At 41.3% G+C, this 138,052-nt stretch overlaps 2 protein-coding genes and 1 long non-coding RNA gene across 4 annotated transcripts in view; 1 reads left to right on the top strand and 2 right to left on the bottom strand.

Annotated features, from left to right (window-relative positions):
* LOC138372420 (kynurenine 3-monooxygenase-like) overlaps window positions 1-57,165 on the bottom strand; it is a 270,834-nt gene extending 213,669 nt beyond the window's left edge. The window contains exons 1-11 of one of the 2 annotated variants that reach the window (XR_011230863.1): window positions 56,975-57,165; window positions 41,122-41,191; window positions 36,425-36,615; window positions 35,948-36,084; window positions 35,013-35,184; window positions 33,923-34,081; window positions 28,654-28,746; window positions 16,629-16,718; window positions 9,883-10,023; window positions 4,957-5,118; window positions 1,933-2,949 (exon numbers count right to left, since the gene is read on the bottom strand). Coding sequence is in view for 1 of the 2 variants with exons in the window: in XM_069337910.1 (XP_069194011.1) it covers window positions 2,797-2,949; window positions 4,957-5,118; window positions 9,883-10,023; window positions 16,629-16,718; window positions 28,654-28,746; window positions 33,923-34,081; window positions 35,013-35,184; window positions 35,948-36,084; window positions 36,425-36,615; window positions 41,122-41,191; window positions 56,975-57,031 (1,425 nt within the window). In the remaining variant the exon portion in view is untranslated. Of the gene's footprint in view, window positions 1-1,879; window positions 2,950-4,956; window positions 5,119-9,882; window positions 10,024-16,628; window positions 16,719-28,653; window positions 28,747-33,922; window positions 34,082-35,012; window positions 35,185-35,947; window positions 36,085-36,424; window positions 36,616-41,121; window positions 41,192-56,974 lie in introns of those variants that run through there. The other variant, XM_069337910.1, reaches the window with a different exon arrangement.
* Window positions 57,166-61,019: 3,854 nt separating this feature from the next.
* On the top strand, window positions 61,020-72,184 carry LOC138372457 (uncharacterized). The gene is made up of 3 exons (XR_011230876.1): window positions 61,020-62,069; window positions 66,820-68,651; window positions 72,055-72,184. It is a non-coding gene; the product is annotated as an uncharacterized lncRNA (long non-coding RNA).
* A 578-nt stretch (window positions 72,185-72,762) lies between these two features.
* LOC123764542 (Kynurenine 3-monooxygenase cn) lies at window positions 72,763-112,052 on the bottom strand. The gene is made up of 11 exons (XM_069337919.1): window positions 111,858-112,052; window positions 101,896-101,965; window positions 99,150-99,340; window positions 98,663-98,799; window positions 96,763-96,934; window positions 91,898-92,056; window positions 88,833-88,925; window positions 88,405-88,494; window positions 84,110-84,250; window positions 78,117-78,278; window positions 72,763-76,106 (listed from the first exon to the last, which is right to left on the bottom strand). The coding sequence occupies exons 1-11, from the start codon at window positions 111,912-111,914 to the stop codon at window positions 75,954-75,956; spliced, it is 1,425 nt and encodes a 474-aa protein (XP_069194020.1). The 5' UTR covers window positions 111,915-112,052; the 3' UTR covers window positions 72,763-75,953.
* Between the last annotated feature and the right edge of the window lie 26,000 nt (window positions 112,053-138,052).

Below are 138,052 nucleotides of genomic sequence, written 5' to 3' on the forward strand. Positions count from 1 at the left end.
AATGATCGATATAGCACCCGTTATTACCATAGAAAGAGCGGAGATTGCCCGGTTAGTTCAGTGGTAGTAGCGGGGTGCACGGTCGAGATATTACAATGTGAGTTATTACAGCCCGCAGCGTGACGACATGGCTACCTATATTAATCATATTTAAGAGCTCTATAAATACTAATAAAAGGTAAAATGCCTGCCGAACTGGTGTCCGTGATTCTGGTAAGCTGCGTCCTCAATCTGGCATCTAAGGATGTTCGGATGTCGTTTGGATGAGAAGAGTTGTTGGACCGCTTACGGAACACCTTCACGCTTCTTGTTGGTAATGGCGGGAGTCCTTTCTCCTCCCTCCCCAAGTCGCGCATGCGCAATAGCTCACCGTGAGGATTCGAGCATAAATTATATTTATTTATTAACGCTAAATAGGGAAGGGGGCGTGTATGAACACTCTTGATGGTTTAGATAAATTCTTTATGCGGTGATGTTTAATTCTCACAATGCACGTCAGTTAATGTAGACGGCACAAATAAAACAATACGGGCTTGGTGGTGAAAATGATGTTAGATTATGATATTATTTACTGGAACAGCGATTAAGCTGGGTAAGGAAATTCCAGTAAACTGTTGTATACTAAAATTAAACCTATTACTAAATTATTATTCCTAATAAAGGAAAGTAAATGGTTGCATTTGTATGGGATCTACAGGTATGTGGAAATTTTATCCTCCGTGCGTGGCTGACGCAACACTACACAATTCTAGGAGAAATTACATGATGTTCCACAACCTAATACAGTAAATTCTACAATACTAAACTACATATTAGTAGTGTTAGTTAATTATTACGCTTAATACAGGAAATACATCCTGTTGTATTAAGGATTATTAAATGAATATTAGATGTGAATGAAGCCTAATACAGGAAATACATCCTGTTGTATTAGGGATGAGAATAACTGTTGGAAATTTCCAACATGGGTGACTTTAATTTCAGTGGAATAAATTGGTCTAGCCGAACAAGGAATAATGAAGTAGAAGATTTTCAAGAATTAATTGACGATTGCTTTCTTAGCCAACACATTAAGGAACCAACGCGGGAAAATGATACTTTAGATTTAGTGTTAACTAACAGGGAAATGCAAATTAATGACATCGAAATAGGGAGTGAACTTGGGAACAGTGATCACAAAGAAATCAGTTTTAGCATAGAATGGAATAGACCTGTAAGAGAAAATTATGTTAAAGTGCCAGATTTTCGAAAACACAAAAAAACTTAACACAAATTTTGATGAAGAAAGAGATCTAGGGGTGATTCTAGATAGAAAACTATCACCTGTGGATTACATAAAGAACACTGTCCAAGGAGCCTATGCTCTGCTTTTCAATTTCAGAATTGCTTTTAGATACAGAGATGGTGAAATACTAAAGAAATTGTTTATGACCTTAGTGAGACAAAATATTCCTTAGTGGAATATGCAGTGGTTGTGTGGTGCCCATATCTTAAGAAGCACATCAACAAACAGGAAAGAGTGCAAAGACATACCACAAAGTGGCTCCCAGAACTGGAGGGCAAGAGCTACGAGAAGAGGTTAGAGGCATTAAATATGCCAAACTAGAAGACAGAAGAAAAAGAAGCAATATGATCGCTACATACAAAATAGTAACAGGAATTGACAAAATTAATAGGGAAGAATTCCTGAGACCTGGAATGTCAAGAACAAGAGGTCATAGATTTAAACTAACTAAACAAAACTGCTGAAGGACTATAAGAAAATTCACTTTCGCAAACAGAGTTGGAACAAGTTAAGTGAGAGGTGGTGGAGGTCAAACCCGTCAGTAGTGTAACGGTTCTATTGTTACGTAAAGTATGGTGACAATAAACACAGACACTCAGATACTATATATATATTTGGTCGAATATACAAAAGTACATAGGTGATACTTTGGTGTGAGTTGAGCGCACTGAGCGTCGGTACAGTATCTCGCAAGTGTCTGCTCTAGACCACACTTGAAAGTAGACTCTGGTTAATGTTTGCTATTCTGCTGCTTATATGCTCGGGCAACACCTCACCGTGTTGCCCGGGCAACGCCTCACCTCATTCATCTCCAAAGGTTGACAGGAATATTAACAATGCATTTGGAGCGAGTATATTATTGGGATAATCTACTCGCTACAGTAGTTTCAAAGTGTTATACGACATAGTACTGGGAAGACGGAACACCACGAGCGTAACTCTCATCCTGTAACTACACTTAGGCAACTCATCAGTACAAATATGTATAATTCCATATCTGGTTTCAAACATAAACCCCAATATAAAATATAATGTGAGTATTTCAACACCACATGGAAGGGAAAAGTGCTTCTGATAGCACACATTTTCATAGCATGAGGGCCTTGGTTCAAACTCTTAACAAAATGGAAGGATTCTGTTAGATGAATGGAGATCTAAAGTGAAGAGAAATGTCACAAAGCGTCTTTGTCTCACCACAGAAAGAAAACTGGGACCTCTCAATTGTGAACAACTATGCTGATTGCTGACAGTGAGAGTTTGTTGGTTGCAAGTCTTGTAATGTGTTGACGTGGTAAAGAGAATCAACAAAAAGTGTTGACCAAACCACACACTAGAATATGAAGAGACTACGACATTTCGGTCCATGCAGGACCATTATCAAGTCAATTATCTCAGTCGACTTGAGTATGTGTATGGTCCAGAACGGACTACACCGTTATCATCTCTTCATCTTCTAGTGTGTGGTTTGTTCAACATTTCTTCAGCCACGTTATTGTGACTCATCATCTGCATCAACAAGAAGTGATGGCCCCAATCTTGGCTGTGAGTCTTGTTATGTGGGCCAGAAGAGCATGGGATAATGTGTGAACAGCTTCAGTCCTGGCCAACACCACGCCAGCGCCAATACCGATCACTCCGCCAACCTTTATCAATTTGCTCAAAATCTGAAAGACAAAAATAATAATTATCCTCAAAACAGTGTTAAAAGATATATATTTGATGGTCAATAATGGTAATAACATTTCATTCACTTGCATCATCGGGGGATTCAAACTCAAGCCTCAAAAATACACTTTAGGAAAGGTTTAAAGTCCCAGTTGGGTACCAGTTAGGTACCCAATTGAGATTCTTCCTTATTGTGAACATCCATGGTCTGGTTGGTATGGGTAATCGACTCATGCTCTTGAAGCCTCAATTACATATTTAATGGATCTTTTTTGACAAACAGTGGAACCATCAACATACTGGATGTGGGATCACTGGATTGTTTCAAGTGTAGGTTACCTTGAGGTGATTCCGGGGCTTAGCGTCCCCGCGGCCCGGTGGTCGATCAGGCCTCCTCGTTGCTGGACTGGTCAACCAGGCTGTTGGACGCGGCTGCTCGCAGCCTGACATATGAGTCACAGCCTGGTTGATCAGGTATTCTTTGGAGGTGTTTGTCAAGTTCTCTCTTGAACATTGTCAGGGGTCATCCAGTTATGCCCCTTATGTGAAGTGGAAGCGTGTTAAACAGTCTCGGGCCTCTGATGTTGATAGTTCTCTCTCAGAGTATCTGTTGCACCTTTGCTTTTCAAAGGGGGTATTCTGCACATCCTGCCATGCCTTATGGTCTCATGTGATGTTATTTCTGTTTGCAGGTTTGGGACCAGCCTCTCTACTATTTCCCCACGTGTAAATTATTATGCATCTCTCCCGCCTGCGCTCAAGAGAATACAGATTTAGGCTCTTTAGTCGGCCCCAATAGTTTAGATGCTTTACTGAGTGGATTCTAGCAGTAAAGGATCTCTGCACGCTCTCCAGGTCAGCAATTTCTCCAGCTTTGAAAGGTGCTGTCATTGTGCAGCAGTATTCCACTCTAGAGAGCACTAGTATCTTGAAAAGTATCATCATCGGTATAGCATCTCTGGTGTGAAAGGTTCTTGTTATCCAACCTGTCATTTTTCTTGCAGATGTGACGGCTACTTTATTGTGTTCTTTAAAGGTAAGGTCTTCCGACATGAGTACACCCAGATCCTTTACATTGCCTTTTCATTCTATGGTATGATGTGACTGCGTTTTACGTGGTTTCCGTTTTTATATTTTCCTTTTTTCCGTAGCGCATGAGCTGGAACTTATCTTCGTTAAACACCATATTATTTTCTGTAGCCCATAGAAAGGCCTGATTTACATCTGAATGGAGGTTTGCCGTGTCCTCTATGTTGTCTACTCTCATAAAAATCCTAGAGTCATCTGCAAAGGATGATATAGTACTATAGGTTGTGTCCTCTGTGTCCGATATTAGGATGAGAAAAAGTACTGGAGCAAGCACAGTACCCTGGGGGACTGAGCTCTTCACGGTTGACGCACCAGATTTGATTTTGTTGACAATTACACATTGGGTTCTATTAGTTAGGAAATTGTAGATCCATCTGCCTATTTTTCCGGTAATTACTTTTGAACGCATTTTATGTGCAATAACACCATGGTCACATTTGTTGAAAGAAGGCGTTTGCGAAATCTGTGTAAATTACATCAGCGTTTTGTTTGTCTTCCATGGCCTCTAGTGCCATGTCATAGTGGTCCAGCAATTGTGTCATGTTTACCAGTACCAGTTTACTTCAACTTTGAAAATAAACAGAATAGGGATAATTTACATGCAACAGTCAATTTTTCCTACATACTACAGTCAGACTTACTCCTCAGGGGAATATATATATACACTGAGAGGTATACTGTACCCCATTAATGAAGTGTATATATATGCTGAGAGGTTACCTAAGTACTGGACTACATTCAGGACTAAAGTATACTTGCTTAGTTGATCACTAAGCTCTTGTGGTGGCATTAATAACCCCTAAATAGGTTGATGGCCCTTTAGCCCAACAACTCCATGCACCTTGAGGTTATCTGCATAAGTAAACCAACTACGAAAAAGATCAATCTTCCTTCAGAGGAAGGCAGCAGAGACGTACACTATCCTGCCACTTCCTCTTCATGATACAGAGATGGTATCTCTCCCTGGAGAAGGTCACCATAGTGTAGAGAGGCACCCACGTCTGTGGCAGGAGGCGATAGAGAAGGTTGTCCCACTTCTTGCGTATTAGGAAAGACGTCGAGTTGACCAGTTGTCTCATCTGCAGGAGGAAGTCAGTAATTATCAGAACGAGGAAGTCAGTAATTATCTGCAGGAGGAAGTCAGTAATTATCAGGAGGAGGAAGTCAGTAATTATCTGCAGGAGGAAGCCAGTAATTATCTGCAGGAGGAAGTCAGTAATTATCAGAAAAACACACCGAGGTTACTAGTGTTGTTGGTGGCTATATGCTCAACTCATAGTCGGGGATCCTGGGTCAATCTCCAAAAAGGACAGAAATGGTTAGGCAAGTTTCCTTTCATCTAATGAAGGTGTTCATCTAGCAGTAAATAGGTACCCAGGACTCAGGCAACTGTTGTGGGGTTGCATCCTGGGGAAGGTCAGTAATTCAACCTTGATTGGAGAGGATGGGGAAATCTCAATGTAAGCCTAAAGTATATATTTATATATACACATGCTTCCTATACCAGACAACTGGAATTAATTATTATATAAGGTAATACTGTATACCAATGGAATCACCTACTCACTGAAGCTGTACATGCCTGATAATAATTCAGTTCAAAATACAATTGAAAAGATTTCTGAGAACAATATTTATACTGTACAATAACTGTACTATAACTACTATAATGTACTGTACAGTACATTGTCGGCGACAGAAAGACTATTCTTAAGCTTGTATTAAGGTCTCTGTATTATTATTAGTATTATTATAACAATGCTCCGTTTTGTACAAAGAAATATCCAACTCTGGCCCCAGACATCACTCGGTACCCCTACTCAAATCTCTGAATATGTTAGATATTAAGTCATTGCACATTCTCTCATGTGTATTATACATATATAAAACGCTGAACTGTAATGCCAATCCTGACCTAAAAAGATTAATTGAAGGTTGTAACAGAACCCATGAGCACCACACCAGAAATAAATACAGTTTTGATATTCCTAGAGTACGACTTAATCATACTAGAAATGCTCTTCAAATCAAGGGACCCAGAATGTGGAATGACCTTCCCAACCATGTTAAAGACAGTACCTTTCTCAACCAGTTTAAGATAAAAACGAAGCACTACCTAATAAATTCCCTGTAACCTACCTTACCCCTCTGTTGTCAACCCATGTATGTTTCTTGGGTTTTTTTTCAAAACAACGCTGTTTGAATGTAATTTTCTGTATTAATTTGTAATTGTATTTGTGCTGCTTTTTCAACCATGTTCCCCCCTTTTTTACCTCTATTTTTATTTGTTCTGAACACATTTTATTCTTTTTACCCATTAGTTTTAAGCTTTAGTCATTAATGTTTTTCCTGCCCGAAACGCTTTGCGTAATAGTGGCTTTAGGCATTGTATGTACTAGCTCTATCTATTAACCCAACAAACTTTGTAAAATCTCTTTATGTATGTACCTTACCTAAATAAAAATTATTATTATTATTATTATTATTATTATTAAATGTGTATAGGTCTGTAAAAGATAATAACCAAACCTAAACTATGATAGGCTTAGTTTAGCACATAATTGCAGTACTAGGCTTGTGATAGCATATTTTAAGACTAGGATTGCTTATGTAGGCCTTAGACAGATTAGATTCTTAAGTTACTACTCCAATTTTGTGGTACACCATTGTGATCCAATGCATAACCCTGAAATGTTATCTTAATGTACCGAGTATTCCTTGTTCATTATAGTGTACAATGGGGCCTCGACTTACGATGCTAATCTGTTCCCAGAGACGGATCGTAAGTCGAAGTGATTTTTCCCATAAGAAATAAAGGGAATTGAATTAATCTGTTCCCCCACCCTCCTATATATTCACACACAAATACATTTTATACTGAATACAATGGTTTTTTTCTAAGTACAATACAGTACCTATGTTTCTCTTACCTTTATGGAGGGCTCTTGATGGCGTATGGAAGATGGTGATGAGGGGGGAGGACGAGAGTTGTTACTGTTTGGAAGGGGAGTCCCCTTCCATTATCACATCAGGCAGTGATGTTTTCTCTGGGGTACACTCTCTCTCCTAAATTTGCCTGAATACCACCAGGACCTGGTTGTGGTTCAGTGCTTGTTTGTCTCACTACAAATTTGTCAAGAGACATTTGTTTTTTCCTTCATTTTAACGTTTGTCTGTAATGATGCATCACAGTGTCATTGGTTAAGGCAACGACCTACTGCAGCTTTATTTGGGTGAGTCGTTTCAGCGAAGGTTTGTAATTCTTCCCATGCTGCACACATTTTCTTTATTGTTGAGGAAGAGACATTCTGTACTGGCACACCCTCCCCTGAAGAAATTTCCTCAGCTGCCTCTTCTTCCCCACTCGCATTACCACTCAACACAAGAGTAAACCGATCTTTCATAGGCTTGTGTCCAGGCAATGACTTCTCCTCCTTGGCAATCTTTTCCAGAATAGCCCTGCCTCATCACAATTAAACACTTGTAGTGGTAGGTATGCCTCACTCTGCACAAAATCTTTGAATTCGCTAATGAATCTTTCAGCCGCTGGTTTGTCTGAGCTGGCAGCCTCCCCATGCCTCACAACACTATGAATTCCACTTCTTTTTCTAAATTTCTCAAACCATCCTCTGCTCGCCATAAACTCTTTCACTTCTCCATCACTCGTTCCAGGGGTTTTCTTTAAAAGGTCTTCATGCAATTTTCTTGACTTTTCACAAATGATGGCCTCCGAAACGCTATCACCTGCTAACACCTTGTTGTGTATCCAAATTAATAATAACTGTTCAACATCTTCAAGTGTTTGTGTTCTATGTTTCATGATTATTGATACGCCTTCTGCCACTTTAGTACCCATAATGTCCTTTTTCTTAGCCGGTATGGTGGATATCTTTGACTGAGATTTATTGTACTGCCTAGCCAGTTCAACAACCCGCACACCATCTTCATATTTACGAATGATCTCTTGTTTTTACTCTATGGTAATTCTTACATGGAATCTCATATGTTGAGCCTTACCACTGACTTTCCTGGGACTCGTGGTGTGATATATAATAATTACTTTAATGTTCAAAATGCAAAAAATCACCACAAATGCGTAATTTCTTATAGGCGCGATCGTCACTAAGCGGGCCGCTGTAGTAAACTGAGGCAAGTCCGACCGCGTGACCTGGAACCACGCGCTCGGTCGACCCGAATGTGTACCAACAAATATTTTTTTTTTTTTTTTGAGATATATACAAGAGTTGTTACATTCATGTACAGCCACTAGTACGCGTAGCGTTTCGGGCAGGTCCCTGGAATACGATCCCCTGCCGCGAAGAATCGTTTTTTCATCCAAGTACACATTTTACTGTTGCGTTAAACAGAGGCTACAGTTAAGGAATTGCGCCCAGTAAATCCTCCCCGGCCAGGATACGAACCCATGACATAGCGCTCGCGGAACGCCAGGCGAGTGTCTTACCACTACACCACGGTGACTGTAGTATTAGAAGTCGACGACACCATCGGATGTCGAGTTGTATTTTTCGATGAAATTTACATTGTAACTTGAAATTATCGTAAGTCGAGGTGCCACTGTATTGTTATTATTGTGTATATTTCTAATCTTTGTTTTTGTGTCAAAATTTCTTTTAATGTACCTGTAAACATTTTTTGACAATTTTACTGTAATTTATCTACTTAAAATTATCTGTACCTGTAAAGTAAAGCTGTAAAGTACCTGTAAACATTTTTTGCCAATTTTACTGTTAATTATCTACTTAAAATTATCTGTTAGTTTAAGGACTTGCCCAAAACGCTATGCGTACTAGTGGCTTTACTAGAATGTAAAATCAACTTCATTTTTCTCTTAACCCCCAATGTACCTTCTTGTATATAAATAAATAAAATAAATAAATACATATCTTAGCTTTGGTATATTTATTTAAACACCTCAAGTCTCTTTTCATATCTCTTGCTTTTTAGTTTTGTAAGCCATATAGTTGTATGTCTTTGCACCTTTTCCAATTTATTAATGTGCTTCTTATGATATGGGCACCATACAACCGCTGCATATTCCACTTTTGGTCTCACAAAGGTCGTGAAAAATTTCTTTAATATTTCATCATCCATATGCAGAATTTAATAATTCTATGCAGTTTAAAAGCAATTCTGAAGTTGGATTTTTTCATACAATTTTATGTTGTGTGTATCTCTAATTATCTTATATTATCTTATCTACTATTCCACATTCCATGACATGGCATTTATGCAGATTGAATTCCATTAGCCATGACCAGTGTTGAACTGATGGTCACAACACGCACATGAACCCCACACATGTAAACCAGAGCTGGATTTAGACTTGGTGAGTTCCTAAGCTATATCAAGTTAGGAACCTTGTTAAGAAGTTACACCAGGAGGTTTCGCGAAGGTGCGTACCAAAACAAGACCTTTTCCCTCCACAAAAAAATTTAAAACATTTTCAGTACTGTATATGCCTTTTAATTATTTTCAAACTAATACATTTACTAAATGCATATTTATTATTTGGATGAAATTTTTTGAGGCTCTAGCTGTAGCTTGATTGGCTTACGCTTAATTCCGGCACTGAAACCAGTGATACAGTATTTAAACCTGAGACACGCAAACCTGAGACACGCAAACCTGAGACACGCAAACCTGAGACACGCAAACCTGAGACACGCAAACCTGAGACACGCAAACCTGAGACACGCAAACCTGAGACACGCAAACCTGAGACACGCAAACCTGAGACAAATAAACCAGAGACACATTAAACCATAGACACATAAACCAAAGAGACCTAAACTAAGTTCGAAGGGACCATAAGCCAGACTAACCTCAATGTAGTTGTACATAGCTAGGTCGACGATGGCCTCAGCATCCGGGATCCTGTACTTGGAGTACTCGGGAAGGACTTTCACCAGGTCATCCTCAAACCGATTCATCAGCTCATCCAACACCATGCAGTCCTCCAATCCCTGGAACACATTAGTCAGAAAGTAATGAGGCCATATGATGGTATCGAACCCACATACCTGTCCCTGTAGCCGTCAAGCATTAAACAAATCCACTTGCAGAACCTGTGCATCTTTCAATAATCCTAGCAGCTTCTTTACATTTATTAAACAGTTTATGAGCTCTGTAGCATTACGAGGTTGTTTATGATACAGTAATAATAACCTTGGGCTGTAAAGATTCTAAGCTTGTAAACTGTAATAAATATAAACAAAGCCTTAGTGATTGTTGAAATATGTACAGATTTTGTTACAAGATATGTAAATGCTTGATGAATCCTTCTCTTAAGAGTCCCAAAGCACACACACACACATACACTACTGTGTGTGTGTGTAATAGGGTAGGGAATTGATAGGGTAGATAAAGACAGAAGGGTAGATAAAGAAGGGAATTGATAGGGTAGATAAAGACAGGCTATTTAACACAAGGGGCACACGCACTAGGAGACACAGGTGGAAACTGAGTGCCCAAATGAGCCATAGAGATATTAGAAAGAACTTTTTTAGTGTCAAAGTGGTTGACAAATGGAATGCATTAGGAAGTGATGTGGTGGAGGCTGACTCCATACACAGTTTCAAGTGTAGATATGATAGAGCCCAATAGGCTCAGGAATCTGTACACCTGTTGATTAACGGTTGAGAGGCGGGACCAAAGAGCCAGAGCTCAACCCCCGCAAACACAACTAGGTGAGTACTATCAACTGAACCATAATGAGCTCAAATATATCCCAACCAGAAGTACTATACCAGCTTTATACTATTCTGACTATACCAGATTTGGATTTTGGAGAGTGCCATCTTGCACCGCAATCCAAGTTTTATAATGTATTTTATTGTATCTACATCATGGTCTTGTGATCCCATTATACATCTTATTAGTTCTGGTAAAGTGTATTACAATTGTTGGAACCAAAGGTAAACTAAAAATATCACTATAAGGTATGCATATGATATCCTTCCCAGTGGGCACCATTGGTTGAAAGTGACTAATTTTCCATAATGAACAGTATGGCAAGTCAGTCACTTTCAACCAATGGTGCCCACTGGTTAGAATGGTTAGGTGCAAGGAACACTTACATGATGGTCAGTAACAAGGGACCACCTCTACATTAACTTCAATTCTGTCTAATGACAGACACCGATGTCTGTCATTAGACAGAATGATATATGTCATTGATTAGCCATCAATGACATAACCTGTCCCATTCTACCAATAACCGTAAAAGTGCCACAGGGCAGCACCCTCAGCTTTTTTAAGGATATCGGGAAAGGTGTGACACTCTATAGATTTGTTGAACAGTAGAGCTATGGGTGGGGCAAGGGCATGGGAGGCGCTCTTGTATACAATGGACGGAATTTCACTGGTGTTCCCTGCCTTGGTTTTTAGAGAGTGTATGATGGACACAACATCAGCACAACATATACACTAAATAATGTTGTGAATAATGAATTAAAAAAAGTCCACTTATGGATGTCAACTAACAAACTAACATTAAACATAGAAAAGACTTACTACATCTTATTTGGAAACAAATCATCAAATGCAATTCAGTTACAGATAGACAACATTAACATCAGTAATAAAAATGATGGCAAGTTTCTTGGCCTATTCCTAGACAAGAGACTCAACTTCAGCACCCACATTCAACACATAACTAAGAAAGTCTCTAAAACAGTTGGTATACTCTCTAAAATACGATATTATGTTCCTAACTCTGCTCTCCTCTCACTATATTATGCACTAATCTAGCCCCATCTTAATTATGGTATCTGTGCATGGGGGTCTACCACTGCAAACCACCTTAAGCCCATCATCACCCAGCAAAAATCTGCTATCAGAACAGACAACACTCAGCCCCCTTGTTTAACTCCCTAAACTTGCTAAATATTAACTCCCTCCACACATTCTCTTGTGTCAACTACATTTACAAAACCCTGTTCTTAAATGCAAACCATGCTCTGAAACTCTCCCTGGACAGATGTAATAGGACCCATTATCACCACAGCAGAAATAAATATCTCTTTGATATCCCCAGAGTCAAACTTAATCTGTGTAAACACTCTATGCAAATTAAGGGACCTGGTCTATGGAACTCACTCCCTAGTGAATTGAAAAGCTGTCAAATTTTTGCCTTATTTAAAAGCACAACCAAAAAGTACCTAATTTCATCTTCTTAGTTTTCTACACTGAGCTTTAAATTTGCTCTGTATCTAGTGTTACCCAATCTCCCAATTTTTATGAGCTGGATTTAGACAACAACCTTATCAAACAACCTTATCATTGTGTGCATTGCTGTCTTCTTTTATGTGCTAGCCATATGCTGTATTGTGCCTACCAATTTTTGTCAACCACCATTCAAGCTGTCATTGCAATCAATCTTAGCTACCTATGTACTTAATATACCTACAGTTTTCTCTCGTCTTTTATTTTGTTTTCTCTTGCTTTGTAACTGTTATCATTTTTTTTATAAATTTTGCAACTATTTACCTACTTAAAATTTTCTTAGATTAAGGATCTGCCCGAAACGCTGCTAGTGGCTTTACAAGATTGTAATTGCTATACCATGTATCCCCACAATCCCAATGTACCTTCTTGTATATATATAAATAAATAAATAATAAATGACTGATGCCAAAGTCTGACATTATCATATCAGCCTGGTAAAGCTCCGGGGAGCCGACGGGGCTCCCCCCAGAAAAGATAATAATAAATATGACAATTTTTTTGTTTGTTTTTTTAACAAAGTTAAAACCTTTTGAAAGGAAAGGCAGAGCTGAAGTACACAATTGTAGTTAAATGAGATTATAATTTAAATTCAGGCTATACAGCAGCTATCCCACAGTCACTGAGGAAAGAATTAAGGTGAGCTTCAGTGGTTATTGAATAGGTTTTTCCAGTGTCAGTCCTCCTAGCTATAATTTTACCATCTCGCACAAAACAGTGTTTAATTATAGGGGAATTTTTGCAGAAGCCACGCAGTTTAAAAAAGAGATTTTACCTGAACCTGGTCAGACATTCATTCACATAAACAGTGGATTTACTAGCGACTGCAGATGAGATAAGATCAGACTTGCGGGAGCAGCTATCTAGTTTAACTCGAATTCTTCTGTTATTTGTACCAGATAATTTGGTACCCACTCTATAAGCTGATTTCATGTCACTTTTTTGGATTGAATACCTTATCTTATCCTGCAATACATTGATCACGATGGCAGCACAGTCTTCTCCATCAGTTTCATGGGAAAAATCACGTGAAGAGATAATTACAGACTCAAGTAGTTTATGTTGGTCTGTCTCGTCTTGGGTAACAGTGTGTTGCTGTTGTAGGTTGTTCAGATGGTTCTCAAACTGTTGCAATATTTCTTCCTGTTTTCTAGTGGTTTCATCTGGATTGAAGTTAGTAACTGTGTTCTTGAGAAGGTTTAATTCTTGTTTGAGGAGGTCGACTTTAGTAGATAAATCTTGATTATTCTTGAATAAGGCTCCAGCTTCATCCTGCAAAGATAATAATGAACCTTGCAGGTTCATTATTAAGGCCGACTGCTCTTTGATTACTGACATTTGGTCTTCATGTACTTGGGTTAATAACTTGAGCCAAGTGTTATCAGCAAGGCGCTTGAAGTCAGAACAAGGGGCGGCTGCTCGTTTAAGTTGATCCATATGGCTACATAATAGTTGCATGGCCCGAGTCGGAGACGGCGCTGCGCCCAGCTGAGATTGTTTGTTATTGTTGACGAGGAGAGTGTCGGTACCCCCACGGCTGCCATCGAGGGGGAGAGAGGTGAACTAATCATGTTGCTAGCCTGGCTAGTTGGGTTATTCCTGACAGGTGTGCTACCTTTCTTAAGGGCCTTACTGATCTTGTTATGCATGGTAGCAGGATAATTGTAGGCAGGAACAATAGGGAAGACTCGTTGATGAGGCAGCAGTGAACGTCGGGTACAGCTTCCTAGCTCCAGGGATCAACAATAGCGAGGTCGAAATGAGAGAATACGGGTTGGTCTTGTTGGTTTTTTCAATCAAATTTGGGTCACTGTGTACTTAGCTGCCTTCGGGTGATGCTACACCCTTTGTTGGTTGCCGAGAGCTCAAGGATCAGCTGATAAAAGAGGAAGGAGGGCAGGGCCGACAAGTGTTGTTGACGTTCGCTCGTTAGTTTCACTAAAAACAGTAGACCTACTACATCTTATTTGGAAACAAATCAACAAATGCAATTCAGTTTTAGTTAGAAAATGTTAACATCAGCAATAAAAATTATGAAAAGTTTCTTGGCCTGTTCCTAGACAAGAGACTCAACTTCAGCACCCACATACAACACATAACTAAGAAAGTATCTAAAACGGTTGGGATACTCTCCAAAATAAGATATTATGTTCCTAACTCTGCTCTCCTCTCACTATATTATGCACTAATCTATCCCTATCTTAACTATGGTATCTGTGCATGGGGTTCAACCACGGCTAACTAGCTCAAGTCCATCATCACCCAACAAAAATCTGCTATCAGAACAATACCAAATTCTGCTTTCAGATAACCCTCAACCCCCCCCCCCCCCCCCCCTGTTTAAATTTCTTAACATGACATGAGAACTCCACACATTCTCTTGAGTCAACTACATTTACAAAATCCTGTTCTTAAATGCAAACCCTGTCCTGAAACTCTCTCTGGACTGATGTAATAGGCCCCATAATCACCACACCAGAAATAAATATCTCTTTGATATCCTCTGAGTTTAGTTTAGTTTAGTTCATTTATTATGCACCCCATACCCATCTTGTGGGCGGTAGTGGAAAGGGTTACAGAGGCACATAATGGGCTCAGGGACTGAACCCCACAATTCATTTAGCTAAGCAAGTTACAATCTTGATGAGCTAGTTACAAAATTCAATATAAGTCGTCACATCAACAATGGGTTCGAGATCGACCTCAAGTACAGGTTCTAAGTTAAGCAACTGACATATGTGGAGAGCTAGTGTCAAAATTGATATGTTTGTCCTGCACACCGCCCCCCATCCAGTGGGCAGCGGTGGATAGGTTACACCCCCCCCCCATCCAGTGGGCAGCGGTGGATAGGTTACAATCACTTAGTTACTACCTACAGTTAGCAAACTGGGGATATTTGGCTAAAATTTCTGGTAGCAGATCATTTTGAATGAAATATTTACACATCGCTGGAACATTGGTTATAGAAGTGTCTCTAAATTCACGTATCTTTTCGCACCCCATCACATAGTGACGGAGGGTGTGCGAATAATTTTGTTGACACAGTTTGCATTTGGTCAGGTCTACATCAGCAGATAATGAGAATTCCCAGAGATACTTGTAACCGAGTCTAAGCCGAGCAGTAGTAACATCTAGAAGTCTACTGATTTTATTGGATGATCCATAGATGTGTGGCTCCTCTAGCATGATAGTATGATGATAGATGGAATTACTGGTGTCAATTTCACTTTGCCTCAGATCTACAAGATCTTGTTGAAGTTCTCGGTGTACTGCTGCTCTCAGATTGCTCATTGACAATCCAAGGTTACACTCAACGGCTCCTTTAAAGGCAGATTCTTTGGCTAACTTATCAGCTCTATCATGCATTCGGAGGCCAACATGAGATGGAGACCACATGAAATGGACTCTGTTATCATCCTTAATAATTTTGTTGTATTTGTGTCTTGCTTCGGACACGAGCATGTTACAGTTATGTCTTAAAGAGTTGAGAGCATTTAAGGATGATAAGGAGTCACTTACAATTAATGTATCAAGTGATATCCTCTGAGTCAAACTTAATCTGCGTAATCACTCTATGCAAATAAAGGGACCTTGTCTATGGAACTCACTCCCTAACGAATTCAAAAGCTGTCCAAAAATAAAACCAAAAGGGCCTAATTTCATCTTCATAGTTTCCTACCTAGTGATTTATCTCGCACTGTCTCTAGTGCTGCCCAATCCCCCAACATTTGAACCTAAGCCATACAACCTCACCATTGTAATCACTGCTATCATCTTATATCATGGTTGTTATATTGAATGCATATTTTACTACATTATACCTAGTAAAATTCCTTAAATTATGCGACAATGCACCTGTTGATCACCCTTAAATTTTACTATAATGTACCTATTAATCTTTGTCAAATTTTCTTACAATGCACCTGTTAACATTTTTTAAATTTTGCTAGAATATTCCTACTTAAAATTATCTGTTAGATTAAGATCCTGACCGAAACGCTATGCGTGTTAGTGGCTTTACAAGAATGTAAAAACATCAATGCCATGTTCTCTCATAAACCCAATGTACCTTCTTGTATAAACTGTACATATAAATAAATAAATAAATAAATAAATAGTATTGTTTCTGGTCATATTCTGTCATCACTTCTTGGATACAAACAACAAGAGGCTATAGATTTAAGCTATGGAAACAAAACTGTCCAAAAAATAACAACTATAAAATATACTATATATATGTCAAATATACCATGTGTAAAACGAACAGGTTTTGTAAATGGACATGTAAATGCTTGAGGAATGAGCAGTACATAAATGTTATGTACACAGGACCCCAACAACTTACACAGTTCATGCCCTGACCATAGAAGGGGACCATGGCGTGCGCTGCATCCCCCAGAAGCAGCGAGGTGGAGCCCACGTGGTATGGCGAACACTGCAACATCACACATGTTGGTAAAACACGAGTATAATATCAAATATAATTAATTCATAATTCATTGTGTTCGGGGACAGGAAGCCAGAGTGTATTCATACACGTTTAATTATTCATACATTGAGCTTCCCCCCCCCCCTATCTGTAACTCCTGAGTACCTACATACTGCTAGATGAACAGAGGCATTCATAGGCATTTGTTTGTATTATATATATATATATATATATATATATATATATATATATATATATATATATATATATATATATATATATATATGTATATTATTAAATATGACCGAAAAAGTAAGATTAATAATTCTAACACGAATTTTCTCAATCTTTCGTACATTACGCTTCACTGTTGGAGGTAAAACAAAAATCACTTCTCCAAAATTCATTTTTATTTCTAGTCTGACGCGACACGGGCGCGTTTCGTAAAACTTATTACATTTTCAAAGACTTCACAAATACACAACTGATTAGAACTTGCGTTTCCCTGATTTTATATCTACATTTGAGTGAGGTGGGAAGGGTGATGTGGCATTACATTTGAGTGAGGTGGGAAGGGTGATGTGGCATTAACACAAGACAGAACACTAGGGGATATTAATAGGGTATTAAAAGTATCAACACAAGACAGAACAGAAACAATGGGTATTGAATAGAAGTGTTTGTAGAAAGCCGATTGGTCCATATTTCTTGATGCTTCTATATTGGAGCGGAGTCTTGAGGTGGGTAGAATATAGTTGTGCAATAATTGGCTGTTGATTGCTGGTGTTGACTTCTTGATGTGTAGTGCCTCGCAAACGTCAAGCCGCCTGCTATCGCTGTATCTATCGATGATTTCTGTGTTGTTTACTAGGATTTCTCTGGCGATGGTTTGGTTATGGGAAGAGACTTCCCATAACAATACATGGGTATTGTTTATTCTGAGATTTATTTGATTAGAGGATTTATTGCCAAACAGAATATAGAAAGTTTTGTCAATGTTAAGGGTGAGTTTGTTGGCAGTTAGCCAAAGATGGACTTTATTTAGCTTAGTATTTACTGTGGCATTTAGAGCAAGGGGGTCAGGACTGGAGTAAATGAAGGTTGTGTCGTCAGCAAACAGAATTGGTTTGAGGTATTGAGAGGCATTTGGAAGGTCATTAATGTAGATGAGAAAGAGGAGAGGGCCAAGTATGCTGCCCTGAGGAACACCAATGTTGATGAGTAGGGTGGGAAAAATTGAATTATTCACAGAAACATACTTGAGCCTGTCAGTAAGGTAGGATTTGAGGTATTGCAGGGAGTGTCCTCTGACTCCATAATGATGTAATTTAAGAAGAAGGTTTTAGTGATTGACAGTGTCAAAAGCCTTATGCAGGTCCACAAATAACAAAACAGGGAACTCATTTTTATCAAGAGCTACATGAATCAAGTTAATCATACTAATAAGTGCATCGTTAGTGCTTTTTTGTGGTCTGAAGCCATATTGACAAGAGCTAAGTATATTGTGTTTGGCTAGATAAGAGTAAAACTGCTTGTAGATTAGTTTTTCAAAAAATTTTGACAAGTTAGGCAGGATTGATATAGGTCTGTAGTTGTTAACATCTGTGAGATCACCACATTTGTGGACAGGGGTTACTCTCGCTTTTTTTAGAATATCTGGAAAGGTTTGGAGTTCAAGTGACTTGTTGAAGAGCAATGCAATAGCAGGGGCTAAAGATCTGGAGGCTTTTTTGTAAATTAAAGTTGGTATCTCCTCAAGGGCACTAGGCTTGGTTTTAAGGGAAAGGATTATCTCATTAACGTCAGTGGAATTTGAAGGCTTTAGGTACAGAGACTGTGGATAGTTACCTGTAAGATAGTCCTTAACATCAGTACTGGAAGATGGAATATCACTTGCAAGGGATGACTCAACGGAAAAGAAGAACCTATCGAACTCAATAGCTGTATCAGAGGCTGAAAGCTGACCATCGTTATTGGACAGGAGTGTTGGTTTGTTATTTAAAATCTTCTTTCATCCCAATATTTGTGAAATTGTGCTCCAAGTTTTTTTAATGTTGCCCTTTGTGTGGGTAAATTTATCTTAGTAGTATTTAGTTTTGGCTCGTCTAATTATTTTAGATAGCAATGACGAGTAATTCTTTGAGAATTCTTTGGAGACGGTTCCTAACCTATACTTCTTCTCAAGGTCATGTTTTTTATTAATGGATTAAAGTATTCCCTTTGTAAGCCAAGGATTGTTAAGCCTTTTGGTTGTGAATTGTTTCGTAAGCATAGGACAGTGGGTATTATAAAGGCTGAGAGTTTTTTGAAGAAAAGATTGCACTGCTAGGTTGATGTCCCCTATGTTACCTAACTCGGACTCCCAGTTGACATTATCAGCAGCAGTTATAAAATTGTCTATAGCAGTTTCATTGTGCAGCCTAAAGCTTAACTCCCTTGTCTCTAGAGGTGGTTTGTTAATGTTAGTTAAGAGAAATGTGGGGTAATGGTCTGTAGTGCTATCGGTGATTATACCTGAAGTAAGCGGAGAGGTTATGTTGGTCCAGATGTGATCTAGAGTCGTGGCAGTACTATCAGTGATTTAGTAGGTCTAGTGATTAAGGGTATGAGGAAGCAGGAATTCATACAGTTGAGGAAGCTAACAGCAGTAGGGTGTTCAGGCTCGCAGAGGTCAATATTAAAGTCCCCTGCGATAATTAGATGGTTTTTGTTCAGTCTGTTATTAAGTATTAGATTTCTAAGGTTTGAGGTGAATTCGGACACATCAGTGTTAGGAATTCTATAGACTGCTCCCACAGACAGGACAGACTCGGCACCCTTGACTCTGAAGCTGGCGAAGATATACTCCCCACAGCAGTCTCTGGTTCTAATTACTTTTAAGCATGTTAGTTCTTGGTGGTAGTAAAGAGCAGTACCACCACCTCTCTGAAGTTGACGACAGTTGTGAATTGCCGAGTAGTTAGGCATGTTAAAGAGTTGAGTAGTATCCTCTTTCAATCACGTTTCAGTAAGTATAATAAAAGAGAATTTGCTGTCAATAGTTTCAATCAAGGCACTAACATCATCGAAGTGTTTACCTAGAGATCTAACGTTCAAGTTGATTACAGAGATATTGTGATTATGTGATAATACATTGTTTACATCATGTGCTGTAAAATATCTGCAATTTTGATCATTGAAGTGATGATTGTCATAGATAGTGGATAAGAGGTTAAGTTCTGGGTCTATACTTGTCTGCATAAGAAGGCTGGTTGCAGGAAAACAAGGCAAGAATGGCAATTACAAAATAGAATTTTGATATAACAGAGGGAAAAATGTATAAACAAGACTATACAAAACAAACACAAAATGAACAAAAAAAAAGAAAAATGAGGTAGCTTTCAAGGGGCTTACAAGTACTCTCAGGTACACTGTAAGTAATAATTTGCATTTTGAGACACAGGCAAAGCCAGGGGTACAATATATATATATATATATATATATATATATATATATATATATATATATATATATATATATATATATATATATATATATATATATATATATATGTTGTAGTCAATAACGGCTTCTCCAATGGTTTCATCGAAGACATTATAAGAAGGAAAGTGAAAAGCAATGCAACCTCTGAAGAGACAACTAACACAACACCTATACCCCCTATTAGACTATTTTACAGGAACTTCTTTTCCACAGCTCATAAAACGGAGGAAAGGGTCCTGAAAGATATTGTTAATAGAAACGTTATCCCTACAGACAAAAATCAGAGGATACAACTGACGATTTACTATAAAACCAGAAAAACGGCCAGCCTACTCATGAGAAACTCTCCAGACACAAAACAGAACGCTTTAAAAGAGACTAACGTCGTCTATGCCTTCAAATGCCCACTTGGGGACTGTAAGCTCCAAAAAACCCAGTATATAGGCAAGACAACAACATCTCTTTCTAGGCGTTTAACGATGCATAAGCAACAGGGCTCCATTAAGGAACATATAATCTCTTCCCATAACCAAACCATCGCCAGAGAAATCCTAGTAAACAACACAGAAATCATCGATAGATACAGCGATAGCAGGCGGCTTGACGTTTGCGAGGCACTACACATCAAGAAGTCAACACCAGCAATCAACAGCCAATTATTGCACAACTATATTCTACCCACCTCAAGACTCCGCTCCAATATAGAAGCATCAAGAAATATGGACCAATAGGCTTTCTACAAACACTTCTATTCAATACCCATTGTTTTCTGTTCTGTCTTGTGTTGATACTTTTAATACCCTATTAATATCCCCTGTTCTGTCTTGTGTTAATGCCACATCATCCTTCCCACCTCACTCAAATGTAGATATAATATCAGAGAGACGTAAGTTCTAATCAGTTGTGTATTTGTGAAGTCTTTGAAAATGTAATAAGTTTTACGAAACGCGCCCGTGTCGCGTCAGACTAGAAATAAAAATGAATTTTGGAGAAGTGATTTTTGATTTACCTCCAACAGTGAAGCGTAATGTACGAAAGATTGAGAAAATTCGTGTTAGAATTATTAATCTTACTTTTTCGGTCATATTTAATAATATATATATATATATATATATATATATATATATATATATATATATATATATATATATATATATATATATATATATATATATATATATATATATATATATATATATGTCGTACCTAATAGCCAGAACGCACTTCTCAGCCTACTATTCAAGGCCCGATTTGCCTAATAAGCCAAGTTTTCATGAATTAATGTTTTTTTGTCTACCTAACCTACCTAACCTAACCTAACCTAGCTTTTTTTGGCTACCTAACCTAACCTTACCTATAAATATAGGTTAGGTTAGGTTAGGTAGGGTTGGTTAGGTTCGGTCATATATCTACGTTAATTTTAACTCCAATAAAAAAAAAATGACCTCATACAAAGAGAAAAGGGTAGCTTTATCATTTCATAAGAAAAAAATTATAGTAAATATTTTAATTCAGGAAAACTTGGCTTATTAGGCAAATCGGGCCTTGAATAGTAGGCTGAGAAGTGAGTTCTGGCTACTAGGTACGACATATATATATATATATATATATATATATATATATATATATATATATATATATATATATGTATATATATATATATATATATATATATATATATATATATATATATATATATATATATATATTTGCCTGTATCTCCTAGTGCAATTTTTTACTTTCAGTGTACCTTAAAGTACCTTAAAGCAACCTACCTCTTTTTTGTATATTTTTTTATATCTGGAACTTTTTTAAATTGTCTTTTTTCCATCAACCAGCCTTCTTATGCAGACTAGTATAGACTCCTGAACTAAACCTCTTATCTAGTATCTATGACAATCACTTTAATGATCAAAATTGCAGGTATTATACAGCACATGATGTAAACAATGTTTTAACACATAATCACAATGTTTCTGTAATTAACTTAAATGTAAGATCTCTAAGCAAACACTTTGATGATGTTAATGTCCTGATCCAAACAGTTGACAACAAATTCTCTTTTGTTGTGCTTACTGAAACGTGGTTAAAAGAGGACACTTCTCAACTCTACAACATACCAAACTATTCAGCAATTCACAACTGTCGATCAATTCAGAGAGGTGGTGGTACTTCCCTTTACTTCCACCAAGAGCTGACTGCTTAAAAGTAATTAAAACTAGAGACCCCTGAGGAGAGTATATCCTTGCCTGTTTCAGAGTCAAGGGTGGCAAGGCTGGCCTGACTGTGAGAGCAGTCTATAGAATTCCTAATACTGGTGTGACTGAATTCAACTCTAACCTTAGAAATCTAATACTAGAGAACAGACTAAACAAAAACCACTTAATTATTTCTGGAGACTTTAACATTGACCTCTACAAGCCTGATAACCCTCCTACTACTACTTTCCTCAATTATATGAATTCCTGCTTCCTCATACCCTTAATCACTAGACGTACTAGAATCACTGATAGTACTGTCACGACTCTTGATCACATCTGGACCAACATAACCTCTCCACTTACTTCAGGGATAATCATCGATAGAACCACTGACCATTACCCCAAGTTTCTCCTAACCAACATTAACAAACCACCTCTAGATACAAGGAAGATAAGCTTTAGGCTGCACAATGAAACTTCTATAGGCAATTTTATTGCTGCTGCTGCTGCTGCTAATATCAACTGGGAGACTGAATTAGGTGATAGGAAACAGTCTCCATGGTGTAGTGGTAAGACACTCGCCTGGCGTTCCGCGAGCGCTATGTCATGGGTTCGTATCCTGGCCGGGGAGGATTTACTGGGCGCAAATCCTTAAATGTAGCCTCTGTTTAACGCAACAGTAAAATGTGTACTTGGTTGTAACAACGATTCTTCGCGGCGGGGATCGTATTCCAGGGACCATAGGATTAAGGACTTGCCCGAAACGCTACGCGTACTAGTGGCTGTACAAGAATGTAACAACTCTTGTATATATCTCAAAAACAAATATAGGAAACATCAACCTAGCAGTACAAACATTTCTTCAAAAACTCTCAGCCTTTATAACACCCACTGTCTTATGCTAACTAAACAAGTCACAACTTGTGGGACTTTTTTCTCTTGTAATGTATCTTTATCATTTATCAATTCTGATAGAATTTACCTACTTAAAATTATCTGCTAGATTAAGGACCTGCCCGAAACGCTGCGCGTACTAGTGGCTTTACAAGAATGTAAATACTGTACTATCCAATGTATTCTCACAAACCCAATGTACCTTCTTGTATATATATAAATAAATAAATAAATAAATAAATAAATAAAACTAAAAGGGTAAACAATCCATGGCTTACAAAGGGGATACTTAAATCTATTAATAAAAAAACATGACCTTGAGAAGAAGTATAGGTTAGGAGTTGTGTCCAAAGAATCTTCAAAGATTTACACATCAATGCTGTCAAAAATAATTAGGAGAGCCAAAACAAAATACTATGAAAATAAATTCACCCAAATTAAGGGCAACATTAAGAAAACATGGAGCACTATTTCCGAAATATTATGATCAAAAAAGATTTTATTTTTATTTTTATTTATATATATACAAGAAGGTACATTGAGTTTGTGAGAATACATTGAATATCATAGTATTTACAATCTTGTAAAGCCACTAGTACGCGCAGCGTTCCGGGCAGGTCCTTAATCTAACAGATAATTTTAAGTAGGTAAATTCTAGCAGAATTGATAAATGATAAAGATACATTGCAAGAGAAAAATGAGATGAGAGAGCTTAGTAAGTATATTAAAGCACATTGTTATATTAAAGCTCTGATTGATTACATTGACAGCTTGATTGGTAATATAAACAAGATTAATAGACACCATACAGCAGATTGATAGCACATATAAGACAGCAATGATCACAATGGTAAAGATGTTCAGATTGGGTACATAAAGGTTGGGAGATTGGGTAGCAATAGATACAGTGCAATTTTAAGGCAAAAAGTGAAAAACTATGAAGATGAAATTAGGTACTTTTTAGTATTGATTTTGAGTGATGTAAAAGTTGGACAGCTTTTCAATTCAATAGGGAATGAGTTCCATAGACTGGGTCCCATTATTTGCATAGAGTGTTTACACAGATTAAGTTTGACTCTGGGGATATCAAAAAGATATTTATTTCTGGTGTGGTGATAATGGGTCCTATTACATCTGTCCAGGGAGAGTTTCAGAGCAGGATTGCATTTAAGAACAGGGTTTTGTAAATGTAGTTGACACAAGAGAATTTGTGGAGTGAGTTTATGTTTAGCATGTTTAGGGAGTTAAACAAGGGGGCTGAGTGTTGTCTGAAAGCAGAATTTGTTATTATTCTGATAGCAGATTTTTGCTGGGTGATGATGGACTTGAGGTGGTTTGCAGTGGTTGAACCCCATGCACAGATACCATAGTTAAGATAGGGATAGATTAGTGCATAATATATTGAGAGGAGAGCAGAGTTAGGTACATAATATCTGATTTTGGAGAGTATACCAACTGTTTTAGAGACTTTCTTAGTTATGTGTTGTATGTGGGTGCTGAAGTTGAGTCTCTTGTCTAGGAATAGGCCAAGAAACTTTCCATCATTTTTATTGCTAATGTTTACATTGTCTATCTGAAGCTGAATTGCATTTGTAGATTTGCATCCAAATAAGATGTAGTAGGTCTTTTCTATGTTAAGTGTTAGTTCCTGGCGTTCCGCGAGCGCCATGTCATGGGTTCGTATCCTGGCCGGGGAGGATTTACTGGGCGCAATTCCTTAATTGTAGCCTCTGTTTAACGCAACAGTAAAATGTGTACTTGGATGTAACAACGATTCTTCACAGCGGGGATCGTATTCCAGGGACCTGCCCGAAACGCTACGCGTACTAGTGGCTGTACAAGAATGTATCAACTCTTGTATATATCTCAAAAAAAAAAAAAAAAAAAAAAGTTTGTTGGTTGACATCCATAAGTGGACTTTTTTTTAGTTCATTCTGTTTCTTTAGTTTCATTTTTAGTTGCAGATTTTGAATAAAAAAACAATATGTACTCCTATCCAATGACGATGGTGTGCTTTCAGCCTCTGACACTGCTATTGAATTCATTAGGTTCTTCTCCTCCATTGGAACATCCCTTGCTCATGATATTCCATCCTCACTCACTAATATTAAAGACTACCTTACAGGTAACTATCCAGAGTCTCTGTACCTAGCTCCCGCTACTTCTTCTGATGTTAATGAGGTAATCATTACCCTTAAAACTAAGTCTAGTGCCCTTGATGAGATACCATCTTTAATTTACAAAACAACCTCCAGCTTTCTAGCTCCTGCCATTGCATTGTTCTTCAACAAATCACTTGAACTCCAAACCTTTCCGGATATTCTAAAAAGAACGAGAGTAACCCCTGTCCATAAATGTGGTGATCTCACTGATATCAACAATTACAGACCAATATCAATTCTACCAACCTTATCAAAAATATTTGAAAAGCTAATCTACAAGCCGCTTTACTCTTATCTATCTTACTCTTATCGTATCTTATCACCAGAAATAAATATCTCTTCGATATCCCCAGAGTCAAACTTAATCTGTGTAAACACTCTATGCAAATAAAGGGACCTGGTCTATGGAACTCACTCCCTAATGAGTTGAAAAGCTGTCCAACTTTTGCCTCATTCAAAAACAAAACTAAAAAGTACCTAATCTCATCTGCATAGTTTCCTACCTTGTTGCTTTAAAATTGCACTGTATCTAGTGCTACCCAATCACCCAATCTTTATGTACCTAATCTAAACAGCTTTACCATTGTGATCATTGCTGTCTTCTCATATGCGCTATCAATTTGCTGTATGGTGCCTAATAATCTTATCTAAATTACCAATCAATCTGTCAATGCAATCAATCAGAGCTTTAATATACCAATGTGCTTTAATATACTTACTAATCTCTCCCATCTCAATTTTTTTCTTGTAATGTATTTGTTATCATTTTATCAATTCTGCTAGAATTTACCTACTTAAAATTATCTGTTAGATTAAGGACCTGCCCGAAACGCTGCACGTACTAGTGGCTTTACAAGAGTGTAAATACCATGCTATATATCTTCACAAACCCAATGTACCTCCTTGTATATAAATAGATAAATAAATAAATAAATAAATAAATAAATAAATAAATAAATAAATAAATCTAGCCAAACACAATATACTTAGCTCTTGCCAATATGGCTTCAGCCCCAATAAAAGCACTAATGATGCACTTATTAGTATGCTTAACTTGATACATGCAGCTCTTGATAAAAATGAGTACCCTGTTTTGTTATTTGTGGACCTGCGTAAGGCTTTTGACACTGTCAACCACCAAAACCTTCTTCTTAAATTACATCATTATGGAGTCAAAGGACACTCCCTGCAATACCTCAAATCTTACCTTACTGACAGGCTCCAGTATGTTTGTGAATAATTCAATTTCTCCCACCCTACCCATCAACATTGGTGTTCCTCAGGGCAGCATACTTGGCCCTCTCCTCTTTCTCATCTACATTAATGACCTTCCAAATGCCTCCCAACACCTCAAACCAATTCTATTTGCTGACGACACAACCTTCATTTACTCCAGTCCTGACCCCCTTGCTCTAAATGGCACTGTGAATATTGAACTAAATAAAGTCCATCTTTGGCTAACTGCCAACAAACTCACCCTTAACATTGACAAAACTTTCTATATTCTGTTTGGTAATAAATCCTCAAATTAAATTAATCTAAGAATAAACAATATCCAAATTAGTAACAAAGTTGATGGTAAATTCCTTGGTGTTCTCATCGATAACAAGTTGAATTTCCAGGGTCACATTCTAAATATAGAAAAAAATTCTAAAACTGTTGGCATTCTTTCTAAGATCAGATATTATGTACCTCGCCCTGCCCTGGTGACTCTCTATTACTCCCTCATCTATCCTTATCTCAACTATGGTATTTGTGCTTGGGGCTCTACTACCCAAAATCATTTACATCCTCTAATTACTCAACACAAAGCTGCTATTAGGACAATATCCAACTCAGCCCCAGACATCACTCGGTACCCCTACTTAAATCTCTGAATATGTTAGACATTAAGTCACTGCACATTCTCTCACGTGTACTCTATATATTTAAAACGCTGAACTGTAATGCCAATCCTGACCTCAAAAGCTTCATAGAAGGTTGTAACAGAACCCATGAGCACAACACCAGAAACAAATACCTATTTGATATTCCTAGAGTACGACTTAATCAAACTAGAAATGCTCTACAAATCAAGGGACCCAGAATGTGGAATGACCTTCCCAATTATGTCAAAGACTGTACCTCTCTCAACCACTTTATGATAAAAACTAAAAACTACCTAATAAACTCCATGTAACCTTCCTTACCCCTAAATGTCAACCCATGTCTTACTATTGTAATCAACGCTGTTTGTTTACCAACTTGTATAATTGATATCCTCTGCCTTGTTCCCCCCCCTTTTTTTATTTTTTATTTTTTCAACACAATTTATACTTTAGGCTCAATTACTATTAAGTTTTAGTCTTAGTGTCCCCCCCCCGTAGCCCGAAATGCTATGTGTACTAGTGACTTTAGGTATTGTATGTACTACCTCGTTCTTTAAATCCATCATTATGTATGGATTACTCAATGGATGTACCTTTACCTGAATACAACATCTAAATCTAAATCTAGGTGAAAGAAAATGAGCCCAATCACTTCTGTCTGCCACGGGATTCAAACCCTGAAATCTCTATTATGCTTCGAGAATGACCCCGACTGTACTACCTGGACCCTGATGTATGTATATTTCAGTTGTTCTATGTTGCTTGATAAGCTTTCCACTTTTAATTTTAGGTGAACAAAGGCATCAGGTGAAAGAGCTGTCTATGCCATTTACGGACCTTACCCCAGGATGTAACCCGCATCAATTCCCTAACTTCCGGGTACCTATTTGCTGGTGGGTGGACAGAGGCATCAGATGAAAAGAAATGTGTCCAGCCCGGTCGGCCGAGCGGACAGCACGCTGGACTTGTGGTCCTGGGTTCGATCCCAGGCGCCGGCGAGAAACAATGGGCAGAGTTTCTTTCACCCTATGCCCCTGTTACCTAGCAGTAAAATAGGTACCTGGGTGTTAGTCAGCTGTCACGGGCTGCTTCCTGGGGGTGGAGGCCTGGTCGAGGACCGGGCCGCTGGGACACTAAAAGCCCCGAAATCATCTCAAGATAACCTCAAGATCTCAAGATAGCCCTTTTTGTCCCTCCCAAGAGTCAAACCAGAGTCCCTCGAACTGTAAGTCAACTGTGTAGCCTAAAATTATCAACAGGAAAACTTCTATTTGTTGATCCAATAAAGTGTTTTTCCCTTCAAACACGGAGAGCACATAGTGGTGAAACTCACCTTAATATTAATCAAGGTAAGAGCCTTGTTGGCGAAGAAATCACGAATGAGTCGTTCCTTACCAATTAGCTTGATGGCATCTGGGTAGTTTTCCTGAAATTGTGTTAATTTGAAATTGTGATTCTCAAGACTGTAAGAAACTATTAATATCCCACCAAATTAGCATCGATATTTATGAGCAAAATACAATATGGAGTAAAAAAATTTCATAAATGAAAGTAGTCAACATTGAGGGCGAAGTAACACTTATATAAGAAATAATAAGCAAGACATCATTTTTACAGAAGGAAGTGAACATTAACTTATAAAGTGTAAAATTATTATAAATGCATAGAGCACACATGAACTATATAATGCTGTAGGAACAGATGCAGAGTAAAGTGAGGCTACATGTTGCGGGGGTCTGGGGTGAGCCACCCCCCCTACCATCAGGGGTTCTGGGGTGAGCCCCCCCACCATCAGGGGTACTGGGGTGAGCCCCCCCCCCCCACCATCAGGGGTTCTGGGGTGAGCCCCCCCCCCTACCATCAGGGGTTCTGTGGTGAGCCCCCCCCCCCTACCATTAGGGGTTCTGGGGTGAGCCCCCCCCCCCTACCATCACCATGGCTGGCGGGAAGCCCTCCACCATCACCATGGCTGGTGGGAAGCCCCCTACCATCACCATGGCTGGCGGGAAGCCCTCCACCATCACCATGGCTGGTGGGAAGCCCCCCTACCATCACCATGGCTGGTGGGAAGCCCCCTACCATCACAATGGCTGGTGGGAAGCCCTTTACCATCACCATGGCTGGCGGGAAGCCCTCCTACCATCACCATGGCTGGTGGGAAGCCCCCTACCATCACCATGGCTGGTGGGAAGCCCCCTACCATCACCATGGCTGGTGGGAAGCCCCCTACCATCACCATGGCTGGTGGGAAGCCCTCCTACCATCACCATGGCTGGTGGGAAGCCCTCCTACCATCACCATGGCTGGCGGGAAGCCCTCTACCATCACCATGGCTGGTGGGAAGCCCCTCCACCATCACCATGGCTGGTGGGAAGCCCCCACCATCACCATGGCTGGCGGGAAGCCCTCTACCATCACCATGGCTGGTGGGAAGCCCTCTACCATCACCATGGCTGGTGGGAAGCCCCTCCACCATCACCATGGCTGGTGGGAAGCCCCCACCATCACCATGGCTGGCGGGAAGCCCTCCTACCATCACCATGGCTGGTGGGAAGCCCCCTACCATCACCATGGCTGGCGGGAAGCCCTCCTACCATCACCATGGCTGGCGGGAAGCCCTCCTACCATCACCATGGCTGGCAGGAAGCCCCCTACCATCACCATGGCTGGTGGGAAGCCCCCTACCATCACCATGGCTGGCGGGAAGCCCTCCTACCATCACCATGGCTGGTGGGAAGCCCCTACCATCACCATGGCTGGCGGGAAGCCCTCCTACCATCACCATGGCTGGCGGGAAGCCCCCTACCATCACCTTGGCTGGCGGGAAGCCCTCTACCATCACCATGGCTGGTGGGAAGCCCCTACCATCACCATGGCTGGTGGGAAGCCCCCTACCATAACCATGGCTGGCAGGAAGCCCCCTACCATAACCATGGCTGGCAGGAAGCCCCCTACCATCACCATGGCTGGCGGGAAGCCCCCTACCATCACCATGGCTGGCGGGAAGCCCTCCTACCATCACCATGGCTGGTGGGAAGCCCCTACCATCACCATGGCTGGCGGGAAGCCCTCCTACCATCACCATGGCTGGCGGGAAGCCCCCTACCATCACCATGGCTGGCGGGAAGCCCTCCTACCATCACCATGGCTGGTGGGAAGCCCCCTACCATCACCATGGCTGGTGGGAAGCCCCCTACCATCACCATGGCTGGCGGGAAGCCCCCTACCATCACCATGGCTGGCGGGAAGCCCTCCTACCATCACCATGGCTGGTGGGAAGCCCCCTACCATCACCATGGCTGGTGGGAAGCCCCCTACCATCACCATGGCTGGTGGGAAGCCCCCACCATCACCATGGCTGGTGGGAAGCCCCCACCATCACCATGGCTGGTGGGAAGCCCTCACCATCACCATGGCTGGTGGGAAGCCCCCTACCATCACCATGGCTGGCAGGAAGCCCCCTACCATAACCATGGCTGGCAGGAAGCCCCCTACCATCACCATGGCTGGCGGGAAGCCCTCTACCATCACCATGGCTGGCGGGAAGCCCCCTACCATCACCATGGCTGGCGGGAAGCCCCTACCATCACCATGGCTGGTGGGAAGCCCCCTACCATCACCATGGCTGGTGGGAAGCCCTCCACCATCACCATGGCTGGCAGGAAGCCCCCTACCATAACCATGGCTGGCAGGAAGCCCCCTACCATCACCATGGCTGGCGGGAAGCCCCTACCATCACCATGGCTGGTGGGAAGCCCCCACCATCACCATGGCTGGCGGGAAGCCCCCCACCATCACCATGGCTGGCGGGAAGCCCCTACCATCACCATGGCTGGCGGGAAGCCCCCCACCATCACCATGGCTGGCGGGAAGCCCCCCACCATCACCATGGCTGGCGGGAAGCCCCCTACCATCACCATGGCTGGCGGGAAGCCCCCTACCATCACCATGGCTGGCGGGAAGCCCTCTACCATCACCATGGCTGGCGGGAAGCCCTCTACCATCACCATGGCTGGCGGGAAGCCCCCCACCATCACCATGGCTGGCGGGAAGCCCCCCACCATCACCATGGCTGGCGGGAAGCCCCTACCATCACCATGGCTGGTGGGAAGCCCCCACCATCACCATGGCTGGCGGGAAGCTCCCCTACCATCACCATGGCTGGCGGGAAGCCCCCCCACCATCACCATGGCTGGTGGGAAGCCCCCCACCATCACCATGGCTGGTGGGAAGCCCTCCACCATCACCATGGCTGGTGGGAAGTCCTCCACCATCACCATGGCTGGTGGGAAGCCCTCCACCATCACCATGGCTGGTGGGAAGCCCTCCACCATCACCATGGCTGGTGGGAAGCCCCCCACCATCACCATGGCTGGCGGGAAGCCCCCCACCATCACCATGGCTGGTGGGAAGCCCCCCACCATCACCATGGCTGGTGGGAAGCCCTCCACCATCACCATGGCTGGTGGGAAGTCCTCCACCATCACCATGGCTGGTGGGAAGCCCTCCACCATCACCATGGCTGGCGGGAAGCCCCCTACCATCACCATGGCTGGCGGGAAGCCCCCCACCATCACCATGGCTGGTGGGAAGCCCCCTACCATCACCATGGCTGGTGGGAAGCCCCCTACCATCACCATGGCTGGTGGGAAGCCCCCTACCATCACCATGGCTGGCGGGAAGCTCCCCTACCATCACCATGGCTGGCGGGAAGCTCCCCTACCATCACCATGGCTGGCGGGAAGCCCTCTACCATCACCATGGCTGGCGGGAAGCTCCCTACCATCACCATGGCTGGCGGGAAGCCCTCCACCATCACCATGGCTGGTGGGAAGCCCCCTACCATCACCATGGCTGGCGGGAAGCTCCCCTACCATCACCATGGCTGGCGGGAAGCCCTCTACCATCACCACGGCTGGCGGGAAGCCCTCTACCATCACCATGGCTGGTGGGAAGCCCTCCTACCATCACCATGGCTGGTGGGAAGCCCTCTACCATCACCATGGCTGGTGGGAAGCCCTCTACCATCACCATGGCTGGCGGGAAGCCCTCTACCATCACCATGGCTGGCGGGAAGCTCCCTACCATCACCATGGCTGGCGGGAAGCCCTCCTACCATCACCATGGCTGGCGGGAAGCCCTCTACCATCACCATGGCTGGTGGGAAGCCCCCTACCATCACCATGGCTGGCGGGAAGCCCCCTACCATCACCATGGCTGGCGGGAAGCCCCCTACCATCACCATGGCTGGCGGGAAGCCCCCCACCATCACCATGGCTGGTGGGAAGCCCCCCACCATCACCATGGCTGGTGGGAAGCCCCCTACCATCACCATGGCTGGTGGGAAGCCCCCTACCATCACCATGGCTGGCGGGAAGCCCTCTACCATCACCATGGCTGGTGGGAAGCCTCCTGCCATCACCATGGCTGGCGGGAAGCCCTCTACCATCACCATGGCTGGCGGGAAGCCCCTACCATCACCATGGCTGGCGGGAAGCCCCTACCATCACCATGGCTGGCGGGAAGCCCCCTACCATCACCATGGCTGGCGGGAAGCCCTCTACCATCACCATGGCTGGCGGGAAGCCCTCTACCATCACCATGGCTGGCGGGAAGCCCCCTACCATCACCATGGCTGGCGGGAAGCCCCCTACCATCACCATGGCTGGCGGGAAGCCCCCACCATCACCATGGCTGGCGGGAAGCCCTCTACCATCACCATGGCTGGCGGGAAGCCCCCACCATCACCATGGCTGGCGGGAAGCCCTCTACCATCACCATGGCTGGCGGGAAGCCCCCACCATCACCATGGCTGGTGGGAAGCCCCCTACCATCACCATGGCTGGCGGGAAGCCCCTACCATCACCATGGCTGGCGGGAAGCCCCCACCATCACCATGGCTGGTGGGAAGCCCCCTACCATCACCATGGCTGGCGGGAAGCCCCCGTACCCACAATATATTTGCTTAAATTTAAAAGTTCTACAAGATACTGTAAAAGAATATTATTAATGTTTTCCATATAAAGTATTTAATCAAATTTGCATATTAGTATACTAGTATAATTGCATAATACTTGTCTTCAAAATTGTTCAGGCATTTTGGAAGATTACATTAATACCCTATCACAAATATTGAATCTGTGTGTGTGTGTGTGTGTGTGTGTGTGTGTGTGTGTGTGTGTGTGTGTGTGTGTGTGTGTGTGTGTGTGTGTGTGTGTGTGTCTGTGTGTGTGTCTGTGTGTTTACCTATCTGAAACTCTAGGGTCATGCAATCTGGAAAAATAATAGTACAAAACATTGCTGGCTGCAACAGTCCTTTTTTGTATGTTCGATTAAATAGTTCTTATAAGTACTATCATTTTGGGAGTAAGGTTTGCTCGATGAATACAAGTCATATCACACACAAGATGGTTTGCCAACAAATCTTTAATCCTACTTAACCTAACTAAATCGAAAAAAAAATCCTAATCTACCCCAACGTAGCCTAACACCTAAGATTAAACACCCTAACCTAACAATATACACAGCTTAAACAAACAGAAAACCAGTTTTGTTGAATTATCTTATATACAATTTGACCCGATACCTGGGTGAATACCGACCTTGAAGAAGTCCAACAAAAGCTCCGGGGATGTGAGCCTTTCGAAGAACTCAAATGGCATGAAGAGGGTCACAGTCCATGATTTGTCTTGGTTTGGTAGTGCAATCATCATGTACTCGCCCCGGGGCCATATGTGTAGGTAGTTACATGGCATGGAGAACTGTAGGGGGGAAGGGGAGGTGATTAGAGCGAGTTAAACATTATTATGGTTTTTGCACTTTGTATTAAGAGTATGTGGAGACCTAAATACATCCATCGCTCAGTGGCTCTCCAGAGAAGGATTACAGACTCAGGTAAATACATAACATTGGCAACATAACATATCTATCAATAATGCAACTCAAGTAACATATATAATGTGACAATAATGTAACTCAAGTAACATATATAATGTAACTAATGTAACTCAAGTAACAGAGGTAACGTAACAATAATTTTTTATTTATTTTTTTTCATTTTTTCAATTGAATTTATGCTTTTGATCTCAATTAGTTTTAAGGCTTAATTTTTAAGTTTATTTTTCAACATGATGCCCAAAATGTTGTGTATTAGTGGCTTTAGGCTTAGTATATACTTGCTCTATCTTGAAGCCCAACATTTTCCTTGTATCCTATTTTGTATGTACAGTAGTATGTACTTTGGACTAAATAAAAATTATTATTATTATTATTATTATTATTATTATTATTATTATTATTATTATTATTATTATTATTATATAATTAAGTTGTAGACAGGACTGGTGTCAGGTCTGAAGAAGATATCTAGGCCAACTTAATAGCTATGAATTATAACAAAAAAGGCCTGATAGCTGAGTGGAGAGCACTCGGGATTCCTAGTCCTAAGGTTCCGGGTTCGATCCATAGTGGAGGCGGAAACTTTTGGTCAGAGTTTTTTTCACCCTGATGCTCCTGTCCAGCTAGCAGTCAAATAGGTACCTGGGAGTTAGACAGCTGCTATGGGCTGCTTCCTGGGGATGTGTAAGAAAAAGGAGGCCTGGTTGAGGACCGGGCCGCAGGGACACTAAGCCTCGAAATCATCTCAAGATAGATGGCATTTGGAGCAGCATAAGGGGTTAACATTATCTTTACCTCTCCTTGGGGTGTGGCCGGGATACAGAGTTCCATGTAACCATGTTGGAAGTACTGCTGGGAGTAGTTGAAGTGGGGCCGCTTCAACATTTGTTTCCTCGTGGTGGAGTAGGCTCCATCGCACCCTATCACGAGGTCTGCCTTGGCTCGTACCTCCTCCTGGGTCCTTGTGCTGGAATAACAACATGTCACCTATATAACCAATATATATATTGTATATACAAAAAGGATTACAACATTGGTTACCTGCAAGGTACAAGGCTACTTGTCACAGGTTGTAAAGTTCCTCCAGCGCCTCAGATGGTAGGCAGGAACCATGGATGCAGTGAGCATTTCCTCTCTGGATCGCAGCATTAAGGCGCTGAAAGAGGAAACTGGTGGCTCTTGGGTCTCTAGTTGTTTAAATTAGCATAGAACTCATCTTCTTAAAAAAAAACTAGCAGTACCAGAGGTACCAAGTGTCTCTGAGACAATGGGGACAAAATTATCATCCACAAAATCCACAAGGGCCAAAACGGCCCTTGTGTTCATTTGATGCATCACGTTATTGTGATTTCTGTGTGTAATGAAGTAAGGGCGAAGTGGGAGAACGGACTATTGACATAGCTTGAGTGCAGGGGGGAGTTGTGTAAAACCCTGGTTTGTGTCTCGGAGAGGCTGTGGGATCCAGTAAGTTCAGTAGAACTTCGGTTTCAACTCTTTTAACCATGTTGTAGCTCAGTCGATTAAGGCAGCGTCTGGGACTCAGGTTCGAATCCTCGTCACGACCCTTGTGGACTTGTTCTTGGATCAACGGTTCCCATTTCGATCATCCCTGGTGAAAAGACCGACTCTCCCGGTCCTGGTCATGGCCTGTCTTCCAGGAATTTGGTCTTTTAGAGGCTCGGTCGTGCCCACATTTGCCTTGTGTATATTACTAGCAACACCAGACTTACTTCAGGAAGGTCATGGTGCCCTTCTCGAGGTCAGCGCTGACCAGCTTGTGACTGAAGTGTATGTGGACGTTCGGGAACTCTTCGGCCTTAGACAGGAGCTCCTCGTTCACTAAGCGACGGCTCACGGAATATATGCACTGTAGGAGGAGGATAACGGTTATCATGGTGTGATACCCCTGACATCATGTTATCTTAGACTAATATGAGTGGATATCAGAACCATCTACAGTTTCCTGAAATTCTCATGTCAAGCTCTTATGTAGAACACGATACAATGTATATAAATGGGATAATTTTAGATTTAGGAAAGACCTGGGTAAATACTGGGTTGGAAACATAGTTGCTGATTTGTAGAACAGATTATGGGATAAAATAATATGTGGGATTGCTTGATTGTTTCAAGTGTAGGTTAGACATATATATGAATATGAACCAGTTTTGTCGAACAGTCTTGTGTACCTCTTATGTATGACTGACCTTTCCATCCTTGTGGTATGGAATAGGTTTGGTGGATCCATCCTTGTTGTGGATCATGCGAGCTCTCATGGGTATCCCGTGCTGCTGGACGATCTTATCCTCTAACCCCACTGCTCCTAGCCCCATCCTTCCTCGGATACTCATGGCTAAGTTAATACTTCGTCCTGGAACGTGGTCCATTGTCCGGATATCTGATGGAATAAGATGGGCATGAATGTATGGGGCAAGATTGTTATCAACCCATCCTCAGGCAGTAATTAGAATTGTTAATAACTATATATAATACAGGCTGAGGACCATTCAAGTTCATCATATAATATAGTATATTCCGTTGTCTAAACCTGGACTTGGTGAAGTAGTTGACCTGGAAACCTGACATCATCCGGATAAGATGTTGAATTAGTTACCTCTCTGTACCTCTCTCAACCAGTTTAAGATAAAAACGAAGCTCTACCTAATAAACTCCCTGTAACCAACCTTACCCCTCTATTGTCAACCCATGTCTGGTTTTTTTTTTAACAACGCTGTTTGTCGACCTAATTGTATTTGTGCTGCTTTTTCAGCCATGTTCCCCCCTTTTTTATCTCTATTTTTATTTGTTCTCAAAACATTTTACTCTTTATACTCAATTAGTATTAAGCTTTAGTCATTTAAGTTTTTCATGCCCGAAACGCTGTGCGTAATAGTGGCTTTAGGCATTGTATGTACTAGCTCTATCTATAAATTCATCATTCTTTGTAAAATCTCTTGTATGTATTTCTTACCTAAATAAACATTTATTTATTTATTTATAATTGAAAAATACTGTCCCTTGCTTTTTATGTGGTGTGGTGGTCCTGCACTCGGCTTTGCATCACATGAGCGAAGGTTCAAGTCTCAACCAAAATGCTTAGAATTTTTTAAGAGAAGGAGAGAAAGATGAGTTTCTGAAACACAATTTAGAGATGGGCTTTTGAAACACAATTTAGAGACGGGCTTTTGAAACACAATTTAGAGACGGGCTTTTGAAACACAATTTAGAAATAGGCTTCTGATGAACAGTTTTAAAGATACAGCACTAAAGGACAGTTTTTAATTTTATTTGTGTAATGGTCACCGTTTGTAATTAGCTAAGTGTAGTTACAGGATGAGAGCTACGCTCGTGGTGTCCCGTCTTCCCAGCACTCTTTGTCATATAACGCTTTGAAACTACTGACGGTCTTGGCCTCCACCACCTTCTCGCCTAACTTGTTCCAACCGTCTACCACTCTGTTTGTGAAAGTGAATTTTCTTATATTTCTTCGGCATCTGTGTTTAGCTAGTTTATATCTATGACCTCTTGTTCTTGAAGTTCCAGGTCAACAGGAAATCTTCCCTATCGATTTTATCAATTCCTGTTTCTATTTTGTATGTAGTGATCATATCACCTCTTTTTCTTCTGTCTTCTAGTTTTGGCATATTTAATGCCTCTAACCTCTCCTCGTAGCTCTTGCCCTTCAGTTCTGGGAGCCACTTAGTAGCATGTCTTTGCACCTTTTCCAGTTTGTTGATGTGCTTCTTAAGATATGAGCATCACACAACCGCTGCATATTCTAGCTTTGGCCTAACAAAAGTCGTGAACAATTTCTTTAGTATATCGCCATCCATGTATTTAAAAGCAATTCTGAAGTTAGAAAGCGTGGCATAGGCTCCTCGCACAATATTCTTTATGTGGTCCTCAGGTGATAGTTTTCTATCTAGAACCACTCCTAGATCTTTTTCTTTATCAGAATTCTTTAAAGATTTCTCACATAATATATAGGTTGTGTGGGGTCTATGTTCTCCTATTCCACATTCCATAACATGGCATTTATTAACATTAAATTCCATTTGCCAAGTGGTGCTCCATATACTTATTTTGTCCAGGTCATCTTGAAGGGCATGACAATCATCTAAGTTTCTTATCCTTCCTATTATCTTAGCATCATCAGCAAACATGTTCATATAATTCTGTATACCAACTGGTAGATCATTTATGTAGACAATAAACATCACTGGTGCAAGAACTGAACCCTGTGGTACTCCACTTGTGACATTTCTCCAGTCCGATACATTGCCTCTGATCATTGCCCTCATTTTTCTATCAGTCAGAAAATTTTTCATCCATGTTAGAAGCTAACCTGTCATCCCTCCAATATTTTCCAGTTTCCAGAACAACCTCTTACGTGGAACTGTCGAAAGCCTTTTTTAGATCCAGATAGATGCAGTTAACCCAACCATCTCTTTCCTGTAATATCTCTGTGGCTCGATCATAGAAACTGAGTAAATTCGATACACATGTCGGAAAATCCGACACCATTTAATATTACATACAGACAGATAATTGCTGTGTTGTATAAACAAGTTAACCCATAGAAAACGTAACTTGTAGTGGAATTACCGTCTATAGAAAACGGGATATCATTACCACATACTATTTTAAATTCACCACCTATTATGGTGGGAATTATTCTTAAATACATTAGTCTTTGGACTTTACCATCATAAAAACATCTCATATAAATTAACTTAATTATCAGTATTAAAGTAGAGTAAATGTGACCCTTCTATCACTTTCTGTCATCTGGACAATGTAGGCCAGGCGTCAGGGTGAGGGAGTGGTCAGAGTTTTGTTGTTGTCACCTCCGAGACGCGTGGAGCAAATTCGGCTCCTATCATATCTGGACAATGTCGGCCAGTAGCGTCAGTGAGGAAGGAGGGGCAGCCATTGTTTATAACTAAGACCACAGAGGCTCACGGGAGCAAATACGGCTCCTGTTAATTTTACTTGGACGAAGTGTTATGGAAACCAAAGGTGTACCATTATCACACGCTGTCAACAAATTCAAGTTAAGTGTTCTACCGAAACCCATTTATCTATCATTAGTGGCCATTAATGTCATTGGATAGGGTGGCCCGGTTAGAGCGCCAGATCGCCTCATACTAAAGGTAATTAAGCCAGGTCTTTAAGGTTCCATGTACAGTGTTTTCTCTGATATAGCTTGTCATATATAGGAATCTGGCTTTACAGCTAGCGCCCTTTTGACAGGTCAAGACGAGGAAGCATGCTTTGTGCATCAGTTACCAGGGTGATGGAAGCTACCTCAAAGAGGGAAAATGTGGTGTCTACATCCTGGTTATACCTGGTGGATTAAGGTCAGCTGTACTATAAGATAAGGAACCTCTTCAATGTATGTAGTCTATTACTGTAGTTTGATTGGCTGCATATATATAAATTAATATAAACCCCCCCTAATGTGTAGAGGATCGATTTGTGAGATTATGAGATTATTGCAGAAATACAGTCCACTTAACATCATACAAATTGCTATTGAAGTATATAAATTAACGTAAATATAAATTCATATAAATTAAATAAATATAAATCTCACAGGTCGGTTCCCACAACACAGGATCTTCCAGATCGAAAACCATACTGTCTGTCTGATATTATATCATTTCTCTCCAGGTGTTCTACCCATTTAGTTTTGATTAGTTTTTCCAATACTTTCACTATTACACTTGTCAATGATACAGGTCTATAATTGAGGGGGTCTTCCCTGCTGCCACTTTTGTAGATTGGAACTATGTTAGCCTTTTTCCACACATCTGCTACGATTCCTGTACACAGGGATGCCTGAAAGATCAGGTGAAGTGGAATGCTGAGCTCAGATGCACATTCTCTCAGAACCCATGGTGAAACGCCATCTGGGCCAGCTGCTTTGTTCTTCCCGAGCTCCTTTAGCATATTTTCCACTTCATCTCTAAACACCTCTATGTGCTCTATGTTGTTCTCTGGAATTCTTATTGTGTCTGGTCTCTGAAGATTTCATTCTGTACAAACACACTTTGGAACTTTTCATTTAATGTTTCACACATTTCATTTTCATTTTCCGTGAATCTGTTTCCCATTTTCAACCGCTGGATATTATCCTTTACCTGCAATTTGTTGTTTATGAATTTGTAGAATAGGCCCGGTTCTGTTTTACATACATCCGCAATCCCTTTTTCAAAATTTCTTTCTGCCTCTCTCCTTACTGCCGTATAGTTGTTTCTCGCATCTTTGTATCGCTGGTATGTTTGGGGGTTTGGCCTCTTCCTATACTGATTCCATTTTTGTGTCTTTTGGTCTCTGGACCTCTCATAATTTTTGTTGAAGCAATCCTGTTTTCTGGCCCTGCATCTCTGTTTTGGTATGAATGTTTGTGTGCCTTCCTCGTATATTTTTCAAAATTTGGCATTCATTTCATTTACTTCCCTGCCTAGCAACAAGTCTGTCTAATTACACTCATTAAAAAAAATTCGAAGTTCCCTATAGTGACCTCTCCTTAAATCGAGTTTATCAGCTGTTTCAATGTCCCTATTTTCTTCTAGATGATATCTTAAAGCATAATTAATGTCTAACAGGACGTGATCACTCTTTCCCAAGGGAGGCAGGTACTGGATGTCAAATATCTCAAATGTGTGTGTGTGTGTGTGTGTGTGTGTGTGTGTGTGTGTGTGTGTGTGTGTGTGTGTGTGTGTGTGTGTGTGTGTGTGTGTGTGTGTGTGTGTGTGTGTGTATGTGTGTGTATGTGTGTGTGTGTGTGTGTGTGTGTGTGTGTGTGTGTGTGTGTGTGTGTGTGTGTGTGTGTGTGTATGTGTGTGTGTGTGTGTGTGTGTGTGTGTGTGTGTGTGTGTGTGTGTGTGTGTGTACTCACCATCGCGGTATTCATAAAGGTGGACTTCGTAGCCTCGTTTTGCCAGCAGAGACGCCTCCAACGACCCCACCTGCAACACAACACGAACGTTACAGTAACATCCCTGTAACACACGTCACAGTAACACACGTCACAGTAACACACGTCACAGTAACACACGTCACAGTAACACACGTCACAGTAACACACGTCACTGTAACACATGTCACAGTAACACACGTCACACTAACACACGTCACAGTAACACACGTCACAGTAACACACGTCACACTAACACACGTCACACTAACACACGTCACAGTAACACACGTCACAGTAACACACGTCACAGTAACACAACCTTCAAAACACACATTGGGGGCCCTCGCGGCTGAGTTGATAGCACTTGGGTTAGATGTAGTCCCTCGGGCACGGGTTCGATTCCCTGCCGAGGTGAAAACAAATAGGCAGAGCTTCTCTCACCCCTGATGCTCCTGTTCACCTAGCAGTAAATAGGTACCTGGGAGTTAGATCGCTATTGCGGCCTGCTAACTATGTATATATGTGTGAGTTGGAGAAATATATGTAGTAGACTAAACAGAAGAAAATAGATTGGTTAGAAAGGCGGGGTCCAAGAGCTAATAACTCGAATCTGCAGACACAACTAGTAAATACACACACACACACACACACACACACACACACACACACACACACACACACACACACACACACACACACACACACACACACACACACACACACACACACACACACACACACACACACACACACACACACACACACACACACACACACACACACACACACACACACACACACACACACACACAAACAGTGTGGAAACAGGCTAACATAGTTCCAATCTACAAAAGTGGCAGCAGGGAAGACCCCCTCAATTATAGACCTGTATCATTGACAAGTGTAATAGTGAAAGTATTGGAAAAACTAATCAAAACTAAATGGGTAGAACACCTAGAGAGAAATGATATAATATCAGACAGACAGTATGGTTTTCGATCTGGAAGATCCTGTGTATCGAATTTACTCAGTTTCTATGATCGAGCCACAGAGATATTACAGGAAAGAGATGGTTGGGTTGACTGCATCTATCTGGACCTAAAAAAGGCTTTCGACAGAGTTCCACATAAGAGGTTGTTCTGGAAACTGGAAAATATTGGAGGGGTGACAGGTAAGCTTCTATCATGGATGAAAAATTTTCTGACTGATAGAAAAATGAGGGCAGTAATCAGAGGCAATGTATCGGAATGGAGAAATGTCACAAGTGGAGTACCACAGGGTTCAGTTCTTGCACCAGTGATGTTTATTGTGTACATAAATGATCTACCAGTTGGTATACAGAATTATATGAACATGTTTGCTGATGATGCTAAGATAATAAGAAGGATAAGAAATTTAGATGACTGTCATGCCCTTCAAGAAGACCTGGACAAAATAAGTATATGGAGCACCACTTGGCAAATGGAATTTAATGTTAATAAATGTCATGTTATGGAATGTGGAATAGGAGAACATAGACCCCACACAACCTATATATTATGTGAGAAATCTTTAAAGAATTCTGATAAAGAAAGAGATCTAGGAGTGGTTCTAGATAGAAAACTATCACCTGAGGACCACATAAAGAATATTGTGCAAGGAGCCTATGCTATGCTTTCTAACTTCAGAATTGCATTTAAATACATGGATGGCGATATACTAAAGAAATTGTTCATGACTTTTGTTAGGCCAAAGCTAGAATATGCAGCTGTTGTGTGGTGCCCATATCTTAAGAAGCACATCAACAAACTGGAAAAGGTGCAAAGACATGCTACGAAGTGGCTCCCAGAACTGAAGGGCAAGAGCTACGAGGAGAGGTTAGAAGCATTAAATATGCCAAAACTAGAAGACAGAAGAAAAAGAGGTGATATGATCACTACGTACAAAATAGTAACAGGAATTGATAAAATCGACAGGGAAGGATTCCTGAGACCTGGCACTTCAAGAACAAGAGGTCATAGATTTAAACTAGCTAAACACAGATGCCGAAGAAATATAAGAAAATTCACCTTCGCAAATAGAGTGGTAGACGGTTGGAACAAGTTAAGTGAGAAGGTGGTGGAGGCCAAGACCGTCAGTAGTTTCAAAGCGTTATATGACAAAGAGTGCTGGGAAGACGGGACACCACGAGCGTAGCTCTCATCCTGTAACTACACTTAGGTAATTACTTAGGTAATTACACACACACACAAAAACACACACACACACACACACACACACACACACACACACACACACACACACACACAAACACACACACACACACACACACACATACACACATACACACACACACACACACACACACACACACACACACACACACACACACACACACACACACACACACACACACACACACACACACACACACACACACAATATATCTGACTGGAGAAATATCACAAGTGGAGTACCACAGGGTTCAGTTCTTGCACCAGTGATGTTCATTGTCTACATAAACGATCTATCAGATGATTATATGAACATGTTTGTTGATGATGCTAAGATACTGGGGAAGATAGGGACACTCAGATGATTGTAATGCTCTTCACATTGATCTAGATAAAAATAATTGTTTGGAGGGTCAAGTGGCAGAAGGAATTCAATGTGAATAAATACCATGTTATGAAATGTGGAATAGGTGAAAATAGACCAAACACAACTTACAAATTATGTGGAAAGGAATTACAGAACTCTAATAATGAACGAGACATATGGTTTATTATAGTAGTTTTAAAGTGTTATATATGACAAAGAGTGCTGGGAAGACGGGACACCACGAGCGTAGCTTTCATCTTGTAACTACACTTAGGTAATTACATATGAACGCACACATACACAGACACTCGTGAACATACACACACACACATACACTATGTGTATGTATATACATACACTGAGTGTATACACATACACTTAGCCACGGGGCCTGTGGCTGAGGGGTCAGCACACTGGACATGTAATCCTGTGGCCCGGGGTTCGATTCCCGGCGCCGGCGAGAAATATCAGGCAAGACTTTCTTTCACCCTGATGCCCCTGTTACCTAGCAATAAATAGGTACCTGGGAGATAGACAGCTGTTACAGGCTGCTTCCTGGCTATGTGTGTGTGGGGAAAAAATTAGTTAGCTAGTAGTTAGTAACAGTTGAGAGGCGGGCCGGAAGAGCCAGAGCTCAACCCCCGCAAACACAAATAGGTTAGTGAGTAGACACACATGCATGAACGCACATATACACACACATGCATGAACGCACATATACACACACATGCATGAACGCACATACATATATGCATGAACGCACATATATACACACATGCATCAACGCATGTGAATGAACAGAAGAAAGTGAGCTTCAAGGCAATGTACACTAACATAGATGAGATTACAAATAAAACCAGTGAACTTGGAAATGGGCACTAGAAGAAAACCCAGACATAATAGCACTCACAGAAACAAAGCTAAGGAAAACCATAACAAATGCAGTGTTTCCACAGGACTATTATGTAGTAAGGAAAGAGAGAGAAGGAAGAGGAGGTGGTGGTGTAGCTTTGCTGATAAGAAAAGGCTGGAGTTTTTAAGAGATGGTTGTTCAGGGCTGTGAGGATTTCAGTGACTACATAACAGGTATCATAGCAATTGGAAGACAAAAAATTATAGTAGTAGTCATATATAACCCACCACTAAACGACAGAAGACCCAGACAGGAATATGACAGAAACAATATGGCCACCATTAACATAATAGAGAGAGTAGCTTCTGTAGCTAGCAGGAACGGATCCAGACTACTAATCATGGGAGACTTCAAACATGGGAAGATAGATTGGGAGAACGGAGACCCACATGGAGGACCAGACACATGGAGAGCAAAGCTGCTGGATGTGGCAACAAGAAACTTTCTAAGTCAAAACATCAAGGGACCGACAAGAATGAGAGGAGAGGATGAACCAGCCATGCTTGATCTGATATTTACCCTAAATGAGCCGGATATAAGGAAAGTTAAGTTGGAAGCCCCCTTGGGAATGAGTGATCATAGTGCATTGATCTTTGAGTACCTGGTAAAGCTAGGAATTATCTCCCAAAAAAAAAGAACTGGGAAATAAAGGGCTGGCGTACCGAAAGGGAAATTATGAGATGAGAAAATTCCTATGGGATATACCATGGGACACAGATCTCACAACTAAGTCCGTACAAGACATGATGGACTATGTCACCCAAAAGTGTCAGGTGGCGGTAAACAGGTTTATCCCGGCCCAACAGGAAAAAACAGAGAAGCAAAAGAAGAATCCGTGGTTTAATAGCGAATGTATCAAAGTAAAGGAACTGAAGAAAAGGCGTAGAGGAACTTCCAAAATAACAGAACACCAGACAGTAGGGAGAGATACCAGAGAACTAGAAACGAGTATGTTAGTGTGAGAAGAGAAGCTGAGAAAAAGTATGAAAATGATATAGTTAATAAAGTTAAGACCGAACCAAAGCTACTACACAGTCACATCAGGAGGAAAAAACAATGAAAGAACAGGTGATGAAACTTAGAACGGGTGAGGACAGGTACACAGAGAAAGACAAAGAGGTGTGTGAGGAACTCAACAAGAGGTTCCAGGAGGTCTTCACGAAAGAACAAGGAGAGGTGACTGTGCTAGGAGAGGTGGCAGTAAACAAGGCGTCCTTGGAAGGGTTCGAAATTACAAGAGATGAGGTCAAGAGGCATCTGTTGGATCTGGACGTGAGAAAGGCTGTTGGTCCAGACAAGATCTCACCATGGGTATTGAAAGAGTGTGCAGAGGCACTCTGCTTGCCACTCTCTGCAGTGTATAGTAGGTCACTGGAGACGGGAGACCTACCAGATATATGGAAGGTGGCTAATGTAGTCGCAATATACATAAAGGGTGACAGACTAGAGGCTCTGAACAAGAGGTCAGTGTCCTTAACTTGTATACCATGCAAGGTGATGGAGAAGATCGTGAGAAAAAAACTAGTAACACATCTGGAGAGAAGGAACTTCGTGACAACCCATCAACATGGGTTCAGGGAGGGTAAATCTTACCTTACTGGCTTAATAGAATTCTACGACCAGGTGACAAAGATTAAGCAAGAACGAGAAGGCTGGGCGGACTGCATTTTTTTGGACTGTTGGAAAGCCTTTGACACAGCCCGCCATAAGAGGCTGGTACATAAGCTGGAGAAACAGGTAGGAGTAACTGGTAGGGCGCTCCAGTGGATAAGAGAGTACCTAAGCAATAGGAAGCAAAGAGTTACAGTGAGGGGGTGAGACCTCAGATTGGGGTGAAGTCACCAGTGGAGTCCCACAGGGCTTTGTACTCGGACCTATTCTGTTTCTCATATACGTAAACGATCACAGGAGTGTATAGACTCATTCCTCTCAATGTTTGCTGACGATGCCAAAATTATGAGAAGGATTAAGACAGAGGAAAACTGCTTGAGGCTTCAAGAAGACCTAGACAAACTAAAAGAATGGTCAAACAAATGGTTGTTAGAGTTTAACCCAAACAAATGCAATGTAAGGAAAATAGGTGTAGGGAGCAGGAGGCCAGTTACAAGGTATCATTTGGGAGATGAAATTCTTCAAGAGTCAGAGAGAAAGAGAAAGACCTGGGGGTTGATATCACGCCAGACCTGTCCCTTGAGGTCCATATCAAGAGGATAACATCAGCGGCATATGCCAGGTTGGCTAACATAAGAACGGCATTTAAACACTTATGCAAGGAATCATTCACAACTCTGTATACAACCTATGTCAGACCAATCCTGGCGTATGCGGCTCCAGCATGATGTCCGTATATAGTCAAGCATAAGACTAAACTGGAAAAAGTTCAAAGGTTTGCCAACAGACTAGTACCCGAGCTGAGAGGTATGAGCTACGAGGAGAGACTACGGGAATTAAACCTCACTTCGATGGAAGACAGAAGAGTTAGGGGGGACATGATCACCACATTCAAGATTCTGAAGGGGATTGATAGGGTAGATAAAGACAGTCTATTTAACACAAGGGGAACACGCACAAGGGGACACAGGTGGAAACTGAGTGCCCAAATGAGCCACAGAGATATTAGAAAGAACTTTTTTAGTGTCAGAGTGGTTGACAAATGGAATGCATTAGGAAGTGATGTGGTGGAGGCTGACTCCATACACAGTTTCAAGTGTAGATATGACAGAGCCCGATAGGCTCATGAATCTGTACACCTGTTGATTGACGGTTGAGAGGCGGGACCAAAGAGCCAGAGCTCAACCCCCGCAAACACAACTAGGTGAGTACAACTAGGTGAGTACACACACACACAATATATATATCTGACTGGAGAAATATCACAAGTGGAGTACCACAGGGTTCAGTTCTTGCACCAGTGATGTTCATTGTCTACATAAACGATCTATCAGATGATTATATGAACATGTTTGTTGATGATGCTAAGATACTGGGGAAGATAGGGACACTCAGATGATTGTAATGCTCTTCACATTGATCTAGATAAAAATAATTGTTTGGAGGGTCAAGTGGCAGAAGGAATTCAATGTGAATAAATACCATGTTATGAAATGTGGAATAGGAGAAAATAGACCAAACACAACTTACAAATTATGTGGAAAGGAATTACAGAACTCTAATAATGAACGAGACATATGGTTTATTATAGTAGTTTTAAAGTGTTATATATGACAAAGAGTGCTTGGAAGACGGGACACCACGAGCGTAGCTTTCATCTTGTAACTACACTTAGGTAATTACATATGAACGCACACATACACAGACACTCGTGAACATACACACACACACATACACTATGTGTATGTATATACATACACTGAGTGTATACACATACACTTAGCCACGGGGCCTGTGGCTGAGGAGTCAGCACACTGGACATGTAATCCTGTGGCCCGGGGTTCGATTCCCGGCGCCGGCGAGAAATATCAGGCAAGACTTTCTTTCACCCTGATGCCCCTGTTACCTAGCAATAAATAGGTACCTGGGAGATAGACAGCTGTTACAGGCTGCTTCCTGGCTATGTGTGTGTGGGGAAAAAATTAGTTAGCTAGTAGTTAGTAACAGTTGAGAGGCGGGCCGGAAGAGCCAGAGCTCAACCCCCGCAAACACAAATAGGTTAGTGAGTAGACACACATGCATGAACGCACATATACACACACATGCATGAACGCACATATACACACACATGCATGAACGCACATACATATATGCATGAACGCACATATATACACACATGCATCAACGCATGTGAATGAACAGAAGAAAGTGAGCTTCAAGGCAATGTACACTAACATAGATGAGATTACAAATAAAACCAGTGAACTTGGAAATGGGCACTAGAAGAAAACCCAGACATAATAGCACTCATAGAAACAAAGCTAAAGAAAACCATAACAAATGCAGTGTTTCCACAGGACTATTATGTAGTAAGGAAAGAGAGAGAAGGAAGAGGAGGTGGTGGTGTAGCTTTGCTGATAAGAAAAGGCTGGAGTTTTTAAGAGATGGTTGTTCAGGGCTGTGAGGATTTCAGTGACTACATAACAGGTATCATAGCAATTGGAAGACAAAAAATTATAGTAGTAGTCATATATAACCCACCACTAAACGACAGAAGACCCAGACAGGAATATGACAGAAACAATATGGCCACCATTAACATAATAGAGAGAGTAGCTTCTGTAGCTAGCAGGAACGGATCCAGACTACTAATCATGGGAGACTTCAAACATGGGAAGATAGATTGGGAGAACGGAGACCCACATGGAGGACCAGACACATGGAGAGCAAAGCTGCTGGATGTGGCAACAAGAAACTTTCTAAGTCAAAACATCAAGGGACCGACAAGAATGAGAGGAGAGGATGAACCAGCCATGCTTGATCTGATATTTACCCTAAATGAGCCGGATATAAGGAAAGTTAAGTTGGAAGCCCCCTTGGGAATGAGTGATCATAGTGTATTGATCTTTGAGTACCTGGTAAAGCTAGGAATTATCTCCCAAAAAAAAAGAACTGGGAAATAAAGGGCTGGCGTACCGAAAGGGAAATTATGAGATGAGAAAATTCCTATGGGATATACCATGGGACACAGATCTCACAACTAAGTCCGTACAAGACATGATGGACAATGTCACCCAAAAGTGTCAGGTGGCGGTAAACAGGTTTATCCCGGCCCAACAGGAAAAAACAGAGAAGCAAAAGAAGAATCCGTGGTTTAATAGCGAATGTATCAAAGTAAAGGAACTGAAGAAAAGGCGTAGAGGAACTTCCAAAATAACAGAACACCAGACAGTAGGGAGAGATACCAGAGAACTAGAAACGAGTATGTTAGTGTGAGAAGAGAAGCTGAGAAAAAGTATGAAAATGATATAGTTAATAAAGTTAAGACCGAACCAAAGCTACTACACAGTCACATCAGGAGGAAAAAACAATGAAAGAACAGGTGATGAAACTTAGAACGGGTGAGGACAGGTACACAGAGAAAGACAAAGAGGTGTGTGAGGAACTCAACAAGAGGTTCCAGGAGGTCTTCACGATAGAACAAGGAGAGGTGACTGTGCTAGGAGAGGTGGCAGTAAACAAGGCGTCCTTGGAAGGGTTCGAAATTACAAGAGATGAGGTCAAGAGGCATCTGTTGGATCTGGACGTGAGAAAGGCTGTTGGTCCAGACAAGATCTCACCATGGGTATTGAAAGAGTGTGCAGAGGCACTCTGCTTGCCACTCTCTGCAGTGTATAGTAGGTCACTGGAGACGGGAGACCTACCAGATATATGGAAGGTGGCTAATGTAGTCGCAATATACATAAAGGGTGACAGACTAGAGGCTCTGAACTACAGGCCAGTGTCCTTAACTTGTATACCATGCAAAGTGATGGAGAAGATCGTGAGAAAAAAACTAGTAACACATCTGGAGAGAAGGGACTTCGTGACAACCCATCAACATGGGTTCAGGGAGGGTAAATCTTACCTTACTGGCTTAATAGAATTCTACGACCAGGTGACAAAGATTAAGCAAGAACGAGAAGGCTGGGCGGACTGCATTTTTTTGGACTGTTGGAAAGCCTTTGACACAGCCCGCCATAAGAGGCTGGTACATAAGCTGGAGAAACAGGTAGGAGTAACTGGTAGGGCGCTCCAGTGGATAAGAGAGTACCTAAGCAATAGGAAGCAAAGAGTTACAGTGAGGGGGTGAGACCTCAGATTGGGGTGAAGTCACCAGTGGAGTCCCACAGGGCTCTGTACTCGGACCTATTCTGTTTCTCATATACGTAAACGATCACAGGAGGGTATAGACTCATTCCTCTCAATGTTTGCTGACGATGCCAAAATTATGAGAAGGATTAAGACAGAGGAAAACTGCTTGAGGCTTCAAGAAGACCTAGACAAACTAAAAGAATGGTCAAACAAATGGTTGTTAGAGTTTAACCCAAACAAATGCAATGTAAGGAAAATAGGTGTAGGGAGCAGGAGGCCAGTTACAAGGTATCATTTGGGAGATGAAATTCTTCAAGAGTCAGAGAGAAAGAGAAAGACCTGGGGGTTGATATCACGCCAGACCTGTCCCTTGAGGTCCATATCAAGAGGATAACATCAGCGGCATATGCCAGGTTGGCTAACATAAGAACGGCATTTAAACACTTATGCAAGGAATCATTCACAACTCTGTATACAACCTATGTCAGACCAATCCTGGCGTATGCGGCTCCAGCATGATGTCCGTATATAGTCAAGCATAAGACTAAACTGGAAAAAGTTCAAAGGTTTGCCAACAGACTAGTACCCGAGCTGAGAGGTATGAGCTACGAGGAGAGACTACGGGAATTAAACCTCACTTCGCTGAAAGACAGAAGAGTTAGGGGGGACATGATCACCACATTCAAGATTCTCAAGGGAATCGACAGGGTAGATAAAGACGGGCTATTTAACACAAGGGGCACACGCACTAGGGGACACAGGTGGAAACTAAGTGCCCAAATGAGCCACAGAGATATTAGAAAGAATTTTTTTAGTGTCAGAGTGGTTGACAAATGGAATGCATTAAACAGTGATGTGGTGGAGGCTGACTCCATACACAGTTTCAAGTGTAGATATGATAGAGCCCAGTAGGCTCAGGAACCTGTACACCAGTTGATTGACAATTGAGAGGCGGGACCAAACAGCCAGAGCTCAACCCCTGCAAGCACAACAAGGTGAACACACACACACACACACACACACACACACACACACACACACACACACACACACACACACACACACACACACACACGCGCTTGTGTAAAGAATCATTCAGAACTTTGTATACCACATATGTCAGGCCAATCCTGGAGTATGCAGCCCCAGCATGGAGTCCATATCTAGTCAAGGATAAGACTAAACTGGAAAAGGTTCAAAGGTTTGCCACCAGACTAGTACCCGAGCTGAGAGGTATGAGCTACGAGGAGAGACTACGGGAATTAAACCTCACTTCGCTGGAAGACAGAAGAGTTAGGGGGGACATGATCACCACATTCAAGATTCTGAAGGGGATTGATAGGGTAGATAAAGACAGTCTATTTAACACAAGGGGAACACGCACAAGGGGACACAGGTGGAAACTGAGTGCCCAAATGAGCCACAGAGATATTAGAAAGAACTTTTTTAGTGTCAGAGTGGTTGACAAATGGAATGCATTAGGAAGTGATGTGGTGGAGGCTGACTCCATACACAGTTTCAAGTGTAGATATGACAGAGCCCGATAGGCTCATGAATCTGTACACCTGTTGATTGACGGTTGAGAGGCGGGACCAAAGAGCCAGAGCTCAACCCCCGCAAACACAATTAGGTGAGTACAACTAGGTGAGTACACACACACACAATATATATATCTGACTGGAGAAATGTCACAAGTGGAGTACCACAGGGTTCAGTTCTTGCACCAGTGATGTTCATTGTCTACATAAACGATCTATCAGATGATTATATGAACATGTTTGTTGATGATGCTAAGATACTGGGGAAGATAGGGACACTCAGATGATTGTAATGCTCTTCACATTGATCTAGATAAAAATAATTGTTTGGAGGGTCAAGTGGCAGAAGGAATTCAATGTGAAAAATACCATGTTATGAAATGTGGAATAGGAGAAAATAGACCAAACACAACTTACAAATTATGTGGAAAGGAATTACAGAACTCTAATAATGAACGAGACATATGGTTTAGGATAGTAGTTTTAAAGTGTTATATATGACAAAGAGTACTGGGAAGACGGGACACCACGAGCGTAGCTTTCATCTTGTAACTACACTTAGGTAATTACATATGAACGCACACATACACAGACACTCGTGAACATACACACACACACATACACTATGTGTATGTATATACATACACTGAGTGTATACACATACACTTAGCCACGGGGCCTGTGGCTGAGGGGTCAGCACACTGGACACGTAATCCTGTGGCCCGGGGTTCGATTCCCGGCGCCGGCGAGAAATATCAGGCAAGACTTTCTTTCACCCTGATGCCCCTGGTACCTAGCAGTAAATAGGTACCTGGGAGTTAGACAGCTGTTACAGGCTGCTTCCTGGCTGTGTGTGTGTGGGAAAACAAATAAGTTTGCTAGTAGTTAGTAAAAGTTGAGAGGCGGGCCGGAAGAGCCAGAGCTCAACCCCCGCAAACACAAATAGGTTAGTGAGTAGACACACATGCATGAACGCACATATACACACACATGCATGAACGCATGTGAATGAACAGAAGAAAGTGAGCTTCAAGGCAATGTACACTAACATAGATGGGATTACAAATAAAACCAGTGAACTTGGAGAATGGGCACTAGAAGAAAACCCAGACATAATAGCACTCACAGAAACAAAGCTAAGGAAAATCATAACAAATGCAGTGTTTCCACAGGACTATTATGTAGTAAGGAAAGAGAGAGAAGGAAGAGGAGGTGGTGGTGTAGCTTTGCTGATAAGAAAAGGCTGGAGTTTTGAAGAGATGGTTGTTCAGGGCTGTGAGGATTTCAGTGACAACATAACAGGTATCATAGCAATTGGAGGACAAAAAATTATAGTAGTAGTCATATATAACCCACCACTAAACGACAGAAGATCCAGACAGGAATATGACAGAAACAACATGGCCACCATCAATATAATAGAGAGAGCAGCTTCTGTAGCTAGCAGGAACGGATCCAGACTACTAATCATGGGAGACTTCAAACATGGGAAGATAGATTGGGAGAACGGAGACCCACATGGAGGACCGGACACATGGAGAGCAAAGCTGCTGGATGTGGCAACAAGAAACTTTCTAAGTCAAAACATCAAGGGACCGACAAGAATGAGAGGAGAGGATGAACCAGCCATGCTTGATCTGATATTTATCCTAAATGAGCCGGATATAAGGAAAGTTAAGTTGGAAGCCCCCTTGGGAATGAGTGATCATAGTGTATTGATCTTTGAGTACCTGGTAGAGCTAGGAATTATCTCCCCAAAAAAAGAACTGGGAAATAAAGGGCTGGCGTACCGAAAGGGAAATTATGAGATGAGAAAATTCCTATGGGATATACCATGGGACACAGATCTCACAACTAAGTCCGTACAAGACATGATGGACTATGTCACCCAAAAGTGTCAGGTGGCGGTAAACAGGTTTATCCCGGCCCAACAGGAAAAAACAGAGAAGCAAAAGAAGAATCCGTGGTTTAATAGCGAATGTATCAAAGTAAAGGAACTGAACAAAAGGGCATGGAGGAACTTCCGAAATAACAGAACACCAGACAGTAGGGAGAGATACCAGAGAACTAGAAACGAGTATGTTAGTGTGAGAAGAGAAGCTGAGAAAAAGTATGAAAATGATATAGTTAATAAAGTTAAGACCGAACCAAAGCTACTACACAGTCACATTAGGAGGAAAAAACAGTGAAGGAACAGGTGATGAAACTTAGAACGGGTGAGAACAGGTACACAGAGAAAGACAAAGAGGTGTGTGAGGAACTCAACAAGAGGTTCCAGGAGGTCTTCACAATAGAACAAGGAGAGGTGACTGTGCTAGGAGAGGTGGCAGTAAACAAGGCGGCCTTGGAAGGGTTCGAAATTTCAAGAGATGAGGTCAAGAGGCACCTGTTGGATCTGGACGTGAGAAAGGCTGTTGGTCCAGACGGGATCTCGCCATGGGTACTGAAAGAGTGTGCAGAGGCACTCTGCTTGCCACTCTCCATAATATATAGTAGGTCACTGGAGACGGGAGACCTACCAGAAATATGGAAGGCGGCTAATGTGGTCCCAATATACATAAAGGGTGACAGACTAGAGGCTCTGAACAAGAGGTCAATGTCCTTAACTTGTATACCATGCAAAGTGATGGAGAAGATCGTGAGAAAAAAACTGGTAGCACATCTGGAAAGAAGGGACTTCGTGGTAAATCTTGTGCGTGGTAAATCACATGTAAATCATGTAAATCACATGAGGGTAAATCTTGCCTGACTGGCTTAATAGATTTCTACGACCAGGTGACAAAGATTAAGCAAGAAAGAGAGGGCTGGGCGGACTGCATTTTCTTGGATTGTCGGAAAGCCTTTGACACAGTACCGCATAAGAGGCTGGTACATAAGCTGGAGAGACAGGCAGGTGTAGCTGGTAAGGTGCTCCAGTGGATAAGGGAGTACCTAAACAATAGGAAGCAGAGTTTTACAGTGAGGGGGTGAGACCTCAGATTGGCGTGAAGTCACCAGTGGAGTCCCACAGGGCTCTGTACTCGGTCTTATCTTGTTTCTGATATATGTAAATAATCTCCCGGAGGGTATAGATTCATTTCTCTCAATGTTTGCGGACGATGCCAAAATTATGAGAAGGATTAAGACAGAAGAGGACTGTTTGAGGCTTCAAGAAGACCTAGACAAATTGCACTTTCACGCATTTGATGATTTCTAGGTCGTCACCAAATTTTCTTACGTTTCCGCATAACAGACTACGCGTGTAGTCCGGCGAAAAAATATTTGTATAAATTCCATTTATTATCCGATAAATATTATCCGAATATTATCATATCCGATATTATCCGAAAGGAACGCCTTTCGCGCTCTCGGCGTTCAAAAAAAAAGCATACCCTAGATGCTTTCGGCGCTTCGCGCGCCTACGCGGTAAGACCGAAAAAGTGTACACTCTTTTGACTGTCCTGATAATAATTAAACGCGCACGTAATTAAATTTGGTATCACTGTGTTCGCAATAAAATTGTCTATAGGAACATATCTATAAAATGCCGCCAAACCATAAGGATTATCAACACCAAATAAAAAACTATTCAGATCACTAGCCAAGAGCGCCAAACAGCAACAAAATGTTTCCACTCTCTTAATGGTTGCGAAGCCTACAGTTGTCCTACATCGCTAATTGTGGTATCATTGGAATCGCAATAAAATTCTCTACACTGACATATGCATATAAATATAGATTCAATGTCGTAGCCCACCCAAAACAGTGTGGGAAGTGGCCGAAGTGTTACCCGCGGCGGCATATCGGCGAAACTCGCTTTGAAAAGTGTATTTTCAATTCACTGTCCTGACATTATTTGTCGATGTATGTATTTCATTTTTGTACCAATGTGCTCGCAATAGAATGTTCTATAAGAACATAAGTATTAAAGGTCACATAAGGATGCGTTCGACCGGCAACATATATAAAAACTACGTCGATTACACTCGTCGTGTCAATAAGAACATAAGAACATAAGAACAAAGGTAACTGCAGAAGGCCTATTGGCCCATACGAGGCAGCTCCTATTCTATAACCACCCAATCCCACTCATATACTTGTCCAACCCGTGCTTGAAACAATCGAGGGACCCCACCTCCACAATGTTACGCGGCAATTGGTTCCACAAATCAACAACCCTGTTACTGAACCAGTATTTACCCAAGTCTTTCCTAAATCTAAACTTATCCAATTTATATCCATTGTTTCGTGTTCTGTCCTGTGTTGATACTTTTAATACCCTATTAATATCCCCCCGGTTATGTCCATTCATCCACTTGTAAACCTCTATCATGTCACCCCTAACTCTTCGCCTTTCCAGTGAATGCAACTTAAGCTTTGTTAATCTTTCTTCATATGAAAGATTTCTAATTTGGGGATGAAACAATAATACAATTGTTTTACCACGATGATTCACTGCCATGCCGTTTTCTTTTATAAGCTGTTCGGCTATTAGAGAAAACGTAAATTTCATGGCAAACATTTGTAAACTATTCCCAAGTTGATCGGATAATAAATGGATTTTATACAAATATTTTTGCTCGTGACTCCCGCGAGGGGCACGCGTGTGGTATGATTAATAATATTGGTGCCAACGACGGTCTGCTGGAAAGCGCCAAAGTGTTAATTAATTAAATATGCCAAAACTAGAAGACAAGAAAAAAGAGGTGATATGATCACTACATACAAAATAGTAACAGGAATTGATAAAATCGATAGGGAAGATTTTTTGAGACCTGGAACTTTAAGAACAAGAGGTCATAGATTTAAACTAGCTAAACACAGACGCCGAAGAAATATAAGAAAATTCACTTTCGCAAACAGAGTGGTAGACGGTTGGAACAAGTTAGGGGAGAAGGTGGTGGAGGCCAAGACCGTCAGTAGTTTCAAAGCGTTATATGACAAAGAGTGTTGGGGAGACGGGACACCACGAACGAAGCTTTCATCCTGTGTGTTATACCCAACACTTAGGTAATTACACTTAGGTAATTACATATACCGCGGGTTGTATACCGGCACGTGAGCAAGCTATACTCACCAAGCCTGCCCCCACCACCGCCACCACCTTGCCTCTCCCTCCATCACCACCAGCCATGTCTCCGCCACTGATCGATACAAAAACAAAAAAGTCCTTTTTAGACTCGTAGAACCGCCGAAATGATGGAGTTTACTGGAGGTTGCGGGAGGAGCGAGCGACGACGTCCACCGCGACGGAGGCTGACGCGGCACTGAACCACGCACGGGTTTACCCCGCTATAAGAACCTTGATGTAAACTTTTTGTTTATATATCTATTTTGTCGTTATTATTTTCTTTCCTAGAGTGGTTTGCAGTGGGGGCTGTCTGGGCATCTTTGTTGCCCTGCTGAGGAGGTGATTGTTGATTGTATACAGATTGGGGCTTTCTGGGAATTGTTTAATATGTGGTAGATATTATTGTGGCCAGGCTTCCCTGGTTCAAGTTCAAGTTTATTGAGAAAGTAAAATACATTTCAAACGGATAGAGTAGCTTAGCCTACGTCTAGCCTCATCTATATAAGGTCCCTCACAGGGCTCACAAACCCATACTGTACACAACTAATCATATTTTACACTTCACATTCCAATGGTAAACACATACTGTGAGATCTCTTATTGCTTATGCTGCCGCTGTCATGTATTGTTTGGGTAAAGGCAGACTAAACAATATTGATTGATTGATGAAGATTAAGCCACCCAAAAGGTGGCACGGGCATGAATAGCCCGTAAGTGGGGGCCCTTATGAGCCATTACTAGTATCAATAGATGATACTGGAGATCTGTGGAGGTGACTAAACCAGTTGGGGAAGGTACAAAGAGAAGCCAGGAGAATAATCTTGGGATGCCTGAGAAACACTTACTGAGATAATGATGATATGAGTGTACTGGCAGAGTATTGGGGATAGTATTTCCGAGATAAATGAAGGTAAATTAATCGACGATTTGATTAATTAGTGGCGAGGGAGCAAATTAATTAATCGTGTCGTGCAGGGTCGTCGTTCGATCCCCTAAGGTCCAATTGGTTAGGCACCGTTGCCCTTCTCTTTATTATAAAAATAGAAGAAACTGCAGAATGCATTTATTCTCACCCAAACACATTCATATATGTGTAATTGTGTGCGTAAAGAAAAAGACAGCAACTCAATAAATCAATAGAGTCAGGCAGAGTGCCAGAGTTTTGGAAAGTTGCTAATGTGATACCAGTTTTTAAGAAAGGAGATAGATCACTTGCGTCTAACTATCGACCAATTAGCCTAACGTCTATTGTGGGAAAGTTACTCGAATCTATAATAGCAAATAAAATTCGTCTTCATCTTGAAAAACATAAATTAATAATTGAGTCGCAACATGGTTTTATAAATGGCCGTTCATGTTTAACAAATTTGTTATCTTTTTATTCTAGCATTGTTGAGGCAGATGATAGTGGTAAGGATTGCGATGTTGTATACCTTGACTTTAGCAAAGCTTTTGATACAGTGCCACATGAAAGACTGATTAAAAAGATAGAGTCTCATGGTATTGGGGGTGCTATATTAAGCTGGATTAGGGCATGGCTATACCAAAGGAAACAGAGAGTTAGTATAAATGGAATCAAGTCAGAGTGGGAAAATGTTGTAAGTGGAGTGCCTCAAGGCTCTGTCCTGGGACCTCTGTTGTTTATAATATATATAAATGATTTAGATTCAGGTTTGAGTAGCAACATTTGCAAATTTGCCGATGATACGAAAATCGGTAGGGAAATTAATTCGGAGGAGGACTCACTATCACTTCAAGTTGATCTAGATAGGGTTTTGAAATGGTCAAAGGATTGGCAGATGCAGTTTAATGCTGATAAATGTAAAGTTCTGAGGTTAGGTAATGATGATAGAGTTACAAGATACGAGCTAGATGGTGTTGTGATTGCGAAGTCGGATTGCGAAAGGGATCTGGGAGTTATGATTAGTAAGAATTTAAAACAAAAGGATCAATGCATAAATGTTCGTAATAAGGCAAATCGGACACTTGGATTTATTAATCGCAGCGTTAGTAACAAGACACCTGGTGTGGTTCTCAAGCTATATCTTGCTCTAGTTAGGCCCCATTTAGATTATGCAGTTCAGTTTTGGTCGCCATATTATAGAATGGATATAAATTCACTTGAACGTGTCCAGCGTAGGATGACTAAGTTAATTCCCCAAATTAGAAATCTTTCATATGAAGAAAGATTAACAAAGCTTAAGTTGCATTCACTGGAAAGGCGAAGAGTTAGGGGTGACATGATAGAGGTTTACAAGTGGATGAATGGACATAACCGGGGAGATATTAATAGGGTATTAAAAGTATCAACACAGGACAGAACACGAAACAATGGGTATAAATTGGATAAGTTTAGATTTTGGAGGGACTTGGGTAAATACTGGTTCAGTAACAGGGTTGTTGATTTGTGGAACCAATTGCCGCGTAACATTGTGGAGGTGGGGTCCCTCGATTGTTTCAAGCACGGGTTGGACAAGTATATGAGTGGGATTGGGTGGTTATAGAATAGGAGCTGCCTCGTATGGGCCAATAGGCCTTCTGCAGTTACCTTTGTTCTTATGTTCTTATGTTAACTCCTCAACCGCCTGCGTCAAATCCGTCGTCAAAACCCAGATGCGATTCATCAGTGATTCGTCAGAGATGGCTTGATTAAAGTGAGAAAGACTTCAGTAGGTAAAATGTTTATAATTGCTCATGAGGAGAACCTCAACACTTTCCTCTCCCAATGTGGTTTGTCCCACCTTATTATCACTCTCAATGAGTCAACATAATTAACCCCCTTGTCACCTAGTGCGGGCTAGGTATCCTAATGTCTCTTTGTTTCACTTTTTAAATTAATTTTTAATTTACTTTTTACTAGTCATTTATTGGACTTAATTAACTGAGTGCTTTAATATTTCTTTAGGTTTTATTAATTATACGTTCATAACTAAACTATTTATAGGTAATAATCTTTAGCTTAAATTTGCCTATGTTTATTAATCAACTTTTTTGTTTGATTTCATTTATTACCTAGGTTACTTAGCCTCGCCATACTCCCTTACTCCATTGTCCTCCTGGCTTTGTCTGTGTCTCAAAATGCAAATTATTACTTAGTGTACCTGAGAGTACTTGTAAGCCCCTTGTAAGCTACCTCATTTTTCTTTTCTTTTTTTGTTCATTTTGTGTTTGTTTTGTATAGTCTTATTTATATATTTTTTTCTCTTTCACTCTTTTATTTCAAATTTCTATTTTGTAATTGCCATTCTTGCCTTGTTTTCCAACAACCAGCCTTTTTATGCAGACAAGTATAGACTCAGAACAAAACCTCTTATCCACTATCTATGACAGTCATCACTTTAATGATCAAAATTGCAGATATTATACAGCACATGATGTAAACAATGTATTAACACATAATCACAATATCTCTGTAATCAAATTGAACGTTAGATCTCTAGGTAAACACTTCGATGATGTTAGTGCCTTGATTGAAACTATTGACAACAAATTTTCTTTTATTATACTTACTGAAACGTGGTTAAAAGAGGATACTACTCAACTCTTTAATTAACATGCCAAACTACTCGGCAATTCACAACTGTCGTCAAATTCAGAGAGGTGGTGGTACTGCTCTTTACTACCACCAAGAACCAAGCGAGCGGCGTCTGTTAGCAGCATCTGCCTAGTAGACCCGGATTGGTACCTTTTTCAGTAAGGAAAACCTGATTGTTTTTTAATGGCCTCTCCGGGCATACGGGCACGCTTACGGCCACGGTAGCGAGAAGTCATGTTCCTACTTAGAGCAGCCAGCTTCCGCTCGCCCTTCGGGGGTGGGGGTTCCGCGCCGCTGGCCCTCACGGGATTGGGGGTGCTCCGACGGAATCCCCAAAGTGAACCTCCAAAACTAATTAGAGATGTCACTTCACTGTATTTGATTTAATCATCATTATAACGGCTATCCATTAATATTATTTCAGTATAATAATTTATGGTTATTCACTAATCATTATTAGTCACCATAATAATAATTATTATTATTATTATAAAAATAAATTAAGTCCCACTCTGTGAACGTTTTCTTCCAACCGCAGAACTAACATGCTTAAAACAACCTCACACTCGAACGCTCATCCGCTCCCGACGACCCTGCTGCCCCTCCAACTTTATCAGCTGCTCCTTGAGCCCACAACATCCCAAACATGATGTAACAACCCCAGAAGGCAGCTAAGTACCCAGTGACCTAAATGTGACCGAAATATACGACAAAACCTAACCTACTAGCTCATCTCGACCTCATTAGTGTTGCTCCCTGGAGGAAGCTAACCTGACGTTTGCTGCTGCTACATCAACGAGTCTACCCCATCTGCCTGCGTACATCTCTGCTGCTACCATGCAAAACAATTCTAAGCTCGGTAAGGCCGCAAAGAAAGATAGCACACCTATCAGGATGAACCCAACCAGCCAAGCTAACAACAGGAATAACGCGGCTGTCTCCCCCTTAGTGGCTGCCGGGGGGGGGGGGTACCGACCCTCCCTGCGTCAACAATAACAAACCTTCCCAGCTGAGTGAAGTGTCGTCACTGACTCGAGCCTTGCAACAGTTATGTAATCATATGGAGCAACTTAAACGAGTTGCCTCCTCATGTTCTGACTTTAAGCGTCTCGCTGATAATCTATGGGTCAAATTATTGACTCAGATACATGATGACCAAAAGTCTATAATCCGAGAGCAGTCGGACCTGATAATGAAGCTACAGTGATGCTTTGGCCATGCACAAGATTAACTAAGATCTGTCTGCCAGAGTCGGCCACCTCGAACAGGAATTAAGTTCTCTTCAGATCTCGGTTACTAACTTTAAACGAGCAGAAACCTCTAAGAAGCAAGAAGAGATGTTACAAAAGTTTGATAACCATTTTAACTCCCTACAACAGCAACACACTGCAACCCAAGACGAATCAGACCAATTTAAGCTCCTAATTGATTCTGTCATCATCTCATCACATGATTTTCCCCATGAAACTGACAGAGGAGACTGTACTGCCATAGTGATCCGGGAATTGCGTACTAAGTTGAATTATTCAATCGAAGCAAGTGACATCAAGTCAGCTTATAGAGCGGGTACGAAATCGTCTGGTACAAATAACAGAAAGATTCGTGTGAAATTAGATAGCTGCTCCCGCAAGTCAGACCTTATTTATTTATTTATTTATTTATTTATTTATTTATTCATATACAAGAATGTACATAAGGAATGTGAGGATACAAATATGGTAATTACAGTCTTGTAAAGCCACTAGCACGCGCAGCGTTTCGGGCAGGTCCTTAATCTAAGAAAATTTTAAGGAGGTAAATACTTGCAAAATTATAGACAAAAAATGATAACAGATTACATGAGATGAAAAAAAGATGAGAGAAAATTGTAGGTACAGTATATTAAAGCACATAGGTAGCTAAGATTGATTGCAATGACAGCTTGAATGGTAGTTGACAAAAAAATTGGTAGGCATAATACAGCAGAAACAATATAAGATTGGTTGCAATGACAGCTTGAATGGTAGTTGACAAAAATTGGTAGTCACAATACAGCAGAAACAATATAAGATTGATTGCAATGACAGCTTGAATGGTAGTTGACAAAAATTGGTAGTCACAATACAGCATATGGCTAGCACATAAAAGAAGACAGCAATGAACACAATGATAAGGTTGTTTGAAATTACATAAAAATTAGGAGATTGGGTAACACTAGGTACAGAGCAAATTTAAAGCTCAGTGTAGGAAACTAAGAAGATGAAGTAAGGTACTTTTTGGTTTTGCTTTTAAATAAGGCAAAAGTTTTACAGTTTTTTAATTCACTAGGGAGTGAGTTCCATAAACTAGGTCCCTTAATTTGCATAGAGTGTTTACACAGATTAAGTTTGACCCTGGGGATATCAAAGAGATATTTATTTCTGGTGTGGTGATTATGGGTCCTATTACATCTGTCCAGGGAGAGTTTCAGAGCATGGTTTGCATTTAAGAACAGGGTTTTGTAAATGTAGTTGACACAGGAGAATGTGTGGAGGGAGTTAATATTTAGCAAGTTTAGGGATTTAAACAAGGGAGCTGAGTGTTGTCTGAAAGCTGAGTAAGTTATCATTCTGATAGCAGATTTTTGCTGTGTGATGATGGGCTTAAGGTGGTTTGCAGTGGTTGACCCCCATGCACAGATACCATAATTAAGATAGGGGTAAATTAGTGCATAATATAGTGAGAGGAGAGCAGAGTTAGGAACATAATATCTGATTTTGGAGAGTATACCAACTGTCTTAGAGACTTTCTTAGTTATGTGTTGAATGTGGGTGCTGAAGTCGAGTCTCTTGTCTAGGAATAGGCCAAGAAACTTGCCATCATCTTTATTACTGATGTTAATGTTGTCTATCTGTAGCTGAATTGCATTTGATGATTTGCTTCCAAATAAGATGTAGTAAGTCTTTTCGATGTTTAATGTTAGTTTGTTCGTTGACATCCATAAGTGGACTTTTTTTAATTCATTATTCACAACATTATTTAGTGTATGTGGGTTGAGGTTTGAATAGATAAGAGTAGTATCGTCAGCAAACAGTATAGGTTTGAGAATATTAGAGACATTAGGCAGATCGTTTATATATATAAGAAATAGAAGAGGTCCTAAGATGCTGCCCTGTGGCACTCCAACGGTAATTGGTAGAGTGGACGAAGTTGTATCATTGATGGTTACATATTGGTATCTGTCACTAAGATAGGATCGGATGTAGTCAAGGGCAAGGCCTCGGATTCCATAATGCTGGAGTTTAAGTAAGAGGTAGTTGTGATTAACAGTATCAAAGGCTTTTCTTAGGTCAATGAAGAGTCCAATCGGAAACTCATTTTTGTCAAGGGCTGAGTAGATAACGTCAAGGAGACTAATGATTGCATCGTTGGTGCTCTTTTGGGACCGGAAGCCAAACTGGCAGGGGCTGAGTATGTCGAATTTTACGAGGTAGGAATAGAGCTATTTGTAAATAATTTTTTCAAATATTTTTGATAGAATGGGTAGATTTGATATTGGTCTATAATTGTTTATGTCCGCCGGATTGCCTCCTTTATGGACTGGCGTTACTCTTGCTTTTTTGAGGATATCAGGGAAGGTGTGACACTCTATAGATTTGTTGAACAGTAGTGCTATGGGTGGGGCAAGGGCATGGGAGGCTCTCTTGTACACAATGGACGGAATTTCACTGGTGTTCCCTGCCTTGGTTTTTAGAGTGTATGATGGACACAACATCTGCCGGGCTGATTGGTGAAAGGAGAAGAGAGTTTGGATAGCTGCCTGAGAGATATGTGTTAATATGTGTCTGAGTCTGTGGGATTTTACTGGCAAGATTAGCACCAACCGATGAAACGAAACTATTAAATTCATTTGCCATTTCTAAATCAGTTCACGGAATATCCCCATCCTTGTAGAGTTTTATTTGGTTATGTGAGTGTTGTTTAGTTCCTAGGATACTAGAGATAGTTTTCCAAGTGTTTTTCATGTTGCCTTTTGCTTCATTGAATCTATTCACATAATATGCAAGTTTTGCCTTTCTTATGATACTGGTAAGCATTGATGAGTACCTTTTAGCTACTTCCTTTGAAACTAGGCCAATCCTAACTTTCTTTTCATATTCATGTTTCTTGTTGATTGAGTTGAGAATGCCACTTGTGAGCCATGGATTGTTTAATCTTTTGTCAGTTACTTGCTTTGTAAGAAGGGGACAATGAAGGTTGTAGAGGCTTAGAGTTTTGGAGAGGAAGAGGTTAGCTAATGAATTTATATCATGGGTATTATTGAATTCAGAATCCCAGTTAATATTGTGAAGTGCCTCTGTAAGATTGTCTAAAGCTGATTCACTGTGTAGCCTAAATGAAAGTTTCTTGCTTTTTGGAGGTGTTATGTCCATGTTCGCTATGAGAAAGGTAGGATAGTGGTCAGTTGTTCTGTCGTAGATTATACCAGATACAAGGGGAGCTGTTATGTTTGTCCATATGTGGTCCAAGGTAGTGGCTGATGTTTGAGTGACTCGGGTAGGTTTGGTGATAGTGGGGATTAGCATACAGGAGTTCATGCTGTTAAAGAAATAGTCAACTTGAGAGCAATTTTGTTGACCCAGGTCAATATTAAAGTCTCCTCCCAGAATGATGTGGTTTTTATCACTGCTGCAGTCGCTATGAAATCCAATGTTTATGTGAACGAATGTCTAACCAGATTCAGACAAAATCTCTTATTTAAACTACATGGAATCTGCAAAAGATCCCCTGCTGTTAAACATTGTTTTGTGCGCGATGGTAAAATAACAGCTAGGAAGACTGACTCTGGAAAAACTTAGTCATAACCATTGAGGCACACCTCACTTCTTTCCTGGATGACTGTGGGATATCAGCTGAATAACCAGAACATAATTTGTAGTCTCACATATACTACCAAAGTGTACTTAAGCTCTGCCTTTCCTTTCCAAAGTTTTTTTATTTTTATTTTTTGTTGTCATCTTTGTTATTGACATTTCTTGTTTTTTACTCATAATTATTTGTTCTTAGTTAATCCCCTTGTCACTAAACCTAGGGTATTGTTTATTTATTTATTTATTTATTTATGCATATACAAGAATGTACATAAGGAATGTGAGGATACAAATATGGTAATTACAGTCTTGTAAAGCCACTAGCACGCGCAGCGTTTCGGGCAGGTCCTTAATCTAAGAAAATTTTAAGGAGGTAAATACTTGCAAAGTTTATAGACAAAAAAATGAAAACAGATTACATGGAATGAAAAAAAAGAAGATGAGAGAAAATTATAGGTACAGTATATTAAAGCACATAGGTAGCTATGATTGATTGCAATGACAGCTTAAAATGGTAGTTGACAACAAATTGGTAGGCACAATACAGCAGAAACAATATAAGATTGATTGCAATGACAGCTTGAATGGTAGTTGACAAAAATTGGTAGTCACAATACAGCATATGGCTAGCACATAAAAGAAGACAGCAATGAACACAATGATAAGGTTGTTTGATATTACATCAAAATTAGGAGATTGGGTAACACTAGGTACAGAGCAAATTTAAAGCTCAGTGTAGGAAACTAAATAGATGAAGTTAGGTACTTTTTGGTTTTGCTTTTAAATAAGGCAAAAGTTTTACAGTTTTTCAATTCACTAGGGAGTGAGTTCCATAGACTAGGTCCCTTAATTTGCATAGAGTGTTTACATAGATTAAGTTTGACCCTGGGGATATCAAAGAGATATTTATTTCTGGTGTGGTGATAATGGGTCCTATTACATCTGTCCAGGGAGAGTTTCAGAGCATGGTTTGCATTTAAGAACAGGGTTTTGTAAATGTAGTTGACACAAGAGAATGTGTGGAGGGAGTTAATATTTAGCAAGTTTAGGGATTTATATTGTCAGGATTTATAGTGTTTCGTATTCTATCTGTTTATATATATTTGCTTTGTGCTTCCTTGCTGTTCTCCTACTGGCTTTTATCCCATCTTTATTCCTAGCAAAGGTACTTCGCCCCTTCCGTTTGCTGGAAGATTTATTAGAATTGTTAGCCCCCTTACATTGCTACAGTATAGTTATTACGAAAAACTCTAATTCTCCCTCCTCCTCCAGTGTTTTCTCTGCCAGCGTTTTTACTTGGGGTATCATCCAGAATTGATTAAGTAAGGAATCTTTTAATTCCTGCTGCTGGCCCCCCCCCCCCCCCCGTTTAATTCGTCTCCTCCGTATTGATTCAGCTAGGGTTTTCCTCTCGTCTGTGCTCTTGCCTGTCACGTTACCACTGCAAGCCCGCTTCTGCCCACCCCTTACTGCCTTATTACTTTCAGCCCGGGGGAGGTGATCTACGTGGCAAAAGGTCGACACATGCTCTGACTGGACCATGCAGGTATCGTTTACATGGTCAGGAATCGGCACTATCTTCGGATCCTACAAGCACAGCGCAGGACGCACGCATACCCTAGCTAGCCCGGCGAGCGGGCCCCCTGGCAAGTTCTGCCCGTCCCGTGCCCCATGCAGTGACCAGGCAAGACTTCTCCAGGGCGCTTCGCGCCGCCCTCGCAGAGCTAGGCTCGCCTCCATGCAGCCGACTACGCCCTCATTCCTTTAGAGTTGGCAGGGCCACTCAGCTCTCTTGACGGGTTCGCCAGCGGAGATAATGGCGGGTCCAGCATCCAGCTGGAACCCCCATCTGACTACGCCCGCATTCCTTTCGTATCGGCAGGGCCACCCAGCTGTCTCTAGATGGGCTCGCCAATCGGAGATAATGGCAGTTGGCAGGTGGAAGAGGAGCGCTTTTACTTCCTACGTCAGGCGGGACGTTGTTGCTCTGCCACTCTGAGGCCTCCTTGCGGCCAGCTGGCCGGACCGCAGCTAATACTTTGCCCAGTCTAGGTGCTAGTAAGCCCTACCTTTAGTCAGGAAACCCTTCTTATTCCTTGGCGGCACGGCCTCACACCCTGGGAAAAACTTCTCCCATTGTCATATCAGTTTTTCTCCAGTCACTAGGTATTTTCTGCCCGCCAGCTGTTAATTTTAGGATTTACCATTATGTCTTGGTCGGGCTCCATTAAGTGTTATATGTGATCTATTCACTTTATTTTTTTCCCCTTTGTGTCCTGACTGTTATACCTAGTTCTAATTACATTTCATCTGCCATTAGGTTTCTGCAGAACGTGTATGCCATGTCACTAGAGGCTAAGCTTACTCTTACTTTACTACGGGGGTACATTTTAAGTTAAATATTAGTACTCAGACATGGACATGTTACATTTCTTAATTCCTACTTATATTATTTACATGTTCTGCAGAATTTAATTTACTAATAAATAAGCTCCCAAACTGTCGGTGTCTTTTTCCCCCTGATCAGAAAATAGAAAGCTTTGTCAATGTTGAGGGTGAGTTTGTTGGCAGTTAGCCAGTGATGGACTTTATTTAGCTCAGTATTCACTGTGACATTTAGAGCAAGGGTGTCAGGACTGGAGTAAATGAAGGTCGTGTCGTCAGCAAAAAGAATTGGTTTGAGATGTTGGGAGGCATTTGGAAGGTCATTAATGTAGATGAGAAAGAGAAGAGGGCCAAGTATGCTGCCCTGGGGAACACCAATGTTGATGGGAAGGGTGAGAGAAATTGAATTATTCACAGAAACATACTGGAGCCTGTCAGTAAGGTAAGATTTGAGGTATTGCAGGGAGTGTCCTCTGACTCCATAATGATGTAATTTAAGAAGAAGGTTTTGGTGGTTGACAGTACGTCAAAAGCCTTACGTAGGTCCACAAATAACCCAACAGGGAACTTATTTTTATCAAGAGCTGTATGTATCAAGTTAATCATACAAATAAGTGCATCGTTAGTGCTTTTTTGGGGTCTGAAGCCATATTGACAAAAGCTAAGTATATTGTGTTTGGCTAGATATAGACACTGCTGCCCAAGCTAGCGGTGATGTTTCTGTGGGGAAGAAAGCATATTACCATACGTTTGTGTCTAACCGACTAAAGTTGCGCACGCATCAAGCGGGGTACTTAAAGCGCGCCCGGGGACTCTGCAACCTCTTGACCGCCTCCTCCCCAGACGACACACTACAAAATACTCCGCCGCCATCCTGCTACACGTGAACCACGACGCCCAGTACCCCAGAAGCCTTCCACCATCGCCTACAAAGGTGGCCCTCACGGGACTCCTGTTTGAATGAAGTTCAAACTTTCTCATAGCGAACATGGACATAACACCACCAAAAAGCAAGAAACTTTCATTTAGGCTTCACAGTGAATCAGCTTTAGACAATCTTACAGAGGCACTTTACAATATTAACTGGGATTCTGAATTCAATAGGCCATGATATAAATTCATTAGCTAACCTCTTCCTCTCCAAAACTCTAAGCCTCTACAACCATCATTGTCCCCTTCTTACCAAGCAAGTAACTGACAAAAGATTAAACAATCCATGGCTCACAAGTGGCATTCTCAACTCAATCAACAAGAAACATGAATATGAAAAGAAACTTAGGATTGGCCTAGTTTCAAAGGAAGTAGCTAAAAGGTACTGATCAATGCTTATCAGTATCATAAGAAAGGCAAAACTTGCATATATTATGTGAATAGATTCAATGAAGCAAAAGGCTACATGAAAAGCACTTGGAAAACTATCTCTAGTATCCTAGGAACTAAACAACACTCACATAACCAAATAAAACTCTACAAGGATGGGGATATACCGTCAACTGATTTAAAAATGGCAAATGAATTTAATAGTTTCTTTTCATCAGTTGGTGCTAATCTTGCCAGTAAAATCCCACAGACTCAGACACATATTAACACATATCTCTCAGGCAGCTATCCAAACTCTCTTCTCCTTTCACCAATCAGCCTGGCAGATGTTGTGTCCATCATACATTCTCTAAAAACCAAGGCAGGGAACACCAGTGAAATTCCGTCCATTGTGTACAAGAGAGCCTCCCATGCCCTTGCCCCACCCATAGCACTACTGTTCAACAAATCTATAGAGTATCACACCTTCCCTGATATCCTCAAAAAAGCAAGAGTAACGCCAGTCCATAAAGGAGGCAATCCGGCGGACATAAACAATTATAGACCAATATCAAATCTACCCATTCTATCAAAAATATTTGAAAAAATTATTTACAAACAGCTCTATTCCTACCTCGTAAAATTCGACATACTCAGCCCCTGCCAGTTTGGCTTCCGGTCCCAAAAGAGCACCAACGATGCAATCATTAGTCTCCTTGACATTATCTACTCAGCCCTTGACAAAAATGAGTTTCCGATTGGACTCTTCATTGACCTAAGAAAAGCCTTTGATACTGTTAATCACAACTACCTCTTACTTAAACTCCAGCATTATGGAATCCGAGGCCTTAATTGCCCTTGACTACATCCGATCCTATCTTAGTGACAGACACCAATATGTAACCATCAATGATACAACTTCTTCCACTCTACCAATTACCGTTGGAGTGCCACAGGGCAGCATCTTAGGACCTCTTCTATTTCTTATATATATAAACGATCTGCCTAATGTCTCTAATATTCTCAAACCTATATTGTTTGCTGACGATACTACCCTTATCTATTCAAACCTCAACCCACATACACTAAATAATGTTGTGAATAATGAATTAAAAAAAGTCCACTTATGGATGTCAAGGAACAAACTAACATTAAACATCGAAAAGACTTACTACATCTTATTTGGAAGCAAATCATCAAATGCAATTCAGCTACAGATAGACAACATTAACATCAGTAATAAAAATGATGGCAAGTTTCTTGGCCTATTCCTAGACAAGAGACTCAACTTCAGCACCCACATTCAACACATAACTAAGAAAGTCTCTTAAGACAGTTGGTATACTCTCCAAAATCAGATATTATGTTCCTAACTCTGCTCTCCTCTCACTATATTATGCACTAATCTACCCCTATCTTAATTATGGTATCTGTGCATGGGGGTCAACCACTGCAAACCACCTTAAGCCCATCATCGCACAGCAAAAATCTGCTATCAGAATAATAACTAACTCTGCTTTCAGACAACACTCAGCTCCCTTGTTTAAATCCCTAAACTTGCTAAATATTAACTCCCTCCACACATTCTCTTGTGTCAACTATTTACAAAACCCTGTTCTTAAATGCAAACCATGCTCTGAAACTCTCCCTGGACAGATGTAATAGGACCCATTATCACCACACCAGAAATAAATATCTCTTTGATATCCCCAGGGTCAAACTTAATCTGTGTAAACACTCTATGCAAATTAAGGGACCTAGTCTATGGAACTCACTCCCTAGTGAATTGAAAAACTGTAAAACTTTTGCCTTATTTAAAAGCAAAACCAAAAAGTACCTAACTTCATCTTCTTAGTTTCCTACACTGAGCTTTAAATTTGCTCTGTACCTAGTGTTACCTAATCTCCTAATTTTTATGTAATATCAAACAACCTTATCATTGTGTTCATTGCTGTCTTCTTTTATATGTGCTAGCCATATGCTGTATTGTGACTACCAATTTTTGTTAACTACCATTCAAGCTGTCATTGCAATCAATCTTATATTGTTTCTGCTGTATTGTGCCTACCAATTTGTTGTCAACTACCATTCAAGCTGTCATTGCAATCAATCTTATATTGTTTCTGCTGTATTGTGCCTACCAATTTGTTGTCAACTACCATTCAAGCTGTCATTGCAATCAATCTTAGCTACCTATGTGCTTTAATATACTGTACCTACAATTTTCTCTCATCTTTTTTTTTCATTTCATGTAATCTGTTATCATTTTTTTGTCTATAAATTTTGCAAGTATTTACCTCCTTAAAATTTTCTTAGATTAAGGACCTGCCCGAAACGCTGCGCGTGCTAGTGGCTTTACAAGACTGTAATTACCATATTTGTATCCTCACATTCCTTATGTACATTCTTGTATATGCATAAATAAATAAATAAATAAATAAATAAATAAATAAATAAATAAATAAATAAATAAATAAGTCGTTGTTAGCCCATGACGTTTCAGAGCAGCCTGCCCATCGCAATTACCCTAAGGTACAGTCCTGCCCATGTTTCCCCACCACGCTCTGCGTGGGGGGCGCCCTTGTTAGTTAGGGACGTCCCCAGTGATCGGCGTGTGCCCAGCGCCATGCCCCTTGTGGTGCGTGTTGTGACGCAGTAGCTAGCTGCCTCTCAGGTTTACTTGCCCTCTCTAGGGAGCTAGCCGCGCGGGCTGTCCCTTCACGCCTCCGCGCCGTGCCCGGGCGTGCGTGTCGTGCCGCCCTAGTGGGCGCCTGGGCCACATGGCGTGCACGTGTGGGCTCCTCAACGCACGTGGGCCGGGGTCGCCCACGCCTGGTGGCGTGGCCCATGCTGTCAGCCCTACTGGGTTCCTTGCTCTAGGGGGTGCCCCTAGGGGGCCCGGAAGTGCATGGCATGCCCGGGATACGGGCATGCATGTCGCCCTCGTTATTTATATACGATTTCTGTTCTTTACATTTTGTCATTCTTTATATTCCGCTCTAATTTATGTATTATATATTGTTTGTTTCTCGGGCCAGACCCAGCTGCTGATGTGCCGGCTGACGTAGTACATGCCGATGATCCAGCAGCTGAGGGCCCAGCTGGTAGCGTTACGGCCGCTGGGTGAGGCCCAGCTGTTGGGCCAGCTGGTGGTGTGCCAGATGTGCACGACACCGGGGGGCCAAGCCCAGCTGCTGAGGTCCCAGCCGATGATACAGCAGCTGATAACACAGCTGGTGGTGTTCCAGCTGGGCATGCCCCTGGGGGCCAACCCCAGCTTCTGATGTCCCGGCTGAAGAGTTTCCAGCTGATGACCCAGCAGCTGAGGCTCCAGAAGGAGGTATCCAGCCGACGATGTCCCCGCTGCTGAAATTGACATCTAGCAGTGTCCAACCAAAGACGCCGCAGCAGCAATGGTCCAGCTGCCGAGGCTACAGATGGCATGTCCCAGCCGAGGATTTTCACGAGAGAAGGGAAGAACGCATTAACTCATCTTGTATGTATATACTTTTACCTAAATAAACATTTGATAACATTGATTTGATTTGATAACATTGGTGTTCTATATTCTTGTAAAGCCACAACACGCATAGCATTTTGGGCAGATTAATACAGTACTAACAATTTTATGTTGAACTCTGCCAGCCTTATAACCCATGATAGTTGCTAGCGGAGCCGGATTACGATCTTCAGAAACCCTAATTAAATTAAAAGGTTTTGGTGCTCCCCATAAATATAAACAATAATAAAGAGTAAAATAAAATTTTATTTTTCGAGATGAAACAAGATTTAAAGAGTAAATTGGGTTAACAAAGTAATACAGGTCTGTATGACTAACTGGAAAAATGTGATAAGTGGGGTGCCATAAGGGTCCATTTTGGGACCTACTCATTAAAAGTACTTCTCCACCAAACATTAAAATTTGCTTAACAGTCTGAAAAGCTCACCAAACTCTTGGGATAATCAAGTGTACTTTTGACTATAAGGAAAAGTAGGTAATGGTTCAACTGTATAAATCTCACGTACGCCCCCATTTGGATTACCGTATCCAAGCATGCAGACCTCATTTTCAGAAGGACATAGTTGCTCTGAAGAAGGTGCAACACTGGGCAACCAAAGTCATTCCATAGCTAAGTCATCTCCCATATCTGAAACATTTGAAGGCCACAGGGCTAACAACACTACAAACCAAACATGACAGGGTGGATCTCATTGAAACTTTAAAAATACTGAACAAGTTAGAGGATGTTGATCCAGATATTTTCTTCAGAAGGTCATATTTCGAAGAGCAATGAATCACAGGCCCCTCAAAGTGCTCAGAAAGTTAAGGAGGTACCTAAGAGAATTTTGGTTGTGGGGGAAATCCCAGGTGAGGTATTTAGACAGGACGTTTTGTGCCAGAGATAGGGGGAACAGGTTCAGGGTTTGCTATCCAAGAGCTGGAATTGAAGATATTGTTGACAACATGAAAGATATTATGACGGGAAATGGGAACAAACCCATTATTTGTATTAGTGCAGGGGGGGTAATGATGTTGGATGAGTTAGGAGTGAGGAACTGATACAGACATTTAACAAAGTCATAGAATTAGTTAGGAGCAAGGGAGGAATCCTGATCATATGTGGAATTCTTCCAAGAAAGAGCGTTGGGAATGAATTGTTGTCGAGGGCACTTGGTGTCAATTGCCAGCTGGAAAGATATTTGAGATATATACAAGAGTTGTTACATTCTTGTACAGCCACTAGTACACATAGCGTTTTGGGTAGGTCCCTGGAATATGACCCCCACGAAGAATCGTTGTTACAACCAAGTACCCATTTTACTGTCGAGTTAAACAGAGGCTATAGTTAAGGATTTGCGCCCAGTAAATCCTCCCCGGCCAGGATACGAACCCATGACAAAGCACTCGCGGAACGCCAGGCGAGTATCTTACCACTACACCACAGAGACTGGTAACATTGCAAATCAAATTCAATATCTTTCATTGACAACTGGGAACACTTCTATGGAAGAAATGAAATGTATGCTGGTGATGGGGTGCATCTATCGAGGGCTGGGGTTGTTGCTGTTGCGAACTCGTTGAAACCAGAGGTTAGAGGCATTTGTTTGGGTTTAAACTGTTAGTAGATAGTGGTATGGGAATTGATAGGGAGGAAGGAGGTAATAAAAGTATGTGTTTGTTGGAGAAACAAATTGGCAAAATGATCAGGGAAAGAGAAGGGCCTCAAAATAACAATTCACTTAGGGTATATTAAACTAACAGTAGAAGTCTAAGAAACAAAATAAACGAGTTAAATGCTCTTGTCTGCACAGAAAAAATAGATATTATTGCACTTACCGAAACGTGGATGAATGTAGAAAATAGAGAACTATTAGCTGAATATCAAATAAATGGATTTAAACTATTTCACACAGATAGATATATTAGACGAGGAGCGGGAGTAGCCATATATGTTAGGGAAAATTTGAAATGTAGTTCTCAAAGAAAGAATCAAAACTGAGCCACATACAGAAACTATTTGAATAGAATTAAATGAAAGAGCAAATAATCTTATATTAGGAGTTATATACAGGCCACCAAACTTAAACAGGATGGAAGCAAAGCACCTATGGGATGAAATATCTAGAGCATCTAGGTCTAGCAGTATTTGTGTCATGGGGTGACTTAAATTTCAGTGGAATAAATTGGTCTAACAGAACAAGGAATAATGAAGCAGAGATTTTCTAGAATAAATTGACGATTAAACAAAAATTTTGATAAAGAAAGAGATCTAAGGGTGATTCTAGATAGAAAACTATCGCCTGTGGATTACATAAAGAACACTGTGCAAGGAGCCTATGCTCTGCTTTTCAATTTCAGAATTGATTTTAGATACAGAGATGGTGAAATACTAAAGAAATTGTTTATGACCTTAGTGAGACAAAATATTCCTTAGTGGAATATGCAGTGGTTGTGTGGTGCCCATATCTTAAGAAGCACATCAACAAACAGGAAAGAGTGCAAAGACATACCACAAAGTGGCTCCCAGAACTGGAGGGCAAGAGCTACGAGAAGAGGTTAGAGGCATTAAATATGCCAAACTAGAAGACAGAAGAAAAAGAAGCAATATGATCACTACATACAAAATAGTAACAGGAATTGACAAAATTAATAGGGAAGAATTCCTGAGACCTGGAATGTCAAGAACAAGAGGTCATAGATTTAAACTAACTAAACAAAACTGCTGAAGGAATATAAGAAAATTCACTTTCGCAAACAGAGTTGGAACAAGTTAAGTGAGAGGTGGTGGAGGTCAAACCCGTCAGTAGTTTCAAAGTGTTATATGACAGAGTACTGGGAAGACGAAACACCACGAGCGTAACTCTCATCCTGTAACTACACTTAGGCAACTCAGCAGTACAAATATGTGTAATTCCATATCTGGTTTAAAAAATAAACCCCGAATATAAAATATAGTGTGAGTATTTCAACACCACATGGAAGGGAAAAGTGCTTCTGATAGCACACATTTTCATAGCATGAGGGCCTTGGTTCAAACTCTTAACAAAATGGAAGGATTCTGTTAGATGAATGGAGAGCTAAAGTGAAGAGAAATGTCACAAAGCGTCTTTGTCTCACCACAGAAAGAAAACTGGGACCTCTCAATTGTGAACCAACTATGCTGATTGCTGACAGTGAGAGTTTGTTGGTTGCAAGTCTTGTAATGTGTTGACGTGGTAAAGAGAATCAACAAAAAGTGTTGACCAAACCACACACTAGAATATGAAGAGACAACGACATTTCGGTCCATGCAGGACCATTATCAAGTCAATTATCTCAATCGACTTGAGTATGTGTATGGTCCAGAACGGACTAAACCGTTATCATCTCTTCATCTTCAAGTGTGTGGTTTGTTCAACATTTCTTCAGCCACGTTATTGTGACTCATCATCTGCATCAACAAGAAGTGATGGCCCCAATCTTGGCTGTGAGTCTTGTTATGTGGGCCAGAAGAACATGGGATAATGTGTGAACAGCTTCAGTCCTGGCCAACACCACGCCAGCGCCAATACCGATCACTCCGCCAACCTTTATCAATTTGCTCAAAATCTGAAAGACAAAAATAATAATTATCCTCAAAACAGTGTTAAAAGATATATATTTGATGGTCAATAATGGTAATAACATTTCATTCACTTGCATCATCGGGGGAATTCAAACTCAAGCCTCAAAAATACACTCTAGGAAAGGTTTAAAGTCCCAGTTGGGTACCAGTTAGGTACCCAATTGAGATTCTTCCTTATTGTGAACATCCATGGTCTGGTTGGTAGGGGTAATCGACTCATGCTCTTGAAGCCTCAATTACATATTTAATGGATCTTTTTTGACAAACAGTGGAACCATCAACATACTGGATGTGGGATCACTGGATTGTTTCAAGTGTAGGTTACCTTGAGGTGATTCCGGGGCTTAGCGTCCCCGCGGCCCAGTCGTCGATCAGGCCTCCTCGTTGCTGGACTGGTCAACCAGGCTGTTGGACGTGGCTGCTCTCAGCCTGACATATGAGTCACAGCCTGGTTGATCAGGTATTCTTTGGAGGTATTTGTCAAGTTCTCTCTTGAACATTGTCAGGGGTCGTCCAGTTATGCCCCTTATGTGAAGTGGAAGCGTGTTAAACAGTCTCGGGCCTCTGATGTTGATAGAGTTCTCTCTCAGAGTACCTGTTGCACCTCTGCTTTTCAAAGGGGGTATTCTGCACATCCTTCCATGCCTTCTGGTCTCATGTGATGTTATTTCTGTTTGCAGGTTTGGGACCAGCCTCTCTACTATTTCCCCACGTGTAAATTATTATGCATCTCTCCTGCCTGCGCTCAAGAGAATACAGATTTAGGCTCTTTAGTCGGCCCCAATAGTTTAGATGCTTTACTGAGTGGATTCTAGCAGTAAAGGATCTCTGCACGCTCTCCAGGTCAGCAATTTCTCCAGCTTTGAAAGGTGCTGTCATTGTGCAGCAGTATTCCACTCTAGAGAGCACTAGTATCTTGAAAAGTATCATCATCGGTATAGTATCTCTGGTGTGAAAGGTTCTTGTTATCCAACCTGTCATTTTTCTTGCAGATGTGACGGCTACTTTATTGTGTTCTTTAAAGGTAAGGTCTTCCGACATGAGTACACCCAAATCCTTTACATTGCCTTTTCATTCTATGGTATGATTTGACTGCGTTTTACGTGGTTTCCGTTTTTATGTTTTCCTTTTTTCCGTAGCGCATGAGCTGGAACTTACCTTCTTTAAACACCATATTATTTTCTGTAGCCCATAGAAAGACCTGATTTACATCTGAATGGAGGTTTGCCATGTCCTCTATGTTGTCTACTCTCATAAAAATCCTAGAGTCATCTGCAAAGGATGATATAGTTCTATAGGTTGTGTCCTCTGTGTCCGATATTAGGATGAGAAAAAGTACTGGAGCAAGCACAGTACCCTGGGGGACTGAGCTCTTCACGGTTGACGGACCAGATTTGATTTTGTTGACAATTACACATTGAGTTCTATTAGTTAGGAAATTGTAGATCCATCTGCCTATTTTTCCGGTAATTACTTTTGAACGCATTTTATGTGCAATAACACCATGGTCACATTTGTTGAAAGAAGGCGTTTGCGAAATCTGTGTAAATTACATCAGCGTTTTGTTTGTTTTCCATGGCCTCTAGTGCCATGTCATAGTGGTCCAGCAACTGTGTCATGTTTACCAGTACCAGTTTACTTCAACTTTGAAAATAAACAGAATAGGGATAATTTACATGCAACAGTCAATTTTTCCTACATACTACAGTCAGACTTACTCCTCAGGGGAATATATATATACACTGAGAGGTATACTGTACCCCATTAATGAAGTGTATATATATGCTGAGAGGTTATCTAAGTACTGGACTACATTCAGGACTAAAGTATACTTGCTTAGTTGATCACTAAGCTCTTGTGGTGGCATTAATAACCCCTAAATAGGTTGATGGCCCTTTAGCCCAACAACTCCATGCACCTTGAGGTTATCTGCATCAGTAAACCAACTACGAAAAAGATCAATCTTCCTTCAGAGGAAGGCAGCAGAGACGTACACTATCCTGCCACTTCCTCTTCATGATACAGAGATGGTATCTCTCCCTGGAGAAGGTCACCATAGTGTAGAGAGGCACCCACGTCTGTGGCAGGAGGCGATAGAGAAGGTTGTCCCACTTCTTGCGTATTAGGAAAGACGTCGAGTTGACCAGTTGTCTCATCTGCAGGAGGAAGTCAGTAATTATCAGAACGAGGAAGTCAGTAATTATCTGCAGGAGGAAGTCAGTAATTATCAGAAGGAGGAAGTCAGTAATTATCTGCAGGAGGAAGTCAGTAATTATCTGCAGGAGGAAGTCAGTAATTATCAGAAAAACACACCGAGGTTACTAGTGTTGTTGGTGGCTATATGCTCAACTCATAGTCGGGGATCCTGGGTTCAATCTCCAAAAAGGACAGAAATGGTTAGGCAAGTTTCCTTTCATCTAATGAAGGTGTTCATCTAGCAGTAAATAGGTACCCAGGAGTTAGGCAACTGTTGTGGGGTTGCATCCTGGGGAAGGTCAGTAATTCAACCTTGAATGGGGAGGATGGGGAAACCTCAATGCAAGCCTAAAGTATATATTTATATATACACATGCTTCCTATACCAGACAACTGGAATTAATTATTATATAAGGTAATACTGTATACCAATGGAATCACCTACTCACTGAAGCTGTACATGCCTGATAATAATTCAGTTCAAAATACAATTGAAAAAGATTCCTGAGAACAATATTTATACTGTACAATAACTGTACTATAACTACTATAATGACCTCCCAAATGCCTCCCAACACCTCAAACCAATTCTATTTGCTGATGACACAACCTTCATTTACTCCAGTCCTGACCCCCTTGCTCTAAATGCCACAGTAAATACTGAGCTAAATAAAGTCCATCTTTGGCTAACTGCCAACAAACTCACCCTTAACATTGACAAAACTTTCTATATTCTGTTTGGCAATAAATCCTCTAATCAAATAAATCTCAGAATAAACAATACCCAAATTTGTAACAAAATAGATGGCAAATTCCTTGGTGTTCTCATTGACCACAATCTGAATTTCCAGGGACACATTCTAAATATATCAAAAAAAGTTTCAAAAACTGTTGGCATTCTTTCTAAGATCAGATATTATGTACCCCGCCCTGCCCTTGTGACTCTCTATTACTCCCGCATCTATCCATATCTCAACTATGGTATTTGTGCTCGGGGTTCTATACTACCCAAAATCATTTACGTCCTCTAATTTCTCAACACAAAGCTGCTATTAGGACAATATCCAACTCTGGCCCCAGACATCACTCGGTACCCCTACTCAAATCTCTGTATATGTTAGATATTAAGTCACTGCACATTCTCTCATGTGTATTATACATACATAAAATGCTGAACTGTAATGCCAATCCTGACCTCAAAAGCTTCATTGAAGGTTGTAACAGAACCCATGAGCACCACACCAGAAACAAATACAGTTTTGATATTCCAAGAGTACAACTTAATCAAACTAGAAATGCTCTACAAATCAAGGGACCCAGAATGTGGAATGACCTTCCCACTCATGTAAAAGACTGTACCTCTCTCAACCAGTTTAAGATAAAAACGAAGCACTACCTAATAAATTCCCTGTAACCTACCTTACCCCTCTATTGTCAACCCATGTCTGTTTTTTTAAACAACGCTGTTTGTCGACCTAATTGTATTTGTGCTGCCTTTTCAGCCATGTTCCCCCTTTTTTATTTTTATTTTTATTTGTTCTCAACACATTTTATTCTTTATACTCAATTACTATTAAGTTTTAGTCAGTAGTGTTTTTCCTGCCCGAAACGCTTTGCGTAATAGTGGCTTTAGGCATTGTATGTACTAGCTCTATCTATAAATCTATCAATTTTTGTAAAATCTCTTGAATGTATGTACCTTAACTGAATAAACATGTATTTATATATTAATTTATTTATTTATTATTATTACTGTACAGTACATTGTCGGGGAGAGAAAGACTATTCTTAAGCTTGTATTAAGGTCTCCCTAGGCCAACTATTGGCTGCCAGGATGCAACCCACAACAGTTGATGGGTACCAATTTACTGCTCGGTGAACAGATGCATCAGGTGAAAGGTTGCTCTAGGTCAACAATTGCGCTTTATCCAGGATGCACTCCACAACAGTTCCCTTACTCCCGGGTACTTAGTTACTGCTATAATATTAATATTTTATGTATGCAAGAGTACATACATAATATACATGAACAGTGGAGAATTCATAGGCAAGACATGAACAATACATTAACATTAGGACATTGGAAAGAACTTTTTCAGTGTGAGAATAGCTAACAAATAGTAGCCTCGATAAGGACAAGAAGCCGGCGACTTGTCAAAGGTCCCCCCATTTGCCTTGATGATCTTTTCCGGGTATATTTTAAAACTCAACACAGTTTTGGCATTTAGGGCATGGATGGGTAGGCAGTTCCATGGGTTAATAACCCTGTGGGTGAAAAAGCATCTCCTGTTCTCAGTCCTACATTGTGGCTTGTCGAGCTTGCATCCATTGTAACTTGTTTGTGTTACATCTGACCTAATGAAGAAAATATCCGGATCAATATCCTCTAACTTGTTCAGTATTTTAGAAATTTCAATAAGATCCACCTGTCATGTCTGATTTGTAGTGTTGTTAGCCCTGAGGCCCTCAACTGTTCCTGATATGAGAGTTGACTTAGCCATTGAATGCATTAGGCAGTGATTTGGTGGAGGCTGACTCCATGCACAGTTTCAAATGTAGATATTTATTTATTTATTTATTTATTTATTTATTTATTTATATATATACAAGAAGGTACATTGGGTTTGTGAGAATACATTGGATAATACAGTATTTACATTCTTGTAAAGCCACTAGTACGCATTGCGTTTCGGGCGGGTCCTTAATCTAGCAGATAATTTTAAGTAGGTAATTTAAATCAGAATTGATAAATGATAAAGATACATTACAAGAGAAAAATGAGATGAGAGAGATAAGTAGGTATATTAAAGCACATTGTTATATTAAAGCTCTGATTGATTACATTGACAGCTTGATTAGTAATTTAAACAAGGTTAATAGACACCATACAGCAGATTGACAGCACATATAAGACAGCAATGATCACAATGGTCTGTACACAATGGTCTGATATGATAGAGCCCACTAATCTCAAGAATCTGTACACATTTGATTGACAGTTCAGAGGTGGGACCAAAGAGCCAGAGCTCAACCCCTGCAAGTGCAACTAGGTGAGTACATAAAACTATCATTACACAGAGCCTTTCGAGCTAGGTAAACAGAGGCACCAGGAGATTCATTCTATTACCCAGTACAGACGTAGCAGCATTAACATCCTTAGATGTGAATCTAGAATATAGATCACAGTGCTACAGGGTAATACTGTAAATCAATAGAACAATATGCCTGCCGATGTTATAGATACCGAGACAGAAATATAATTGAAAAAGTTCTCAAAAATAATGTGGGGACCTTTGATATCCTATCGGCTTCCTGTCCCCCAAAACTAATATGATTTATTTATTTTTCTCTCACACAGGAGGGTACAGGAGCAGACGACTGCTGACTCCTGTTAACAGGCTGAGAGCTGTCCCTTTCCGTTTCTCATGGTAAGCATTACCCCTACCAGGTTTCCCCTGGAACATGACCTAATAATTGGTTTACAACCAGGTCCCCAGTTACAGCTGGATGAACGGAATTAAGATTAAGTTAAGGATTAGTACGTAGTCAATCCTCCCTGGGCAGGACTTGAACTGACCAAATCGCTTAGCGGCGCGAGACGAGTGCTTTACCACTACAGTTACGCCTTGCATAATGGTGGCAAAGTATCATAGTATCATATACTAATGGTAAAGTACTATTATGCCAATAGTGGCATAATAGTACTAATCATTAGTATCCAGTATGTAACACCTGTCTCTATAATTGTCCCTTCCTCCAATCTTCACTCCAATCTTAACTACACACACATTCTTTGGAATAAATATTATTATTATTATTATTATTATTATTATTATTATTATTATCATTATTATTATAAGTAGAAACAAAAAAGGTAAAATCTAGAATATTCCTGAAAATGAAAAGATTAGAACTGCACATAACAGCTCATCCTCCAAATATGATAGTACTTTTAGCAATTTATTGGTCCAACTTAAAAGAAAAAAATTGTTGGACCCAATTGCCCGAAATGCTGTGCATATTAGTGGCTTTAGGCACAGTAAAATAATATACCGACTCTATCTAGAAATCCAACATTCTGTTTGTAACTCATTTTATATGTTTTTTTACATTTACATTTTATATGTATGTCTTTATTATTATTATTAGTAGTAGTAGTAGTAATGGTAATGTCTTCTCACAGGCATAAGAACATAGGATAAAAACTTACACTTGTGTATATGTTATATTTATGTAAGGAATTTACACCAAGTCTTGCGCACTCTCCTGAGTGCTTTGTCAAGGTCTGAGTGTGTGGTTAGGACGAGACTTACTAGACTGATTACATGTTGAGATGTAAGTCTCAAGTGTGAGTGTGAGTGTTTATCCTATTATTATTATTATTATTATTATTATTATTATTATTATTATTATTATAACAATGTTCTGTTTTGTACACAGAAATGTGTATAGGTCTGAAAAAGGTAATAACCAAACCTAAACTATGATAGGCTTAGTTTAGCACATAATTGCAGTACTAGGCTTGTGATAGCATATTTTAAGACTAGAGTTGCTTATGTAGGCCTTAGACAGATTAGATTCTTAAGTTACTACTCCAATTTTGTGGTACACCATTGTGATCCAATGCATAACCCTGAAATGTTATCCTAATGTACCAAGTATTCCTTGTTCATTATAGTGTACAGTATTGTTATTATTGTGTATATTTCTAATCTTTGTTTTTGTGTCAAAATTTCTTTCAATGTACTTGTAAACATTTTTTGACAATTTTACTGTAATTTATCTACTTAAAATTATCTGTTAGTTTAAGGACTTGCCCAAAATGCGATGCGTACTAGTGGCTTTACAAGAATGTAAAATCAACTTCATTTCTCTCTTAACCCCCAATGTACCTTCTTGTATATAAATAAATAAAATAAATGAATAAATAAATAAATATCTTAGCTTTGGTATATTTATTTAAACACCTCAAGTCTCTTTTCATATCTCTTGCTTTTTAGTTTTGTAAGCCATATAGTTGTATGTCTTTGCACCTTTTCCAATTTATTAATGTGCTTCTTATAATATGGGCACCATACAACCGCTGCATATTCCACTTTTGGTCTCACAAAGGTCGTGAAAAATTTCTTTAATAATTCATCATCCATATGCAGAATCTAATAATTCTATGCAGTTTAAAAGCGATTCTGAAGTTGGATTTTTTCATACAATTTTATGTTGTGTGTATCTCTAATTATCTTATATTATCTTATCTACTATTCCACATTCCATAACATTGCATTTATGCAGATTGAATTCCATTAGCCATGACTAGTGTTGAACTGATGGTCACAACATGCACATGAACCCCACACATGTAAACCAGAGCTGGATTTAGACTTGGTGAGTTTCTAAGCTATATTAAGCTAGGAGGAACCTTGTTAAGAAGTTACACCAGGAGGTCTCGCGAAGGTGCATACCAAAACAAGACCTTTGCCTCCACAACAAAATTTAAAACATTTTCAATACTGTATATGCCTTTTAATTATTTTCAAACTAACTCATTTACTAAATGCATATTTATTATTTGGCTGAAATTTTTTGAGGCTCTAGCTGTAGCTTGACTGACTTATGCTTAATTCCGGCACTGAAACCAGTGATACAGTATTTAAACCTGAGACACGCAAACCTGAGACAAATAAACTAGAGACACATTAAACCATAGACACATAAACTAGAGACACATTAAACCATAGACACATAAACCGAAGAGACCTAAACTAGGTTCGAAGGGACCATAAGCCAGACTAACCTCAATGTAGTTGTACATAGCTAGGTCGACGATGGCCTCAGCATCCGGATTCCTGTGTTTGGAGTACTCGGGAAGGACTTTCACCAGGTCATCCTCAAACTGGTTCATCAGCTCATCCAACACCATGCAGTCCTCCATCCCCTGGAACACATTAGTCAGAAAGTAATGAGGCCATATGACGGCATCGAACCCACATACCTGGGCTAGTAACCATCAAGCATTAAACAAATCCACTTGCAGAACCTGTGCATTTTTCAATAATCCTAGCAGCTTTTGTCACATTTATTAAACAGTTTATGAGCTCTGTAGCATTATGAGGTTTATTATCATAAACAGGGAGGATGGTTATGATAATGATAACCTTGAGCTGTGAAGATTCTAAGCTTGTAAAACAGTAATAAACATAAACAAAGCCATAGTGATTGTTGAAAGATGTACAGGTTTCATTTCAAGATGCATAAATGCTTGCTAAATCCTGCTCTTAAGAGTCCCAACACACACACACACCCTATCAACTGAACCATAATGAGCTCAAATATATCCCAACCAGTAGTACTATACCAGATTTATACTACTGTATTCTGACTATACCCAATTTGGATTTTGGAAAGTGTCATCTTGCACCGTAAGCCAAGTTTTATAATGTATTTTATTGTAGCTACATCACGGTCTTGTGATCCCATTATACATCTTATTAGTTCTGGTAAGGTGTATTATGATTTTTGAAAACAAATGTAAACTGAAAATATCACTATAAGGTATGCATATGATATCCTTCTCAGTGGGCACCGTTGGTTGAAAGCAACTAATTTGCCATAATAAACAGTATGGCAAGTCAGTCACTTTCAACCAGTGGTGCCCACTGGTTATGGTGGTTAGGAACAAGGAACACTAACAAGATGGTTAGGTGCAAGGAACACTTACATGATGCTCAGTAACGAGGACCACTTGCATTGGTCAGTAACAAGGGACCACCTCTACATTAACTTCAATTCTGTCTAATGACAGACACCAATAGGTAGCCATCAATGATATAACCTCTCCCATTCTACCAATAACTGTAGAGGGCAGTATCCTAGAACCTATCCTATGTCTTATATACATCAACGATCTATCTAATGTCTCTAACAGTTATTCTTACACCTATATTATTTGTTGACGATACTACTCTCATCTACTCAGACCCCAACCTGCACACATTAAATAATGTTGTAAATAATGAATTAAAAAAGTCCACTTTAGGATGTCAACCAACAAACTCCCACTAAACACAGAAAGTACCTACTACATCTTATTTGGAAACAAATCAACAAATGCAATTCAGCTTTAGATAGACAATATTAACATCAGCAATAAAAATGATGAAAAGTTCCTTGACCTATACTTAGACAAGAGACTCAACTTCAGCACCCACATACAACACACAACTTAGAGAGTCTCAAAAACGGTTTGTATACTCTCTAAAATCAGATATTATGTTCCAAACTCTGCTCGTCTCTCAAACTATGCACTAATCTACCCTTATCTTACATATGGTAACTTTGCATGGTGTTCAACCACGGATAACTACCTCAAGTCCATCATCACCCAACAAAAATATGCTATCAGAACAATAACAAATTCTGCTTTCAGACAACAGTTAGCCCCCTTGTTTAAATCCCTAAACATCACATGAGAACTCCACACATTCTCTTGTGCTATTTACATTTACAAAACCCTGTTCTTAAATGCTCTGTTCTCAAACCATGCTCTGAAACTCTCCCCGGACAGATGTAATAGCACTCATAATCACCACACCAGAAATAAATATCTCTGATATCCCCAGTCAAACTTAATTTGTGTAAACACTATGCAAATAAAGGGACCTAGTCTATGGAATTCACTCCTTAGTGAATTGAAAAGCTGTCCAACTTTTGCCTTATTCAAAAACAAAAACAAAAAGTACCTCATTTCATCTTCATGAAATCATAGAGAGTAACCCAAGTCCACAAATGTAGTGATCTCACTGATGTTAACAACTACAGACCTATATCAATCCTGCCAAACTTGTCAAAAATATTTGAAAAACTAATCTACAAGCAGTTTCACGCTTATCTAGCCAAAAACAATATACTTAGCTCTTGTCAATATGGCTTCAGACCCAAAAAGAGTACTAACGATGCACTTATTAGTATGATTAACTTGATACATGCAGCTCTTGATAAAAATGAGTTCCCTCTTGGGTTATTTGTGGACCTGCTTAAGGTTTTTGACACGGTCAACCACCAAAACCTTCTTCTTAAATTACATCATTATGGAGTCAGAGGTCACTCCCTGCAATACCTCAAATCTTACCTTACTGACAGGCTCCAGTATGTATCTGTGAATAATTCAATTTCTCCCACCCTACCAATCAACGTTGGTGTTCCTCAGGCAAGCATACTTGGCCCTCACCTCTTTCTCATCTACATTAATGACCTTCCAAATGCCTCCCAACACCTCAAACCAATTCTATTTGCTGACGACACAACCTTCATTTACTCCAGTCCTGACCCCCTTGCTCTAAATGTCACAGTGAATACTGAGCTAAATAAAGTCCATCTTTGGCTAACTGCCAACAAACTCACCCTCAACATTGACAAAACTTTCTATATTATGCTTGGCAATAAATCCTCAAATCAAATAAATCTTAGGATAAACAATACCCAAATTTGTAACAAAGTAGATGGCAAATTCCTTGGCATTCTCATTGACCAAAAGCTGAATTTCCAGAGACACATTCTAAATATATCAAAAACAGTTTAAAAAATTGTTGGCATTCTTTTTAAGATCAAATATTATGTACCTCACCCTGCTCTGGTGATGCTCTATTACTCCCTCATCTATCCTTATCTCAACTATGGTATTTGTGCTTGGGGCTCTACTACCCAAATTATTTACGTCCTCTAGTTACTCAACACAAAGCTGCTATTAGGACAATATCCAACTCTGGCCCCAGACATCACTCTGTACCCCCTACTCAAATCTCTGAATATGTTAGATATTAAGTCACTGCACATTCTCTCATGTGTATTATACATATATATATATATAAAATGCTGAACTGTAATGTCAATCCTGACCTTAAAAGCTTCCTTGAAGGTTGTAACAGAACCCATGAGCACCACACCAGAAACAAATACCTTTTTGATATTCCAAGAGTACGACTTAATCAAACTAGAAATGCTCTACAAATCAAGGGACCCAGAATGTGGAATGACCTTCCCAGTCATGTTAAAGACTGTACCTCTCCCAAACAGTTTAAGATATATACTAAGCACTACCTAATTAACTCCCTGTAACCTACCTTACCCCTATAATGTCAACCCATGTCTGCTATTTTTAATCAATGCTGTTTGTCGACCAACTAGTATTTTTGCTATTTTTCTGCCATGTTCCCCTCCTTTTTTATTTTTATATTTTCTCAACACAATTTATACTTTAATCTCAATTAGTATTAAATTTTAGCCTTTAGTGTTTTTCCTGCCCGTAACGCTTTGCGTAATAGTGGCTTTAGGCATTGTATGTACTAGCTCTATCTATAAATTCATCAATATTTGTATCACACCTTGTATGTATGTACTTTACCTGAATAACATTTGAATTTCATAGTTTCCTACCTAGTGCTTTAACTCGCACTGTATCTAGTTCTACCCAATCCCCCAATAGATGTACTTAAGCCATACAACTTCACCACTGTAATCACTGCTGTCACCTTATATCATGGTTGTTATATTCAACACATATTTTACTGAATTATACCTTGAAATAATCCTCAAATTATGCTACAATGTACCTATTGATCACCCTTAAATTTTACTATAATGTACCTACTAATCTTTCTCAAATTTTCTTAAAATGTACCTGTAAAAAAAAAATCAATTTTGCTAGAAATTTTCTACTTAAAGTTATCTGTTAGATTAAGATCCTGCCCAAAATGCTATGTGTGTTAAGAGTCTTTACAAGAATGTTAAAACATCAATGCCATGTTCTCTCATAAACCCAATGTACCTTCTTGTATATACTGTACATATAAATAAATAAATAAATAGTATTGTTTCTGGTCATATTCTGTCATCACTACTGGAATACAAACAACAAGAGGCTATAGATTTAAGCTATGGAATCAAAACTGTCCAAAAAATAACAAATAAAATATACTATATATATGTCAAATATACCATGTGTAAAACGAACAGGTTTTGTAAATGGACATGTAAATGCTTGAGGAATGAGCAGTACATAAATGTTATGTACACAGGACCCCAACAACTTACACAGTTCATGCCCTGACCATAGAAGGGGACCATGGCGTGCGCTGCATCCCCCAGAAGCAGCGAGGTGGAGCCCACGTGGTATGGCGAACACTGCAACATCACACATGTTGGTAAAACACAAGTATAATATCAAATATAATTAATTCATAATTTAATTTTATCTAGTTGTTCATGTATGTTTGGCTTTCATTGAGGTCCCCCCCCCAAACCCTTAACTCCCGGGTACCTAGTTACTGCTGGGTGAGCAGGTGCTTCAGGTGAAAGGAAATGTGTTCAGCCCTTTCTGTCCCTCCCAAGAGTCAAACCAGAGTCCCTCGAACTGTGAGTCTACTGTGTAACCTAAAATTATCAACAGGAAAACTTCTATTTGTTGATCCAATAGAGTGTTTTCCCTTCAGACAAGGGGAGCACATAAAGGTGACACTCACCTTAACATTAATCAAGGGAAGAGCCTTGTTGGCGAAGAAATCACGAATGAGCCGTTCTTTACCAATTAGCGTGATGGCATCTGGGTAGTTTTCCTGAAATTGTGTTATATTGAAATTGTGATTCTCAAGACTGTAAGAAACTATTAATATCCCAGCAAATTTGCATATTTCTGATCTTGAGTAAAATACAACATGGAGAAAAATGTTTAATAAAAGAAAGTAGCAATCATTAAGGGTTAAGTTACACTTATATAAGGTATAAGCAAGAGATCCTTTTTACAGAAGGAAGTGAACATTAACTTGTAGAGAGTAAGTTGATTATAAATGCATAAAGCATACATAAATTATATAATGCAGTAGGAACAGATGCAGAGTAAAGTGAGGCTACATGTTGCGGGGGTCTGGGGGGAGCCACACTCCCCCTACCATCAGGGGTTCTGGGGTGAGCCACCCCCTACCATCAGAGGTTCTGAGATGAAGTCCCCTTATCCACAATATATTTGCTTAAATGTAAAAGTCCTACAATATACTGTAAAAAGAATATTATTATTATTGTTGACCAGACCACACAATAGAAGGTGAGGGGACGTCGATGTTTCTGTCTGTCCTGGACCATTCTCAAGTCGATTGTGATGAGAAGGTAGAGACAGGCAATAAATAGACAAGAGAGAGCTGAGGAGCAAAGTAAGGTAAGGGATAGTAGTAATAATAAGAACTGCAGAGGGCCTATTGGCCCATACGAGGCAGCTCCTATTATAACCACCGAATGAGGAGATAGTAATAGGAATAAGAAGAGGATAGCAAGGGAGCGTAGAAGACAATGAACAGAAAAAAGAGAGAAGAGAGAAAGAAAAGGAAAGAGAAAGAAAGATAAATGGAAGGGGTAAGCTTATGTTAAGTCACGTTTGTTAGAAAGATTAGAGCATTTGAGTATATACTGTGAAAGGGAAGAGTCCACAGCAACAAAGCCAGGACTCAAGTTCATGTTGGGTACATTGTGTATTAGAGCCGATTCAACAAGACAGCGTCTGTGTAGAGTAGAGGCAGGAAAGATTATTTTGGAGGAAGACCAATCAATGGGATGATTAGAATCCCTCACATGGCAGAAGAGAGCATTGCTAGTGTCTGCAGACTTAACACTTCTCTTGTGTTCCCTTTCACAGTATATACTCAAATGCTCTAATATTTCTAACAAACATGACTTAACATAAGCTTACCCCCTTCCATTTATCTTTCTTTCTCTTTCCTTTTCTTTCTCTCTTCTCCCTTTTTCTGTTCATTGTCTTCTCCTATGCTCCTTTGCTATCCTCTTCTTATTCCTATTACTATCTCCTTCTCATTCGGTGGTTATAATAGGAGCTGCCTCGTATGGGCCAATAGGCCCTCTGCAGTTCTTATTATTACTACTATCCCCCTACACCTTATTTTGCTCCTTAGATCTCTCTTGCCTATTTTTTGCCTGTCTCTTCTTCCTCATCACAATCGACTTGAGAATGGTCCAGGACGGACCGAAACGTCATCGTCCCTTCACCTTCTAGTGTGTGGTCTGGTCAACATACTTCAGCCACGTTATTGTGACTCATCGCCTGCAATATTATTATTATTATTTTCCATAAAAAATATTTAATTAAACTTGCATATTAGTATACAAGTGCATAATATTTTTCTTCAAAATTGTTAAGGAATTTTGGAAAGGTTGCATTAATACCCTATCACAAATATTGAATTTGTGTGTGTGTGTATGTGTTTACTTAGTTGAAACTATAGGATCATGCCCTCTAGAAAAGTAATAGTACAAAACATTGCTGGCTGCAATAGTCCACTTTTGTATGTTCGATTAAATAGTTCCTAGAAGTACTATCTTTTTACGAGTAAGGGTTGCTCGATGGATACAAGTCATATTACCCACAAGATGATTTACCAACAAATTCTCACTCCCTGTTCTTTGGAACTCGCTTCCTGATGAATTAAAGAATTATCCATCCCATGCCCTGTTCAAAAGTAAAATAAAAAAAGGACCTAATTTCATCCTCGATAGTTTCCTACCTTGTGATTCAAAATCACACTGTATCTAAAGACTGTACCTCTCCCAACTAGTTTAAGATAAAAACTAAGCACTACCTAATTAACTCCATGTAACCTACCTCAACCCCAAAATATTAACCCATGTCTACTATTTTAAACAATGCTGTTTGTTGACCAAATTATATTTTTGCTATTTTTTTTGCCATGTTCCCCCCCCCCCCCTTTTTTTCATTTGTTTTTCCTCAACACAATTTATACTTTAATCTCAATTAATATTAAGTTTTAGTCTTAGTGTTTTTCCTGCCCGAAAAGCTTTGCGTAATAGTGGCTTTAGGCATTGTATGTAATAGCCCTATCTATAAATCCATCAACTTTTTGTATCTCACCTTGTATGTATGTACCTTACCTGAATAAATATTTGTATTTGTATTTATATTTGTATTTGTATTTATATTTGTATTTATATCTTGTACTACCCACTTCCCAAATTTTAGTACTAAAATTAATTAAGTACTTAAACTTTACCAGTCTAATCACTCCTGTCAATTTATATTGTTGATATTTTATTTATTTACTTAATTATTTATTTATTTATATACAAGAAGGTACATTGGGGGTTAACAGAAAACATAGAAATTAAGTTGATTTTACATTCCTGTAAAGCCACTAGCACGCATAGCGTTCGTGCTAGTGATATCGTGATATGAAACCTTGCTACAATGTACTTTTTCATCTTACCAAATATGTTAGATTATGGAATTACCCAAAATGCTATGCATGTTATTGGCTTTGGAAGAATGTAAATATATCACTAATGTAATCTCAACAACCCATTGTACCTTCTTGTAAATAATAATAATAATAATAATAACAATATCATATATATATCTTTAATCCTACTTAACCTAACTAAATCCAAAACATCCTCACCAAACATAACTTAGCCTAACAGTGCTTAACCTATGCTTAAACAAACAGAAAACCAGTTTTGTTGAATCATCTTGTGTACAGTTTGACCCGATACCTGGCTCAATACCCACCTTGAAGAAGTCCAACAAACGCTCCGGGGATGTGAGCCCTTCAAAGACCTCAAATGGCATGAAGAGGGTCACAGTCCATGATTTGTCTTGGTTCGGTAGAGCAATCATCATGTACTCGCCCCGGGGCCATATGTGTAGGTAGTTACATGGCATGGAGAACTGTACGGGGGAAGGGGAGGGGAGGTTAGAGCGAGTTAAACATTATTGTGGTTTTGCACTTTGTATTATGAGTATGTGGAGACCTAAATACATCCATCACTCAATGGCACTCCAGAGAAGGATTACAGACTCAGGTAAATACATAACATTGGCAACATAACATATCTATCAATAACATAACTCCAGTAACATATATAATGTAACTCAAGTAACATACATAATGGAACAATAACGTAACTGAAGTAACATACATAACGTAACAATAACGTAACTCAAGTAACATACTATATATAACATAACAATAACATAACTCAAGCCATAACATAACCCCTGTCCACAAATGTGGTGATCTCACAGATATTAACAACTACAGACCTATATTAATCCTGCCTAACTTGTCAAAAATATTTGAAAAACTAATCTATAAGCAGCTTTACTCTTATCTAGCCAAACACAATATACTTAGCTCTTGTCAATATGGCTTCAGACCCAAAAAAAAGCACTAATGATGCATTTATTAGTATGATTAACTTGATACATGCAGCTCTTGATAAAAATGAGTTCCCTGTTGGGTTATTTGTGGACCTGCATAAGGTTTTTGACACTGTCAACCACCAAAACCTTCTTCCTAAATTACATCATTATGGAGTCAGAGGACACTCCCCGCAATACCTCAAATCTTACCTTACTGACAGGCTCTAGTATGTTTCTGAGAATAATTCAATTCTCCCACCCTACCCATCAACATCGGTGTTCCTCAGGGGAGCATACTTGGCCCTCTCCTCTTTCTCATCTACATTAATGACCTTCCAAATGCCTCCCAACACCTTAAACCAATTCTATTTGCTGATGACACAACCTTCATTTACTTCAGTCCTGGCCCCCTTGCTCTAAATGCCACAGAGAATACTGAGCTAAATAAAGTCCATCTCTGGCTAACTGCCAACAAACTCACCCTTAACATTGACAAAACTTTTTATATTTTGTTTGGCAATAAATTCTCTAATCAAATAAATCTCAGGATAAACAATACCAAAATTTGTTACAAAATAAATGGCAAATTCCTTGGTGTTCTCATTGACCACAAGCTGAATTTCCAGGGACACATTCCAAATATATCAAAAAAGTTTCTAAAACTGTTGGCATTCTTTCTAAGATCAGATATTATGTACCTCGCCCTGCCCTGGTGACGCTCTATTACTCCCTCATCTATCCATATCTCAACTATGGTATTTGTGCTTGGGGTTCTACTACCCAAAATCATTTACGTCCTCTAATTACTCAACACAAAGCTGCTATTAGGACAATATCCAACTCCGGCCCCAGACATCACTCGGTACCCCTACTCAAATCTCTGAATATGTTAGATATTAAGTCACTGCACATTCTCTCATGTGTATTATACATATATAAAATGCTGAACTGTAATGCCAATCCTGACCTCAAAAGCTTCATTGAAGGTTGTAACAGAACCCATGAGCACCACACCAGAAACAAATACAGTTTTGATATTCCAAGAGTACGACTTAATCAAACTAGAAATGCTCTACAAATCAAGGGACCCAGAATGTGGAATGACCTTCCCAATCATGTTAAAGACTGTACCTCTCTCAACCAGTTTAACATAAAAACAAAGCACTACCTAATAAATTCCCTGTAACCTACCTTACCCCTATATTGTCAACCCATGTCTGTTTTTTTAAACAACGCCGTTTGTCGACCCAATTGTATTTGTGCTGCTTTTTCTGCCATGTTCCCCCGTTTTTTATTTTTAATTGTTCTCATCACATTTTATACTTTAATCTCAATTAGTATTAAGTTTTAGTCTTTAATGTTTTTCCTGCCCGAAACGCTTTGCGTAATAGTGGCTTTAGGCATTGTATGTACTAGCTCTATCTATAAATCTATCAATTTTTGTAAAACCTCTTGTATGTATGTACTTTACCTGAATAAACATTTATTTATTTATCAAGTAACATATATAATGGAACAATAACATAACTCAAGTAACATATATAATGTAACAATAATGTAACTCAAGTAGCATACATAACAATAATACAACTCAAGTAACATACATAACGTAACAATAACTTTTTTATTTTTTCCTTATTTCAATGGAATTTATGCTTTTGATCTCAATTAGTATTAAGTTTTAGTCTAAGTTTTCCCCCACATCTTGCCCGAAATGCTGTGCATATTAGTGGCTTCAGGCATAGTATGTACTAGCTCTATTTATTTAGCCAACATTATGTTTGTAACTCATTTTCAATATACAATGGGGCCTCGACTTATGTTGCTAATCCATTCCCAGAGACATATCGTAAGTCGAAATATCATATGTCGAAGTGATTTTTCCCATAAGAAATAAAGGTACTTATTTACTTTTATTTTTTATTATTATTATTATTAGTTTTATTATTTTTTATTATTATATTTATAATAAAGGTACATAAAGGTAAAGGAAAGGGGAGCTGGTCGACCGAGCGGACAGCACACTGGACTTGTGATCCTGTGGCCCCGGGTTCGATCCCGGGCGCCAGCAAGAAATGATGGCCAGAGTTTCTTTCACCCTATGCCCCTGTTACCTAGCAGTAAATAGGTACCTGGGAGTTAGTCAGCTGTCACGGGCTGCTTCCTGGGGGTGGAGGCCTGGTCGAGGACCGGGTCGCGGGGACACTAAAAAAGCCCCGAAATCAACTCAAGATAAAGGGAATTGAATTAATCCGTTTTCCACCCTCCAAAATATTCAGATACAAATACATTTTATAATGAATACAATGTTTTTTTTCTAAGTACAATACAGTACCAATGTTTCTCTTACCTTTATGGAGGGCTCTTGATGGCATATGGAAGATGGTGATGAGGGGGGAGGAGGAGAGTTGTTACTGTTTGGAAGGGGAGTCCCCTTCCATTATCACATCAGGCAGTGATGTTTTCTCTGGGGTACTCTCTCTCTCCTAAATTTGCCTGAATACCACTAGGACCTGGTTGTGGCCGGTTCAGTGCTTGTTTGTCTCACTACAAATTTGTCAAGAGACATTTGTTTTTCCCTTCATTTTAACGTTTGTCTGTAATGATGCATCACAGTGTCACTGAATAGGTTAAGGCAACGACCTACTGCAGCTTGATTTGGGTGAGTCGTTTCAGCAAAGGTTTGCAATTCTTCCCATGCTGCACACATTTTCTTAATTGTTGAGGAAGAGACATTCTGTACTCTTGTTTCTGCTCTATGGTCATCCTTACATGGGTTTTCATATGTTGAGTCTTACCACTGACTTCCCTGGGACTCATGGCGCGATATATAATAATTACTTTAAAGTTCAAAATGCAAAAAATCACCACAAAAGCGGAATTTCTTATAGGTGCGATCGTCACTAAGCGGGCCGCTGTAGTAAACAGCTGCCCGCTGTTTAAAGTATAAAGTAGCAGGACGGCCGCGTGACCGGGAACCACGCGCTCGGTCGACCCGAACGTGTACCAACAAATATCGGAAGTCGACGACACCATCAGATGTCGAGTCGCATTTTTCGATGAAATTTACATCGTAACTCGAAATTATCGTAGGTTTTTTTTTTTTTTTGAGATATATACAAGAGTTGTTACATTCTTGTACAGCCACTAGTACGCGTAGCGTTTCGGGCAAGTCCTTAATCCTATGGTCCCTGGAATACGATCCCCTGCCGCGAAGAATCGTTTTTTCATCCAAGTACACATTTTACTGTTGCGTTAAACAGAGGCTACAGTTAAGGAATTGCGCCCAGTAAATCCTCCCCGGCCAGGATACGAACCCATGACATAGCGCTCGCGGAACGCCAGGCGAGTGTCTTACCACTACACCACGGAGACTGCAAAGTAGGGGCAATCGTATGTCAAGGTGCCACTGTATGTACCTTTACCAGAATAAACATCATATCTTATCTAATAAATACTATTATTTAACATTAATGACTGAACTTATAAAACTGCAGATATCTGACTTGTAAAAATTAAAAAAGAATTTATTCCTTCTGTATATATTTAGTGAAAATTACTACTGTATCTGCTATTCTGTTGCAATTACTGCTGTGACATTCACTATGTAATTATGGTCTTTTTTTATTTCAGCATCAGTTCATTGTTGCTTTTGATCTCATATAGTTTTAAGGCTTAATTTTTAAGTTTATTTTTCAGCATCGTGCCCAAAACGCTGTGTTTATTAGTGGCTTTAGGCATAGTATATACTTGCTCTATCTAGAAACCCAACATTTTTTTTGTATCCTATTTTGTATGTAGTATGTACTTTTGCCTAAATAAAAATAATAATAATAATAATAATTATTATTATTATCTAATTAATTTATAGACAGGATTGGTACCAGGCCTGAAGAAGATATCGAGGCCAACTTAGTAGCTAAGAATTATAACAAAGGGGCCTGACAGCTGACTGGGCAGCGCTTGGGTTTCATAGTCCTAAGCTTCCGGGTTCGATCCCTGGTGGAGGAGTAAACAAATGGGCAGATTTTCTTTCACCCTGAAGCCCCTGTTCACCTACCAGTAAATAGGATCCTGGGAGTTACACAGCTGCTACAGTCTGCTTCCTGGGTAACTAAAAGTAGGCCTGGTTGAGGACCGGACCGTGGGCATGCTAAGCCCTGAAATCATCTCAAGATAACCTCAAGATAGATGGCATTTGGAGCAGAATAAGGGGTTAACATTATTCTTACCTCTCCTTGGGGTGTGGCCGGGATACAGAGTTCCATGTAACCATGAGGGATGTACTGCTGGGAGTAGTTGAAGTGGGGCCGCTTCAACATTTGTTTCCTCATTGTGGAGTAGGCTCCATCACACCCTATTACGAGGTCTGCCTTGGCTCGTACCTCGTCCTGGGTCCTTGTGCTGGAATAACATGTCAGCAATATAACCAATATATATAAATATATATACTGTATATACAAAAAGGGTTACAACATTGGTTACCTGCAAGGTACAAGACTACTTGTCACAGGTTGTTGAGTTCCTCCAGCACCTCAGATGGAACACAAATGTGAGGTGATATGTTACAACAGTTTTGGATGAGGTGAACAAACTTTCAACACAAGACAGAATACGGTTCAGTGGGTATAGATGAAAGAGAAGAATGGAAGTAACTGCAAAGGGCCTATTGGCTCATATTTCCTCTTGATGTTTCTATATTGGTACAGAGTCTTGAAGTGGGTAGAATATAGTTGTGCATTAATTGGCTGGTGTTGACTTTTTGATGTGTATGGTGTTGACTTCTTGATGTGGTGATGTCAACACCAGCAATCAACAGCCAATTAATGCACAGCTATATTCTACCCACTTCAAGACTCCGTACCAATATAGAAGCATCAAGAGGAAATATGGGCCAATAGGCCCTTTGCAGTTACTTCCATTCTTCCCTTTCATCTATACCCATTGAACCGTATTCTGTCTTGTGTTGAAAGTTTGTTCACCTCATCCAAAACTATTGTAACATATCACCTCACCCAAATGCGAGTATATAAGACAAAAGCTGTTTAAATATTAGCATAGTAAAACTGTTTAGTGTTTGCAGGTTATAGTTGTGTGTGTGTAAACTAAAGTCTTTGAAAATGTAATAAGTTATTACGAAACGTGTTCAAGTGTCGTGTCAGACTAGAAATTAAAATGAATTTTGGAGAATTGATATTTCAATTACCATCAATAGTAAAAAAAAACATAAGAAATATTGAGAAAATTCATGTTAGAATTATTAATCTTACTTTTTCGGTCATATTTAACAACATATGTTTACAAGAAAGACTGCTATCAAAATATACTAATATTATATTATATTATATATATATATATATATATATATATATATATATATATATATATATATATATATATATATATATATGACTGAAAACTCACACCCCAGAAGTGGCGTGAGTCGCATATAGTTGCATAGTCGCATTTTTCAGTCGCATATAGTCCTGGGGACCATTCAGGCTTGTTCGCATATATATATATATATATATATATATATATATATATATATATATATATATATATATATATACAGTATATATATATATGTATATACAGTATATATATATAGTATATACAGTATATATATATATATATATATATATATATATATATATATATATATATATATATATATATATATATATATAGTATATATATATATATACAGTATATATATATATACAGTATATATATATATATATATATACAGTATATATATATATACAGTATATATCTGTATATATATATATATATGTATATATATATACAGTATATATCTGTATATATATATATATATATATATATATATATATATATATATATATATATATATATATATATATATATATATATATATATATATATTAGTCCTCTTCAGGTTTTTCAAAATGAAAAATGTAACAAAGATTGTTAGACTGTTCAGAACTGCTTTAATATGGACCAATGGTCCTCATTTCAGTCATCCCTTTAAAAAGGACTGACTCTCCCGGTCCTGGTTATGGACTGTGTTCCGGGAATCTGGTCCTGTTGAGACTCGGGTGAGAGTGCCCATCTTTGCCTTGTCTTTAATACTAGCAACACCAGACTTACTTCAGGAAGGTCATGGTGCCCTTCTCGAGGTCAGCGCTGACCAGCTTGTGACAGAAGTGTATGTGGACGTTCGGGAATTCTTCGGCCGTAGACAGGAGCTCCTCGTTCACGAAGCGACGGCCCACTGAATATATGCACTGGAGGAGGAGGAGGAGGACAGTTATCATGGTGTGATACCTTAGCCTCATGTTATCTTAGACTAATACCTGTATGAGTGAATATCTACAATTTCCTGAAATTCTCATTTCAAGCTCTTATGTAGAACATGATACAATGTATGCAAATAAATTGGGTAATTTTAGATTTACGAAAGACCTGGGTAAATACGGGTTTGAAAACATGGTTGCTGATTTGTAGAACAGATTACGGGGCAACATAATACATGTGGGATTGCTTGATTGTTTCAAGTGTAGGTTAGACATACAGTATATATGAATATGAACCAGTTTTGATGAACAGTTTTGTGTACCTCTTATGTACGACTGACCTTTCCATCCTTGTGGTATGGAATAGGTTTGGTGGATCCATCCTTGTTGTGGATCATGCGAGCTCTCATGGGTATCCCATGCTGCTGGACGATCTTATCCTCTAACCCCACTGCTCCTAGCCCCGTCCTTCCTCGGATACTCATAGCTAAGTTAATACTTCGTCCTGGAACGTGGTCCATTGTCCGGATATCTGATGGAATAAGATGGGCATGAATGTATGGGGCAAGATTATTATTAACCCATCCTCAGGCAATGATTAGAAGTTTTAATAACTATATAAAATACAGGCTGAGGACCATTCAAGTTCATCATATGATATAGTATATTCCGTTGTCTAAACCTGGACTTGGTGAAGTAGTTGACCTGGAAACCTGACATCATCCGGATAAGATGTTGAATTAGTTACAATATACTGTCCCTTGTTTTTGTTGTGTGGTGGTCCTGCACTCGGCTTTGCATCACATGACCACCGGAGGTTCAAGTCAAATACAATGCTTGGAATTTTCAGGAGATGGAGAGAAAGATGAGTTTCTGAAACACAATTTAGAAATGGGCTTTTGAAACAAAATTGGGAGATGGGCTTTTGAAACAATTTAGAGATGAGCTTTTGAAACTCAATTTAGAGATGAGCTTTTGAAACACAATTTGGAGATGGGCTTTTGAAACACAATTTGGAGATGGGCTTTTGAAACACAATTTGGAGATGGGCTTTTGAAACACAATTTGGAGATGGACTTTTGAAACACAATTTAGAAATAGGCTTCTGAAGAACAGTTTTAAAGATACAGTACTAAAGGACAGTTTGTAATTTTATTTGTTTAATGGTCACCGTTTGTGATTAGCTAAGTGTAATCACCTAAGTGAAGTTACAGAATGAGAGCTAAGCTCGTGGTGTCCCGTCTTCCCAACACTCTTTGTCATATAACGCTTTGAAAATACTGACGATTTTGGCCTTCAACGCCTTCTCACTTAGCTTGTTCCAACCGTCTACCACTCTGTTTGCGAAAGAATGCTTTCTAGTATTTTTTCAGCACCTTTGTTTCCTTAGCTTGAATCTGTGTCCTCTTGTTTGTGAAGGTGCTGGTTTCAGGGGAGAGAGGGAGCTGGAGGAAGAGGTGGGGGGGAGGGTCACAAGGGAAGAGGGTCATATGGGAGAAGGGGGCAGAGGAGGGGTGAGGGCTGGGCAGGTTTTCGGGGTAGAGGGGATGACGGGGTCATTGCTAGGTGGGATGAAGCAGATGAAAATGAATGCAATGGGGTCAGAAGGGACAGGAGTGTTGTTGGGGAGATAAGCAGGAGCGAGGGATGGGAGGGATGATTTGGGGAGGATGTTGCTTGGGAAGGAGTTGTGGGGTGGTTAACAATGGTTGGGTGGATAACTACACTCGAATGGGTAGAGTTGTGGCGTGTAGGTCGGCTCGCCCTGTGGGGTATCTGTTCATCTTTTGTCATATATTTATCAATATACATGTTGTAATAGTTTTTGCTACCTCTGAGTAAATGTTTGTGTTGCGGTATGTAATCCACTGCCTCTTTGTTAGAGAACTGTACCAGGACAGGTCGATTCTTGTTACTACAGTTGCAAGGTTACAGTTACAGTTGTAAGGTCCAATCCGGCGGCGGATTTCCACCTCATTTCCTGCCATCTCGGCTCTAATATATCTCAAGATCTCCTGTAACTCAAATTCTTCCATCTCCATCCTTTCCTGCCTCGATGATGTCTTGGATTCGAGTAATCCATGGAGTATAATTGACCACCTTCTCAGTGATGCACTCTCATGCTGGTCGCCCCTCCCCTGGATACCCGCCATCCCTCCCACACTCACTACTCCATCCCCCTACTACTCCCCCTTCCCTTGACATGCTGTTATTCCTGCCAAATTCAGTTGCAAGCCAAGTTATTTCACTTTCCCATGCTTCCCTGCTCTTTCTGATTTCTTCCTGAATATAGTCCATAAGCTCTTGTTTTTGTCTCTAGACCTCGTCCTGTATTTTATTAAAGATCTCACTTTTAATCCCTTGGATTAGATCCTCTATCCAAACATCCCTCTTCTCTACAAATTTCCCTATCAGCTTCTCCACAAGTCTATCCTCTTCTTCATTTATAATACTGCTGGACCTAGACGCCCTTCCTGATCTTGTCATTGCTATAAACCACCTTACCCACAGGAGTTCCAATTACCCTACCAATCTGCTATTCACAATATAGGCGAGTGAGTCTCCAGGCGTCTCCCCACGTGGTGTACTAAGTGTTGCTGCCAGAGTGAGGTCACGTCGGTCACAGACTGAGGCTGGTGAGGTCACAGTCAGCATGAGGTCTGCTCCACTACTGCACACCGCCACAATGCATTCAACACCTATTTTCAGTTACGCTATGTCTACTTTCTTTCTTCACTTCCTTATGGTTTGAGTCAAATTCCGAGTTTTTCATTCACTCGTATAAACTTTTTTGCACTTCGAAGTAGCCTGATTATCCCTCCCACTTCAATAGTAACCCAGGAGCTTCCAACCCACGACTGACCACACATGACTCAGTCGTGTGTGTGTGTACTCACCTATTTGTGCTTGCAGGATTGAGCATTGGCTCTTGGATCCTGCCTTTCCAGCCATCGGTTGTTTACAGCAATGACTCCTGTCCCATTTCCCTATATGTGTGTGTGTGTGTGTGTGTGTGTGTGTGTGTGTGTGTGTGTGTGTGTGTGTGTGTGTGTGTGTGTGTGTGTGTGTGTGTGTGTGTGTACTCACCATCGCGGTATTCATAAAGGTGGACTTCGTAGCCTCGTTTTGCCAGCAGAGACGCCTCCAACGACCCCACCTGCAACACAACACGAACGTCACAGTAACATCCCTGTAACACATGTCACAGTAACACACGTCACAGTAACACAATCTTCAAAACAAACACACAATGGGGGCCTCGCGACTGAGTGATAGCACTTGGGGGGGGGGCGGTTGTAGTCCCTCGGGCACGGGTTCGATTCCCGGCCGAGGCAGAAACAAATAGGCAGAGCTTCTCTCACCCCTGATCACCTAGCAGTAAATAGGTACCTGGGAGGTAGACCACTATTGCGGCCTGCTTCCTATGTATATATGTGTGAGTTGGAGAAATATATGTAGTAGACATAACAGAAGAAAATAGATTGGTTAGAAAGGCGGGGTCCAAGAGCTAATAGCTCGAATCTGTAGGCACAACTAAATACAAATAGTAAATACACACACACATACACCTCTCTCTCTCTCTCTCTCTCTCTCTCTCTCTCTCGCTCTCTCTCTCTCTCTCTCTCGCTCTCTCTCTCTCTCTCTCTCTCTCTCTCTCTCTCTCTCTCTCTCTCTCTCTCTCTCTCTCTCTCTCTCTCTCTCTCTCTCTCTCTCTCATGGGGAAAAAACATGACAGGGAGACAAACATGGTAGGAACAAACTCAGAGGAAGAGGAGGGACAGGATGCCTGTATTACGGATACCATCGAACATATGTGGAGTCAATTCAGGGAAGATCTGAGGGAAATGAGTAAGAAAGTGACCATCCTGCAGGATGAGCTGAAGGCAGCAAAGGAGGAAATAAGAAACCTAAAAGAGAATACTCCCCAATACCAGACACGAACCATCCCTCAGGGAGATGGTAATGTTCCTGTAGAGGAGACTTCTGCAATACAACCCTCATTTGCAGACTTGTTTAAAAAGAACCCTGAAACTAGGTCTGCAGTAAAGGAAGTTGCCATGGAAGTGGCTTCTTCTCAGGAGCAGCCAGATGTACTAGCCAGCTGATAGAGTGAAAAAGAGCAGTAGTAATAGTAAGTATTAAAGAGCAAACAGGGACCAGTCTAGCAGAGTGGAGAGACAAGAACAAAAGTGCAGTTAATGAGATCCCTAAAGGGGTAAAGATGGAGAGGGCTGACCAGAATATTGAAAAGGTTTCCAGGCTTGGGCAGTAAAACAAGGACAGAGACCTATTGATAAAGGTGGTATTCACGAGCAAGAACACAAAGGGACCTGTTAGCAAGGAAGAGCGGACTTGTAAATGTACTGAATTTCAAAAAAGTATTCCTGCGGATATGACAAGGGAAGAGAGAATGAGGGCAATAGCCGCAAGGATAGAGCGCAGGGAGAAAGAAAGGAGTCAGGGAACCACAACCCCGAACCCTACAATCCCAGAAGGGAGTGGGGAACCCTCCACAAGCAGTTCAACAGCCACAGTGAGAGGAGCAACATCCTCACCTTCCTCCCAATAGACCTCCTACCTACCCCCAACCCCTGCCAGCCCCCCACCAAGTGCCCACCTAAGGCACCCTCCCTCCATGTCCCTCTCTCTCTTCCCCCCCCCCCAAGCCCCTCCCTTCTACAAACTCTCCCGCACAAGCCCTCCCTTCTCCCCCACCTCCCCAAGCCTCTCACCCACCCTCCAAGCCTCCCCCTCTCCACCACCCCTTCCAAGCCCTCGCTTCTTCCCCACCCCCAAGCCCTCCCACCTCCACTACCCTCCCTATACCAGATCCTCCCAGCCTCCTCACACTCCAGATCCCCCAGGTCTTCCCTTCCTAGGCCCTCCCATCCCAGACCCTCCCTGTTTCCCCTGCAACAGGAGAATCAACAGAAACGAGAAAGGACAGAAGAGAGTCAGTTTCAAGGTGATGTACTTGAATATGGATGAGATTACAAGCAAGGCAAGTGAACTAAGGGAAAGAGCACAAGAAGTGAACCCAGATGTAATAGGACTCACAGAAACAAAACTCTCTGGAATCATAATGAATGCAGTGTTTCCCTAGGGCTACACTGTAATAATGAAAGAGAGGGAAGGAAGGGGAGGAGGCGGAGTGGCCCTACTAATGAGAAAGGAATGGAGTTTCAAGGAGATGGCTCATCAAGATTGTAACTTGCTTAGCTAAATGAATTGTGGGGTTCAGTCCCTGAGCCCATTATGTGCCTCTGTAACCCTTTCCACTACCGCCCACAAGATGGGTATGGGGTGCATAATAAATGAACTAAACTAAAAAAAAACTGGCTATCCCGGGCTATGAGGGATTCAGAGACTACATAACAGGCATTGTGATGATGGGAGGACCAAGAGTAGTAGTAGCAGTAATATATAACCCTCCACAAAACGACAAAAGACCAAGGGAAGAGTATGACAACAACAACAACATGGCAGTTAACACTATAATTGAGAGGGCAGCCTCTGCTGCCTTTAGAAATAGATCCCACCTGTTCATCATGGGAGACTTCCATCACGAAAGGATAGACTGGGAGAACAAGGAACCGCATGGAGGTGAGGATACATGAAGAGCCAAACTATTGGAGGTGGCGACAAAAAACTTTTTAACCCAGCATGTCAGGGAACCCACAAGAGTGAGAGGAAACGAAGAACCAGGGAAACTCGACCGAATCTTAACTCTGAACGACTCCGACAAAAGGGAAATCGGTTTCGAGGCCCCGGTAGGAATGAACAACCACAGTGTACTGACGTTTGAGTATCTGGTTGAAGAAGGGTTAATGAACTTGAGGAGGAGAACTGAAAACAAAAGACTGGCACTCCAAAAGGGAAACTATGAGGAGATAAGAAAATTCCTAACAGATATAACATGGGAAACAGAGCTCGGGGGAAAAGACGGCACAGGACATGATGGACTACATCACGCAGAAGTGTAAGTACGCAGCAAACAGGTTTGTCCCAGTCCAAAAGGAAAACAGAGAAATGAAAATGAGAAACCCATGGTTTAATCAAAGATGTAGGCTAGCTAAGCAGCAAAGTAAAAGGTCGTGGAGAAACTATAGAAATAACAGGACACTTGAGAGCAGAGAAAGACATCAGAGTGTCAAGAATGAATATGTCAGGATGAGAAGAGAGGCAGAAAGACAATACGAAAATGACATCGCAAGCAAGGCAAAGATTCAACCTAATTTGCTGCACAGCCACATCAGGAGAAAAACAACAGTAAAGGAACAGGTAATGAAATTGAGGATAGGGGCAGACAGAGTCATTACAAACGACAAGAAAGTGTGCGAGGAACAGAATAAGAAATTCCAGGTCTTCATTTAGAGCAAGGAGAAGTTCCAGAGATAAGAGAGGGAATAGTTAACCAGGAACCACTAGAAGAGTTTGAGATTACCAGTGGGGATGTAAGGAAGCTTTTGCTAGAGTTGAATGTGACAAAGGCTATAGGCCCAGATGGAATCTCCCCTTGGATACTAAGGGAAGGAGCAGAAGCACTGTGTCTGCCACTCTCCATAGTGTATAACAAATCACTGGCAACAGGGGAAGTGCCAAAAATTTGGAAGATGGCAAACGTAGTCCTGATATACAAGAAGCGGGATAGACAGGAGGCACTGAATTACAGTGAACGACTGTAATTCAGTCGTTCACCAATGTCACTGGTGATGGAGAAGGCCAGTGTCCCTAACCTGCATACGATGCAAGCTGATGGAGAAGATTGTGCGAAAAAAGCTAGTGGAACATCTGGAGCAAATGAACTTTGTAACACAGCATCAACATTGGTTCAGGGATTGCAAATCCTGCCTCACAGGATTAATTGAATTCTACTACCAGGCAACAAAAATCAGGCAAGAAAGAGAGGGGTGGGCAGACTGCATATTTTTGGATTGCCAGAAAGCCTTTGACACAGTGCCATACCAGAGACTAGTGCAAAACTCCATTGGATAAGGGAGTACCTAAATAACAGAAGGCAGTCCCGGAACTAAGAGGCATGAGTTACGAGGAAAGGCTGCGGAAAATGCACCTTACGACACTAAAAGATAGAGTAACGGGAGACATGATCACTACCTACAAAATTCTCAGAGGAATTGACAAGGTAGATAAGGATAAACTGTTTAACACTGGTGATATGCGAACAAGGGGACACAGGTGGAGACTGAGTACCCACATGAGCCACAGAGACGTCAGAAAGAACTTTTTCAGTGTCAGAGTAGTTAACAGACGGAATGCATTAGGCAGTAATGTGGTGGAGGCTGACTCCATACACAGTTCATAATGTAGATATGATAGAGCCCAGTAGGCTCAGGAACCTGTACACCAATTGATTGACAGTTGAGAGGCGGGACCAAAGAGCCAAAGCTCAACCCCCACAAACACAACTGAGTACACAATATATGAGAATGTTCTTGGAAACCAGAACAGCTATAGTCCAGTACTGCGCATGTCCAAGTCACTACGCAATAAGCCTATAATTAGTCTAGTGCCGAGACAGGCTGACATAACTACACTTAAATCCTCACATCTCTCTAAAACACAGACAAGACAAGGAGCTGGGATATGAGGACAAGGAGCTGGGATATGAGGACAAGAAGCTGGGATACGAGGACAAGGAGGTGGGATATAAGGACAAGGAGCTGGGATATGTGGACAAGAAGCTGGGATACGAGGACAAGGAGCTGGGATATGTGGACAAGGAGCTGGGATATGTGGACAAGGAGCTGGGATATGTGGACAAGGAGCTGGGATATGTGGACAAGGAGCTGGGATATGTGGACAAGGAGCTGGGATATGAGGACAAGGAGCTGGGATATGTGGACAAGGAGCTGGGATATGAGGACAAGGAGCTGGGATATGTGGACAAGGAGCTGGGATATGAGGACAAGGAGCTGGGATATGAGGGCAAGAAGCTGGGATACGAGGACAAGGAGGTGGGATATAAGGACAAGGAGCTGGGATATGAGGACAAGAAGCTGGGATATGTGGACAAGGAGCTGGGATACGAGGACAAGGAGCTGGGATATGAGGACAAGGAGCTGGGATATGAGGACAAGAAGCTGGGATACGAGGACAAGGAGGTGGGATATAAGGACAAGGAGCTGGGATATGAGGACAAGAAGCTGGGATACGAGGACAAGGAGCTGGGATATGTGGACAAGGAGCTGGGATATGAGGACAAGGAGCTGGGATATGTGGACAAGGAGCTGGGATATGAGAACAAGGAGCTGGGATATGTGGACAAGGAGCTGGGATATGAGGACAAGGAGCTGGGATATGTGGACAAGGAGCTGGGATATGAGGACAAGGAGCTGGGATATGTGGACAAGGAGCTGGGATATGAGGACAAGGAGCTGGGATATGAGGACAAGGAGCTGGGATATGTGGACAAGGAGCTGGGATATGAGGACAAGGAGCTGGGATATGTGGACAAGGAGCTGGGATATGTGGACAAGGAGCTGGGATATGTGGACAAGGAGCTGGGATATGAGGACAAGGAGCTGGGATATGTGGACAAGGAGCTGGGATATGAGGACAAGGAGCTGGGATATGTGGACAAGGAGCTGGGATATGAGGACAAGGAGCTGGGATATGTGGACAAGGAGCTGGGATATGAGGACAAGGAGCTGGGATATGTGGACAAGGAGCTGGGATATGAGGACAAGGAGCTGGGATATGAGGACAAGGAGCTGGGATATGTGGACAAGGAGCTGGGATATGAGGACAAGGAGCTGGGATATGAGGACAAGGAGCTGGGGTACGAGGACAAGGAGCTGGGATATGAGGACAAGGAGCTGGGATACGAGGACAAGGACCTGGAATATGAGGACAAGGAGCTAGGATATAAGGACAAGGAGCTGGGATATGAGGACAAGGAGCTGGGATATGAGGACAAGGAGCTGGGGTATGAGGACAAGGAGCTGGGATATGAGGACAAGGAGCTGGGATATGAGGACAAGGAGCTGGGATATGAGGACAAGGAGCTGGGGTACGAGGACAAGGAGCTGGGATATGAGGACAACGAGCAGGGATATGAGGACAAGGAGCTGGGATATGAGGACAAGGAGCTGGGATATGAGGACAAGGAGCTGGGATATGAGGACAAGGAGCTGGGATACGAGGACAAGGAGCTGGGATATGAGGACAAGGAGCTGGGATATAAGGACAAGGAGCTAGGATATAAGGACAAGGAGCTGGGATATGAGGACAAGGAGCTAAGATATAAGGACAAGGAGCTGGGATATGAGGACAAGGAGCAGGGATATGAGGACAAGGAGCTGGGATATGAGGACAAGGAGCTGGGATATGAGGACAAGGAGCTGGGATACGAGGACAAGGAGCTGGGATATGAGGACAAGGAGCTGGGATATGAGGACAAGGAGCTGGGATACGAGGACAAGGAGCTGGGATACGAGGACAAGGAGCTGGGATATGAGGACAAGGAGCTGGGATATAAGGACAAGGAGCTAGGATATAAGGACAAGGAGCTGGGATATAAGGACAAGGAGCTAGGATATAAGGACAAGGAGCTGGGATATGAGGACAAGGAGCTGGGATATAAGGACAAGGAGCTAAGATATAAGGACAAGGAGCTGGGATATGAGAACAAGGAGCTGGGATATGAGGACAAGGAGCTGGGATATGAGGACAAGGAGCTGGGGTATGAGGACAAGGAGCTGGGATATGAGGACAAGGAGCTGGGATATAAGGACAAGGAGCTGGGATATGAGGACAAGGAGCTGGGATATGAGGACAAGGAGCTGGGGTATGAGGACAAGGAGCTGGGATATGAGGACAAGGAGCTGGGATATGAGGACAAGGAGCTGGGATATGAGGACAAGGAGCTGGGGTACGAGGACAAGGAGCTGGGATATGAGGACAACGAGCAGGGATATGAGGACAAGGAGCTGGGATATGAGGACAAGGAGCTGGGATATGAGGACAAGGAGCTGGGATATGAGGACAAGGAGCTGGGATACGAGGACAAGGAGCTGGGATATGAGGACAAGGAGCTGGGATATAAGGACAAGGAGCTAGGATATAAGGACAAGGAGCTGGGATATGAGGACAAGGAGCTAAGATATAAGGACAAGGAGCTGGGATATGAGGACAAGGAGCAGGGATATGAGGACAAGGAGCTGGGATATGAGGACAAGGAGCTGGGATATGAGGACAAGGAGCTGGGATATGAGGACAAGGAGCTGGGATACGAGGACAAGGAGCTGGGATATGAGGACAAGGAGCTGGGATATGAGGACAAGGAGCTGGGATACGAGGACAAGGAGCTGGGATACGAGGACAAGGAGCTGGGATATGAGGACAAGGAGCTGGGATATAAGGACAAGGAGCTAGGATATAAGGACAAGGAGCTGGGATATAAGGACAAGGAGCTAGGATATAAGGACAAGGAGCTGGGATATGAGGACAAGGAGCTGGGATATAAGGACAAGGAGCTAAGATATAAGGACAAGGAGCTGGGATATGAGAACAAGGAGCTGGGATATGAGGACAAGGAGCTGGGATATGAGGACAAGGAGCTGGGGTATGAGGACAAGGAGCTGGGATATGAGGACAAGGAGCTGGGATATGAGGACAAGGAGCTGGGATATGAGGACAAGGAGCTGGGGTATGAGGACAAGGAGCTGGGATATGAGGACAAGGAGCTGGGATATGAGGACAAGGAGCTGGGATATGAGGACAAGGAGCTGGGGTACGAGGACAAGGAGCTGGGATATGAGGACAAGGAGCAGGGATATGAGGACAAGGAGCTGGGATATGAGGACAAGGAGCTGGGATATGAGGACAAGGAGCTGGGATATGAGGACAAGGAGCTGGGATACGAGGACAAGGAGCTGGGATATGAGGACAAGGAGCTGGGATATAAGGACAAGGAGCTAGGATATAAGGACAAGGAGCTGGGATATGAGGACAAGGAGCTAAGATATAAGGACAAGGAGCTGGGATATGAGGACAAGGAGCAGGGATATGAGGACAAGGAGCTGGGATATGAGGACAAGGAGCTGGGATATGAGGACATGGAGCTGGGATATGAGGACAAGGAGCTGGGATACGAGGACAAGGAGCTGGGATATGAGGACAAGGAGCTGGGATATGAGGACAAGGAGCTGGGATACGAGGACAAGGAGCTGGGATACGAGGACAAGGAGCTGGGATATGAGGACAAGGAGCTGGGATATAAGGACAAGGAGCTGGGATATAAGGACAAGGAGCTAGGATATAAGGACAAGGAGCTGGGATATGAGGACAAGGAGCTGGGATATAAGGACAAGGAGCTAAGATATAAGGACAAGGAGCTGGGATATGAGAACAAGGAGCTGGGATATGAGGACAAGGAGCTGGGATATGAGGACAAGGAGCTGGGGTATGAGGACAAGGAGCTGGGATATGAGGACAAGGAGCTGGGATACGAGGACAAGGAGCTGGGATACGAGGACAAGGAGCTGGGATATGAGGACAAGCAGCTGGGATATGAGGACAAGGAGCTGGGATATGAGGACAAGGAGCTGGGATACGAGGACAAGGAGCTGGGATATGAGGACAAGGAGCTGGGATATGAGTACAAGGAGCTGGGATATGAGGACAAGGAGCTGGGATATGAGGATAAGGAGCTGTGGTATGAGGACAAGGAGCTGTGGTATGAGGACAATGAGCTGGGATATGAGGACAAGGAGCTGGGATATGAGGACAAGGAGCTGGGATATGAGGACAAGGAGCTGTGGTATGAGGACAAGGAGCTGGGATATAAGGACAAGGAGCTGGGATACGAGGACAAGGAGCTGGGATACGAGGACAAGGAGCTGGGATATGAGGACACGGAGCTGGGATATGAGGACACGGAGCTGGGATATAAGAACAAGGAGCTGGGATACGAGGACAAGGAGCTGGGATATGAGGACAAGGAACTGGGATACGAGGACAAGGAGCTGGGATATGAGGACAAGGAACTGGGATACGAGGACAAGGAGCTGGGATATGAGGAAAAGGAGCTGGGATACGAGGACAAGGAGCTAGAATATGAGGACAAGGAGCTGGGATATGAGGACAAGGAGCTGGGATATGAGGACAAGGAACTGGGATACGAGGACAAGGAGCTGGGATATGAGGACAGAGTGAAGGAACGGAGCCCAGCCAAGTAGACCATAGGGAATCGAACGCCGACCCTGCAAGAAGCAATACTGTCCCCACTACCCTGTCTGATTGGGCTGTTAGTGTACCCGTAGCAAGTATCACCATAGATAATGATGTGATCGTTAGCCCTCCTTGAACCACTGATTAACCAGTCCAGACTAAGGATACCTCCCTCTGGGGCAGAGAGAGTGGGGGGGGGGATCTAATTCATATTCCCTTGTTACACACCTATGTACTTGGAACTACAGCTCACTTCCCAGGATTCAGCAGGAATTTCCGTCTTGCGAAACCTGTGCATCTTTGGACACTAATAATGGCTTTGTTTACATTTATTAAGCAGTGTATGAGCTTGGGGGCTTTCCAGTCAATGGTAGTTAAATTGCATACATTGAATTAAGAACGCACACAGACATGATCACACACACACTTAGACATGGAATGCATTAGGAAGTGATGTGGTGGAGGCTGACTCCATACACAGTTTCAAGTGTAGATATGATAGAGCCCAATAGGCTCAGGAACCTGTACACCTGTTGATTGACGGTTGAGAGGCGGGACCAAAGAGCCAGAGCTCAACCCCCGCAAACACAACTAGGTGAGTACTTCGGTGCCGGTAGGCCGAGCGGACAGCACGCTGGACTTGTGATCCTGGGGTCCCGGGTTCGATCTCGGGCGCCGGCTAGAAACAATGGGCAAAGTTTCTTTGCCCATCACGTACATGCATGAACGCACATATACACACACACATGAATGAACACACATAAACACACACATGCATGAACGTACATAAACACACACATGCATGAACGCACATATATACACACACATATACCGGCACGTGAGCAAGCTATACTCACCAAGCCTGCCCCCACCACCGCCACCACCTTGCCTCTCCCTCCATCACCACCACCCATGTCTCTTCCACTGATCGATACAAAAACAAAAAAGTCCTTTTTAGACTCGTAGAACCGCCGAAATGATGGAGTTTACTGGAGGTTGCGGGAGGAACGAGCGACGAGGTCCACCCGCGACGGAGGCTGACGCGGCACTGAACCACTCACGGGTTTACCCCGCTATAAGAACCTTGATGTAAACTTTGTTTTGTTTATATATCTATTTTGTCGTTGTTATTTTTCTTTCCTAGAGTGGTTTACAGTGGGGGCTGTCTGGACACCTTTGTTGCCCTGCTGAGGAGGTGATTGTTGATTGTATACAGATTGGGGCCTTAAGGGAATTGTTTAATATGTGGTAGATATTATTGTGGCCAGGCTTCCCTGGTTCAAGTTCAAGTTTATTGAGAAAGTAAAATACATTTCAAACGGATAGAGTAGCTTAGCCTACGTCTAGCCTCATCTATATAAGGTCCCTCACGGGGCTCACAAACCCATACAGTACACAACTAATCATATTTTACACTTCACATTCCAATGGTAAACACATACTGTGAGATCTCTTATTGCTTATGCTGCCCCTGTCATGTATTGTTTGGGTAAAGGCAGACTAAACAATATTGATTGATTGATGAAGATTAAGCCACCCAAAAGGTGGCATAAGAACATAAGAACATAAGAACAAAGGTAACTGCAGAAGGCCTATTGGCCCATACGAGGCAGCTCCTATTCTATAACCACCCAATCCCACTCATATACTTGTCCAACCCGTGCTTGAAACAATCGAGGGACCCCACCTCCACAATGTTACGCGGCAATTGGTTCCACAAATCAACAACCCTGTTACTGAACCAGTATTTCCCCAAGTCTTTCCTAAATCTAAACTTATCCAATTTATATCCATTGTTTCGTGTTCTGTCCTGTGTTGATACTTTTAATACCCTATTAATATCCCCCCGGTTATGTCCATTCATCCACTTGTAAACCTCTATCATGTCACCCCTAACTCTTCGCCTTTCCAGTGAATGCAACTTAAGCTTTGTTAATCTTTCTTCATATGAAAGATTTCTAATTTGGGGAATTAACTTAGTCATCCTACGCTGGACACGTTCAAGTGAATTTATATCCATTCTATAATATGGCGACCAAAACTGAACTGCATAATCTAAATGGGGCCTAACTAGAGCAAGATATAGCTTGAGAACCACACCAGGTGTCTTGTTACTAACGCTGCGATTAATAAATCCAAGTGTCCGATTTGCCTTATTACGAACATTTATGCATTGATCCTTTTGTTTTAAATTCTTACTAATCATAACTCCCAGATCCCTTTCGCAATCCGACTTCGCAATCACAACACCATCTAGCTCGTATCTTGTAACTCTATCATCATTACCTAACCTCAGAACTTTACATTTATCAGCATTAAACTGCATCTGCCAATCCTTTGACCATTTCAAAACCCTATCTAGATCAACTTGAAGTGATAGTGAGTCCTCCTCCGAATTAATTTCCCTACCGATTTTCGTATCATCGGCAAATTTGCAAATGTTGCTACTCAAACCTGAATCTAAATCATTTATATATATTATAAACAACAGAGGTCCCAGGACAGAGCCTTGAGGCACTCCACTTACAACATTTTCCCACTCTGACTTGATTCCATTTATACTAACTCTCTGTTTCCTTTGGTATAGCCATGCCCTAATCCAGCTTAATATAGCACCCCCAATACCATGAGACTCTATTTTTTTAATCAGTCTTTCATGTGGCACTGTATCAAAAGCTTTGCTAAAGTCAAGGTATACAACATCGCAATCCTTACCACTATCAACTGCCTCAACAATGCTAGAATAAAAAGATAACAAATTTGTTAAACATGAACGGCCATTTATAAAACCATGTTGCGACTCAATTATTAATTTATGTTTTTCAAGATGAAGACGAATTTTATTTGCTATTATAGATTCGAGTAACTTTCCCACAATAGACGTTAGGCTAATTGGTCGATAGTTAGACGCAAGTGATCTATCTCCTTTCTTAAAAACTGGTATCACATTAGCAACTTTCCAAAACTCTGGCACTCTGCCTGACTCTATTGATTTATTAAATATGATTGACAGTGGGTCACAAAGCTCCTCTTTGCATTCTTTAAGCACCCTAGCAAACACTTCATCCGGCCCTGGGGATTTGTTTGGTTTGAGTTTTACTATTTGTTTAAGAACATCCTCCCTGGTAACTGCTAAACTCGTCAACCTGTCCTCGTCCCCACCCACATAGACTTGTTCGGCTGAAGGCATATTGTTAAGTTCCTCTTTAGTAAATACAGATACAAAATATTTATTAAAAATACTACTCATCTCTTCATCACTATCTGTTATTTGACCTGTCTCAGTTTTTAATGGACCTATCCTTTCCCTAGTCTTAGTACGATATAACTGAAAAAACCCTTTAGGATTTGTCTTTGCTTGCCCTGCTATGCGAACTTCATAGTTTCTTTTTGCTTTCCTTATCTCTTTTTTAACATTTCTAACCAGTTGTACGAATTCCTGTTCTAAAGTGACCTCCCCATTTTTAATCCTTTTGTACCAAGCTCTCTTTTTACCTATAAGGTTCTTCAAATTCTTTGTTATCCACTTTGGGTCATTAGTATACGATCTATTCAATTTGTATGGTATACTACGTTCCTGTGCTTTGTTTAGAATATTCTTAAATAAGTTATATATTGAATCCACATCGAAATCCCCATTTAAGTCACCTATCGCTGGGTTCATGTCTCGCTCCAAGACCGGCCCACACCCCATACCCAAGCCTTTCCAATCAATTTGACCCAAAAAATTTCTTAGGCTATTAAAATCAGCTTTTCGAAAATCTGGCACTTTAACAGAATTTTCTCCTACTGGTCTATTCCATTCTATGCTAAATCTGATTTCTTTGTGATCACTGCTCCCTAGCTCACTCCCTATTTCGATGTCATTAATTTGCGTTTCCCTGTTAGTTAACACTAAATCTAAAATATTATTTTCCCGTGTTGGTTCCTTAATGTGTTGCGTAAGAAAGCAATCGTCAATTAATTCTAGAAAATCTTCTGCTTCACTATTCCCTGTTTTGTTCAACCAGTTTATTCCGCTAAAATTAAAGTCACCCATGACATAAATACTGTTAGATCTAGATGCTCTAGATATTTCATCCCATAGATGCTTTGCTTCCATTCTGTCTAAATTTGGTGGCCTATATATTACTCCTATTATAATATTATTAGCTTTTTCGTTTAATTCAATCCAAATAGTTTCTGTGTGTGGCTCTGTTTTGATTCCCTCTTTGAGACTACATTTCAAATTGTCCCTAACATATATGGCTACTCCACCTCCTCGTCTAATATATCTATCTGTGTGAAATAGTTTAAATCCATATATTTGATATTCAGCTAATAGTTCTCTATTTTCTACATTCATCCACGTTTCGGTAAGTGCAATAATATCTATTTTTTCTGTGCAGACAAGAGCATTTAATTCGTTAATTTTATTTCTTAGACTTCTACTGTTAGTGTAATATACCCTAAGTGAATTGTTATTTTGCGGACCTTCTCTTTCCCTGATCGTTTTGCCAATTCCTTTCTCCCACAAACACATACTTTTATTACCTCCTTCCTCCAAATCAATTCCCATACCTCTATCTACTAACAGTTTAAACCCAAACAAACACCTCTAACCACTTCTTCTAGCGAGTTCGCAACAGCAACAACCCCAGCTCTCGATAGATGCACCCCATCACGAGCATACATTTCATTTCTTCCATAGAAGTGTTCCCAGTTGTCTATGAAAGATATTGCATTTGATTTGCAATATCTTTCCAGCCGGCAATTGACACCAAGTGCCCTCGATATCCATTCATTTCCCACTCCCTTTCTTGGAAGAATGCCACATATGATCGGGATTCCTCCCTTGCTCCTAACTAACTCTATGGCTGTTTTATACCTCTGAATCAGTTCCTCACTCCTGACTCGACCAACATCATTTCCTCCCACGCTAATGCAAATAATGGGATTGTTCCCATTACCAGCCATAATATCATTCATGTTGTTTATAATATCACCAATGCCAGCTCCGGGATAGCAAACCCTTAACCTGTTCCCCCTATCTCTAGCACAAAACGTTCTATCCAAATACCTTATCTGGGAATCTCCCACAACTAATGTTTGCTTAGGTACTTCCTTTACTTTCTGAGGGGCCTGCGCTTCCTTTCTCTTCGTTGCTTTCCCTTTTGCGCGATCCACAGTCTCTCCACAGCACTCATCCTCCAAAACGTCAAATGAATTTGAAGTTGCTATGTCGTTTGAAGGCGGCTTTATCAAAGTCTTCTTAAGGCCCCTGTCTTTCGCAACTCTCCAAGACGAGGTCCCTTTACTGCTGGTCTCCTCCTTCGTTACTTCTCGTTGTTTTTTAAGCTGCCGCACCTCCTCCCGCAGAGAGTCCAACTCTGTCCTCAGGGCTCCCACTAGAGTCACCAGGTCCTTCACTACAACTTCCATATTGCTACAACACTCAGGAGCTCCGGTTAACACAACCTCTCACTGTGACTTCAGTGAGCATAGGCATGAATAGCCCGTAAGTGGTGGCCCTTATGAGCCATTACCAGTATCAAGAGCTGATACTGGAGATCTGTGGAGGTGACTAAACCAGTTGGGAAAGGTACAAAGAGAAGCCAGGAGAATAATCTTGGGATGCCTGAGAAACACTTACTGAGATAATGATGATATGAGTGAACTGGCAGAGTATTGGGGATAGTATTTCCGAGATAAATGAAGGTAAATTAATCGACGATTGGATTAATTAGTGGCGAGGGAGCTAATTAATTAATCGTGTCGTGCAGGGTCGTCGTTCGATCCCCTAAGGTCCAGTTGGTTAGGCACCGTTGCCCTTCTCTTTATTATAAAAATAGAAGAAACTGCAGAATGCATTTATTCTCACCCAAACACATTCATATATGTGTAATTGTCTACGTTTGAAGCGATCCAGCCATCTATTATGTCTATTATTTATCCAGCAGTCTATTGTGTTACCCGTAACTTGTTCTTTGGATCAACGAGACTGTTTCCAAACCAGTATTTACCCAGGTATTTCCTGAAGCTAAACCAGTATTTTCCCAGGACTTTCCCGAATCTAAACGTATCTAATTGATACGCACACACACATACATTCAGACGTGTACACGTGGCAACAATTAAACACTCACAGACACGTGTACACGAGCCTTCCACAATCAACAATATCAAATCTCACACAATTTATTGGTAAATGCAAAATTTATTATAATTAGGTTGCGTTGAGCTGTCTGGCAACTTTGTAGCTCGTGTTGCCACTATAGTGGTGCTTGTTTTTTTTAGCTAGGACTAGGTTTTAAGAGCTAAGAGATAACCTTAGTTCTCCTAATTTAATGTTTTAACTTATAAACTGTTTAATTAGTTTATTACTGCTTTTATTTTGTGTAAACTTTATTAGGAGACAATCTTATAAACTGATTAATGAGTTTACTTCTGTGTTTTTGTTGGTATGAACTTTATTAAGTTGACGTTTTATTTGAAAACTGGTTGTTCAACACGTGTTTGTGTCTGAGTGTGTGACTGTTGTTGGTATTTGTGTCTGCAGCACCGAGCTGTTAGCTCTTGGGCCCCGCCTTTCTAACCGTCAGTGGTTTAATGTACTGACTCCTGACCTATATTTTATCCTCTATTGTCACTATACATGTCTCTAACACACACACACACACACACACACACACACACACACACACACACACACACACACACACACACACACACACACACACACACACACACACACACACACACACACACACACACAGGGTTCAGTTCTTGCACCAGTGATGTTTATTGTCTACATAAATGATCTACCAGTTGGTATACAGAATTATATGAACATGTTTGCTGATGATGCTAAGATAATAGGATGGATAAGAAATTTAGATGATTGTCATGCCCTTCAAGAAGACCTGGACAAAATAAGTATATGGAGCACCACTTGGCAAATGGAATTTAATGTTAATAAATGCCATGTTATGGAATGTGGAATAGGAGAACATAGACCCCACACAATCAGATTTAGCATAGAATGGAATAGACCAGTAGGAGAAAATTCTGTTAAAGTGCCAGATTTTCGAAAAGCTGATTTTAATAGCCTAAGAAATTTTTTGGGTCAAATTGATTGGAAAGTCTTGGGTATTCAGTCGGGTGAAGTCACAGTGAGAGGTTGTGTTAACCGGAGCTCCTGAGTGTTGTTAAATTATCATAGCAATATGGAAGTTGTAGTTAAGGACCTGGTGACTCTAGTGGGAGCCCTGAGGACAGAGTTAGAATCTCTGCGGGAGGAGGTGCGTCAGCTGAAAGAACAACGAGAAGTAACGAAGGAGGAGACCAGTAGTAAAGGGACCTCGTCTTGGAGAGTTATGAAAGACAGGGGCCTTAAGAAGACTTTGATAAAGCCGCCTTCAAACGCCATAGCAACTTCTAATTCGTTTGACGTTTTGGAGGACGAGTGCTGTGGTGAGACTGCGGATCGCGCAAAAGGGAAAGCAACGAAGAGAAAGGAAGCACAGGCCCCTCAGAAAGTAAAGGAAGTACCTAAGCAAACATTAGTTGTAGGAGATTCCCAGATAAGGTATTTGGATAGAGAGTTTTGTGCTAGAGATAGGGGGAACAGGTTAAGGGTTTGCTATCCCGGAGCTGGCATTGGTGATATTATAAACAACATAAATGATATTATGGCTGGTAATGGGAACAATCCCATTATTTGCATTAGCGTGGGAGGAAATGATGTTGGTCGAGTTAGGAGTGAGGAACTGATTCAGAGGTATAGAACAGCCATAGAATTAGTTAGGAGCAAGGGAGGAATCCCGATCATATGTGGCATTCTTCCAAGAAAGGGAGTGGGAAATGAATGGATATCGAGGGCACTTGGTGTCAATTGCCGGCTGGAAAGATATTGCAAATCAAATGCAATATCTTTCATAGACAACTGGGAACACTTCTATGGAAAAAATGAAATGTATGCTCGTGATGGGGTGCATCTATCGAGAGCTGGGGTTGTTGCTGTTGCGAACTCGTTGGAAGAAGTGGTTAGAGGTGTTTGTTTGGGTTTAAACTGTTAGTAGATAGAGGTATGGGAATTGATTTGGAGGAAGGAGGTAATAAAAGTATGTGTTTGTGGGAGAAAGGAATTGGCAAAACGATCAGGGAAAGAGAAGGTCCGCAAAATAACAATTCACTTAGGGTATATTACACTAACAGCAGAAGTCTAAGAAATAAAATTAACGAATTAAATGCTCTTGTCTGCACAGAAAAAATAGATATTATTGCACTTACCGAAACGTGGATGAATGTAGAAAATAGAGAACTATTAGCTGAATATCAAATATATGGATTTAAACTATTTCACTCAGATAGATATATTAGACGAGGAGGTGGAGTAGCCATATATGTTAGGGACAATTTGAAATGTAGTCTCAAAGAGGGAATCAAAACAGAGCCACACACAGAAACTATTTGGATAGAATTAAACGAAAAAGCAAATAATATTATAATAGGAGTAATATATAGGCCACCAAATTTAGACAGAATGGAAGCAAAGCACCTATGGGATGAAATATCTAGAGCATCTAGATCTAACAGTATTTATGTCATGGGTGACTTTAATTTTAGCGGAATAAACTGGTTGAACAAAACAGGGAATAGTGAAGCAGAAGATTTTCTAGAATTAATTGACGATTGCTTTCTTACGCAACACATTAAGGAACCAACACGGGAAAATAATATTTTAGATTTAGTGTTAACTAACAGGGAAATGCAAATTAATGACATCGAAATAGGGAGTGAGCTAGGGAGCAGTGATCACAAAGAAATCAGATTTAGCATAGAATGGAATAGACCAGTAGGAGAAAATTCTGTTAAAGTGCCAGATTTTCGAAAAGCTGATTTTAAAAGCCTAAGAAATTTTTTGGGTCAAATTGATTGGAAAGTCTTGGGTATGGGGTGGGGGCCGGTCTTGGAGCGAGACATGAACCCAGCGATAGGTGACTTAAATGGGGATTTCGATGTGGATTCAATATATAACTTATTTAAGAATATTCTAAACAAAGCACAGGAACGTAGTATACCATACAAATTGAATAGATCGAATACTAATGACCCAAAGTGGATAACAAAGAATTTGAAGAACCTTATAGGTAAAAAGAGAGCTTGGTACAAAAGGATTAAAAATGGGGAGGTCACTTTAGAACAGGAATTCATACAACTGGTTAGAAATGTTAAAAAAGAGATAAGGAAAGCAAAAAGAAACTATGAAGTTCGCATAGCAGGGCAAGCAAAGACAAATCCTAAAGGGTTTTTTCAGTTATATCGTACTAAGACTAGGGAAAGGATAGGTCCATTAAAAACTGAGACAGGTCAAATAACAGATAGTGATGAAGAGATGAGTAGTATTTTTAATAAATATTTTGTATCTGTATTTACTAAAGAGGAACTTAACAATATGCCTTCAGCCGAACAAGTCTATGTGGGTGGGGACGAGGACAGGTTGACTAGTTTAACAGTTACCAGGGAGGATGTAATTAAACAAATAGTAAAACTCAAACCAAACAAATCCCCAGGGCCGGATGAAGTGTTTGCCAGGGTGCTTAAAGAATGCAAAGAGGAGCTTTCCGAGCCACTGTCAACCATATTTAATAAATCAATAGAGTCAGGCAGAGTGCCAGAGTTTTGGAAAGTTGCTAATGTGATACCAGTTTTTAAGAAAGGAGATAGATCACTTGCGTCTAACTATCGACCAATTAGCCTAACGTCTATTGTGGGAAAGTTACTCGAATCCATAATAGCAAATAAAATTCGTCTTCATCTTGAAAAACATAAATTAATAATTGAGTCGCAACATGGTTTTATAAATGGCCGTTCATGTTTGACAAATTTGTTATCTTTTTATTCTAGCATTGTTGAGGCAGTTGATAGTGGTAAGGATTGCGATGTTGTGTACCTTGACTTTAGCAAAGCTTTTGATACAGTGCCACATGAAAGACTGATTAAAAAGATGGAGTCTCATGGTATTGGGGGTGCTGTATTAAGCTGGATTAGGGCATGGCTATACCAAAGGAAACAGAGAGTTAGTATAAATGGAATCAAGTCAGAGTGGGAAAATGTTGTAAGTGGAGTGCCTCAAGGCTCTGTCCTGGGACCTCTGTTGTTTATAATATATATAAATGATTTAGATTCAGGTTTGAGTAGCAACATTTGCAAATTTGCCGATGATACGAAAATCGGTAGGGAAATTAATTCGGAGGAGGACTCACTATCACTTCAAGTTGATCTAGATAGGGTTTTGAAATGGTCAAAGGATTGGCAGATGCAGTTTAATGCTGATAAATGTAAAGTTCTGAGGTTAGGTAATGATGATAGAGTTACAAGATACGAGCTAGATGGTGTTGAGATTGCGAAGTCGGATTGCGAAAGGGATCTGGGAGTTATGATTAGTAAGAATTTAAAACAAAAGGATCAATGCATAAATGTTCGTAATAAGGCAAATCGGACACTTGGATTTATTAATCGCAGCGTTAGTAACAAGACACCTGGTGTGGTTCTCAAGCTATATCTTGCTCTAGTTAGGCCCCATTTAGATTATGCAGTTCAGTTTTGGTCGCCATATTATAGAATGGATATAAATTCACTTGAACGTGTCCAGCGTAGGATGACTAAGTTAATTCCCCAAATTAGAAATCTTTCATATGAAGAAAGATTAACAAAGCTTAAGTTGCATTCACTGGAAAGGCGAAGAGTTAGGGGCGACATGATAGAGGTTTACAAATGGGTGAATGGACATAACAAGGGGGATATTAATAGGGTATTAAAAGTATCAACACAGGACAGAACACGAAACAATGGGTATAAATTGGATAAGTTTAGATTTAGGAAAGACTTGGGTAAATACTGGTTCAGTAACAGGGTTGTAGATTTGTGGAACCAATTGCCGCGTAACGTGGTGGAGGTGGGGTCCCTCGATTGTTTCAAGCGCGGGTTGGACAAGTATATGAGTGGGATTGGGTGGTTATAGAATAGGAGCTGCCTCGTATGGGCCAATAGGCCTTCTGCAGTTACCTTTGTTCTTATGTTCTTATGTTCTTATGTATGGGGTGTGGGCCGGTCTTGGAGCGAGACATGAACCCAGCGATAGGTGACTTAAATGGGGATTTCGATGTGGATTCAATATATAACTTATTTAAGAATATTCTAAACAAAGCACAGGAACGTAGTATACCATACAAATTGAATAGATCGAATACAAATGACCCTAAGTGGATAACAAAGAATTTGAAGAACCTTATAGGTAAAAAGAGAGCTTGGTACAAAAGGATTTAAAATGGGGAGGTCACTTTAGAACAGGAATTCGTACAACTGGTTAGAAATGTTAAAAAAGAGATAAGGAAAGCAAAAAGAAACTATGAAGTTCGCATAGCAGGGCAAGCAAAGACAAATCCTAAAGGGTTTTTTCAGTTATATCGTACTAAGACTAGGGAAAGGATAGGTCCATTAAAAACTGAGACAGGTCAAATAACAGATAGTGATGAAGAGATGAGTAGTATTTTTAATAAATATTTTGTATCTGTATTTACTAAAGAGGAACTTAACAATATGCCTTCAGCCGAACAAGTCTATGTGGGTGGGGACGAGGACAGGTTGACGAGTTTAACAGTTACCAGGGAGGATGTTCTTAAACAAATAGTAAAACTCAAACCAAACAAAGCCCCAGGGCCGGATGAAGTGTTTGCCAGGGTGCTTAAAGAATGCAAAGAGGAGCTTTGTGACCCACTGTCAACCATATTTAATAAATCAATAGAGTCAGGCAGAGTGCCAGAGTTTTGGAAAGTTGCTAATGTGATACCAGTTTTTAAGAAAGGAGATAGATCACTTGCGTCTAACTATCGACCAATTAGCCTAACGTCTATTGTGGGAAAGTTACTCGAATCCATAATAGCAAATAAAATTCGTCTTCATCTTGAAAAACATAAATTAATAATTGAGTCGCAACATGGTTTTATAAATGGCCGTTCATGTTTAACAAATTTGTTATCTTTTTATTCTAGCATTGTTGAGGCAGTTGATAGTGGTAAGGATTGCGATGTTGTATACCTTGACTTTAGCAAAGCTTTTGATACAGTGCCACATGAAAGACTGATTAAAAAGATAGAGTCTCATGGTATTGGGGGTGCTATATTAAGCTGGATTAGGGCATGGCTATACCAAAGGAAACAGAGAGTTAGTATAAATGGAATCAAGTCAGAGTGGAAATATGTTGTAAGTGGAGTGCCTCAAGGCTCTGTCCTGGGACCTCTGTTGTTTATAATATATATAAATGATTTAGATTCAGGTTTGAGTAGCAACATTTGCAAATTTGCCGATGATACGAAAATCGGTAGGGAAATTAATTCGGAGGAGGACTCACTATCACTTCAAGTTGATCTAGATAGGGTTTTGAAATGGTCAAAGGATTGGCAGATGCAGTTTAATGCTGATAAATGTAAAGTTCTGAGGTTAGGTAAGGATGATAGAGTTACAAGATACGAGCTAGATGGTGTTGTGATTGCGAAGTCGGATTGCGAAAGGGATCTGGGAGTTATGATTAGTAAGAATTTAAAACAAAAGGATCAATGCATAAATGTTCGTAATAAGGCAAATCGGACACTTGGATTTATTAATCGCAGCGTTAGTAACAAGACACCTGGTGTGGTTCTTCAGCTATATCTTGCTCTAGTTAGGCCCCATTTAGATTATGCAGTTCAGTTTTGGTCGCCATATTATAGAATGGATATAAATTCACTTGAACGTGTCCAGCGTAGGATGACTAAGTTAATTCCCCAAATTAGAAATCTTTCATATGAAGAAAGATTAACAAAGCTTAAGTTGCATTCACTGGAAAGGCGAAGAGTTAGGGGTGACATGATAGAGGTTTACAAGTGGATGAATGGACATAACCGGGGGGATATTAATAGGGTATTAAAAGTATCAACACAGGACAGAACACGAAACAATGGGTATAAATTGGATAAGTTTAGATTTAGGAAAGACTTGGGTAAATACTGGTTCAGTAACAGGGTTGTTGATTTGTGGAACCAATTGCCGCGTAACATTGTGGAGGTGGGGTCCCTCGATTGTTTCAAGCACGGGTTGGACAAGTATATGAGTGGGATTGGGTGGTTATAGAATAGGAGCTGCCTCGTATGGGCCAACAGGCCTTCTGCAGTTGCCTTTGTTCTTATGTTCTTATGTTCTTAACCTATATATTATGTGAGAAATCTTTAAAGAATTCTGATAAAGAAAGAGATCTAGGAGTGGTTCTAGATAGAAAACTATCACCTGAGGACCACATAAAGAATATTGTGCGAGGAGCCTATGCCACGCTTTCTAACTTCAGAATTGCTTTTAAATACATGGATGGCGATATACTAAAGAAATTGTTCACGACTTTTGTTAGGCCAAAGCTAGAATATGCAGCTGTTGTGTGGTGCCCATATCTTAAGAAGCACATCAACAAACTGGAAAAGGTGCAAAGACATGCTACTAAGTGGCTCCCAGAACTGAAGGGCAAGAGCTATGAGGAGAGGTTAGAGGCATTAAATATGCCAAAACTAGAAGACAGAAGAAAAAGAGGTGATATGATCACTACATACAAAATAGTAACAGAAATTGATAAAATCGATAAAAAAGATTTCCTGAGACCTGGAACTTTAAGAACAAGAGGTCATAGATATAAACTAGCTAAACACAGATGCCGAAGAAATATAAGTGTGGGAAATATAAATGTAGAAAATAGAGAACTATTAGCTGAATATCAAATATATGGATTTAAACTATTTCACACAGATAGATATATTAGACGAGGAGGTGGAGTAGCCATATATGTTAGGGACAATTTGAAATGTAGTCTCAAAGAGGGAATCAAAACAGAGCCACACACAGAAACTATTTGGATTGAATTAAACGAAAAAGCTAATAATATTATAATAGGAGTAATATATAGGCCACCAAATTTAGACAGAATGGAAGCAAAGCATCTATGGGATGAAATATCTAGAGCATCTAGATCTAACAGTATTTATGTCATGGGTGACTTTAATTTTAGCGGAATAAACTGGTTGAACAAAACAGGGAATAGTGAAGCAGAAGATTTTCTAGAATTAATTGACGATTGCTTTCTTACGCAACACATTAAGGAACCAACACGGGAAAATAATATTTTAGATTTAGTGTTAACTAACAGGGAAACGCAAATTAATGACATCGAAATAGGGAGTGAGCTAGGGAGCAGTGATCACAAAGAAATCAGATTTAGCATAGAATGGAATAGACCAGTAGGAGAAAATTCTGTTAAAGTGCCAGATTTTCGAAAAGCTGATTTTAATAGCCTAAGAAATTTTTTGGGTCAAATTGATTGGAAAGGCTTGGGTATGGGGTGTGGGCCGGTCTTGGAGCGAGACATGAACCCAGCGATAGGTGACTTAAATGGGGATTTCGATGTGGATTCAATATATAACTTATTTAAGAATATTCTAAACAAAGCACAGGAACGTAGTATACCATACAAATTGAATAGATCGTATACTAATGACCCAAAGTGGATAACAAAGAATTTGAAGAACCTTATAGGTAAAAAGAGAGCTTGGTACAAAAGGATTAAAAATGGGGAGGTCACTTTAGAACAGGAATTCGTACAACTGGTTAGCAATGTTAAAAAAGAGATAAGGAAAGCAAAAAGAAACTATGAAGTTCGCATAGCAGGGCAAGCAAAGACAAATCCTAAAGGGTTTTTTCAGTTATATCGTACTAAGACTAGGGAAAGGATAGGTCCATTAAAAACTGAGACAGGTCAAATAACAGATAGTGATGAAGAGATGAGTAGTATTTTTAATAAATATTTTGTATCTGTATTTACTAAAGAGGAACTTAACAATATGCCTTCAGCCGAACAAGTCTATGTGGGTGGGGACGAGGACAGGTTGACGAGTTTAGCAGTTACCAGGGAGGATGTTCTTAAACAAATAGTAAAACTCAAACCAAACAAATCCCCAGGGCCGGATGAAGTGTTTGCTAGGGTGCTTAAAGAATGCAAAGATGAGCTTTGTGACCCACTGTCAACCATATTTAATAAATCAATAGAGTCAGGCAGAGTGCCAGAGTTTTGGAAAGTTGCTAATGTGATACCAGTTTTTAAGAAAGGAGATAGATCACTTGCGTCTAACTATCGACCAATTAGCCTAACGTCTATTGTGGGAAAGTTACTCGAATCTATAATAGCAAATAAAATTCGTCTTCATCTTGAAAAACATAAATTAATAATTGAGTCGCAACATGGTTTTATAAATGGCCGTTCATGTTTAACAAATTTGTTATCTTTTTATTCTAGCATTGTTGAGGCAGTTGATAGTGGTAAGGATTGCGATGTTGTATACCTTGACTTTAGCAAAGCTTTTGATACAGTGCCACATGAAAGACTGATTAAAAAAATAGAGTCTCATGGTATTGGGGGTGCTATATTAAGCTGGATTAGGGCATGGCTATACCAAAGGAAACAGAGAGTTAGTATAAATGGAATCAAGTCAGAGTGGGAAAATGTTGTAAGTGGAGTGCCTCAAGGCTCTGTCCTGGGACCTCTGTTGTTTATTATATATATAAATGATTTAGATTCAGGTTTGAGTAGCAACATTTGCAAATTTGCCGATGATACGAAAATCGGTAGGGAAATTAATTCGGAGGAGGACTCACTATCACTTCAAGTTGATCTAGATAGGGTTTTGAAATGGTCAAAGGATTGGCAGATGCAGTTTAATGCTGATAAATGTAAAGTTCTGAGGTTAGGTAATGATGATAGAGTTACAAGATACGAGCTAGATGGTGTTGTGATTGCGAAGTCGGATTGCGAAAGGGATCTGGGAGTTATGATTAGTAAGAATTTAAAACAAAAGGATCAATGCATAAATGTTCGTAATAAGGCAAATCGAACACTTGGATTTATTAATCGCAGCGTTAGTAACAAGACACCTGGTGTGGTTCTCAAGCTATATCTTGCTCTAGTTAGGCCCCATTTAGATTATGCAGTTCAGTTTTGGTCGCCATATTATAGAATGGATATAAATTCACTTGAACGTGTCCAGCGTAGGATGACTAAGTTAATTCCCCAAATAAGAAATCTTTCATATGAAGAAAGATTAACAAAGCTTAAGTTGCATTCACTGGAAAGGCGAAGAGTTAGGGGTGACATGATAGAGGTTTACAAGTGGATGAATGGACATAACCGGGGGGATATTAATAGGGTATTAAAAGTATCAACACAGGACAGAACACGAAACAATGGATATAAATTGGATAAGTTTAGATTTAGGAAAGACTTGGGTAAATACTGGTTCAGTAACAGGGTTGTTGATTTGTGGAACCAATTGCCGCGTAACATTGTGGAGGTGGGGTCCCTCGATTGTTTCAAGCACGGGTTGGACAAGTATATGAGTGGGATTGGGTGGTTATAGAATAGGAGCTGCCTCGTATGGGCCAATAGGCCTTCTGCAGTTACCTTTGTTCTTATGTTCTTATGTTCTTAAGAAAATTCACTTTCGCAAACAGAGTGGTAGACGCGGTTGGAACAAGTTAGGGGAGAAGGTGGTGGAGGCCAAGACCGTCAGTAGTTTCAAAGCGTTATATGACAAAGAGTGCTGGGAAGACGGGACACCACGAACGTAGCTCTCATCATGTAACTACACTTAGGTAATTACACACATGTATATACGGAGCTGAGCGGACACAACGCTGGATGCTTGATCCTGTAGTCCCGGGTTCGATTCCCGGCGCTGGCGAGAAACAATGGGCAGAGTTTCTTTCACCCTGTTACCTAAGAGTAAATAGGTACCTGGGAGTTAGTCAGCTGTCACAGGCTGCTTCCTGGGGGGGAATAGTAGTTAGTAACAGTTGATTGACAGTTAAAAGGCGGGCCGAAAAAGCAGAGCTCAACCTCCGCAAGCACAACTAGGTGAATACACACACACACACCCAGGAAGCAGCCCGTAACAGCTGACTAACTCCCTGGTACCTATTTACTGCTCGATAACAGGGGCATAGGGTGAAAGAAACTCTGCCTATTGTTTCTCGCCGGCGCCCGGGATCGAACTTGGGACCACAGGATCACGTGACCAGCGTGCTGTCCGCTCGGCCACCGGCTCCCCACAGGAGTGTGTGTGTGTGTATTCACCTAGTTGTGCTTGCGGGGGTTCAGCTCTGGCTCTTTGGTCCTGCCTCTCAACTGTCAATCAACTGGTGTACAGGTTCCTGAGCCTATTGGGCTCTATCATATCTACATTATAAACTGTGTATGGAGTCAGCCTCCACCACATCACTGCCTAATGCATTCCATTTATTAACTACTCTAACACTGAAAAATTCTTTCTAACGTCTCTGTGGCTCATGTGGGTACTCAGTTTCCACCTGTGTCCCCTTGTTCGTGTCCCACCCGTACTGAAGAGTTTGTCTTTGTCCACTCTGTCAATTCCTCTGAGAATTTTGTAGGTGGTTATCATGTCTCCCCTTACTCTTCTGTTTTCCAGGGATGTGAGGTTCAGCTCCTTTAGCCTTTCCTCGTAGCTCATTCCTCTCAGTTCCGGGACCAGTCTGGTGGCATACCACTGAATCTTCTCTAACTTTGTCTAGTGTTTAACTAGGTATGAACTCCAGGCTGGAGCTGCATACTCCAGGATTGGTCTGGCATAAGTGGTATACAGGGTCCTGAACGATTCCTTACACAAGTTTCTAAAGGCAGTTCTTATGTTGGCCAGTCTAGCATATGCCGCTGATGATATCCTTTTGATGTGGGCCTCTGGGGACAGGTTCGGTGTGATATCAACCCCCAGATCTTTCTCTCTATTTGACTCTTGCAGGATTTCACCTCCCAGATGGTACCTTGTGTTCAGCCTCCTGCTCCCTTCGCCTAATTTCATTACTTTACACTTTCCTGAGTTGAACTTTAGCAGCCATTTTCTAGACCATTCCTCCAGTTTGTCCAGGTCGTTCTGTAGTCTCTGTCTATCTTCATCTGTTTTGATTCTTCTCATAACTTTTGCATCATCAGCAAACATTGAGAGGAAGGAGACTATACCCTCTGGAAGATCGTTTACATGTGTGACCACACATGACTCAGTCGTGTGTGTGTGTGTGTGTGTGTGTGTGTGTGTGTGTGTGTGTGTGTGTGTGTGTGTGTGTGTGTGTGTGTGTACTCTTCTCAAATGTCTGGAAGCCATATTGATCAGGCAGTTTAATATTTCATGTTTTTCACTTATGTGGCTTCTCTGTCCACCTACCCCCCCCCCCTCTCTCTCTCTGTCTCTCTCTCTCTCTCTCTCTAACACCCCCCCCCCCAGGGAGCAGCTGTCTAAGTCATAGGTATCTATTTACTGCCAGGTGAACAGGTACATCAGGTGCAAGAAACTTTGCATATACTTGTTCCTGCCTCGGCCGGGAATCAAACGCGGGTCTATGGACTATGTATCCCGAACACTGTCGGCTCGTCCCCCAGGATACAACCCCACAACAGGCTGACTAACTCCTGTGTACCTAATTACTACTAGGTTAACAGAGGCATGAGGTCACAGGCAACATGCCCAACCGTTTCCGTCCCTCCAGGAGATCGAACCCGGGATACCCGACTGTGAGTGGAGAACGAACCCGACTGGGTTTACTTTCACAGTTTACCAAGGATTTATTGATTTAATATTGTTCGTGCCAGTTTACCCCTGGGCCTTAGGGGTCTCTGGGGCCATAGCCAGGAGCCTCAGTGTCCCAGGGGCCCGGGCTCTGTGGCCCTTCCTGTCAGTAGTGGCGTCTGGACCACCTCCAGGGTCAGTAGTGGCGTCTGGACCACCTCCAGGGTCAGTAGTGGCGTCTGGACCACCACCAGGGTCAGTAGTGGCGTCTGGACCACCTCCAGGGTCAGTAGTGGCGTCTGGACCACCTCCAGTGTCAGTAGTGGCGTCTGGACCACCTCCAGGGTCAGTAGTGGCGTCTGGACCACCTCCAGGGTCAGTAGTGGCGTCTGGACCACCTCCAGGGTCAGTAGTGGCGTCTGGACCACCTCCAGGGTCAGTAGTGGCGTCTGGACCACCACCAGGGTCAGTAGTGGCGTCTGGACCACCTCCAGGGTCAGTAGTGGCGTCTGGACCACCACCAGGGTCAGTAGTGGCGTCTGGACCACCACCAGTGTCAGTAGTGGCGTCTGGACCACCACCAGGGTCAGTAGTGGCGTCTGGACCACCTCCAGGGTCAGTAGTGGCGTCTGGACCACCACCAGGGTCAGTAGTGGCGTCTGGACCACCTCCAGGGTCAGTAGTGGCGTCTGGACCACCACCAGGGTCAGTAGTGGCGTCTGGACCACCACCAGGGTCAGTAGTGGCGTCTGGACCACCTCCAGGGTCAGTAGTGGCGTCTGGACCACCACCAGGGTCAGTAGTGGCGTCTGGACCACCTCCAGGGTCAGTAGTGGCGTCTGGACCACCACCAGGGTCAGTAGTGGCGTCTGGACCACCACCAGGGTCAGTAGTGGCGTCTGGACCACCTCCAGGGTCAGTAGTGGCGTCTGGACCACCACCAGGGTCAGTAGTGGCGTCTGGACCACCACCAGGGTCAGTAGTGGCGTCTGGACCACCTCCAGGGTCTCTAATATGGCCCAGAACCACCACCTCCAGAGCCACTGGACCGCTGATATCAGTATCAGACAATGTGGGGCCAACACGACCTGTTTACCACCCCCTTCAAGGTTGCAGAGTGACTCCATCTGAAGGTTTGTGATTGTTGTCACGTCTGGTCCTTCGAGGCTCCCTCTGTGCTGGACACTCCGCTCTTGGCAAACTTAATGACGTCCACGACTGCTTCACGCACCAAGGGCCCCACCAGCACCAGCACCAGCTTCCTACGGGTCTGTGTCGGCGCATAAGAACAGACCGGTGTCGGGTGCAGACAGCCGGCCACCACAACAATTCCTGCGGCCGACGGCCCCAGACGGGTGACTAGGACCGGCCGACGGCCCCAGACGAGTGACTAGGACCGGCCGACGGCCCCAGACGGGTGACTAGGACCGGCCGACGGCCCCAAACGGGTGACTAGGACCGGCCGACGGCCCCAGACGGGTGACTAGGACCGGCCGACGGCCCCAGACGGGTGACTAGGACCGGCCGACGGCCCCAGACGGGTGACTATGACCGGCCGACGGCCCCAGACGGGTGACTAGGACCGGCCGACGGCCCCAGACGGGTGACTAGGACCGGCCGACGGCCCCAGACGGGTGACTAGGACCGGCCGACGGCCCCAGACGGGTGACTAGGGCCGGCCAACGGACAGTCCCCAGCATGAGGAGCTTGTACACAACACGGAGGAATATGTTTATCCTTTTCCAGAAGCTTGTGGATGTTCGTCGAGGTGAAGAGCCTTCATAAGTATGCATTTATGAGTATTTATGACTCATAAATACTCATACTTTGCCTAAAAGAAACAAGAAACAGTTCCTGGGGCCAGCCAGAGGCTTAGGTCCCGCGCAGAAACCAGACATGTTTACCCATGACACAAAAAGTATAACGAGGCCCTTCAAGGCCGGTGGGTGATCTCGGCCGCCCAGGGTGACGCCTCACACCAGCCACAACATCACTAAACTCATGCATTAACCTCACCCGAACCTAACCTACCCGCGGACCCGCCGATAGAAAACGGGACATCACGTCAATTTTGTGAGCTGTTGTGATTTTTGTTGTTGTTAGCCTAATATCAAGTACCCCCCCCCTACAGTTGACTAGCTACCAGGTACCTATTTACTACGAGGTGAACAGAGGCATTAGGTGGAAGAAAAGGAGCTGGGATACAAGGATAAGGAGCTGGGATATGAGAACAAGGAGCTGGGATATGAGAACAAGGAGCTGGGATATGAGAACAAGGAGCTGGGATATGAGAACAAGGAGCTGGGATATGAGAACAAGGAACTGGGATATGAGAACAAGGAGCTGGGATATGAGAACAAGGAACTGGGATATGAGAACAAGGAGCTGGGATATGAGGACAAGGAGCTGGGATATGAGGACAAGGAGCTGGGATATGAGGACAAGGAGCTGGGGTATGAGGACAAGGAGCTGGGATATGAGGACAAGGAACTGGGATATGAGGACAAGGAGCTGGGATATGAGGACAAGGAGCTGGGGTATGAGGACAAGGAACTGGGATATGAGGACAAGGAGCTGGGATATGAGGACAAGGAACTGGGATATGAGAACAAGGAGCTGGGATATGAGAACAAGGCGCTGGGATATGAGAACAAGGAGCTGGGATATGAGAACAAGGAGCTGGGATATGAGAACAAGGAGCTGGGATATGAGAACAAGGAGCTGGGATATGAGAACAAGGAGCTGGGATATGAGAACAAGGAGCTGGGATATGAGAACAAGGAGCTGAGATATGAGAACAAGGAACTGGGATATGAGAACAAGGAGCTGGGATATAAGGACAAGGAGCTGGGATATGAGGACAAGGAACTAGGATATGAGAACAAGGAGCTGGGATATGAGGACAAAGAGCTGGGATATGAGGACAAGGAGCTGGGATATGAGGACAAGGAGCTGGGATATGATAACAAGGAGCTGGGATATGATAACAAGGAGCTGGGATATGAGAACAAGGAGCTGGGATATGAGGACAAGGAACTGGGATATGAGGACAAGGAGCTGGGATATGAGAACAAGGAGCTGGGATATGAGAACAAGGAGCTGGGATATGAGAACAAGGAGCTGGGATATGAGAACAAGGAGCTGAGATATGAGAACAAGGAACTGGGATATGAGAACAAGGAGCTGGGATATAAGGACAAGGAGCTGGGATATGAGGACAAGGAACTAGGATATGAGAACAAGGAGCTGGGATATGAGGACAAGGAACTGGGATATGAGAACAAGGAGCTGGGATATGAGGACAAGGAACTGGGATATGAGAACAAGGAGCTGGGATATGAGAACAAGGAGCTGGGATATGAGAACAAGGAGCTGGGATATGAGGACAAGGAACTGGGATATGAGGATAAGGAACTGGGATATGAGAACAAGGAGCTGGGATATGAGAACAAGGAGCTGGGATATGAGAACAAGGAGCTGGGATATGAGGACAAGGAGCTGGGATATGAGGACAAGGAACTACGATATGAGGACAAGGAACTGGGATATGAGAACAAGGAGCTGGGATATGAGAACAAGGAGCTGGGATATGAGGACAAGGAGCTGGGATATGAGGACAAGGAGCTGGGATATGAGGACAAGGAGCTAGGATATGAGAACAAGGAGCTGGGATATGAGAACAAGGAACTGGGATATGAGGACAAGGAACTGGGATATGAGAACAAGGAGCTGGGATATGAAAACAAGGAACTGGGATATGAGGACAAGGAACTGGGATATGAGAACAAGGAGCTGGGATATGAGAACAAGGAGCTGGGATATGAGGACAAGGAGCTGGGATATGAGGACAAGGAGCTGGGATATGAGGACAAGGAGCTGGGATATGAGGACAAGGAGCTGGGATATGAGAACAAGGAGCTGGGATATGAGAACAAGGAGCTGGGATATGAGAACAAGGAGCTGAGATACGAGAACAAGGAGCTGGGATATGAGGACAAGGAGCTGGGATATGAGAACAAGGAGCTGGGATATGAGGACAAGGAGCTGGGATATGAGAACAAGGAACTGGGATATGAGGACAAGGAGCTGGGATATGAGAACAAGGAGTTGGGATATGAGGACAAGGAGCTGGGATATGAGAACAAGGAGCTGGGATATGAGGACAAGGAGCTGGGATACGAGGACAAGGAGCTGGGATATGAGAACAAGGAGCTGGGATATGAGGACAAGAAGCTGAGATACGAGAACAAGGACCTGGGATATGAGGACAAGGAGCTGGGATATGAGAACAAGGAGCTGGGATATGAGGGCAAGGAGCTGGGATATGAGGACAAGGAGCTGGGATATGAGAACAAGGAGCTGGGATATGAGGACAAGGAGCTGGGATATGAGAACAAGGAGCTGGGATATGAGAACAAGGAGCTGGGATATGAGGACAAGGAGCTGGGATATGAGAACAAGGAGGTGGGATATGAGGACAAGGAGGTGGGATATGAGAACAAGGAGGTGGGATATGAGGACAAGGAGCTGGGATACGAGGACAAGGAGCTGGGATACGAGAACAAGGAACTGGGATATGAGGACAAGGAGCTGGGATATGAGGACAAGGAGCTGGGATATGAGAACAAGGAGTTGGGATATGAGGACAAGGAGCTGGGATATGAGGACAAGGAGCTGGGATATGAGGACAAGGAGCTGGGATATGAGGACAAGGAGCTGGGATATGAGAACAAGGAGCTGGGATATGAGGACAAGGAGCTGGGATATGAAAACAAGGAGTTGGGATATGAGGACAAGGAGCTGGGATATGAGGACAAGGAGCTGGGATATGAGGACAAGGAGCTGGGATATGAGGACAAGGAGCTGGAGTATGAGGACAAGGAGCTGGGATACGAGAATAAGGAGCTGGGATATGAGGACTTGGAGCTGGGATATGAGAACAAGGAGCAGAGATTCTACAGGGTGAATAGAAGGTGCCCAACCACTTGTACCGTCGGGAATCGAACTCCGACCTGCAAAAAAAATCGAGCCCGTCGCTTTACCGACCAGCCCAAGTGGCTGGAGAATTGGGTGTGCCGATAAGAGGTATTCGATCCGGATGAAATATCACCCCCACTCTCTCTCGTACAGTCGCTATAAGACGGTTGATGCGATATTGTTCTGTACCTATTTACTGCTAGGTGAACAGGAGCATCAAGGTGAAAAAATCCTGTATAGTCTCCTGCAGTTCCCTATGTTGTTATCAGCTTGCAGTTATGTCACAACCCAAGGTCGTTGTTGTTATAAATAACTTGGTAGCGCTTGATCGGTGCTCAAAAACTCAAATGTAAACAAAGCCGCCATGACTGAGGAAAGACGTGCGAGTTGCGCAGATACTTGTGTTAATTAGATTAGATTCGATTAGATTTTTGATTCAGGTAAATGTGCATACATTGAAGATGAGTTACAAATATAATGTTGGATTTATAGATAGAGGTAGTACATACAATACCTAAAGCCACTAGTACGCATAATGTTTCGGGCAACGCGCATAGTAAGCATAGTACGCATATTACGCATAGTACGCATAGTACATGTATAGTATGCATAGTACACGTATATTATGCATAGTACGTGCATAGTACGCATAGTACACATAGTACATGTATAGTACGCATAGTACACATAGTACACGTATAGTATGCATAGTACGTGCATAGTACGTGCATAGTACGCGCATTGTATGCGCATAGCACGTGCACAGTACGCACATAGTACGCATAGCATTATCCATCAAGCATAAATGCTTGATGGATCCTATTGGAGGAGAAAACATTAGGCCAGTACGACTATCAACCACTTGGAAGGATCTGCGGATAAGAGGACTGAATAGCCTCCATCCACCTGAACGGGTTCGTGTAAATGTGTAAAAGGAAAAAAATATATATGTTTATCACTGAGAATGTTGGGTGATATGTTTATTGTTTGTGATGTGTGTCTATATGACGGAACACGTCGTACTGAACGGGGGTGAGGATAGCCTCAGGTACCTCATCCCATTGTGTGTATTTTACCTCAATAACCGTATTGGAATTTCAATTTCAGGAGCGACGCTGGGATAATTGACTAGTCCACATGTCCGTAACACAGCATGCTAGCGGATGTACGGGCTTCGCAAGCCTCCAAAACACAAACAAGTCCTTGATGTTTATGAGGATACAGGCACCCTAGAATGCGTTAATGAATATCATAAAAAATGGCAAAAGAAAGTGTATAGAGGCGTCCCACACGGGATATCCCGTGTTGTTGGGAGAGGTAATATGGGATATCCCTACACCCCCCCATACTCTAGCACACCGTTTTGAGCCTTGTGGCATCTATGTGTGTATACTTACAGCTCTACGAGCAATGTCGTAGAGTGTAGACCACTCGGCCACGGAACCGGCAGTTTCTGTTACTAGCTGGAACCACTAGAGACCCTTGTAATCAGGTAAATTCAGGGCAAATGGGTGTCTGGTGCCCCCCAGACAGGGTGGTGGACGTCCCCAAGGTTGACCACCAGCATCAAAACATTTAAGTTGACTATAACCTTGAAGTTTCTATTTTAAGCAGCATTTGACCGTTTTATTTATTTATTTATATATTTATATACAAGAAGGTACATTGGCTTTGTGAGTATACATAGCACAGTATTTACAGTCTTGTAAAGCCACTAGTACGCGCAGCGTTCCGGGCAGGTCCTTAATCTAACAGATGATTTTAAGTAGGTAAATTCTAGCAGAATTAATAAAATGATAACAAATATATTGCAAGAAAAAAATGAGATGAGAGAGATTAGTAAGTATATTAAAGCACATTGGTATATTAAAGCTCTGATTGATTACATTGACAACTTGATTGGTAATTTAAACAAGATTAATAGACACCATACAGCAGATTGATAGCACATATAAGAAGACAGCAATGATCACAATGGTAAAGTTGTTCGGATTGGGTACATAAAGATTGGGAGATTGGGTTGCAATAGATACAGTGCAATTTTAAAGCACAAGGTAGAAAATTATGAAGATGAAATTAGGTCCTTTTTAGTATTGTTTTTGAATGACGCAAAAGTTGACAGCTTTTCAATTCACTAGGGAGTGAGTTCCATAGACCAGGTCCCTTTATTTACATAGAGTGTTTACACAGATTAAGTTTGACCCTGGGGATATCAATAAGATATTTATTTCTGGTGTGGTGATAATGGGTCCTATTACATCTGTCCAGGGAGAGTTTCAGAGCATGGTTTGCATTTAAGAACAGGGTTTTGTAAATGTAGTTGACACAAGAGAATGTGTGGAGGGAGTTAATATTTAGCAAGTTTAGGGAGTTAAACAAGGGGGCTGAGTGTTGTCTGAAAGCAGAGTTTGTTATTATTCTGATAGCAGAATTTTGCTGGGTGATGATGGGCTTAAGGTGGTTTGCAGTGGTAGACCCCCATGCACAGATACCATAGTTAAGATAGGGATAGATTAGTGCATAATATAGTGAGAGGAGAGCAGAGTTAGGAACATAATATCTGATTTTGGAGAGTATACCAACTGTTTTAGAGACTTTCTTAGTTATGTGTTGTATGTGGGTGCTGAAGTTGAGTCTCTTGTCTAGGAATAGGCCAAGAAACTTGCCATCATTTTTATTGCTAATGTTAACATTATCTATCTGAAGCTGAATTGCATTTGTTGATTTGCTTCCAAATAAGATGTAGTAGGTCTTTTTTATGTTAAGTGTTAGTTTGTTGGTTGACATCCATAAGTGGACTTTTTTTAGTTCATTATTAACAACATCATTTAGTGTATGTGGGTTGGGGTAGGAGTAGATGAGGGTAGTATCATCAGCAAACAAAATAGGTTTCAGAATGTTAGAGACATTAGGCAGATCTTATTATATATATATATATATATATATATATATATATATATATATATATATATATATATATATATATATATATATATATATATATATATATATATATATATACATATATATATTAGTATATTTTGGTAGCAGTCTTTCCTGTAGACATATATTATTAAATATGACCGAAAAAGTAAGATTAATAATTCTAACACGAATTTTCTCAATATTTCTTATGTTTCTTTTCACTGTTGATGGTAATTGAAAAATCAATTCTCCAAAATTCATTTTCATTTCTAGTCTGACGCGACGCTTGAACGCGTTTCGTAATAACTTATTACATTTTCAAAGACTTTAGTTTACACACACACATCTGTAACCTGTGAACACGCTAATCCGTCATACTTGTACTCACATTTGGATGAGGTGAACAAACTTGTGACAAACACAAGACAGAACACGGAACTATGGGTATTAATTGGATATGAGAGTCAATTAAGTCTCTCATATGAGAAGTCAACACCAGCAATCAACAGCCATTTAATGCA

This window comes from Procambarus clarkii, chromosome 5 (genome assembly GCF_040958095.1).
Source record: "Procambarus clarkii isolate CNS0578487 chromosome 5, FALCON_Pclarkii_2.0, whole genome shotgun sequence".
Lineage (NCBI taxonomy): Eukaryota > Metazoa > Arthropoda > Malacostraca > Decapoda > Cambaridae > Procambarus > Procambarus clarkii.

Bases quoted from the DNA above. Each gene is read 5' to 3' on its own strand.
- LOC123764542 (XM_069337919.1), bottom strand. From the start codon at position 111,914: ATGGGTGGTGGTGATGGAGGGAGAGGCAAGGTGGTGGCGGTGGTGGGG. The intron at 101,966-111,857 runs GTGAGTATAGCT...GTTGTGTTGCAG, and splicing joins CGGTGGTGGGGGCAGGCTTG to GTGGGGTCGTTGGAGGCGTC. The intron at 88,495-88,832 runs GTGAGTGTCACC...GTGATGTTGCAG, and splicing joins TTCCCTTGATTAATGTTAAG to TGTTCGCCATACCACGTGGG.